The sequence below is a fragment of the Muntiacus reevesi genome, chromosome X (assembly GCF_963930625.1).
Source record: "Muntiacus reevesi chromosome X, mMunRee1.1, whole genome shotgun sequence".
NCBI classification, from domain to species: domain Eukaryota; kingdom Metazoa; phylum Chordata; class Mammalia; order Artiodactyla; family Cervidae; genus Muntiacus; species Muntiacus reevesi.
In genome coordinates this window covers 131,304,550-131,448,728 of record NC_089271.1, presented here as the reverse complement: position 1 = coordinate 131,448,728, position 144,179 = coordinate 131,304,550, and the positions used below count along the sequence as shown (strand labels likewise).

Here is a 144,179-nt window from a genome sequence, read left to right as displayed (position 1 = left end):
ACATGTCCACATATTCAGTGATGCTATCCAATCATTTCATCCTCTGCCATCCCCTTCTCCTCTTGCCTTCAATCTTTCCCAGCATCAGGGCTTTTTCCAATGAGTCTGTTGTTTGCATAAGATGACCAAAGTTTTGGAGTTTCAGCTTCACAATCAGTCCTTCCAATGAATATTCAGTACTGATTTCCTTTAGGATGGACTGGTTGGAGCTTCTTGCAGTCCAAGGGACTCTCAAGAGTCTTCTCCAACACCACAGTTCGAAAGCGTCCATTCTTGGGCACTTAGCTTTCTTTATGGTCCAACTCTCATATCTGTACATGACTACTGGAAAAACCATAGCTTTGACTATATGGACCTTTGTCAGGAAAGTAATGTCTCTGCTTTTTGTTCAGAGTCAGCTGAGTAAGTTTTAAAGATTAGGCTTTATTCAGTGACTCACGAGTCCAGCAGGATCCCATGTAGCAGATTGAAAGGAGCTCTGAAGAGCCGTAGAAAATGGAAGCTTTTTACAGGTAGAAGGAGTCAGGTCAAGGACGTTGTTCTAAAAGAGACCTGATTGTTTCAGGCAAGGTCACCTTCCTCTGGAGCACAGCAAGGTTCTGTCAGTTGGATTACCTCATTAATGCTGACCAGGAAATTCCAAACTTGAAAGTAATACATGTATTTTTTTGACTAGTTAAGATTACCTACCTGGAAAAGGCTGAAACTACAGTTAGGCTATATATTATATCTCAGGTTATGTGGGTTTAACACAAGTGACTCCATTTTGGACCTCTTGTCTCTGTCTCTCTGTCTTTTTAAAAATTTATTTGACTGCTCCATGTCTTAGCTGGGGCATGTGGGATCCAGCTCCCCAAGCAGGGGCTGATCCCACTACCCCCCTGCACTGGGAGTGTACAGTCTCATCCTTTGGACCACCAGGGAAGATCCTTGTCTCTTTTTTAACACCCCGAAACTTGGGTTTTATGAATCTGCTGTCATATTTCCCACCTGTCTTTCTCATTTAATTTCTGTAAACCATGACTATTATATTTAGTTCCAGAGACCAAATTTTAGACCCTTGATATTATATATTATACATTATATGTTATATATTCTATCTTATATATTATATATAATATATTTATAGCTAGTCAAGAAAAATCTTGCTTTCTATTGGTTTATATTTATGAAAGCTGTACAGTCATGATGTATCATATTTAGGTGTACCTTAGTTTAGGCAAATGTTGAGTTTTTAGTGAAGTTTTATAAATCAATATTTCCAATCACAGTCTCATATAAAATAACTATTTTTAGTCACAAAATTTGAGATTTATTATTTCCCAAAGGTAAATATAATAATATAAAATAAGATAAAATATAGCTGTGCATTGAAATGTCAATTATCTGTTTAGCTCCATAAATGATGACTTGACAAAAAGATATGGCCTGGATATTCCTTGGCCCTTTTCAGTGTTATCTGTTACACTATATCAAAATATGAAGCCCTTTGTAAAACTTCTTCAAGCTTTTATAAGAGGAAAATTTTTTATTATAGACTTTATCATAAAGATGTGATTTGTAGCAACACAAATGATATGACACATTACTGCCACCAGAAGTCATTTGCAGGCTTCCTACTGAAGTTTCAAAGCTAATTTGAGAACCTAATATTGAAAGCTTGAAAGCTAAGTTGGGACTGTTCAGTAAAGAGGTTGGTATGCTCTTCTTTCATCAAATCGTGCATGAGATACTTGTTGCTTTTGATCACACAAAATGGATAATTTTTAAAATGTCTATACTATTATGAATATATATGTTTCTATGCTTATAGGGTATAAAATTATTAATATATTTATGAAGTTCTTCATTTAAAAATTTTTTTGCATAATTATGGTGTATATTTGGAAATATTGACTTATTTTCTCTTCACTTAAAATTATTTCCCTAGTCTCCAGGAAAGGGGCATGGGTATCTGCATATTGAACAGCTCCCAAGTGAACTTGAGAAGCACTCTTAGAAGATGATCTATAAACGCATATCAAAAAGTTCACTGTTGAGGCTCTTTTCTGACCATCTATTAAAAAAGTTTTTAAACATTTTATTACCTCTCACTTTCTGTTGAATTTTGCGTTTTACAATCTTTCATTTTTCTTAATGAGTAACCAGATCTTTTTTGCTTTTTTGATATGCTGCCTTTGTAATACAGCTTTGAAGACTTGAGTCGGTATTGTTTTTCTTTGCTCTTTCTGCTTTACATCATTTTAAATAGCTAAATGTCAGTGATAAATTGGAATATGCTTGTGATTTCGTATACACATGCTTTTTTTGGCCGTGGCTATTTTGCTTTGTGATAAACATGCCATTTCTTTCGTTTTAGATAATACAAGAAGACCCAATGCATTCTCCCTGGATGAGCAACACATTACATGTATTTTGTGCAATTAGTGGTACGTCGAGTGACCGAAGTTATGGTTCCCCAGGATACACTGCTGAAATATGAGGACATGCAGATGTCAAGTAACATCAAGACTGAACTTTCTCAGGAATATTTGGAGCTGTGCAAATGTTAAAAATTTAAAGATTTGTTATACACAGAGTGTTTCTTCCTGACACCAAAATTTTCATGCTTTCATACAGGGTGCTTACATATTTGTAAATATTTAAGCAACTTGAAAGTGCCTGGAAAATTGCGCCACTGTGCTTAGTTTGTACTTTTTAAGGTAAATCTATATACTGAGAAGTAGAGCTCAAAAACTTTAATTTGATTTGCTTAATTGTTACTTATGGCACTGTGTAAAATTGTATAATGGAACTCAATAAAAGGTAAAACTTCTTTGTAATTAGAATTGAAGGAAATAATACTTTGAACTTAGCGTTTTTCTTAACAGGAAGCTAAATTCATTATTATACTAGTCCTTGGAGGAAAAAAAATGATAAAATTTTCACAAAACATGGATACTTCCAACTGAAGAGATAATTTGAAACCTTGCCTACCAATGGTCCAGACTGAGCTAAAGGAAACAAAAGCATTATGTAAAAAAGGAAAATTTCACAAAGAAAGGATATATATAGAAATACCAGGCTTACCAATCCTTCAAGTTTTGATCCAATGATGCTAGGTATTCCAGTCAGTGGTCTCTCTAACATACAAGACAAGGGATTCCTTTGTGGCCTGTGTTTGCCTAGCAAGCAGTCTTTGTTGCCAAAGCTTCATTAGCTGAGGCTGTCCATAAAGTTAAACAAACATCTCTGAGATATGCAGTCAGTATATACTATGCAACTTCAAAGAGTTAGCAGCAGAATCTGAGGGTAGGGATTTTTGTAATGATGATTGTCTTCAGTTTACAAGGTTAATAAGTATTTTGATAGAACTTGATGATCACAGCATTTCTTGGGTCAATATACATAACCACGATGTATTTAGCAGCTGCTGGCTAAGGATTACATCTCTAACTATGCAGAAACCTCAGATTAACTAAATAATTCAGGAGAAACCAAGATGTGAAGGACATTTTTAACTTAAACTATCCATAAAATTTTGACTGCCTTTCATGTAAACATTAAGTCTTAGATTTATTTTTCATATGTAGTTTAGCCTATTTTATAGACAAAAAAGTAAAAAACAGACACTGAAATATAAGTGGATTGCATGGAGCTTTGGCTTTTTAAATACTCTGTGATTAAGTAAATCTTAGAGCTTATTATGCACCTGGCTTGGCCATTTTTCTTTGCACATCATTTTTAAGCTTTCAGGAGAGCATTAAATTACTTATGAAAGCTAATTTTGTATTTTAATAAGGGGTTCAGAAATTCCAGAAGCAGTCTGTAATTTCTTAATATCTTGGAGTAACATGAAGAGTTAGTTTCACCTTTAAAACTATTATATTTGGCACATATCTGTAAAAAATCATCACCCAGAGAGAGTGCTGCCTTCTGAGAATGAGGTGTATTGGGGAAACGAGTGTTCTTTTGTCAATAACCAGTCCCTATCTTATCCCCCAGCATGGCATTGTGCCCTGTGGGTCATTTTAAAAAGTATAACAAATGACCCCTGCCCTCAAGGAAGTTGCAATCTAGTTGAGGAGGCAAGATAGACACAAAAATAAATAATACAAGAATTAACAATATAAGACAAGATAAATTGTCTCTGAGGACTGCCAAATGAATGACACTGTCCATAACTCATATCATATTAAAGGGATGAGGAGTTGCTGTGAGTTTTAATGTTCAGGGATGACTTTATGGAGAAAAGTAAGCCTTGAACAGGCTTTCAAAGATGAGAAGCTATTCTAGGCAGGGGGACCATCACAAGCAAAGGTGCAGAAATAATTTGTAAAAGTTCAAGGGATGGTGAAGAGGCCAGTTTTGTTCAAGGGAGTAATGGATTCTGCATCTAGAAAGAAAATTCACACCTAGATTTTGGAAGACCTTTAATACCAGGATAATAGTATTTAGACTTTACTCAATAAACAGAAGGAAACCAGTCAAGGTTTTTGAATGGAGATATTACTTGACTAAACATTATTTTTATGAATGTAATCCTTTATATTGCTGCCAGATGCCTTTGAGTCCAAGAGAGATGGACATATGGAAACCAGTTAGATAGTTATTACAGTAATCTAATTATGAGTCTATAAGCCCATAGATGTGAACAAGAATGGAGAAGAAAGGACAAGTGCAAGAGATACTGTGTTGAAAGACTGGACATGATTCATTGATGGCCAAGGAGAAGAAAGGAAAAGTTAAAGATAATTTTGTGTCCTGTGGCCACAGGTCGTGGCACAATTTCCCTAGGTTTTTTTCACCAGCTTCCAAACTGAGGGCAGAAAGGTATATAGAGAGAACAAGGTGGGTTAGACTAGAGAAAGCCAGCTAAATATGCTTTGAAACACTGTGTATGTTAGGTATTACTGTTTATATAGTTTAAAGATTCCATGGCTGGTGCACTGGGATGACCCAGATGGATGGAATGGGGAGGGAGGTGGGAGGAAGGCTCAGGGTGGGGAACACATGTAAACCCATGGCTGATTCATATTAATGTATGGCAAAAATCACTACAATATTGTAAAGTAATTAGCCTCCAACTAAAATAAATAACTTAAAAAAAATAAAGATTTCATGAAGTGATCTGCTCTCTACAGATGAATTCATATCAAAGAATACATTTCTGCTATAATGATTATTTTTGCAATTAAGCTTGACTCCAGATTTCCCTGGAAACTACTGTTTGGATAGTCTTTGAACAGCCTGTAAAATGGGAATAAAGTCACCATTAGTAGTATTAGTTTATCACGACAATGGTAACCCATAGAGAAAGTAAACAATTCCATGCAGATTTTCTGAGTGACCAATGCACCAATGGCATCATGTCCATAGATGTTGTTGTTGTTGTTACCACATTTATATGAATTGACTGCATATATAAATACTGTAAATATCTTTTTAGGGAAATTTCTAAGGAAATAAACTAGACCATTCAGGTATGACTTAAATCAAATCCCTTATGATTATACAGTGGAAGTGACAGATAGATTCAAGGGATTAGACCTGATAGAGTGCCTGAAGAACTACGGACAGAGGTTTGTGACATTGTACAGGAGGCAGTGGGCAAGATCATGCCCAAGAAAAAGAAATGCAAAAAGGCAAAATGGTCCTCTGAGGAGGCCTCACAAATAGCTGAGAAAAGAAGAGAATCTAAAGACAAAGGAGAAGCAGAAGATACTAAGGCGAGGTGGCAAGAATACACAGAAGAACTATACAAAAAAGATCTTTATGACCCAGTTAACCACGATGGTGTGATCACTCATCTACAGCCAGACATCTTAGAGTGCAAAGTCAAGTGGGCCTTAGGAAGCATCACTACGAACAGAGCTAGTGGAGGTGATGGAATTCCAGTTGAGCTATTTCAAATCCTAAAAGATGATGCTGTGAAAGTGCTACACTCAATATGCCAGCAAATTTGGAAAACTCAGCAGTGGCCACAGGACTGGAAAAGATCAGTTTTCATTCCAATCCCAAAGAAAGGCAATGCCAAAGAAAGTTCAAAGTACTGCACAATTGCACTCATCTCACATGCTAGCAAAGTAATGATCAAAATTCTCCAAGCCAGGCTTCAACAGCATGTGAACTGTGAACTTCCAGATGTTCATGCTGGATTTAGAAAAGGCAGAGGAACCAGAGATCAAACTGCCTACATCCATTGGACCATAGAAAAAGCAAGAGAATTCCAGGAAAACATATACTTCTGTTTTATTCATTATGCCAAAGCCTTTGACTGTGTGGATCACAACAAACTTGGAAAATTCTTCAAGAGATGGGAATACCAGACCACCTGAATTGCCTTCTGAGAAATATATATGTGGGTCAAGAAGCAACAGTTAGAACTGGACATGGAACAACAGACTGGTTCCAAATCGGGAAAGGAGTACGTCAAGGCTGTATATTGTCACCCTGCTTATTTAACTTATATGCAGAGTACTTCTTGTGAAATGCCAGACTGGATAGAGCACAATCTGGAATCAAGATTGCTGGAGAATTATCAATAACCTCAGATATGCAGATGATACCACCCTTTATGGCAGAAATCAAAGAACTAAAGAGCCTCTTGATGAAAGGGAAAGAGGAGACTGAAAAGGTTGGCTTAAAACTCAACATTCAGAAAGCTAAGATCATGGCATATGGTCCCATCACTTCATGGCAAATAGATGGGGAAACAATGGAAACTGACAGACTTTCTTTTCTTGGGCTCCAAAATGACTGCAGATGGTGACTGCAGCCATGAAATTAAAAGATGCTTGCTCCTTGGAAGAAAAGCTATGACCAACCTACACAGTATATTAAAAAACAGAGACATTACTTTGCCATCAAAGGTCTATTTAGTCAAAGCTTTCCGGTAGTCATATATGGATGTGAGAGTTGAACTGTAAAGAAAACTGAACCCTGAAGAATTGATGCTTTTGAACTGTGGTCTTGGAGAAGACTCTTGAGAGTCCCTTGGACTGCAAGGAGTTCCAACCAGTCCATCCTACAGGAAATCAGTCCTGTATATTCATTGGAAGGACTGATGCTGAAGCTGAAACTCCAATACTTTGGCCATCTGATGTGAAGAACTGACTAATTGGAAAAGACCCTGATGCTGGGAAAGATTGAAGACAGGAGGAGAAGGGGATGACAGAGGATGAAATGGTTGAATGGCATCACTGATCTGCTATGGACATGAGTTTGAGCAAACTCTGAGAGTTGGTGATGGATAGGGAAGTCTGACGTGCTGCAGTCCATGGGGTCGCAAAGAGTTGGACACAACTGAGCGACTGAATTGAACTGAATCATCTTTTTAAAAATGAAACAAAAAGCAGCAGTGGTAGCAACAGCCTTGGAACCATGACCAACATATCGTAGAACTAGAGATGACTCACTGGTTAATTAAGAAACTAAATAGGTCAGCATAATAAAAACCCAAGCCTTTGAATATAAATACTAGTTTATCTGAAATGCAGAACCTGAGCAATGTATGGGGATTATAGGAATTTCCAAACTCTTGAAAATCTTAATACTGAGATATATGCTTCAGGCTTCTCATACACAAAATGGTGGGCTACCTTCAGTCTTACACTAACAGTACGCTACTTCAGCTATCAAAACACAGGGAGAGGAGTAGAGTAAAAGATAACCAGGGGTGGGGAATGGGTTTGTATCACAGGACTGTTCCCCTGTCCTGGGAGTTGACCAGTAAGAGTGCTTTGTTCATCTTGTTCCAGTGACAATGCTTTCTTTCTAGTCCCTAGCCACACAATGGTTACTGTAAGAAAAGTGTATATATGTGTTTATCCAACTCTGGATTGACGTTGCGACTAAATTCTTCAAAGATTGTGCCTCTATGTATGACATCTTAAGACTTTTTCCAACATATTTTCTTGTCTTCTTTTTTCCTCTTTGTTAAGCTGTAATTTGTACACCATACAATTCACCCATTTAAAATGCACAATTCAGTGGGTTTTAGTACATTCGCAGTTGTGTGACCATTACCACAATTAATTTTAGAATATTTTCATCATTTCCAAGGGAAATCCCATACTCATAAGTGGTCACTCCCCTTTGCCCACCAACCAGCCCCCAGCACGTGACAATCAGTAATCAACTTTCTGTATATATAGATTAGTATTTTAGACATTTCATATAAATGGAATCACATACTGTATGACATTTTGTGACTAGCTTCTTTCATTTAGCATGATGTTTTCAAGGTCCATCCATGTTGTAACTTGTATCAGAACTTCACTCCTTTTTATGGCTGGATAATAACTCCTTTTGTATGAATATGCCATATTTTGTTTGTTTATCAGTTAATGAACATTTGGTTTATTTTTGTTTTTTGGCTATTGTTGATAATGTTGCTATGAACATTTGCCTACAAGTTTTTCTATGGATATGTTTTCATTTGTCTTGGGCATATACCTAGGAGTTGAATTACTGGGTCATATGGTAACTGTGTTTAAACTTTTGAAGAACCGCCAGACTGTTTTCCACAGTAACTGCACTACGAAGAGGAGAGTGTAAAAGTTGGCTTAAAGCTCAACATTCAGAAAACTAAGATCATGGCATCTGGACCCATCACTTCATGGCAAATAGATGGGGAAACAGTGGAAGCAGTGGCTGACTTTATTTTTCTGGACTCCAAAATCATTGCAGATGGTGATTGCAGCCATGAAATTAAAAGACGCTTGCTCCTTGGAAGGAAAGTTATGACCAACCTAGACAGTATACTAAAAAACAGAGACATCACTTTGCCAACAAACATCTGTTTAGTCAAGGCTATGGTTTTTCCAGTAGTCATGTATGGATGTGAGAGTTGGACGATAAAGAAAGCTGAACACAGAAGAATTGATGCTTTTGAACTGTGGTGTTGGAGAAGACTCTTGAGGGTCCCTGGGACTGCAAGGATATCCAATCAGGCCATCCTGAAGGAAATCAGTCCGGGGTGTTCATTGGAGGGACTGATGTTGAAGCAGAAACTCCAATACTTTGGCCACCTCATGCGGAGAGCTGACTTATTTGAAAAGATCCTGATGCTGGGAAAGATTGAGGACAGGAGGAGAAGGGGACAACAGAGGATGAGATGGTTATGGCATCACTGACACAATGGACATGGATTTGGGTGGAGTCTGGGAGTTAGTGATGGACAGGGAGGCCTGGCTTGCTGTGGTTCATGGGGTTGCAAAGAGTCGGACATGACTGAGTGACTGAACTGAACTGAACAGTCCCAGCAGCACTAAATAAGGATTCTAATTTCCTCATATTCTCAACAACACTTGTTATTATCTGCCTCTTTGATTATACCTTCCTAGTAGGTGTGAAGTGATATCTCATTGTGATTTTTGTTTGCATTTCCCAGATGGTTAATGAAGTTGAGCATTGTTTCATGTGTTTGTTGACCACTCTTATACGTTCTTTGGAAATACATCTATTCAGATTCTTAACCCATTTTTAAACACTGGTTTGTCTTCTGATCGTTGAGTTGCAAAAGTTTTGTATATGTTCTAGATGCAAGTTTCTTATCAACAATGTGATTTCCATATATTTCTGTGGTTGACTTTTTACTTTTGTAATGGTGTTCTTTGAGACAGAAGTTTTTAATTTTGGTGTAGTCTAATTTCTCTATGTTTTCTTGTCATGTGTGCTTTGATGTTGTACCTAAGAAGACATTGCCTAATCCTAGGTCGTAGAGATTTATACTTATATTCTCTTTGAGTTAAAAAATTTTTTTTTTAATTTTACTACTTACCCATACTTTATTTACAAATTGCAAATTTTCTTATGGTACATAAAATGTTTTCTGTAGTTCATCTCAGTTTTGTTCACACTGAAGTGAGTTGTTTTCTATGCTCACTTGCTGCTGCCGCCAGTGATTTGTTTTCTTTCAGGATCAAGATGGGCACTTTCATATATAATCTTATTTTTAATTCCTTCTCTGGCAAGTCTTTCCTGGATTCTTAGCTTTGCATAATTATACCTACAATGGAACCAGCATCCTAAAGTCACCAAGATAAATCCTCCTACTCCAATGTCACATAATCTTCTATTTCTACCTTCCCATTCCCAGGGTCCTTAGGCTCCAGAGCAGCTGCCATGGGGACTATCAGCACCTCTGAGTTTTATAGTTTTAACTTTTACTTTTAGGTCTTTGATTCATTACAAGCTGAATTTTGTATATGGTGTGAGAAAGGGGTTCAAATTCATTGTTTTGCATGTGGATATCCTGTTGTCTTTGTACCATTTGTTGAAAAGACATTTTCCCCCTTGAATTGTCTTGGTACTCTTTTCAAAAATCAGTTGACCATAAACGTATGGTTTTATTCTGGGCTCTCAGTTCTATTCCATTGATCTATATGTCTGTCTTTATGCCAGGACTACATTGTCTTGATTAATGTAGCTCTATAGTAAGTTTTAAAATTGGGAAGTGCAAGTCCTCCAGCTTCGTTCTTTTTCAAGACTGTTTTGGATATTCTGGTCCCTTGCATTTCCATATGAATTTTAGATTCAGATTGTCAGTTTTTGCAAAAAAAAAAAAAGCTGAGATTTTGATAGGATTTGCTGTGAATCCATAATTTAATTTGGGGAGTATTACCACCTTAACAATATTAAGTTTCAATTCAAGAACATAAGATGTTTTTCTGTTTAGTTTGGTTTTCTTTAATTTCTTCCAACAGTATTTTGTGGTTTTCAGTGTAGAAGTATTTCGCTTCCTTTGTTAAATTTATTCCTTGGTATTTTATTCTTTTTAATGCTATTATAGAAGGAGTTTTAAAATTTCATTTTCCAGTTATTCTTTGCTAGTTTATAGAAATACAACTGACTTTTGTATATTGGCCTTGTATCCTGAAAGCTTGCTGAATGCATTTATTAGCTTTAATAATTTTTTTGACTGATTCTTTAGTGTTTTCTATATAATATTGTGCCATCTGGAAATAAAGAGAATTTTGCTTCATCCTTTCTGATCTTGATTCTTTTCATGTTCTCATTTGGCACTTGGCTAGGACTTCCAGTAGAAAGTTAAATAGCAGTGGTAAGAGCAAGACATTCTTGTCTTATTACTCATCTTTGGGAGAAAGCTTTCAAACTTTCACCTTTAGGTGTAGTTTTAGCTATGGGTTTTTCATAGATGCTTTTTTATCAGGTTGAGGAAGTTCCCTGCAACAAGATTTGCATCTGTTTTCCGATTCAATCAGTTCCCCCAGTAATCATATGATCCCTGTATGACGTATAGGGAAATAGATGACAAAAGTACCCTATTAAGAAAGAGTATATTTCTTAATGTTAATATGACATGTACTGTATGACATATAGGGAAATGGATGACAAATGGTTAAGAAATGTACTCAAGATATACATCAAATTAGAAATGAAATCAAAGCATCCTAATTCAGAGTCCAAAGTGTTTTCAGCTATTATATACTATTTCCTACAGTCTTCTGCTGCAGCTTTGTATAGAGACCCAAAAAGTTTCCTCTCTTCCACTTTTTTACTAAGAAGGTAAGCCCCTCAAGGGTAAAGTCTCTTCTGATTTTTTGTCTCTGTTTCCCTGAAACATAAAAGCACCTGCCAAAGAATAAGTACTTGAGCAGTCTCAGGAAAGCCAGTTTAGATAAGCAGATCCTTCTAGAGCTTTTAGTATGGGCAAGGCAGTGTGAACAATACCCCAGCCCTCAAAGAGATTGTGGTTGAGGAAGATAAAACATAGTCACATAAGGAGATATAAGAAGGTCTGATAATAGCAAATCAGTGGTCATGACAAGTGCTTGAATAGGCAGAGCTTTTTTAGATGTAGAACAAAAAAGGTTTCATGAAGGATGACAGCCTTGAAGGATGGGTAGGAACCAGCATGTGTGTGTTAAGGAAGGACCTTAGGCAGTTTAGTTTAAAACTTCATTTTAACTATTATATGAACACTGACCATTAGAACCGATCACTATAATAAGAGCCATGCAAAGGAAAAATAATAATAGAGTGCATATAAAAGCAGGTAACATTATCTTGTTCTTCTGACCCCCCTTATCCTTTTGCCTTAGACTCAAACTCAGTAAAGCAGGTTTTTATTTTTTTGTCAGAGCATTTGCACTCTACAGATTCTGTAGATCGCCTAGGGCTGAGAGTCTTACAGGCTCTGGACTTCTCATCTGGCACGCTGAGTGTGTGCCTCTGATAGGAAACCAAGGGAAGCTATCATATAAACTGTGGAGGGCTGTAATCTGGGAATTGTCGACCATCTGTCACAATTTTTTGATCTACCATTGTAAGCCAGCTATATGGACGATCAAGGTTGTATTCAGTGGGTAGATATACAGGTGCATGCTAAGTCACTTCAGTGGTGTCCAACTCTGCGACCCCATGAACTGTAGCCTGCTAGGCTCCTGTGTCCATGGGATTCTCCAGGCAAGAATACTGGAGTGGTTTGCCGTCCCTTCCTCCAGGGGATCTTCCCAACCCAGGGATCCAACCCAAGTCTCTTGCGTCTCTTGCATTGCAGGCAGATTCTTTACCTACTGAGCCACCTGGGATATACAGGTAAAAGATTATAATTATAATCTAGTAGTTATTCCAAGGGTGGCCTTTTTCTGTCATTAACTGAACTGGGTCTTCTGGATTCTGTTTGAGAGATGTAAGTAAGAGTGCCTAGCACTGTTATACTTGGGTGTTTGATACCGAGAAGCAAACGGAGAGCTAATATAGACGTGGAGTTCTGCTCAGTGCAAAGCTGACCAGGTCCTATAGTGCTCATGCACTGAATTATTTCATAATTCTTCCTTGCCAAAGTCAAGATTTGAAATGCTTCCAGAAGCACTGTAATATGAAGATAGTACTAGATCTTCCCTCCATAGCCCAAACTAAATCTAGATACACAAACACACAAAATGAAAGAGGCTGAGTGAAGGGAAAGGGCTGAGCGACCAGAATTGGCCCTCCCAGAACAAGTACAGTGAAAGTGAAAGACTTCTGGGAGGAAACTAGGCTTCACTTTGTTCCACTGGAACACCAAGTAGGTACAGGGTCAGCTGAATACAATTCAGGTCACATGCAAGAGAAATTATGTTCAAGGAGGTAATCGGGGGTATTTACACAGAATGTTTTGTTTTTGAAAATAAGGTAATCCCAATACCACCACCACCACCACATCCTCCTTTGTTATGGAAAGTGAAAGTCACTCAGTCATGTCTGACTCTTTGCGACCCAATAGACTATAGCCCACCAGGCTCCTCTGTCCATAGGATTTTCAAGGCAAGAATACTGGAGTGGGTTGCCATGCCCTCCTCTAGGGGACATTCCCTACCCAGGGATCGAACCGGGCTCTCCTGCATTGCAGGCAGACTCTTTACCTTTCTGAGCCACCATGGAAGCCCACTGACAAAACATACAAAGATGCTGGCTGATAGCAATCAACACTGCCATACTGGCACAGGCTGACTGCATATGAACCCTGCCCTGTGTCTGTCTTCTTGAACAGTAGCCAGTTATTGATCATTGTAGCTTCCACACACATCTGAGCATCGACCATCTGTCCTTTATGCCCCCAAACTCTCGGGCCTCTCTGCTTACCTCCTCTGGCTTCCTTCCACTATCAGAATGACACAGAGGTGGTTTTTGGTTTGCGATTGAGCTGATATGAGTTACTCCCTCAGTATTTCCTCTCTAGAGAGTCTCTTAAGCCATAGCCTCCTTCTGTTGAATTTAATGTGTTTCTCATTTGGATTTCTCTTGTCAACGTTCACAGATAACCGGCTCTCTTAAAAAAGATGAAAAAGTTTTCAGTTTCCCTCCCCCATTTCCTACCCATTTCTCTGCAGCTACAGAAATCCTTTAGGGGAAAATTCGCCCAACCAATCTTGTTTAAAGACATTTCATCCTCACTTCGGGTGATGGGACCTGGAGTGGAGGTCTACAGTCTCTGGGTCTAGCAGTCAAATGCTGGCCCCTCCCTCCCTAGGAAGCCAGCTACCTCATCATCCCACCCCCTCTTCCAGGAGGTAGCAGAGCGGGGTGGGTATCTTGCACTTCCTCTTTCCAGGAGGCCAACAGGCCACCACATCTTTGTAATTTTGACAAGGTACACACATGCACCTCCATTGATTCAGGACTTTATTTTTATGTGTTTTCAGTAGATAGTCTTCTCCACCTAATGCTTTTTTCCTTCAGGGCTAATATCTTAGAAGTCTTGGGTCTTATTAGAGGAATTAAACTGCTTTATATTTGGCAGCAGTAATAGAACTGAAATTGTCTGTCCAAGTTAACAAGTTGGAGGGTCACTAGTAGTGAGAAAGACTTCACCAGGAAGTGGAAAGGACAGCTACAGGGATGGTTAGGCAGATCTTGAGCATCCTCAGATTCCTAAACATAGCCTGCCTGTAGACCAACTGCCAAGTTAGAAATGAGGGTCAGACTGCCTGCTCCTGCTTGTGGTGTGCAGGTATGTGTGTATATACCCTGACCTTCCCCACCATCACCCTGCTGGCCGACCTCACACACGCTCACTTCTTTGGTTATTCCTTTGTTCCCTGGTCCCTTAGATCTTAGAACAGTGGTTCTTAATTGGGATTTATCATTGGGCAGGATCAATGCCAAGACATTTGGCAACGGCTGGAGACATTTTAGGAAGTGGGGTAGAGACCTGGGGTGCTGCTCAACACCCTACTGTGCACAGGCAGCCCCCCACAACAAAAATGTACCTGACCTCTAGGGTCAGGAGTGTGGAGTACCACTACCACCTGCCTCACTGAACTCCTTGAAAGCTGCTCCACCGGTTGGTTCGTCCTCAAGGACCCTTTTGCTGGTCATCCATCAGTAAATCCACTGGGAGATCTCTTTCCTACTAGGGACTTTTTTACCCTCAACTGCAACTGTTACCCACTTGTGTTCCTGCATACTGGACTTTCCAGGAGGTGGTAGTGGTAAAGAACCCGCCTGCCAATGCAGGAGACGTTAAGAGTTGCAGCTTCCATCCCTGGGTCGGGAAGATCCCCTGGAGGAGGGCATGGCAACCCACTCCAGTTTTCTTGCCTGTAGAATCCCATGGACAGAGAAGCCTGGCGGGCTACAGTCCATAGGGTCACAAAGAGTTAGACACAACTGAATGGACTTAGCATGTGCACACACACGTACCTGCATATCACAAACAGGAGCGGGCCTCCTGACCATCATTTCTAATCTGCCACTTGGTCTACAGGTGGGCTTTGCATACACGAGCTCATTTTATACTAACTGCAACTTTGTGAGGCAATTACTAATATCACCCACCACCTTATGACTGGGGAAGCTGAGGCACAGTGAAGCTAGATGAGTTGTTTGAGATCACACAATCAGTAAGTAGTGAGCTAGAATCTGAACCCAGGGAGTCTAGTGTAGAAATTCACACTCTGAACCACCACATGGAGATGAATCAAGGGAAAAAGAGGACAGATGCAGGAGAATAAAATGATGAAGAAGGAAGGAAGGAGGAAGAAAGCTTCAGTTCCTTGACATCGGAAGGCAGTTGCTAGACGGTACCCAGCCTCTTTTTCCAGGCCCTTGGATCACCCACTTCTGTCTCTTTACCAAAGCTTCCTAAGTACATCGTACTTAGGCAAGAGTTCAAATCAATGAAATAAATGGTGTCTAGAGGAATCAATGTTTTCTTTCATTAAAAATTTTTTATTGGCGTACAGTTGCTTTATAATGTTTTGTCAGTTTCTGGTGTACAGCAAAGTGGATCAGCTACATGTGTACACAGATCCCTTCTTTTTTGGATTTCCTTCCCATTTAGGTCATCACAGACCTAAATCATCTGAGTAGACCTCTACCATCTGAGTAGAGTTCCCTGTGCTGTATAGTAGGTTCTCATTAGTTATACATATACATATACATATATATATATACATAGTAGTGTATATGTGTCAATCCTAATGTTCCAAATTTATCCCTTCCCAACACCAGCTTCCCCCCTAGTAACCAGAAATTTGTTTTCTACATCTGTGACTCTATTTCTGTTTTGCAAATGAATTCATTTGTACCAATTTTTTTAAGATTTCACATATAAGCAGTATCACATGATGTTTGTCTTACTTACTTCACTCAATATGACAATCTCTAGGTCCATTCATGTTGCTGCAAATGGCATTATTTTCTTCTTTTTTATGGCTGAGTAACATTCTAATGTTATTTTTATATAGTAAAAAAAAAAAAAAAAGTAATGGTTTTCCAAAGGAATCTGAATTCAGGAATAGAGAAATGCTACATTTTGGTTTTGCTTTTCACCACTCTGCCAAAGCACAACTTAGGACAACAAAATCAAAAGATCCATTTATGTCCTCCCTCACCATATAGCTGTAATTTCAACAAGTGTGTGCATGTGTGCATGCCAAGTATCATCAGTCGTGTCAGATACTTTGCAACCCCATAGATTGTAGCCCACCAGGCTCCTCTGTCCATGGGATTCTCCAGGCAATAATACTGGAGTAGGTTGCTGTGCCCTCCTCCAGGAACTGAACCTGAGTCTCTTGCATCTCCTGCATTGCAGGTGAATTCTTTACCCACTGAGCCACCTGGGAAGCCCAATTTAAACAAGAACAGGCCTTAAAATCATAGGAAGACTGGAGACTAAACTGAAGATCATTCCAATTCTCAAATATATTCTCAAAAGCCCTCTCGTCTTCACCTGCACCTTGCCACATCTTTAGGGTTCTAAAAGAAATGACAGCTTTATGGCTAAAGCAAACACTGGCCCTGAGAACAAACCTGGAACTCTCAGCTCCTTACCCAAAGAGTGGGAAGAAGACTATGGGGTTTGCCGTGTTTACTTTGGTAGGTATAACTGGAAGGGTATCAATATTCCCCGGCTTGGCATCCAGCTCCAGCCTCTCTCCTAAGTTCTACAGCCTATACCCAGTTGCTTGCTGGGCTTCTCCTCTTGGAGACCCATGGGTACTTCAGGATCACCATGCCCCCACCTGGCCTCCTGGTCTTTCCTGGACACCTGCTCCTCTTCTTGTGTTCCCCATCTCAGTGATGACAACATTTCCCATCCAGTTACCTAGGCCAGGAACCCATGAGCCACCTAGGTCAGCATACGCTTTCTGTAAAAAGCCAAATGGAAAATATTTGAGGCTTGGCCAGACATATGGCCTCTGACACAACTAGTCAGCTCTGCCGTTGCAGAATGTAAGCAGTCATTAGACAGCATGTAGCAATTGCGTGGGCTGTGTTCCAATCAATCTTCAGTTAGGTGCACTAAAAAGTTTTCACATAATTTTCATAGGTTCCAAAATGATAGGTTCCTTTTGACTTTTTCCCAGCTATTTAAAAATGTAAAATCCATTCTTAGATCGTACAGAAATAAATGGGCTGGATTTGGTTGGTCTAGAATCCTCACGCTCCTTCCTTCCCACATCTAATCAGGCAAGTCCTACAGAACTCACTTCCTGAACACATCTCGAATCTGCCCCACTTCTTCATCCATACGTACACCATGTGAGATCTTTGTCCATATCTACACCACTTGTCCACATGGCTTCCTGACATGGACAGTTAAACAAAATTGAAGACTGCAAAGAAATATCCTCTCTGACTATGGTAAGCAGAAGTACATGACCCTCCCAGGTTAAGTTCCTCATAGTGTGAAGGATAAGCTAAAGAAGAGTTTGCTTCTTCCTACATCTGGCATTGCAGAAAAAATCTGTTAATGACTGCCAGTGTTTCATGAGATAGCGTGGGAGGAGAGGGGAAATGATGCTCTGTAATCTAGTCCATGTGAAAGGGACTATGAAGCAGAGAATGGGAGAGAGCTCCTGAGTACACGCTGGCTCTGTCTAACCTCAGGGACTGCCTGGCCAAGGTCGGGCCCTTATCTCCAGTGATCTCCAGACTGAGACACTCAGATCCACTTTGGTTAGGGACCATGACATCTTCAGGTGGCTAGAACTCAGCTAATCTGCCCAAGACAGCCGAAGCATTGCTCCTCAGTTCCTAGTCCTCTGTCCTGTCTACACTTTCAGTGAAGCATTGTAGAGCAGCAGCATTCTTCCCTGGAAAGGGGACCAGTAACCAAACATCCCTGGAGTTCACCCTGTCTGTAGGATGACAGTCACCTAGTCCTGGTGCGAGCAAGAGATGTTAGGCAAATCACTCTTTGATGTCATGCCTCCCGTGTGAAGAAAGGGGAAAGCCAATTTCATTTCGATTTTATTCATTTGCTGGAATTTAAGAAATATTTTAGATTTTTAAAAATATTATTGAAGTGTGATTGATTTCCAATTTTGTGTTAATTTCTGCTGTATAGTAAAGTGATTCAGTATACACACACATATATTTTCTCATATTCTTTTCCACACAGTTTATCATGGGATACTGAAAATAGCTTTTTGAGCTATGCAGTAGAACTTTGTTGTATATTCATGGTATATATAATAGTTTGCATTTGCTAATCCCAAACTCCCAATATTTCCCTCCCCCACCCGGCTCCCTCGTGGCAACTGGAAATCTGTAAGAAACATTTTCAATTTCTGATTGTTTCTTTTTTCTATGTTGCCAAGGATAGGATGATTAGAAGTAACTGCTTGTCTTTTTCCTTTCTATAAAAGTGAACTACCACAGCAAACTGCTCCTTGAACAACACAAAACTCTGTTCCAAAACAAACACCTAAAAATGTTGTGTAAAATACAACATCACACATAGATATTTCACACTGTCTCCCCTCTCCTCAAAACTCCAGTTTCTTCTCTACCGTGTCACTCTCAGCAAATGATCTTTCTTCTGATTTCACTGAAATAATAGGAATCAGAAGAGGATGTCCCCATCTTCCCTACTGCCAACTCTCCCAAACTCTGTGTTGTCTTTCCTCCTGATCTCCCCCCATCTCATGGCCACGTATATGCTGATGACTCCCACAGGCATGTCTCCAACCCAAATATCTCTAAACTTGCAAATGCTATGCCCAACTGTATCATGTCTCCTCTTGCATATCTCAAATTTAACCAGGTCTCTTGATTTCCATCCCCCAAGCCTGCTTGTTTCCCAGAATTCCTCGTCTTTGTAAATGACATCACCACTCAATGTTTGCTCAGGCCAGAAACCTAAGACTTGGTTCTACCACCTCTCTCTGTCTCACACACACCTTGTCTTGATCCTTCAGCAAATACTTTTGGCTGAACCTTCACAATATACCTGCAATTTTACCCTTTCTTGTCACCCCCATTCTGCTGTCCTGTGCTAAGTCACTTCAGTCATGTCTGACTCTTTGCAACCCAATAGACTGTACCCAGCCAGGCTCCTCTGTCTGGGATTCTTCAAGCAGGAATACTGGAGTGGGTTGCCATGTCCTCCTCCAGGGGATCTTACTGACCCAGGGATTGAACCTGGGTCTCCTGAGTCTCCTACATTGCAGGCAGATTCTTTACCACTGAGCCACTGGGGAAGCCACGTCCATTACTACCATCCTAATCTGAGTGACTTTCATCTCCTGTCTGGCTAACCACAGTAGTCTTCCACTTATATCCCCCCATCCACTGTTTACTACCTTAGAGTCTATTCATAACTCTACAACTGAAGTGGTCTTCATAAAACTTAAGACAAGGACTTCCCTGGTGGTCCAGTGGTTAATACTCCATTCTTCTCTTGGCAGGGGGCACAGATTTGATCCCTGGTTGGGAAAATAAGATCCCACATGCAGCGTGGTGAGGTCAAATAAATAAATAAAACGTCAGTCAGATCGTGGCATGCCCCTCTGTTCAAACCCTCCAGTGGATCTCTTCTCACTCCAATAAAAGCAAAAACTTGTTATGCTCTGGCTGATCTGGTGCTTTGGCATCTTTGGTGTACCACTAATCTCTTTCTCTCTCTCCACTTTCTCACCATGCTCCAGTGACACACACCCTATTGTTGTTCCTTGAACATACAGTGTCCACTTCCACCTCAGGGCACTTGGTCTTACTTCTGCCTGAAATACTCTCACCCAAATGCTGGTCTTCCCTGAAATAATAACCACTCACTCCACTCCCAGCAGTCCTCATCCCCTTAGTAAACATGCTTTACTTTTCTCCATCCCAACTCATACCCTCTGACATTATGGTATTGCATTTTCTGGTTTGCTTGTGGTCTGCCTCCCTCAATTAGAATGTAAGCTTCATGTGGGCACGGCTTTTATCTTCTTCACTGGTATAAATCCTGCTCTGAAAACAGTTTCTGGCTTCATAGTAGATGCTCAATAAATAATTACTGAATGACTGTCTGAAAGGCACAGTTGAGAGTACAAGAAAATAAGGTACCAGAAAGGATGAGAGAACTAAAAACTAGAGTGGTATATGGGCAACTTGTCATCTAATGGCTTGAGATTTGATCTCTGTGGCCAAGACTTAGGTCCCCAATATCCATTCTTCTCTATATAAATCTGAACTCCTTACTTTTTAGTTGGACACAGTCACCCAGAATAAAGACTACCATGACCAATGGGATATGAAAAAAAGTGTCATTTGGAAGCTACTGAGAATCTTCCTTAAAAGATAGCTGCCATGTCCCTTTTTCTTGACCTCTTGTTCTTTTCTGCTGGTTGGAATGTAAAAGTGAAAGCTAGGGCCTTCTTGGACTATGAAATGACCTGAGATACAGAGGCCACATAGACTAGAACAACAAGATTGAAAGAGCTTGGGTACCTGAGGACATGGTGAAGATAAACACTCTATGCCAGCGTGGACTGCCTTTCTCTGGACTGGTATATGAGTCAATTTTCCTCTTATCAAAGTCTCTATTATTTTTGGAGTATCAGGTTCAGCTCTCACCTGAACCTAATACTAACCAGTTCAATGTACATACAGAAAGAGGAGCCAAGGCTTTGGGACCAAGACCCTCATATTAAACATGGACCATTAATTAGTTATTCCCTCAGTGAAATGGAAAATTAGGGAAAAACATGTGTCCACTGGCAGAGGAGACAAAATGAAAGATTGCCTACCTAGACTTGGGTTCTGTCCAGAAAAATAGAGTTCCCTTGGGAATTCATAACCCCTAATAGGGAAGAATACTGGAGTGAATTGCCATTTCCTTCTTCAAGGGATCTTCCTGATCCAGGGGTCAGATCCTCATCTCAAGTCTCCTACATTGGCAGGTGGATTCTTTACCACTGTCGCCACCTGGGAAGCCCCACTAATAGGGAAGGATTTTTAAAAATACGATATTAAAAGCACAACCCAAAGGGTGAAATTATAAATATGAGTATATTAAATTAGAAAACATAATTCTGAATGACAAAAGACACCATAAATGAAGTTAAAGACATGCTGAAGAATACATAAGAAACAAAGGATTAGTGCAAGAAAATATAAAGAATCCTGTAAATCACTAAGAAAAAGGCAATGTAGTAGAACAATGGGAATAGGACATGAAGAGGTACCTTACAGGAGACTTTTAATGACCAACAAACAAATGAAAAGGTGCCCAACCCATATTGATTATCATACTGATTATGGATATTGTCATTAAAATAGTAACTCACCCTTACTCAGACCCTACTATGTGCCAAGCAAAATTCTATGTGCTTTCCATAAGATATCATTTCACATCCATCAAACTGGCAAAACTTTTAAAAGCACAACACATATCAACTTTTGGCAAGGATGTGAAGCAATGGAAAGTTCCTGCCACTGCTGGTGAGAATAGAAGTACTTTACAGAGAAATTTGGCAATATCTGGTCAAGTTGAAGATGCAGATATCTCTTCTAGATGGACAGTTAGAGAAATCTATACGCAAACTAGCAGCAGCAGCAGCAGCATACACATACCCAAGAATTTTCAGAGGAACCCCATTTGTAATAGGGAAAAAAATGGAAAAGATATAAATGTCCTCCATCAAAAGAAAGGATAAATAAACATAGACCTTCTGGAATTCTCTACAAAATGGAAAATGAGCTAAAGCTACATGTATCAACATGAAGGAGTCTCAGAAAGTGCTAAATGAAAAAGGTGTTTCAGAATGATACATGTACAGATTACCATTTGTATATAGTTTTTTTATTTATTTCATATTGGGGTATAGTCAGTGAAAAATGTTGTAACAATTTCAGATGAACAGCAAAGGGACTCAGCCATATGTATACAAACTCCCCCCACCTGCCTCCAGCATCTAAGTTGCCACATAACACTGATCAGAGTTCTATGTGCTATATAGTAGGTTCTTGCTGGTTATTCTTTTTAAATATAGCAGTGTGTACATACCCATTCCAAACTCCCTGACTATCCCTTCCAACCACAAGTTCGTTCTCTGTGTATATAGTTTCAAAATATGCAAAAACCCTATATTATTTATGAATACCCTCACTGTAGTAGTAGTATAAAAATACTCAAGATAAGGGCACTTCTAGGAAGAGACAGTGTCTGAGAGGCTGAGAAAGGTGTATACAGGGTGTCAACTCTGTAACGTTTTAATTCTTAAGAAAGGAAACTCAGGTACACTAAGGTTACAGTTTATTTTTACTTAGTTTTTAAAGTGAACTTTTATTTACTAGTTGCTTTTATTTATTTAAAAGCTCCAGCCATACTTCTTATTATATTTCAAAATGTTTTAAAATTTATTAATTGGGCTGAGCCTGGTCTTCATTGTGGCACAAGGAATCTTTTCTTCTTTCCTTTTAAGCTGTGCAATGTAGGATCCTCAGCTGTGGCATGTAGGATTTTTCAGTTGTAGCATTCGAACTTTTAGTTGGAGTATGTGGGATCTAATTCCCCGACCAGGGATGGAACCCTGAATCCCTGCACTGGAAGCAGAGTCACTGGACCACCAGGGAAGTTCCTAGGGTTACAGTTTAACAAAGCTAAGTAACGGGTATATGTGTACTCAGCATGTTCAGTTCACTTCATTTCAGTTGCTCAGTCATGTCCAACTCTTTGCGACCCCATGGACTGTAGCACGCCAGGCCTCCTTGTCCATCACCAACTCCTGGAGTTTACTCAAACTCATGTCCATTGAGTCGGTTAGGCCATCCAACCATCTCATCCTCTGTCATCCCTTTCTCCTCTCGCCTTCAATCTTTCCCAGCATCAGGGTCTTTTCCAGTGAGTCAGTTCTTTGCATCAGGTGGCCAAAGCATTGGAGTTTCAGTCCTTCCAATGAACATTCAGGACGGATCTCCTTTAGGATGGACTGGTTGGATCTCCTTGCAGTCCAAGGGACTCTCAAGAGTCTTCTCCAGCACCACAGTTCAAAGGTATCAATTATTCAGAGCTCAGCTTTCTTTACAGTCCAACCCTCACATCTATACATGATTACTGGAAAAACTATAGCTTTGACTAGACGGACCTTTGTTGGCAAAGTAATGTCTCTGCTTTTTAATATGCTGTCTAGGTTGGTCATAACTTTTCTTCCAAGGGGTAAGCGTCTTTTTATTTCATGGCTGCAATCACCATCTGCAGTGATTTTGGAGTCCAAAAATAAAGTCTGCCACTGTTTCCACCATTTCTTCATCTATTTTCCATGAAATGATGGGACCAAATGCCATGATCTTAGTTTTCTGAATGTTGAGCTTTAAGCCAACTTTTTCACTCTTCTCTCACTTTTGTCAAGAGGCTCTTTAGTTCTTCTTCACTTTCTGCCATAAGGACTCAGCATGTTAGTCTCTATATATTTCTGTGGACTTGAAATATTAACAATAAAATATATAAAAAATAAAAGTAATCCAGTCATTTAGAGAAAAAAATTAGAAAATGGCTAAAAAATGACATAATTGCATCATACAAAATGTTAACATTTTAATCTAAGTTTTTTCTTTGAATTCTAATATTTATTGAGCCTGTATTTCATGCTCAGTCAGGATACGGGACATTGTAGATGTCTTGAACCAGTAAAACTATGACATCCTGAATGACACCTGCCATACGTGTTGCCAAAATCTCCAGCATAGGTTTGCAGCTCTGTTAAGAAGTATCTTTGAAATGTAGGTTTAAAGCTTCCCACTGCACAAATATTCACTATTCGTCAAAGAGGTTACCCACAGTTTTCTGGAAATAGCAGTAACTAATACTTTCATTGAGCATTTACTATGAGGATCTGTTCTAAGCACTTCATCTGTATTAACACATCTAATCCTCACAACAACTTTCTGAAGTAGGTGACATTATTATCATAATCATCCCTATTTTCAACAGGAGGACGCTGAGGCACAGAGAAGTTAAGTAACTTCCACAAGGTCACACAGTTGGTAAATGACAGAGCCAATGAATCTGAATCAGACTAGACAGTCTGGCTCCAGAGCCCTTGCTCTTAACCACTGTGAAATCTTATTTTCAGTATTGCTAATTTTACAATAATAATGCTTTCAGTTTGTTGTGTGTGGCAAATGGACATGAGTCAATAATTGAACTCCAATGTGGCACTGCCTTAATTAATTTCATTTCATGTGTGTATGGCTTGTCTCCTTAATCAGAGAGAAAGCTTCTGAAAGGCAGACACCATGTTTTAAGACAATATTTTTTTGTAGATCACTAGGTCATTCAATAGTGTTATTTGCCCACAGAAAATTTGCAATAAATATTTACTGAATGATTGAAGTGAAATACAAGAAAATCCATGAACCTTTCCACATGGAGGCATAAAAGGTTAATTTCCTAGGTCAATCAGGAAAGATATTCCTCAAGAGACTTTTCTATGATTTTGGTTTTCATTAATCTTTTTGTTAACAAAAGCTTTATTGAGATATAAAGTGAATTTAATGATTTTAATGTCATTGAGTTGTATGATCATCACCACAATCAACTTAAAACCTTATCATCACTCTGCCTCAAAAAACCCTGTGTCCATTAACACCACTTTGCAGCCTTTCCTCTTTTCTCCCACATCTCCTCCCAGCCCTAGGCAAGCACTAAACTAGTTTCTGTCTCTAAGGACTTATATCTTCCAGACATCTTTCAATACGTGGTTTTTGGTGACTAACTTCTCTTACTTAGCTTAATATTTTTAAGGTGGCTGTAATTCGACTCTTTGTGACTCCATGGATTGCAGCATGCCAGGCTTCCCCATACTTCACACTCTCCAGGAGTTTGCTCAAACTCATGTCCATTGAGTCAGTGATGCCATCCAACCATCTCATCCTCTCTCGTCCCCTTCTCCTTCTGCCCTCAATCTTTCCCAGGAACAGGATCTTTTCCAATTAGTTGGCTCTTCACATGAGGTGGTCAAAGTACTGGAGTTTCAGTTTCAGCATCAGTCCTTCCAATGAATACCCTTATAACGTACTATTATTTGACAATAAAAAGGAAAGACTCATTAACTATTTTATGAAACCAACTTACTAACGTATTGCAAGATTCCAGACATATTTATACTTAGTTTTAAAAATAGTACTTGGTAGTAAAATATTCGTAACACAAATTTTTTCCATTTTAAGTGTACAATTCAGTGACATTAAGAATATTCACATTGCTGTATAACCATCACCAATGTCCATCTTCAGAACTTTTTCATCATCCCAATCTGAAATGCTGTGTGCGTTAAGTAATAGCTCCCCACTCTTCCCTCCCCTCCAGCCTCTGGCAACCACCACTGTTCTTCCTGTTTCTATGAATCTGACTCTTCTAGATAAATCAGATAAGAGAAATAATACAGTACTCGTCCATTCGTTACTGGCTTATTTCATTTAGCATAAAGTCTTCAGTGTTCATCATTGTTTTAGCATTGTCAGAATTTCCTTCCTTTTTAAGCCTGAATAATATTCCACTACATTTTGATAATCCAGCCATCCGTCAAGGGATGTTTAGGCTGCTTCCATGTTTCAGCTGTTGTGAAAAATGCTGGTATGAACATGGATATACAAATGCCTGTTAAAGTCACTGCTTTCAATTCTTTTAGATATATATCTAGAAGTAGAATGTGTGGATCATGTGACAACCCTGTTTAACTTTTTGAGGAACTGCCAGACTTTTCACAGTAGCCAGTTTTCCACAGTAGCTGCATCATTTTATATTCCTACCAACAGTGACCCAGCATTCCGATTTCTCTAGATCCTTGTCAAAACCTGTTCTTTTCCTTTCTTTTTAAAATAATAGTCATCCTGATGAGTGGGAAGTGGTACCTCATTGTGGTTAGGATTTGCATTTCCCTAATGATTATGCCATATTTTTCCTAAGCTATATTATCCAAGAACTACCTTACGAGATTGAAAAAAAAACTGTATACAAAACAAATAATCCCCACACACATTACTAAATTTACTTATTTGAAGTCAAGTATATCCCTTACTGAAGAAAGTAAATTACATGAATATGGTAGTTCCTGGGATGGACACTTGTCATAGGTTAATCTTCCCAGGAAGTGAACTCTGAGGTAGTTCAGAGTGCAGGCTGTTAAGGAAGGAGTGCCCTTGGGATGAACACCTGTGGGAGATGGGGAAACAAAGTTGAACTGTGGTTCCCAAATTTTTTAAGAGTTTAAAGCAGTCCTGAGATCAAAAAATTTGACAGCCACAGGCCTAGAACATATTAGGGGAGGTAAACCGCCCTCAGAGTCACTTCAAATCAAATTCTTACCTGACTACTAAAACTGGAAGACCCAGGACTTCCCTGGTGGTTTAGTGGTTAAGATTCCATGCTCCCAATACAGGGGCTCTGGGTTCGATCCTGGGTCAGGGAACTAGATCCTTCATGCTGCAACTAAAATAAAAAGAAAAACTGCATGCCACAATGAAGGTCAAAGATCCCAAGTGCTGCAACTAAAACTTGATGCAGCCAAAACTATAATTCTAATTCCCTCTCTTCTATTTTCTCCCTCTCTCTCCTCTATTCCTTTTCCTACCTTTTCCTAAAACTGTCTCACGTTTCTAGGTGTGTTTCACTCGGCACCAGGTCTCCGGCATATATTTTGGGGTTTTATTGTTTTTGGCTGCACTGGGTCTTCATTGCAACATGCAGATTTAGTTGCCTAAGGGCACATAGGATCTTGGTTCCCCAACCAGGGATGGAAACCATGTTCCCTGCATTGGAAGGAAGATTCTTAACCACTGGACCACCAGGGGAGTCCCCTCCAGCATATGTTTGTCTCCCCACCTTCCCCACATCTTTCCTGTGGATTTCAAGAAATTAAACTGCTCCTATTTTCCACACTGGCAGAAGCATTTACTTTGGTGAAGACAGTTATAATACATTATATATAGTTTGTATTTTTAGAACTTCTAGAATGACAGAGAAGCCTTTTGTTATTTATTGTACATGCCAACAAGGATGTATAGAATCTCATTCACATTGTAAGCTGATATTGCAATTTTAGAACAAACTTCAAAAAATACTGACAGCATCTATTTAACGTTTACTATAAAGAATAAAAGTATATACAAAATTGCTATCAAGAGATTATGAGATAATTTGAGAGAATAGTATTGAAACATGTACATTACCATATGTAAAATAGATGACCAGTGCAAATTCGATGCATGAAGCAGGACACCCAAAGCCGGTGCTCTGGGACAACCCAGAGGGATAGGGTAGGGAGGGAGGTGGGAAGGAGGTTCAGGATTAGGGGGAAGACATGTAATACCTATGGCCGATTCATGTTGATGTGTGGCAAAACCCATTACAGTACAGTATTGTAATTATCCTTCAATTAAGATAAATAAATTAATTTTAAAAAGAGATTAGACTCTCATATTTGTGTGAAGCCCATTCAAAATACAGATGTTCAACACCTCAGTTTATTTCAATCCAAGCACAGAAACCACCAGAGAACAGAAAAACACCTAAAACTCCACCAAGTTCCAATGTTCCCCTAGTGATATAACCTCTTTTGAGAGAATGTCATGCTACACAGGACATAGAAAAACCGAAGACATGAAGGAAGTGGGGTGAGGAATCGTCATGGCAATCAAATACCAGGTAAGAAGAAGCCTTTCTTTTTGGTCTGGGGAGATTTTGTTTTTTGGAAACATAATGTGTTATTTTCTCCAGGCATCACACATGTGCACATGCACATACACAAAGTACGTAGCTTGCTAAATTTAGCTGCAGTTCTGTCACAACAATGATGACAAAATTTTCTTCTGACCACAATGTGTTTGAGTACAAATGGTTCCTCTTTCCAGGCTCTGCTTAGTACATATACAAATTCCTAGTATGGTGACACCCACACTCTGACAGCGGGACAACTTCTTGAGAGCAGACAGCCAGGATCCAGCCATCCTCTCTAGGAAGAGACACAAGGAATTAAACTGTTTCCTAGCTGGTGGGTTCTGCGGCCTTATAACCTTTTCACAGAAACTGATAATCGCAGCTGATTCAGTTTCACTGTGGCCAGCCTAGAATGACACGCAAATGAAGCCCCGTGTTGGGGGGGGACCTCCATCACCTTGTGGAATGGGAATCAGTCAAGGTGCCACTGTCTTCTCCCGCACCTACTGTGCCACAGAGCCGCAGTACACAGACTCTTCCCCAAAGGGCTTCACCACCGAGCTGCCTTGGGGATGGAGGGCTGAGCAGAAACAGGAAATCAAATGGCCGTAAAGGAGAAATGAAAGAAAAGGGACTGAAAACAAATGGGATATTGTCAGCAGAAAGGAGAACAACAGAAGCAGAACCGCAAGATACAAGGGAACACTAAAGATGAAAGAGTACTAAAACTTCTAATAATAGTTCCCATTTAGGAGTGCTCACTCTGTGTTAGGCACTGGATAAGCATTTCATGTGAGTTTGTTCATCTCATTCAATATTGACAAGAAACACTGTGGTATGCATATTCTACAAAAATAAAACATGCTCTTGCAATGAAGAGCCCCCCAGCCATACACATTTAAAAGAAATCGAAAGAGGAGGTAATAAAAAGAAACAGAAAAAATGGTACAAATGGAAAGCACAAAACCAGATGGTAGAAATAAGTTTAAACATATTAGAACTAAACTCTACAGTTAAAAGACAATGATTGCCGATAGGATAGAAAAGAAAGAAATTTGCACTCTATGCTGTTTCCAAGAGCACATCTAAAATATAGTAGCAGAGACAGGTGAGTAAGGATGTGTGGAAAGGTACAAGGTACACACTACTAACCAAAAGAAAGCTTATGAAGTTAAGTTAACCAATATTAGTCAAAACAGAACCTGGGGCCAATAACATTCACAGATTAATGAAACCTACTTCATTGTGATTAATAACTTGGTTCTCTATGTGCTTAATCCATCAGTCATATCCAGTTGTTTGTGACCCGTTGGACTGTAGCCCCCCAGGCTCCTCTGTCCATGGGATTCTCCAGGCAAGAATACTGGAGTGAGTTGCCATGCCCTCCTCCAGGGGATCTTCCCAGCCCAGGGACTGAACCCATGAATCTGCGTTGGCAGACAGATTCTTTATCACTAAACTATTGGGGAAGCCCTCGATGGTTCACTATGAAGCTATAACAGTTCTAGATTTGCATGCCGCTGATGAAATAGCTTCAAAAATACATCTTCGTAAAGCAAAAATGAACAGAATTATAAGGAGAGCTTGATAGATCCACCATCAGAGTATCATACTGGGAGATTTTAACATGTCTCAATGACTGACGGGTTCAATAAGAAAAGAAAAAACTCAGCAAGGGCATGGATTTGACAAACACCACCCATAAACTTGATATAATGTAAACACACAGAACACTGGGCTCCATAATTGGAGAACTGTTCCTCAAACACTCATGGAACATTTACAAATATCAACTATGCATTGTATCATAAAGCAAACCTAATCAAATCTGCAAGGCTTGGTACCATCCTGGGAAGTGAGGATGCAGAGGAGTTAAGTGTTGGCCTTGGCTTCTGTGACTTAGAAGTGGGGAGGCTGGCCCAGAGAGCCCAAGGCCACGGCCCGGCACCAGGAATGCGACCCAATGTAGTCTAGCTGCAGTCATGCTGCTTTAAGTAGCAGAGAGTCAGAAAGAGCAATCCAGGTAGGGAGCTGTGGGTGATATGGTGTCATTTCATTGGGGAACTAAATCAAGATAGGTGTTACTGCTCCCCTGCCCTCCCCCAAGCCTGGTGTTTTCCAAGTGAATAGTGAGACTTCCATTCCTTGCTTGCTGAAGCAAATGTCCCGACAGCCTGATAAGCAAAGTGATCTCTAAGTTCAGTTCAGTTTAGTTGCTCATTCGTGTCTGACTCTTTGTGACCCCATGGACTGCAGGATGCCAGGCTTTGCTGTCCATCACCAACTCCTGGAGCCTACTCAAACTCATTTCCATTGAGTCGGTGATGCCATCCAACCATCTCATCCTCTCTTGTCCCCTTCTCCTCCCACCTTCAATCATTCCCAGCATTACAGTCTTTTCAAAAGAGTCAGTTCTTCGCATCAGGTGGCCAAAGCATTGGAGTATCAGGTGCAACATCAGTCCTTCCAATGAATATTCAGGACTGATTTCCTTTAGGATGGACTGGTTGGATCTCCTTGCAGTCCAAGGGACTCTCAAGAGTCTTCTCCAACACCACAATTCAAAGGCATCAATTCTTTGGCACTCAGCTTTCTTTAGAGTCCAACTCTCACACCCATACATGGCTACTGGAAAAACCAAAGCTTTGACTAGAAGGACATTTGTTGGCAAAGCAATGTCTCTGCTTTTTAATATGCTGTCTAGGTTGGTCATAACTTTTCTTTCAAGGAGCTTTTCTTCTTTTAATTTCATGGCTGCAGTCACCATCTGCAGTCATTTTGGAGTCCAAGAAAAGAAAGTCTGTCACTGTTTCCATTGTTTCCTCATCTATTTGCCATGAAGTGATGGGACCGGATGCCATGATCTTCGTTTTCTGAATGTTGAGTTTTAAGCCAACTTTTTCACTCTCTTCTTTCACTTTCATCAAGAGGCTCTTTAGTTCTTTGTTTTCTGACATAAGGGTGGTGTCATCTGCATATCTGAGGTTATTGATATTTCTCCCAGCAATCTTGATTCCAGCTTGCACTTCATCCAGTCCAGCGTTTCTCATGATGTACTCTGCATATAAGTTAAATAAGCAGGGTGACAATATACAGCCTTGAGGTGCTCCTTTCCTGATTTGGAATCAGTATGTTGTTCCGTGTCCAGTTCTAACTGTTGCTTCCTGACCTGCATACAGATTTCTCAGGAGGCAGGTCAGGTGGTCTGGTATTCCCATCTCTTGAAGAATTTTTCACAGTTTGTTGTGATTCACACAGCCAAGATTTTGGCATAGCCAATAAAGCAGAAGTAGATGTTTTTCTGCCACTCTCTCGCATTTTTTGATGATCCAAGGGATGTTTGCAATTTGATCTCTGGTTCCTCTGCCTTGTCTAAATCCGGCTTGAACATCTGGAAGTTCACGATTCATGTACTGTGAAAGCCTGGCTTGGAGAATTTTGACCATTACGTTCCTAGCGTGTGAGATGAGTGTGATTGTGCAGTACTTTGAATATTCTTTGGCATTGCCTTTCTTTGGGATTGAAGTGAAAACGGACCTTTTCCAGTCCTGTGGCCACCTCTGAGTTTTCCAAATTTGCTGGCATATTGAGTGCAGCACTTTCACAGCCTCATTTTTTAGGATTTGAAATAGCTTAACTGGAATTCCATCACCTCCACTAGCTTTGTTCATTGTGATGCTTCCCAAGGCCCACTTGACCTCGAATTCCAAGATGTGGTTCTAGGTGAGTGATCACACCATCGCGGTTATCTGGGTCATGAAGATATTTTTTGTATAGTTTTTCTATGTATTCTTGCCACCTCTTAATATCTTTTGCTTCTGTTAGGTCCATATCATTTCTGTCCTTTATTGTGCCCATCTTTGCATGAAATGTTCCCTTGTTATCTCTAATTTTCTTGAAGAGATCTCTAGTCTTTCCCATTCTATTGTTTTCCTCTATTTCTTTGCATTGATCACTGAGGAAGGCTTTCTTATCTCTCCTTGCTATTATTTGGAACTCTGCATTCAAATGGGTATAGCCTTCCTTTTCTCCTTTGCCTTTTCCTTCTGTTCTTTGGAAGTGCAAATTAGCACACAGACGCCCAGAGCAGTGTCACAGCTTTGCAAAGAGCCCCCTCCTCAGAGAAACACCTTGGATAGAGGGAATGGAGAAGAGGCAGGAGGGACTGGAGAATTCGGTGTTCAGATGTAAATAGCAACTGCCCTACACATTCTAGACAAACAATGGAGACTTTTCAGGGCCCGAAGCTGCAGGAAACTAACATGCAAATGATGTATTTGCATCTTTAAAGTGAAGAGTCCTGAGTCCTGATGTACCAGCACAGATGGGGTTGTTGAAGACTTGATGGTGTGTACAGACTGGTCCTGCCTGGGTCAGGGAAGGGGGCAGGACCTGAATAGGGTTTACCTGCAGGGTGGAGAGTGCGGTGAGAAGGTGGCAGGGGTCCTGCCTAAGACCTGGGCTAGTGGCCCCAATGATAGTACCCCAACCTGAGTCCAAAGGAGAAACCCTGGACTAACAATGAGGCACAGAATCCCTGAGAAAAGAAGAGAAAAGCTGAGAGAAAAATAGTTGAGAAAAGAAGAGAAGCTAAAGGCAAAGGAGAAGAGGAAAGATATATCTATTTGAATGCAGAGTTCCAAAGAATAGCAAGAAGAGATAAGAAAGCCTTCTTTAGCGATCAATGCAAAGAAATAGAGGAAAACAACAGAATGGGAAAGACTAGAGGTCTCTTCAAGAAAATTAGAGATACTAAGGGAACATTTTATTCAAATATGGGCAAAATAAAGGACAGAAATGGCATGGACCTAACAGAAGCAGAAAATATGGAGAAGAGGTGGCAACAGTACACAGAAGAACTATAAAAAAAGATCTTCATGACCCAGATAACCACAATGGTGTCATCACTCACCTGGAGCCAGACATCCTGGAGTGCGAAGTCAAGTGGGCCTTAGGAAGCATCACAATGAACAAAGCTAGTGGAGGTGATGAAATTCCCGTTGAGCTATTTCAAATCCTAAAAGATGATGCTGTGAAAGTGCTGCACTCAATATGCCAGCAAATTTGGAAAACTCAGAGGTGGCCACAGGACTGGAAAAAGTCCGTTTTCACTTCAATCCCAAAGAAAGGCAATGCCAAAAAATATTCAAAGTACCGCATAATTGCACTCATCTCACACGCTAGGAACGTAATGGTCAAAATTCTCCAAACCAGGCTTTCACAGTACGTGAACCGTGAACTTCAAGATGTTCAAGCTGGATTTAGAAAAGGCAGAGGAACCAGAGATCAAGTTATCAACATCCATTGGATCTTTGAAAATTCAAGAGAATTCCAGAAGAACGTCTACTTCTGCTTTATTGATTATGCCAAAGTCTTTGACTGTATAGATCACAACAAACTGGAAAATTCTCCAAGAGATGGGAATACCAGACCATCTGACATGCTTCCTGAGAAATCTGTATTCAGGTCAAGAAGCAACAGTTAGAACCAGACATGGAACAACAGATTGGTTCCAAATTGGGAAAATAGTACATCAGGGCTGTATATTGTCACCCTGCTTATTTAACTTGTATGCAGAGTACATCATGAGAAATGCTGGACTGGATAAAGCACAAGTTGGAATCAAGATTGCTGGGAGAAATATCAATAACCTCAGATATGCAGATGACACCACCCTTATGGCAGAAAATGAAGAAGAACTAAACACCCTCTTGAGGAAAGTGAAAGAGGAGTGTGAAAAAGCTGGATTAAAACTCAACATTCAAAAAATGAATATCATGGCATCCAGTCCCATCACTTCATTGCATATAGATGAGAAAACAATGGAAACAGTGAGAAACTTTATTTTTTGTGGTCCAAAATGACTGCAGATGTTGACTACCACCATGAAATTAAAAGAAGCTTGCTCTTTGGATGAAAAGCTTTTGAAACCTTTTACCTCAGACTGGGACTTGTACCCACATGGCTGGGACTTGAATCCAGCCAAAACTGTGCTTGGGACTTCAACCCATGTGGCTGGGGCTCAAACCCAGTCAAAACCCACAGTACCTGGTTTCAGGACCTAATGAAACTCAGCTACTTGATGTCTGATCACAGAAAGAATTCAGTGAGAGACAAAGTGACAGGTCAGAAGAGGATTTATTCAGATTCAGAGAGAAGCACACTCCACAGACAGAGTGTGGGCCATTGCAGAGGGTGAATGTGGCCACCAGGAAATGTGGCATGGTCACTAGGGAGAACAGTGTGGAGAGTCCTTAAAAAACTGGAAATAAAACTGCCATACAACCCAGCAATCCCACTGCTGGGCATACACACCGAGGAAACCAGAATTGAACAAGACATGTGTACCCCAATGTTCATTGCAGCACTGTTTACAATAGACAGGACATGGGAGCAACCTAAATGTCCATAGGTAGATGAATGAGTAAGAAAGCTGCGGTACATATACACAATGCAATATTACTCAGCTATTAAAAAGAATGCATTTGAATCTGTTCTAATGAGGTGGATGAAACTGGAGCCTATTATACAGAGTGAAGTAAGTCAGAAAGAAAAACACCAATACAGTATATTAACGCATATATATGGAATTTAGAAAGATGGTAATGATGACCCTATATGCGAGACAGCAAAAGAGAAACAAATGTAAAGAACAGACTTTTGGACTCTGTGGAAGAAGGCAAGGGTGGGATGATTTGAGAGAATAGCATTGAATCATGTATATTATCATATGTGAAATAGATCACCAGTCCAGGTTAGATGCATGAGACGCATGAGATGAGATGCATGAGATGCAGGTGCTCAGGGCTAGTGCACTGGGATGATCCTGACAGATGGGATGGGGAGGGAGGTAGAAGGGGGTTCAGGATAGGGAAAACATGTACACTATGGCTGATTCATCCCAATGTATAGCAAAAAACCACTACAATATTATAAAGTAATTAGCCTCCAATTAAAATAAATTAATTAATTTAAAAAAAAGAAATGTGGCATGGTTAGTTTTTATAGGCTGGGTAATTTCATATGCTAAAGAGTGAGAGGACTATTCAAACTATTTTGGGGAAGGGGCGGAGATTTCCTAGATTTGGGCCACCGCCCACTCCTTGGTCTTTTAACAGTGCTGTGAAACTGTCATGGCAACTCTGGGTGCATCATTTCACTTGTTGATTGAGGATTAAGGTCTAGTCTTGTCTGCCTTTTGATCCCATTTGATTCTAATCAGTTTATGTTGTGTCCTTGGGCTATGTCATTCTCTCAAAAGTTGTGCCTTGCCCCTTTCCCTCCTGTTACACTGTGACCAACATAGACAGCATATTAAAAAGCAGAGCCATTACTTTGCCAACAAAGGTTCATCTAGTCAAAGCTATGCTTTTTCCAGTAGTCATGTATGGATGTGAATGTTGGACTATAAAGAAAGCTGAGCACCAAAGAATTGATGCTTTTGAACTGTGGTGTTGGAGAAGATTTTTGAGAGTCCCTTGGACTGCAAGGAGATCAAACCAGTCAATCCTAAAGGAAATTGGTCCTGAATATTCACTGGCAGAACTGATGCTGAAGCTGAAACTCCAATATTTTGTCCACTGGATGCAAAGAACTGACTCATCGGAAAAGACCCTGATGCTGGGAAAGATTGAAAGCAGAAGGGGACAAGAGAGGATGAGATGGTTGGATGGTATCACTGACTTGATAGACATGAGTTTGAGCAAGCTCCAAGAGTTGGTGATAGACAGGGAAGCCTGGCATGCTGCAGTCCATGTAGTTGCAGAGTTGGACATGACTGAGCAAGTGAACTGATTGACAGAGGCCTTTCCTCCAAAGAGTCAGAAAGCAGAAGAGGATCAGTTCCATAGAGGAAGGGTTTGTGGCCTGAAGGGAGTGAGGCTGTGGAGCCCCTGCAGGTGATATTGAATGCTCTCAAGGGGAAAGAGAGAGAGGGTAGGGATGCCAGGCCCCAACCCCCCACCCCTGTGTACTCTTTGTAGCAGAGTGCCCCAAGTTGTTTGGCTCATGGAAGAATCGGCCTCCAGGCCCCTGTGATCTAATGGTGGAGCCCGTATTTTGCCTAGAGGCTGACCCTGTTCCTGACTGCCCAAACCTTAAACTGTCCTTCCACTACCTTCTTCCCTCTAGGCAAGAATGAAGAAGTCTTGAGGACTCATCTTAGATCACCAGATCTCCTAAACACCACTTGTATTATGTATGCTACTACATATGCTCCTGAAAGTCTCCTCATTGATTCTGAGATCCAGGCATAAGCTGACTGCTGTTCACTCATGTGCTCTCTCCCTCCCTCCAGTTCTCCAGCCCCTCCCCCCTTCTTTCTCGAAGTTCTAGTCATCGTTTAAGGTCTAGTTTCACTCCCATCTATTCCAAGAAGTTCTCATAAGCAATTCCATCCATATTGGTTTGTCTTACCTTTCTCTGAAACCTGTAACACAAAAGAGTATTTTTGCCATTTATATTCATTTGCTTCATTTTTTCTAGTTGTTTTCTATGTCTTTCCATAACTTAGGTTGGTAGTTTCCCAAGGGCAACAGCCAGAACTATTGCCTTTTGTTGGTTGGTTGGTATCCCAGACAGCACCTAGCAAAGTATAATTTATTTGTTCATTCAAATATATTTATTGAGTATGTACTATGTGTCAGATATAGTTCTGAGTGCTGTGGATACAGCTGGGAACAAATCAGAGCAAATTCCCTGCCCTCCTGAAGCTTACTTTTGACTGTAGAGAGACAGAGTGACCCATAATGGGAGATAGGGAGTATTGATGCGGTTTTCAATTTTCAAGGAGGTGGTCAGGACAGGCCTCAATGAACAATGATCTGAATGAGGGGAAGGAGGGGCAAGATGCAGAGGACATAGGCAGGGCAAGGGCCCTGAGGCAGAAGTGCAATAAGCCTGTGTGAGGAAGGGATTGGAGGTCCCTGGGGCTAGAGGAGGGCACATTGGGGGACAGCAGTGGGAAAGGAGGTTAGCAAGGTAGGATGGGGTAGGGCCTTGGAGGCCATTGGAGAGTTCTGAGGAGAGGAGTGCCTCATTGATTTCAAGAGTGGAGGTCCCCTAAAAAACTAAAAATAGAACTATCATAGGATCCAGCAATCCCACTCCTGGGCAAATATCTGGAGAAAACCATAATTCAAAAAGATACATGCATCCCAGAGTTCACTGCAGCACTACTCACAATAACCAAGATATGAAAGCAACCTAAATGCCCATCAACAGAGGAATGGATAAAGAAGATGTGGCACATATATATAATGGAATATTACTCAACCATAAAAAGGAATGAAATTGTGCCATTTGCAGAGACATGGATGGACCTGAAGACTGTAATACAGAGTGAAGGAAGTCATAAAGAGAAAAGAAAATATCGTATAATACTGCTTTTATGTGGAATCTAAAAAATAAAAGGCTACAAATGAACTTATCTACAAAAAAAGAGTTACAGAGATGGTTACTGGGAGGTAAGGGAGAGAGGGATAAAATTGAAAATTGGGATTAACAAATATACACTACTACATATAAAATAGACAACTAATAAGGACCTACTGTACAGTACACAGAACTCTACTCAATACTCTGTAATGGCCTATATGGGAAAAGAACCTAAAAAGAGTAGATATATGTACATGTATAACTGATTCACTTCGCTATGCACCTGAAACTAATACAACATTGTAAATTATAACCCAATAAAAACTTTTTTAAAGAGTCAATTTAATCACTACTGTCAAGTGTAAAGACATAGAGATCAATGGATTTCAGGACATTGACGAAGACTCTGCTCAGCACCTTTCTACTCTGCCTAAGGTTAAATTCAGAGGATCCCATCACAGGTCTCTTGTGTCAACAGCATTGCCTTGAGTGTACCCCCGCAACATTTCTAGATGAAAAGTACTTGCTGAAGAGCAAAGAACCGATGAGTTAATTAAACCCAGACTGATCAGGTTACATCCATCTTTATAGTCTCCATGGTGCCACACTGTGTCTTCCCTCTAGCCACCACAAATAAACTTAGAACTTAAGTAAGATTATTGTGCTTGCATGCTATACACATGGCTTCCAGAGAAGCCCCTGGTTGTTGTCCCTTCCAATCAGATTGCTGGCCCTAAGCTCCTACTAGGTGGAAATCCTGGAATCACCCTGAACAGTCTCTGGCTTCCAGAAACCTGAATTCAGTGGGAAAAATGGACATGCCTACAATCCTCTGTATTGTTTGCTACAGTAGAGGAATTTGTCAAGTGCCCCAGGTACTCAGGGTCTTTCCAAGTGGTGCTAGTGGTAAAGAACCCGCCTGCCAAAGCAAGAGATGCAGGAGAAGAGGGTTTGATCCCTCGGTTGGGAAGACCCCCTGGAGGAGTGCGTGGCAACCCACTCCAGTATTCCTGCCTGGAGAATCCACATGGACAGAAGAGCCTGGTGGGCTGCAATCCAGTGGGTTGCAAAGAGTCAGATACAACTGAAGTGAGTTAGCACACAGCACACACACACACACATGACCTATAAGGGTGAGGCAATAAGGACCTGAACAGAACAGCACAGGTGAGGATGGGAGGAAAGTAGATCTGGGAGGTGGTTTCCCATCTAAGTGTTCTTGTTGAGTTGCTCAGTCATGTCCGACTTTGCAACTCCATGGACTGCAGCACACCAGGCTTCCCTGTCTTTCACCAACTCCTGGAGCTTGCTCAAACTCATGTCCATCGAGTCAGTGATGACATCCAACCATCTCATCCTCTGTCGTCCCCTTCTCCTCCTGCCTTCAATCTTTCCCAGCATCAGGGTCTTTTCCATTGAGCCAGCTCTTCACGCCAGGTGGCCAAAGTATTGGAGCTTCAGCTTCAGCATCAGTCCTTCCAGTGAATATTCAGGACTGATTTCCTTTCGGATTGATTGCATTTAAGTGACTGCATGGCTAATCGGTCACTTAGCCATGGGCAAACTATATACACTGGATCCAGGGAAGAGAGGTGTCAAGGATAAGTTTTAGCATTCACGTCTCACTGATTTGTAGTGGCAGGGGGACGGTAGCTGGCTAAGGATAAAGTTCAAAAGGTAACAGAGTATCCTAGCTCAGAATTTCTCAACTATTGTCTTTTTGTGCTGGGAAAGTCTACTGTGGGTGATGGTCCTATGCCCACTAGATGATGGTAGTACACATCCCCACACTTGAAGTCATATCCTCCCCAAATATCTTCAGACCATGCTGCCAAACGTCTCCTGCAGAGGCAAAATTGCCCCTGTTTGGGAACCACTGCTCTAGTGACAGGAGGGAAGTTCCCTGTTTGCTATTTCCCTTTTTGCTTCACATCACAGTGGTGATGAGGGTCTGTGTTGGTTTTGCTTAATAAAATGTAGAAGACCTTTTGTGAGATCTTTGCCCAAGGAGCCAGAATTCTTGGTTAAGCCCTTGGTCTGTGCTGGGGTCTTGTCCTTTATGAACTTTGGAGGTGGTGTCTAACTGGCTGGAAGGAGATTTGATGGTGGAAAGAAGGATATCATTCTCTCCTCCCAGATATTTTCTTGTGCCCTTTTCTAGGGCTTCCCTGGTCGTAACAGTAAAGAATCCATCTGCCAATGCAGGAGATGCAGGTTTGATCCCTGGGCTAGGAAGATCCCATGAAGAAGGAGATGGCAGCCCACTCCAGTATTCTTGCCTGGGAAATCCCATAGACAGAGGCGCCTGGAGGGTTACAGAACAAGGGGTCACAAAGAGTTGGGTATGAGTTAGTGACTGAAAAACAAGTCCTTTTCTAACTCCACTTACAGAAAAGAAGAAAGCCCTAGGGAGAAGGGTAAAGATCAAGAAAGCCAACTGGATGCACCAGTCAGCCCAGAACTCCAGCCCCACCCAGTCAAAGCAAAAAGAGCTGTGATTGGGAGTCTCACACCCAAGTCATTAGGGCTCAATAGATTAAAGGTTAAAGCTCAACTTGATGTTGACTCATCAGGAGTTTGATTACACAAAACCAAAATGAGAACTCTGTTTATTGCAGTCCCTGGAAAGTCTTCCTTTTGTCTTCATCTTCTTGCAGACTTGGGCAGTGGCCTAACTCAATTCAATATGGTCTTTGAATAAATGTACACAGAGATGACAAATAAGAGTTTGATGCTAAAGAAACAGCCTTCCTAACCCTTGCCTAGCCCTACCAAAAAATTCTTTTTTCAAATGTTGCTTGATGTTTAGGATCTAGAGGAAATGAAACTGACTTATATATAAGACTCTTACTCAGGACAGCAAGCCAGGACTACCTTGGCTGTGCCACTGCCTGGGTTTTGTTTTGTTTTTTTTTTCCTCACAGTGCTCACATTTTCAGGGCCTTTTCTGGAGGCTAATGACAAGTCATGATCTTATTTTCCAATCATTTGCTGCCATTACTGTTCATTTCATTAAGTACTCGCTCAGTCTATGCGAGACAGTGCCCATGGTGGCACTCAGCCAGTCCCCAGGGACTCCTATTCCAACTGGAGACTTCTTTAAAGGCAGATAATATTATCATTTTGGAAACATTATTATAAACTTATTTATGTTATGTCATAAATGTATAATGTTTATAGCAAAAGTCAACAAGTGTATCTGTGTGGTGATGGGGGAGGGGGTTCTTACGTTAGAGGGTGACTGGCATACTTGTGGGGGGATTTAAAAATAATAGTAATGTCTCAGTTCTGCTGGTTTTGATAGTTTACATAGTGTTTTCATAAACATTATTTTGTACAGTAATGTACACATGCAAGGGCTTCCCAGGTAGCTCAGTGGTAAAAAAAAAAAACAAAAAAAAAAAACCACCTGTCAATGCAGGAGACATGGGTTCAATCCCTGGGTTGGGAAGATCCCCTGGAGAAGGGCATGGCAACCCACTCCAGTATTCTTGCCTGGGAAATGCTATGGACAGAGGAGCCTGGCAGGTTACAGTCTGTGGGGTCACAAGAGTCAGACACAACTTAGCTACTAAACAACAACAACAAAAATATACTGTCAAGAATTTATTCTGAAAACTGAACCACAAGACTCAATATCTCAAGATTCAGAGCAGGCAGGCCTGCCTTCTGGAAGCCTCTCCTGCCTCTGTTCTCCCATAAGTTGTCCCTTCTTTGTGTCCCTCAGTTCCCTGTTCTTGCCTTTATGATCTCCCCTCACAATGGCTGCAACTTTTTGTTGGCAGGGCCTGCTTTTAATGACTGTCTACCTCAGTTTACTGAACTTGAGGGTCTTAATATCAAGAGTGAGGCCATTGTTTTGGATAGGTTAAACATTCCCATGCCCTTTGAGTAGACTCTTCATGTGCGCTAAGTCACTTCAGTCCTGTCTTACTCTTTGCGACCCCATAGACTGAAGCCCGCCAGGCTCCTCTGTCCATGGGATTCTCCAGGCAAGAATACTGGAGTGGGTTGCCATGCCCTCCTCCAGGGGATTTTCCCGACCCAGGGATCAAACCTGTGTCTCATGTCTCCTGCATTGGCAGGCAGCTTCTTTACCACTAGTGCCACTTGGGAAGCCCCTGTGTAGACTCTAGGTATACTATCAGTATTTTTATTGCTATACTTTTTGCAATAGACTTTAGGTGTGTAAATTGGCTTAATTCAACCAAAATACATCCCATTTAGTGGGTCTCATCATCCATCCAGACAAGACTCTTTTTTTTTTTTTTTTTGGCAGGGTGGGGGGAGCTTCCCAGGTGGCTCAGTGATAAACAATCTGTCTGCCAATGCAGGAGATGTGGGTTCGATCCCTGGGTCAGGAAGATCCCCTGGAGAAGAAAATGGCAACCCACTCCAGTATTCTTGCCTGTAAAATTCCATAGACAGAGGAGCCTGGCTGGCTACAGTCCATGAGGTCAGAGAGTTGAACACAACTAAGCACATAGCACATAATGACAAAATAATCCCCTCTCAATGGTGTCCATGACCTTATCCCAGACAACTGTGCATATGTTTGTTACCTTATATGGCAAAAGTGACTTTGCAAGTGTGATTAAATCAATGATTTTCAAAAATTAATTTTTATTGACATATAGTTGATTTACAATGCTGTTTTAGTTTCTACACTACAGCAAAGTGAGTCAGTTATACATATACATATATCCACTCTTTTTAAGATTCTATTCCCATATAGGTCACTACAGAGTATTGAGTAGAGTTTCCTGTGCCATATAGTAGCTTTTTTTATTAATATAAATCAATGATTTTGAGATAGGAAGATGATCATGGATTATCTAGTAGGTCCTATCTATTTTTCCCTTTTACACTAAAGATATTTTGTACACAAATTTTAAAAGATTACATTCCATTTACAGTTATATTGGCTATATTCCTCATGTTGTATATTCCTTGCTACCTATCTAACACCCAGTAGTTTGTACCTCCCATTCCCCTATCCCAACCACTAGCTTCTCTATATCTGGTGGGTTCAATCAAATCACAAGGATTTTTATAAATGAAAAAGGAAGACAGGAGGGTCAGAGTCAGAGAAAGAGATGTGACAAGGGAAGCAGAGGTATGAGTGGTACAGGAACCAATCAAGGAATGTAGGCAGTCTCTAGAAGCTGTAAAAGGCAGGGAAATAGATTCACCCTCAAAACCTCCAGAAGTGAACACAGGTCCGCCTACAGCTTGATTTTAGTACAATGAGACTTCTGACCTACAGAATTCTAATATGAATATAATAAAACTGGGTCATTTAAAGCCACTAAATTTGTGATAATTTGTTACAGCAGCCACAGGAGAACTAAAGGGTTCTTCCTCCATCCTCATCATCCTTAATCCTCACAATCACCCACTTTCAATCTATTCAGTGCATATTTTTCCAGCTCACCTTCCATCTCCCAATATATATCTATGAAAAAGAAGTGTGTAGAAAGTTGGCTGTGAGTTTTGAAAAATCCAAGTACATAGTATGGTACTCTGTTGTGCTCAAATGCTCAGTCCTGTCTGACTCTTCTCGACCCCGTGAATTGTAGCCCGCCAGGCTTCTCTGTCCACGGAACTCTCCAGGCAGGAATACTGGAGTGGGTTGCCATGCCCTCCTCCAGAGGATCTTCCCACCCAGGGATCAAACCTGGGTCTCCGGCATTACAGAGAGATTCTTAGCAACTGAGCCACCTGGGAAGCCCAGTATGGCACTGTCTCTCATATTTAAAATTTAGCTTTTTTCTTTCTATGTTCAACTTAGCATTATGTATCACCAGCATTCAAATATACCTTCCATCAAATATACCTGCACATAACGCGCTCCCACCAAGGGCCCTCTTTGGTCTTCCAAGCGCACCGTGTGAAGTCAGGCCTGGGATTTCTAACCCTGGACTCAGAGTTTAGGAAACAAGGGCTCAGAGGCCAACGATTGCACTCTGAGACTCCAGAAGTCCAGGTCAAGTCTCCTTCCCGGAGCCCGCCCTGCCCTGCCCGGGTGATCGGCTGGGCATGTCCGAGGTTCCTCCGGGCTGCCCACCGTTCGCACCGAGCCCGGCGGCGCCGGGGCCGGGCCGCGACGAGGTCGGGGCCGCTCTGCCTGGCCGGCGATCGAACTCCCGGGGCGCGACGGAGGCTCGGCTGCCGCGGGGCCAGGTGTCGCGCCTCGGAAGCCGCTGCTGGGGCCGCGGGCGCCCCGCCCCTCCGCGGCGCTGGCCCCGGGGTTACCTGCGGCCGGTGGGCGGGGCGGCCCTTCCCGTCTGCGCCGGCCCCCCCAGCCTCCAGGGCGGCGGAGCCGGGAAGTGGGAGAGGGAGCGAAAGAGGCGGAGACTGCGGAGGCTGCAGCCCGGCCGGGCTCCGAGCGAGGGGCTGCATGGAGCGGCCGGCGCGGCTCTGCGGGCTGTGGGCGCTGCTGCTCTACGCCGGCCGTGGCGGCGTGGCTGCGCCCGCGGGTGAGTACGGTCCCCCGGCCGGGGCAGCGGGAATCGCGGCCGAGAGGCCCGCCGGGGCGCCTGGGGCCGAGGGCCGCGGCGGGAGTCGGGGTCGAGGGCCCTCTTCGGGACAACCCGCGGCCGCGGCAGTAGGCGCCTCCCGCGCCCCGCTCGAGCTTGGGGACCCGGGGCGACCAGTCTTTCCCGGATCCCGGGCGGCGGGGGCGGGAGGACGACGGCTTGTCGCCACACTTCCCTTGGCCGTCGGGCAGCGCCGAGGAGCCTGGCGCCAAGGCCTGGGGCCCGAAAGGAGTTCGCGGGGTCGGCGGCGGGAGTGTCGCCCGTGGCCCGGAGAGGGGATGAGGGGCCGGGAGCCCGCGGGGACGGCGACCAAGGTCCGGGAAAGCGGGTGACGCGCCGAGGCTCTTTGCGCGGCGGGTCCAGCGAGGTGGCAGTCGAAGGGAACCTCTGAAGCGCCTAGTCCCTGTAGGCAAAGGACGTGAAGAAATCCTCTGTCGTACAAGAATCCAGAGCACCATCCGCGTGGATGCCTTTTTCTTTAGTAACCTTTATATTTTGGAATAATTTTCGATTTAGAGAAAAGTTGCACAGATGCGAGTTCTCATATACTCCTCACCTGGTGCGGCCATTTAAATTAATCAACCAGAGTTACTGTGAAAACTTGGGGGGGGGGCACTAATGAATTCCTGAGGGACAGATTTTGGCCTGAGCGACCTTCTGGACGTTTTTTTGGTGACAATCGTAGCTCCAGAGTTGATAGGTTTTATTGTCACGTTGACACAAACACCCACAGTTTGTTTATTGCTTTTTCAACCGGTGCTTTGGGCTTTGAAATCCAAGTTGAAATGTTGATTAGGAAACTTGGATGCCCTCTATTGATTCGGTCAACAAAACGTTTGCAGACTCTGTGTGCCCTGTGCCAGGCAGTGTTCTAGGGGCAGAGAATACAGTGGTGAGCAAAACAGATGGAGTCCTTGCCCTTTGGAGCTGGTATGCTATTGGTAGAGTCGGAATAAGGGGGGAAAAGTAAAATATAAAGTGTGTTAGAGGGCAATAAGTACTATGGAGAAAAACAAAGCAGTCCAGGGGTTTGCCATCGTAAATAGGGTGGACTACGTAGACTGCCACTGAAAAGGTGGCATTTGAGTAGAGACTTGAGGGAAGTTTGTAGTTTGTCAGTCATTCATTCAAGTGCCTGCCTTCTTTAGTACTGAGCCAGGTTTTGTGCATTGGATTAGAGCCTTAGAGTATATTGTGTAATCGTTGTGCCCCCCCATGCTCCTACTTCAATTGTGGGGGGATCTGATTTCCATAATCATGGGGCAGCTACAGTCCAGAGAAGGGAGGAGGGTCACCCATCCCCTTGGTTGTTGTCATTTAGTTACTTGGTCACGTCCAACTCTTTTGCGACCCCATGGACTGTAGCTCTCTAGGCCCCTTTGTCCATGGGATTTCCTAGGCAAGAATATTGGGGTGGGTTGCCATAGCCTTCTTCAGGGGATCTTCCCGACCCAGGGATCAAACCCGCATCTCCTGCATTGCATTGTATTGCAGGCGGGTTCTTCACCGCTGAGCCAGCAGGGAAGCCACCCATCTCCTTAGTCTCCTGATTTTCACAGTGCTACTCCAGTCCCCTCCCTCCTTCAGACTCCCTCTCCCACACACCTCACACCTGGAACAACAAACAGCTGACTCTAGCTAATACTGGCAATCCCCAACTTAATCAGCTTTGTCACAGAGGTTCATTGGCTACTTAGTTACTTAGAAATACAGAAACTTTTTCCCATTGGAAATATTGATACAATTGCATTAAGATATGGTGGGGGAAAAAAAAGCAAAACAAAACAGGGGACTGGACTATTATAATGGTCTGACCTTTCTCAGCTGTGGGACTTCAGGACTGGTCATTTCCCTCCCTTGTGCAACAGTGTCCTCTGTGAAAGGAGATTGAACTCTGTAAATTTTAAGGGCTCCTTCAGCTCTAATCTTTTGAGTGTTTATAAAAATGATTAGGTTACCAGCTTAGTTTTAGTCTGTTTAGATTGGTAAGTCCACATTTTGGCATTCTTAATAACAACTAGCATTTATATAGTATTTACTCTATGCCGGGCAGTGTTCAAGTTTTCCACTTGACCTATTTTATCTTTCCACAGAACCTCTCCTGTTGGTGCTGTTACCATTCTTGTTTTGTATAGGAGGAAACTGAGGCACAGCAAGGCCCAGAGGCTTGCTCAGAGTCTCGTAGGTGGTAGACTATAGAAGGGAGTTAGGCTTCTGACCCTAACAGTCACTTCCAGAGACCATGCCCCTAACCACTGCATTCAGTGCCTCTCTCTGCAGAAATGAGGGGAGTCCTTGGCTGGGAGGGGAGCTGGGCCTCTCTCAGAGCAGCAGGGCAGGACTCGTGGGCATTCATGCAAGTATGTACAGGCCGTTGGTAAAAAGCGAATGATCATGTATTGGAGACTTGCTTAATGACTGCCAGATTGTGTAGTCCAAACAATAAGTACCATAGGCATTCAGAAGAGGGGAAGCTGAGGGCTGGGAATTCTGAGGAAGAAATAAAATTTGAGTTAGACTTTTAGGGTGGTTGACATTTGAGTTGGTGGAGGAGAAGTTATTCCCAGTTCAGGAGGAGAGCAGGAGCAGAGGCCCAGAAGTAATGGCGGTGGTGCCCCTGTGGGCTCAATGAGGAGTCCAGCTTGGCAGGAGGGTGCATTGGCCAAACCAGTCAAGGCAGAAAGGCTTCATTTGCCCTTGAAGCTGAGTTGGGGTGCAGAGGGAGGGGAATGACACTGAAAGAGAGGTCAACAGGGAGACTTGACTGAGTGTGGGGCTGGGGGTTCACCAGAGTGCAAAGCTCTGCAGGAATCTAGGATTGGAGGTGGCCCCTAGAAAAAGATGGGTCATGCACATCTTCTGTCCAGGCCCGGGCCTTACTGCTGTGTGTTTGCCTGCCTCTCGAGACCCAGCAGAGCACCTGAATATGATCAGGATAATTAAGAGAGGTGTTGCAAGGGAAGCACTGAAAGAGGTTGATGATTAAGATGTAAAGGAAGGAGATGGATGACTCACGTATGACTCGTGATTTCCTTGACTTTTCCCGACATATGCATGCTTCTGCCAGCTCCTGTGACTGAACGAGAGGGAGCACAAGCTTTGAGTTAAGCCTTATTATTAGAGACAGCATTGATCGTATTCATTCGGAATTAGAATGGGATCTTGCACTAAATGACCATACAGACTCACTTGAGGTTTGAAGTTTAATCAAGGGTAGTTAACTTGAGTCCCCCTGGCCTTCCCACTCCCTTTTCCAGTCAGTGATCAACCCTTAAGAAATGGTTGGAATTAGGTGCCTAAGAAAAGTTTATCAGGCAGATAAGCTTGTTCTGTCTCTAAGGCCATGGGCAGATATCAATTCCATAGAAAACCAAAGCAACCGTTCAGAACTGTTGGTCTCTTCAAAAAGAAAGCACATAACACGTATTTACATAGCCCTTGTTCTGTGCCAGGCACTGTTTGGGGCTTTTCATCTGTAGTAACTCATTTAATCCTCATAATAACCATTTTCTTTGATTATAATTATCATCTTCATGTTATGGATGCAGAGAGAGGCAGAGAGGTTAAGTAACTTGCTGGCTAGTAAGTAACAGAGCTGGCATCTGAGTTCAGGCAGCCTGGCTCCATAGTCTGTGCTCTTAATCACTATACTATGCTGAAATGAAATGTCTTACAGATGAAGAGCTGTTAGAGAGCTTTACAAGAAGCACAGTCTCCACTTGTTTATGAGTTTGTCTGGATGTATTATACCCACATACATGTATTCAGATACGTTTAAACATTTGCAGATTGTATTTAAACTTTCTGTGAGTGTGTGTTTTAAAGTATAGGAAGTAGAAGAATCTCTAGAGAAATGGAAGGAATTATTAGGGAAAAAAAGGATGGCAGAGAGCCACAAATACCCTAAAATGCAAATGAGTTAGAAGATCTGACTAAAGGATGTGTGTGTGTGTTTGTGTGTTAATCGCTCAGCCATGTCCTACTCTTTGCGACCCCATGGATTGTAGCCTGCCAAGCTCCTCTGTCCATGGAATTCTTCAGACAAGAATACTGGAGTCAGTTGTCATCCCCTTCCCTAGGGGATCTTCCTGAGCCAGGGATCTACTTCAGAACAAATGGGCAAAAAAGAAATCCATTTGAGAGATGGGAAATAGGGGAGGCTAATGTTCTATTAAAACACCAAGGTTAAAAGATAGATTTTAAAAAGTCTTAAACTACCTTGAAAATTGGGGTATGATTTAAAGCGAACCATAAATAGGTAATATTTTTATTGTGAGGGCTTTAATTTCTGTGTGGGAGTGGGAGGTGGGTGAGAAGGCAATAAATATGTCAGGAAGGGCTAAACCAGCTCTCCTGGTCTTTTGGTGCAGTGCGTTTCTGGAAACTGCACAGTAAGGGAGATAATCCTAAAGTAGAGTGTGGTCTCCAGTAGGAACAAAGTTTTCATTGAAGGCTGTATACCTGATAAACGATTTGTCTTCAGAAATATCATTGATGTGATGTCAGAAAGGCCAAAATGGAATAACTGTATATTAAGTCCTAACTTAAATCCTAACTTTTAATCACTTAAAATCTTACCTTAAAATCATTGTTGCCTGAGCCATTGGTGCCCCCTGGCACCAGCTGGGTTTAAATGCAGTGCAATAGGAACTCCCTGCTTCTACAAGGACTTGGCCTGCTATGGGCTGCTCCTCCCCACAGCTGGGCCTTTGGTCTACCTTTCAGAAATGCTAATGGTAGTTGAGTCAGGAATGGTGGGCCGAATATTGAGAATTCAGGGCCGGTGCAGGCTGCCGTGTAGAAAACTGATTTTGGGGGGAATCACAACTACATAGTGCCTGTCGGGTTGATGTTTTGGGACAGACGGCATTTTTTTGTTCAGTTAAAAAGGAAGGTAATGCTGTAAATATTGCATATCATGTAAGAGGCCCAGAGTACTCCAAAGTGTTGGCATAGAGTATAAAATATAACTAACTACCCATTGATAAGTTAATATAGCTGTAGTTCTTAAGTAATTAATAATGATTAAGTTTCCATTAGTTTAAATAATTGAGTTTTGGAATAATTTTCGACTTATAGAAAAGTTGCAAAGATAGTACAGAGAAGCCCTTATCCAGTCTCTGGGGGGTGATTTTGGTAGTCCTGGAAGTTCTCAGGAAAGTTTGAAATGATATTTCCTTTCCCTCTCTGTTTCCTTCCCTGCATTTGGCAGAAGCATGAAAACTCCTTTCCCTGGTCTTAGAGCTGAGTCCAAAATAATAGAGTCAGTAAATACTTGGTGGAAACAGTGGTGGGTTTTCTCCAAATGAAACGCATTTTTCAAGACATTGGTTCACCGTTTCTTCTCTCCTCTTCCCTCTTCAGATTTGCCAAAGCTACAGTTCCAGCTGTTTAGTGTCAGACCTCAGGGGAGCAACCAGGGCTGTTAAATCTCTCTCTCAGTACTTCTTTGGAATAGTCATTAAAAAACAATTACCAGGTCACGTTAGCAAGCACAGTTAAAGATGAGCCGCTTCAACACATTCACAGAACTGCTGAGAGGGAAGTGTCTATATCGAGTGCCCTTTGGTGAGGAAGTGTAGGGGACCCCAAATACCCACAGGAGGAAAAGTTGGACGTTTAAGAATATACTGTCCTCTGGGTTTACCCTATGGCAGGTGATGCGGCATGGGAGCCACACTTCCTGGGTTTGCATCTCAGCTCTGTCATTTATCAGCCATGGGATACGGGGCAAGTGACTCAAAGCCCTTGTCTCGGTCGCCTCGTCTTTACAAGCTGATAGTCCCTGTCTCCTAAGGTTGTGAGGACTGAGTAGATTCATTTGTGGAGAGTACTTAGGATACTACCTGGGTCAGTAAATATTAGCTCTCATTAAATCAGTTTTATGTTTCCTGGCCTCTGGGACTTGGAGGAAAAATGAAATGAACCATTGAAAACACTGGCTGCTGTTGATAAATGTGTTTCCTGTGCTTGATTTGAACAGAATCTCAGCCACCTGTGACAAATTTGAGTGTTTCTGTTGAAAACCTCTGCACCATCATATGGACATGGAATCCTCCTGAGGGAGCCAGTCCGAATTGTAGTCTAAAGTATTTCAGTCATTTTGGCAACAACCAGGATAAGGTAAGTTTTCTGGAACAGGTCACACTGATAAGGTAAAGTGAACAACTGTGAGTTGGAGCTAAGAATGAGCCACATTCTAACTTCAAAGTGGGGTTTTTACTTTAAGTTGTGTCCAAATTTTTTAATTGGGAAAATTATGGAAACAACTATGTCCAAAACTGTGAACATCAGAAAATATTTGCTAATCAAATACAATTGAGGTTATTACTGTCTTAGGAAATATTAGGTATCATTGTCTAGTAGGCACTCCATAAATAATTAATTATGTTAAAATTGGTTCCTATAGGCACTCCATGAATAATTAATTATGTTAAAATTGGTTTCTGTGTTGCTGCCTGAAACATTGTATTTATATAAGACTCTCAGTTTCTCAGGGAATTTTCTTATTTACCATCTCATTAATCACATGCACAGGTAGATATGCAAGATCTATGTGATGCCAAAGAAAATGGCCATATGGAAAGTGAAAAAAATAAGATGTCTGTGAAAGGTGGGATTGACTAGAAGATTCCCTGATGTTTGAGGAAAAATGAGAGAAACTTTCAGCTTTTCTCAGTCAGATGTGCAACCGATTTCAGTGAATTTTTGTTAACAAGATTTCGGATTCTTTTTGATAATCATATTTAATGGAGATTTCTCTTAAGAGCCTTATTGGTTTGTAGCCCCTTATAGTTGACAGGTTCCTCAAAGCATCATATTTTCTGTTCAGAACTGTTTTATGCCTGTTTACACTTCTTGGTTTCTGCATCTGCAGACTCAACCAACTGCAGGTGGAAAATATTCAGGAAAAAAAAATCCCAGAAAGTTCCAGAAAGCAAAACTTGAATTTTTCAAACTGGCAACTATTTCCATATCATTTACATTGTACTAGGTATTATAAGTCATCCAGAGATTATTTAAGTATAGGAGAGGATGGGCAGAGGTCATATGCAAACACTAGGCCGTTTTAAATAAAGGACTTGAACATCCACACATTTTGGTGTCCACAGGAGGCCCTGGAACCAATGCCCCTCCCATGTAAGAGGGGTGACTCTATCTTCTTTCAGTGTGTGGGTGGGGAAGATGGAGGATGTTTGGGGTTGAATTTGCCCAGGATTTTAAGGAGGCCAATGAGAAGTTATTAATGACAGTACTTTGGCTCAGTGAACTGTGGAATCATCATGTCCAGGCAGTTTGGTGGCAGGAAGAGTCTGGAGAACTAGTTAGTGCACCATGCAGCTAGCTCAGTGGCCTGGGGTAAAGTCCTTAACCTCTCTGAGCCTTCATTTCCTTGTGTGTGAACTGTGGCTTTACACTTCTCTGACTTGCTAGGACACCAAAACTAATGAATGGGAAAGCTTAATGAAGTGAGGATGAAATGGGCTCTTCCTCCAGAGGGGAACTTGCTAATCTGCCTTCCCACAGAGGTGTTAATTGTAGTTTAGATGTCGATTGATAAGAGACTGGTCAGTTCCAAGTATTTGCCTTTTAAGAGAGGTCCTCCAAATGCGGAAGCCGGTGAAACTCTGGTAGACCAGTTCCCCTTTTCACACTGTTGGCTTCCTCTTGTTCCCAAGGATGGACCTTAGACAGTTGGAGTCTTAGTGACAGCTTCTGGTAGTTCAGCCTTGAGAAATTACAGGAAAGACCCTTTTTAGTGTGTCACCTAAATAAGCTAACTGAAACCCCCAGGAGAGATCACCATCTATCTAACAGGGCCTTGTTCATTAGCCTGTCAGCCATGCTCAAGGATCAGTCAGCTAAATATGCTGATATGCCAGCCTAGAAATGGGGCTGACTCCTCAGTATAGTTATAGAAACTTAGATATAAAAGTAACTTTAGGAGGCAGTGGAATCAGAATTGGGTTGGAAAGTTTGTCTCTTCCCCTTTCAAGTCTTGTGGCCTTAGACAGGCAAGTCATTTAACTTCTCTGAGCCTGAGCCTCCATTTTCTTGTTTGTAAAATGTTGGGGGGTGGGGGAAGTCTAGTAAAAATACTTACTTCATATGAATGGTGTACATTTATGAAAGGAGATAAGGTTTGTGATATACCTGGTACAGAGTTAGTGTCAGTAATTGTTAGCTTTTATTATGATTACTGTTAGATCGAATCATGTAAAATTGTTTCTTTTATAGGTCATATGTATGGTTCAACCAGTATTATTGTTTAATCTTGGTCCCTCCCTTTTGCTCCCAAAGAAACCTATAAAGGGTGGCCTCTGCCCAAGGCCTACTCATTTATTGCAGGCATTTGCAGCATTGAAGGCTACCAATGTCAGGATTGTGATAAACACAGATTATCACTTCCAATCAGTGATGGGGGATTTCCTGTCTGGTCCTTTTGAAGTTTACAATCCTGAGTCTGAGAATCAATGGCAGGAGAGATTTTCTTCCCCTCTCTCTGTACTTTGAATATAGCATTAAGGTTGTGAGACTACACTGAGATGTATATATTGTTATTGTTTAGTCACTAAGTCATGTCTGACTCTTGCAACCCCATGGACTGTAGCCTGCCAGGCTCCTCTCTCCATGGGATTTCTCAGGCAAGGATACTGGTGTGGATTGACATTTTCTTCTCCAGGGGATCTTCCTGACTCAGGGACTGAACCCACATCTCCTGCTTGGCAGGTGGATTCTTTTCCACTTAGACACCAGGGAAGGCCCATGGGGTGTATATATGCTTTGAAGCATATTGATGCAGTGGCATTATAATAGCATGTATGTGTTATGGTGTTTTTGTGACCATCTAATGGTCCCAGATTGCTAAATGAGGTAAATCATTGAGGTCATTTTCAGTCTTCAGATTGGAGAAACATTAAGATGAGACATAGAGAATCATAGATAATTTTTTTTAAAAAAATAGAAGACTAGTTCAAGTGGCTGCCCTCCACCAGTGTTTTAGCGATATCCAATCTGGCAATTAGAAGGATCTGGCCTCAGATTTTAGATTTCTTTCATCACCAAGAGACAGGTGAGTCTCACTCGGTGAATAAATTAAAAGGCTGTTGTTCTGTCTAGGAATCCAAAGAGGCTAAAGGTCAAGCTGACCCCCCTTTCCTTCTGAGAAAGGATTAGGAATTGGGAAAGCTGCAACCTAGCCAAATGAACATTGGTTTTGAGGGGGAGGGATCAGCTCAGGACTCTGGCCTTGATTTCTGATAAATTTTCAAAGAAGCCCAGACTCTCTGAGGGGTGGAGCATAATATCATACAACAGCTACCAGTAGAATGAGTCACCACAGCCGAAAGTCACGTGGGAGCCATCAGACATACTTCATCAAGATCTGCTGGGAGGGATTTGGTTCCTGGTCTGATAGAGGGAGCCACACTTGACTTGGCAGTCATTGACCACTGGGATTCCTACTTTATTCATGCCAGTTTAGTATTATTTGCCTTGAGCTTCAGAAGAGAATATTTTTTTAAGTATTTTATCTTTTCCCCTACCATGTCTTTTCTAAGTTATTTTATTATTCATATGCCCAAAACAAAAGATTCAGATTTAGGTACTAAAGTATGTTTTTAATTTAAGAAATTCTATTTATTAAAAATATTTGTGTAATAAAACTCCCCAGCCCACTCACTGGAACAATATCTAGTATAATAAGAGAACTGAGATTTTCCATTGATGATTCTCACTGATGGCATTTGACCATACATTTTCCCCTGGGTGTCCTCAAAGGGCAAACTCAAAGAATTATCAAGGATTCTTGGTCAGGGCGGCTCCTTCAGGGGTATATTTTTTGCTCAGTAAAATAGTGTGGTTGGTGAAATGTGCATTCAGAGCTTCCCTGCCATCATCACCAAAAATCCTGAGACTGGTCATCAGCTTCACAGGTTGAGAAACCTCACTTCCTCAGCACACATTCATCAATCCAGGGTCAGTTCCTTACTTCAGCATGGGAACAATAATGCCAAAACATTCTCAAGAGTCTTTTGAGAAACCTCATTTCCTCAGCATGCATTTATCAATCCAGGACCAGTTCCTTACTTCACCATGAGAACAATAATGGTGAAACAGTCTCGAGAGGCTTTTGTTGGCACAGCTGGTATGTTCCATCCCTGTAGGCAGCAACTATATGGAAAGCCAAATGATAAGTAGGTTCCTTGGCAAGGAGTCAGGAATTTGTTGTGAAAATGTCCTTGGCTCAGAATAGCTGGAGGCACCACTGAGGGTAGGCATGGCTTTGCTGCTGGGACAAACCTACTCAATGTTCATTTCTCCCCATCACAATTTTGTTTGCAGACATTTTTTTTCTTTTCTTCCAGGGCTGACCAACGAACTCCTCTTGTAGAGTGCTGTCTTGGCTAGTCCTTAGAGCTATTCAGTGTCTCGTAAAGTCTTGTTTTTTTCCCTGTGCCTTTGCTATGGTTTGTTGATTGATGATTGGCTGGCTACCTCTCAGAGGACATCCTTGGGTCCTCATTTTGAGAGTCTTTCACAGTTGCCTTCATGCTCAGCTGCTGGCAGGCGTGTGAAATGGCAGAGTAGCCCCTTTAGAGTGATAGATAGAGGTAACTCTGACAAAATTTCCCCTTCATGGCTCTCAGCACGTATATAAAAGGAAATGCTGTCTCCAACTTGAGTCAGAAACTATTACAAAACAGGAAGCGCCTTGGAACTCTGATTAAAAGCAGCTCCGTTCTTAATAATTCCAACTCTGTCACCTTGGAAAATGTGAATTTCCTGAAGTCCTTTAATCTCATTATTCTAAATCATAACAAGATTTGTGATTTTTATCTGTAGGCTGTCTATAAGTTGGCTTTCTGTGGTTTCACAAAGCTTACCTTTCAGAATAAGAGTGTGCTGCACTCAGTGCATATAACGTCAGCCCTTATCATTCCTATGTTTATGTGAGATCGTCAAAATGATCAGTGCAGAAAGATGTTTGGTGAAAAGTCGTTCCTCAGCCCTTAGGTTCCCCTTATTTACTTCCTCTCCTCAGAGGTGTCCAGAGTTGCCAGATTCTTAGACCAGTTCATTTGACCTTAGTCTTGATGTTACACTGCGTCTACTTGGAATTGAATTTTGATAATCTCACTGTGTTTCCTTTGAGATTGCTCTTAGACAGTTGACATGTTAGCATGGTAGGTTTATAGAAAATGTCATGATGTTTATACATGAAAATGTGAGGAACTGTCTTTTATTTCTACCAGGGTTTCTCAATGGTGGCACTACTGCCATTTGATGCAGGATAATTCTTTGTTGTGAGGGGAGGGAAGGCTGTCCTATGCCTTTTAGAGGGTTTAGCAGCATCCTTGCCTTCTGCCCACTAGATGCCAGTAGCAGTTCACTCTGCCCCCTGCCGGTTATGGCAACTAAACATGTTTCTAGACATCAATAAATGTCATCAAGGGGTGGGAGAACAGAATCACCCCCAGTTGAGAATCACTGAACTGCATACCATTTGCTAACTTTTCATTTTCTTTACACATTTCAGCATGCAAATGTTTTATTACATAAATGTATTTCTGTGCATTGGCTACAGCAATACCAAATTTCTTTACCTTAGAAAATTGCTCCAGAAACTCATCGTTCAAAAGAAGTGCCCCTGAATGAGAGGATCTGTCTGCAGGTGGGGTCCCAGTGCAGCACCAATGAAAGTGAAAAGCCCAGCATTTTGGTGGAAAAGTGCATCTCTCCCCCTGAAGGTAACAACTGAAAACACTATCTCTTGGCATTTAGAGAATACATCCAAATTATCTACCTGCTTATGTTCAGTGTTCATTAATTCTTTCCATTTTCAAACACTTAAGTCTAATAAGTGTCAGGCACTTGTACTAGATGCTGACAACACACTGAGATGCTCACAGACAACTTGAATGGCCATGCCTGGTAGTTATAGAGTACTGAATAATTTGGAAAGTAATATACAATGGCACACCCTCAACGCACACACGCACACACCTTTCCCCTGAATCGAGCTTCTTAAGCTTATTCTGTGAAATGACAAAGGTGTGTATTATTATTCTGATTCATTTTATGAGGAAGAAGGAAACTGAGTGAGTTGCTGTAGATCTTCAGATCCTAGGTCCAGTGCCTTAAAAAAATAACAGCCATATTATTCAGTATGGGTAAGAGGCTGGGATCATGGTTTATAACAACTTAACCTCCCCTATTCTCATTTCCTGAGGAGTTTAATAATCTGAATAAAGCCTAAACTGTATTATGACCAAAAAGTGATTGGTGATGCCAAAAATTGTATTATGACAAAAAATAGCCTTTTAAGGATCACGAGAGATAGCAGGTGTGAATTTTAAACAAAGGTGTTTAATTTAGAGATGTTATATCTTAACTTAAAAGGCTTTCTAAGCATAGAGATTTCAGATCAATAAGATTTTCTGGCTCCTAAGACCATAACACACAATAGGCAGTGACTAAGAGTTATATTTTGCTTACCTTTCCCTAAATTGCTTCAAGAGGAATGTTTTTTTAATTTTTAAAACAAGATGTGTCAGTATTGCTCAAATGACAGGAAGGTAAATTATAACTCAGTAAACGTATTTTTTTTGTAACGACAAGTAGATCCAATGGTTGTTTATGTTTTCACATTCATTTGGGAAACTTCATAGTCATTTCCTATGATTGAAATATTGTTTGACCTTTAAACTCTGTCTCTAGTTAGGAGTACAAGAGTTAGGGTCCCTTGATAGTAAAGATGTCTTCTTAATCTGAGATGAGAGAGAAAGTTGTGAGCAAATTAGATTTGGGTTTTCTCCCTCCTGGGTGCCTTCTGGGTCAAATGGGAGTGAGAGGTTAGGGGTCAGTTTTCTGGAAAAGCAGCCTGAAGCACCCTCATCACCCCCAGGCCTCAGAGTGATTGGCTAGCTGGCACTACAAGGAGAGGACAGTCATAAACTCTTGGTTGGATGTTCTAGGTGATCCTGAGTCTGCTGTTACTGAGCTCCAATGCATTTGGCACAACCTAAGGTACATGAAGTGCACTTGGCTCCCTGGAAGGAATACAAGTCCTGACACTAACTACACTCTATCCTACTGGTGAGTATGGACAGTACACTTACTGCAGAGTGACTGTGATTGCATTAGGAACCTTTGGAACTAACCTAGTTAAAACATAAACAGAATACCCTATTCCTTTCTACAGTTTGCTCCAATGAAAAAGGCATCTGCTTTTGGTGTCTCATTTAAAAAGAAAACCTTAAAAATAATTATAGATCCTATCTACCCTTTACCCAGTTGCTTCCAATGGTAACATCTCATATATAGGGTGCAGTATTAAAACCAGAAAATTGACATTGATACAGTCAGTCCACTGACCTTATTCCAATTTCACCAGTGTTCCGTCCAGGCATTTGGATGTGTGTGTAGTTCTATGCAGTTTTATCATATCCAAAGATGCAGAACAGTTCCATTACCACAAGGATCCCTCTAGTTGCCCTTTTATTTATTTTTTAAAATAAGTTAATCAATTTGGCTGCACCTGGTCTTAGTGGCTACATGAGAGATCTTTAATTGTGGTATGTGGGATCTAGTTCCCTGACCAGGGATTGAACCCAGGCCCCCTGCATTGAGAGTGAGGAATCTTAGCCACTGGACCACCAGGGAAGTCCCAAGTTGCCCTTTTATAGCTACCCCCACCTCCTTCCTGCACCCCCTCTCCCCACACTCCTCTCCCGCAAGTCTCTAACCTCTGGCAACCACTCATCTGTTCTCCATCTATAATTTTGTCATTTTAAGAATGTAACAGGAACAGAATCATACAAAATATATTAATAACTGTCAGAGGCTGACTATATTTTTCAGTCTCTGCATAATACTCTGGAGATCCATCCAAGCTGTTGTGTATATCAATAGTCCATTCCTTTTTCTTGCTGAATGATGTTCTATGATATGGATATATCAGTTTGCTTAACCTTTTATTCACTAAAGGATATCTCGGTTATTTTCAGTTTTTTTGCAAGTATGAAGAAAGCTGCTATAAATATTCATATTCAGGTTTTTATGTGAATATCACTTTTCAGTTCTCTGGAACAAATGCCTTAGGGTGTAATTGCTGGATCATATGGTAATTGCATATTTAGTTTTATTAAAAAGCCGCCAAATTATTTCCTAGAGTAACTGTATTGTTTTACATTCTCACCAGCAATGTATGAGTGATTGGTATTTATCTTTCAAAAGGAAAATTATCATTCCCAGAGTTTAAAAAGTAGTTTAGTGCCCCAGACAATAACTTATATTTCCTGTGTGTGACTGTATCTACAAAATTTGTTAACTTTCTAAATTAATCTTTCATTATTTCCTTTCCTTTGGAGCCTAGAATTGATTATTAACAACAGAACAGGGAAGAAAGAACCAGGTTAATCAACTGAATTTAAGAAAACCTCAGCATACATAGTGGGTAAAGCTCTGAAAGGTGAGCAGAGATAAGAAACCTGTCTTTTTACTCCTGGAGCTTCAATGTAGAGGTGACAGCGCTGGACACAGTTGTTCATATAGAAAGAAGAGTGCATGATGGAGGCTTGCAGAAGTGTAGATAGGCTCTGTGAGAAGTGAGGGTGGAGCTTGGCATGGTGATGGAGCGAGGTCAGAGGCATTGCTGAAGGGGTGGACTGCCCAGATGGGGAAATGTCTCTGAGGCTGGAGGCTGGCGCTGAGGCAGAATGGTCTCAGGACTGGGGGTATTTAGTTTATGTGATTCCAGGTAGGGAAGCAGGAGGTCTGATGTTGGCAGAGTGCCCTGCACGTGGCCTTATCCCCCCGTCTATCATTCATTCAGACTGTTTCTGAGAGAGTGGGGTATGGAGGGCCACATCCAGAACTTCTGAAGTTATAGGGTGAACAGGTCCTTTATCCTGGAATGTCCATTTTGCCCAATGACTGGATGAAAAATATGAATATTTTTGGTATGTGACAACCCTCATGGTTCTATCATGGAATAGGACACCAAAAAAATCACATGAATTCTTGAACAGAAACCTCCCAGGTGGCCTGGGGGTTGGCATTCCCTCTCTTCCCCTGTCCCCAGAGGTGCTCCAAGGCAAGCTGAGGGGCATGGTGGGTGAAGGCAGACAGCATTGAATTCATGTGGTTCAGTCTGGAGTCCCCCTGACTCCCCAGTACAGATCATTCTCATGTGAGGTTTGCAGTTTCGCTTGCTTGCTGGTGGTACCTGTTGCTTCTCCTTTAAGCCCTTCAGTGGTTCCTGGCGCCTGCGGTCTAAAGTCCAAACTCATCAGCAGGAGCAACAAAGCCTTTTATGCTCGCTCTCCTAACTGGCTCTGTCGCCTCAGTGTCATCTTGCATTCACCACCCAGCCCACACTGAACTTCTTTCAGTTCCTCAAACTCACTCTTCAGACACTCAAACAGAAGAGTGGCATACAGACCCGGCATTCAGGCAGAATAGCAGAAGCACTCTGCATGCCCTTGTGGCCCAGGCCTCGCCTGTTCACCTGGACACTTCTAACTTGTCCTTCTTATCTCAGCTCAGGCATCTCTTCCCTTCCAGAAAGCCTTCCTTGACCTCTCTAGCCTAGGTACGTGCCCAGTTGTCGTGTACCATGGTACCCTGTACTTTCCTGTGTCATAATACTCAGCACATTGTGTTGTCATTTCCTGTTTACTTAGTGGTCACCGTATCCAGGCTGCCGTCTCCCTTGAGAGCAGGGACTGTGTCTTATTCTGCCTCCCCACCCCATGCCTGATACACGGGAGGTGCTCTATGAATAGGTTTTTGAACGTTTGGTAGTATCCAAAGTTAGACAACATTCAGGATTGGGGTGAGGACTTAGGGGGCAAGGTTAAGCAACTCAGGAGCATTATAATTCAGGAATAAAAAGAAAGAAGGATGGAATAGATCTGCCTCCCCAAGAACTAAGCCTTTAAAGAAGCAGCCTGGCCCTGGTGATATTTTGGTGAAGTCTGGAGAGAGCTGTTACTATAGACTTTGAAGTCTTATAACTTGTAGGATCCCTGAGTTTATTAAGCTATTAATTCCCCTTGGTTTTCCTAGAGTTGTTATTGGTAAAATCACAAGGAAAACCTTCAAAGAATCTATCTTTAGCAGGGGCAGGGAAAGGAAGGGAAGAAATCTTAAAACTTTATCTCAGTCCATGGCAGACTGTGCAGGAAAGTAACCCAAATATAGAAATTAGGGTAGCTCTGAGAGAGATGATAACCTAGCTCTTGGAGTTCTTATTAGACAAATTTGGGGAAGTGCCTTGGAGCATGTGTTGTTATTTAGTCGCTCAGTTGTGTCTGACTCTTTTGCAACCCCATGGACTGTAGCCCATCAGGCTTCTCTGCCCATGAGGTTCTCCCAGGCAAGAATACTGGAGTGGGTTGCCATTTCCTCCTCCAGGAGAACTTCCAGATCCAGAAATCAAACCCACATCTCCTTCGAGTCCTCATTAATTATCTGTTTTATATATAGTAGCGTGTTGTGCTCAGTCACTCAGTTGTGTTTGACTCCCTATGGCCCCACTGACTGTAGCCTGCCAAGCTCCTCTGTACATGGAATTTTTAAGGCAAGAATACTGGAGTAGGTTGACATTTCCTCTTCCAGAGGATCTTCCTGATCCAGGGATCAAACCTGCATTTCCTCCATTGGCAGGTGGATTCTTTACCATTGAGCTACCTGGAAAGCCCCAACTTGGGGCATATACCAGCACAAAATGAATCTTAGTGCAGATTATAAAACTAGCATCCCCTCTGGATGAACAAATTATCAAAAACTGGCCCAACCAAATAAGAAGGCATTCTTCTTCCTCTGGGCTGAAGTGTTCATCTTCAGCACAGTACTTACCAAAGCTGACCGCAATGGTGCTTGGGCTGGTTGGCTGGCTTTCAGCCCTTAGTTCCTGCTGTGGTGCAGGGATAAGCTATAACCATGGGATAGCATCCATCCCAAGAGAGTGGGGGTTTGCTGGCACGCAATGGTGGGGGGAATGCAGCAGGGACACCACTTCTTGTCATACACATTCCTAGAGCATTAGCATGGATTCTTCCTATAACATGAACCTGTACTGTCCAATACAAGAGCCACTAGTCACACATGACTGTGTTTACATTTTAATTTAAAATAATTAAAATTAAATTAAAACTTAAGTTGCTCAGTCTTACTAGCCAGTTTCACATATGACTGGTGGTTCCTGTACCAAACAGCACAAATTTCCATGATCTCAGAAAATTATATTGGACAGGTTGGTATAAATTCTGTACCTTTTGCCCTTACCACCTTATTCTCTTTTCTGGAGCCATACTGCTTGGGTTCAAATCCTGACTCTCTTTCATACTAGCAGCATGATTTGGGGCAAGTCACTTCTCTCAGCCTCAGTTTTGTAATCTGTAAAATGGGAGTAGTAACAATAGTGCTGCCTCTTAAGGATGTTTTGAGGGCTGTTATATGAAGCGTGTTTGGAGTTGGCCTAATTGCTAACATCTGTAGAGTAATCATGCAATACATGCTAGCTATATGGTTTTTTATTATTCATCCCCACTCCCTTGAGGATGCAGCCAGTACACAGAGCTGACCTCTTCCACCACCTCACAGAATTGGCACCTAGCCCACACCTCTTCCTCCCTGCTCTCCCTTAGAGAGATCCTTTCCAATCAAAACCACAGAAGAAAGACACATGGCTCATTCATTGTCAAACAGTCAGAATTTGTTTAAGTACCAGTTTAAAATCACGTCAAACAAACTGCCAGAGACTTTTTCCCTAATCTCCAGTCAGAAAAACGTGGAGTCATTTTTGAGGCCCCAGGGCGATGACTTCCAGTTCTTCAGCGATAGTCTGGCATTGAAGGGAGCCTGACCTTAATAGCTACAGACTAGCCAAGCCAGTGAATTTTAGGGAATTTCTTAACAAACTTATCATCTTTAGAGTGCAGGAAATAGTCTTTAATTTGTCCATTTCCTCCTTCTGTCCTCAGGGTGATTGTGTGGATTTCAGTGTGTGGTTTTTAACAGGAAGCACTCAAATGCCTCCTATCTTAGGTTATCATCTAATCTTTCACAAGATTTCAAAAATTTTCTCTTCAAAATCAGTATTTTCCCTTTTGTTATGGTTTCTAAAGTACAACAAAAGATTTTTTAAAAATTTCTTATCTGGAGTCCACGAGAATATGTGAAATACTCAGGGTACAATGAAAAAGGAATCTCAAAGGTTACTCATTAGAGGAGTTCCTTTCATTATTGAAAAAAATGAACTTTCTACATAGTTCTCTTTAGTTATGTAAGAATAATGTCGTAAGTTTCTTCAGTTTCTATTTCTGTGTGGGTGCAAAACATTTCAGGCCTGTCTAATCTAAGAACCAGTCATGGCTGTAACTTAGTTTTTTAAAAACTGTTTTCATTCATGAACCACAGGGGCCAACAACTAGGAGAAAAAAATTATATACTATCTCTTAAAGGACAAGGTCACTTTCTATATTGAAACATTTCTTTGAACAGCCTTTGAAGAAGTAAATACTTTAGATATGAATTTAAAAGTTTTTTTTTTGTTTTCATTTTTTAAAAACGACATTTTTTAAAGCAGTTCTCGGTTTACAACAAAATTGAAAGGAAGGTACAGAGATTTTCCATATACCCACTGTTCCTACAATTAATAGCTTCCCCCATTATTGATATCCCTCACCAATAGTATATTTGTTACAATTGATGAAGCTACACTGATATACATCATCACCACCAAAATTCTATATAGTCTATATTAGGGACACACTCTTGGTCTTCTACATTTTATGGGTTTGGACAAATTTATGACATATATCCATTGTTATAATTACCATACAGAGTACTTTCATTGCCCTAAAAATCCTCTGTGTTCCACTAATTCATGTCTCCTCTACCCCAAGCCCTGGCAACCATTGATTTGTTTATTCTCCTAGTTTTGTCTTTTCCAGGATTTAGTCTGGTTGTAATCAGACAGTATGTAGCATTTTCAGATGTGCTTTTTTCACTTAGTAATACACATGTAACATTCCTCCATATCTTTTCATGGCTTGATAGTTCATTTCTTTTTGGTGCTTAATAATATTCCACTGTCTGGGTGTATCACAGTTTATGTATCCATTTAGCGACTAAAGGACATTTTGGTTGCTTCCAGGCTTTGGCAATGATGAATAAAGCTGCTTTAAACTTTTGTATGCTGGTTTTTGTGTAGATGTAAGGTCTCAATTTCTTTTGGTAAATACCAGCACAATTGCTAATCATATGGTAGGAACATATTTGGTTTTTAAGAAACTGTCTTCCAAAGTGGCTGTACCATTCTGTATTCCCACCAGCAATAAGCGAGAGTTCCTGTTGCTCCACACCCTCATCAGCATTTGATATTGCCAATGTCTGGATTATGGGCATTCTGACCAGGGTGTAGTGGTATCTTGTTGCTTTCATTTGCATTTCTCCAATGACATGTGCTTATTTGCCGTCTGTATGTCTTTGGTAGAGTGTCTCTGAAGATCTTTGGCTCATTTTTTAGTTGAGTATTTTGCTTTATTGTTCAGTTTTAAGAGTTCTTTGTATATTTTGGCTGATAGCCCTTTATCAGATGTGTCTTTTGCAAATATTTTCTCTCCTGCCCCTCCTGTGTTTGGCTTCTTTTCCTATTCTCTTGATATTATCTTTTGCAGAAGTTTTTAATTTTAATGAAATTCAGCTTATCAGTTATTTCTTTTAAAGATCATGCCTTGGATGTTGTATCTAAAAAGTCGTCACCATACCCAAGATTGTCTAGGTTTTCTCCTAGGAGGTTTATAGTTTTGTACTTTACATTTAGATCTGTGATCCATTGTGAGTTTAGTTTTGTGAAGAATATAAGGTCTGTGACTAGATTCTTTTTTTTTTTTTTTTGGCATGTGAATATCCAGTTGTTCCAGCACCATTTGTTGAAGAGACTATCTGTGCTCCATTGTATTGCCTTTGCTCCTTTGTCAAAGATCAACTGACTGTATTTATGGGAAAGATATGCTTTTTATAAGACTGGATTTGCAGCACAGTCCCCTGGAGAATTGCTGTCAAAATGCTTATCTTAGTCCTTGGGCAAAACCTTCTAAGTAGGATTCTCTGGGAGAGGGGTGGAGGGACCTGCATTTTTCAAATGACCACAGATGATTCTAAAGTAAACAAATCAAGGGTTTGGGACTCTTTCCTCTTGGTTCATTTTCTAAATTGTCTTCCTTTTCTGCAGAACGTTTGTACATCTCCCTTGTGACTGATGATGTAAGGCTTAACTCTGTGTCTTCTGCTAGTTACTATAAAACAGAATCCTTTGATAACCTAAACAAAAAGTGTAATGAGCACATTCTGTCTGCCTCTACTGTGCTGGATGATCATTGGGGAAAGGTCAATGTAGAAGTTTTTGGAAATGAGAAAGAAGATATCAGAATTTAGAGCCACACAGTAGAGTAAGACACTCAGGATGACCTCATGCTATGGAACATTGATCTGGCAGTGGTTCAGTTCAGGTCAGTTCAGCCGCTCAGTCATGTCCGGCTCTATGTAACCCCATGGAATCTAGCACGTCAGGCTTCCCTGTCCTTCACCATCTCCCAGAGTTTGCTCAAACTCATGTCCATCAAGTCGGTGATGCCATCCAACCATTTCATCTCTATCATCCTCTTCTCCTCCTGCCTTCAATCTTTCCCAGCATCAGGGTCTTTTCCAATGAATCAGCTCTTCACTTCAGGTGGCCAAAGTATTGGAGCTTCAACTTCAACATCAGCATCAGTCCTTCCAATGAATATTCATGATTGGTTTCCTTTAGGATGGACTGGTTTGATCTCCCTGCAGTCCAAGGGACTCTCAAGAGTCTTTTCCAACACCATAGTTCAGAAGCTTCAATTCTTCCATGCTCAGCTTTCGTTAGGGTCCAACTCTCACATCCATACATGACTACTGGAAAAACCGTAGCTTTAACTAGATGGACCTTTGTTGGCAAAGTAATATCTCTGCTTTTTAATATGCTATATAAGTTGGTCATAGCTTTTCTTCCAAGGAGCAAGCGTCTTTTAATTGCATGGCTGAATTAATAATGCACTGCATGCGCCATCTGCAGTGATTTTGGAGCCCAAGAAAAGAAGTCTCTCACTGTCTCCACTGTTTCCCCATCTATTTGCCATCAAGTGATGGGACCATATGCCATGGTCTTTGTTTTTTGAATGTTGAGTTTTAAGCTAGCTTTTTCAGTCTCCTCTTTCTCTTTCATCAAGAGGCTCTTTAGTTCCTCTTTACTTTCTGCCATAAGGATGGTGTCATCTGCATATCTGAAGTTATTGCTATTTCTCCCGGCAATCCTGACCCCAGCTTATGCTTCGTCTAGCCCACCATTTCACATGATGTACTCTGCATATAAGTTAAATAAGTAGGGTGACAATATACAGCCTTGAGGTGTTCCTTTCCCAATTTGGAACCAGTCCATTGTTCCATGTCTGGTTCTAACTGTTGCTTCTTGACCTGCATACAGATTTCTCAGGAGGCAGGTCAGGTGGTCTGGTATTCCCATCTCTTTAAGAATTTTCCACAGTTTGTTGTGATCCACACAAATCAAAGGCTTTGGCATAGTCAGTAAAGCAGAAGTAGATTTTTCTGGAACTCTCTTGCTTTTTCGATGATCCAAGGGATGTTTGCAATTTGATCTCTGGTTCCTCTGCCTTTTCTAAATCCAGCTTGAACATCTGGAAGTTCTTGGTTCACGTTCTGCTGAAGCCTGGCTTGAATAATTTTGAGCATTACTTTGCTAGTGTGTGAAATGAGTGCAATTGTGCAGTAGTTTGAGCATCCTTTGGCATTGCCTTTCTTTGGAATTGGAATGAACACTGACCTTTTCCAGTCCTGTGACCACTGCTGAGTTTTCCAAATTTGCTGGCATATTGAGTGTAGCACTTTCATAGCATCATCCTTTAGGATTTGAAATAACTCAACTGGAATTCTACCACCTCCACTAGCTTTGTTCATAGTGGTGCTTACTAAGGCCCACTTGACTTCACATTTTAGGATTTCTGGCTCTGGGTGAGTGATCACACCATTGTGGTTATATGGGTCATTTTTGTATAGTTCTTCTGTGTATTCTTGCCACCTCTTCTTAATATCTTCTGCTTCTGTTAGGTCCACATAATTTTTGGCCTTTATTTTGACCATCTTTACATGAAATGTTCCCTTGGTATCTCTTATTTTCTTGAAGAGATCTCTAGTCTTCCCCATTCTATTGTTTTCCTCTATTTCTTTGTATTGATCACTGAAGAAGGCTTTCTTATCTCTTCTTGCTATTATTTGGAACTCTGCATTCAGTTGGGTATATCTTTCCTCTTTTCCTTTGCCTTTAGCTTCTCTTCTCTTCTCAGCTTGTAAGACCTCCTCAGACAACCATTTTGCCTTTCCTTTTCTTCAAGATTATCTTGATCACTTCCTCCTGTACAATGTCACGAACCTCTGTCCATAGTTTTTCCAGCACTCTATCAGATCTAATCCCTTGAATCTATTTGTCACTTCTGCTGTGTAATCGTAAGCAATTTGATTTAGCTCATTCCTGAATGGTCTAGTGGTTTTGCCTACTTTCTTTAATTTAAGTCTGAATTTTGCAATAAGGAGTTCATGATCTGAGCCACAGTCAGCTCCCGGTCTTGTTTTTACTGACTGTATAGAGCTTCTCCATCTTTGGCTGCAAAGAATATAATCAGTCTGATTCTGGTAGTGACCATAAGGTGATGTCCATGTGCAGAGTCATCTCTTGTGTTGTTGGAAGGCAGTGTTTGCTATGACCAGTGGGTTCTCTTGGAAAAGCTCTGTTAACCTTTGCCTTGCTTCATTTTGTAGTTGAAGACCAAACTTACCTGTTACTTCCAGTATCTCTTGTCTTCCTACTTTTGCATTCCAGTCTGCTATGATGAAAAGGACATCTCTTTTGGGTGTTAGTTCTAGGTCTTGTAGGTCATCATAGAACTGTTCAGCATCAGCTTCTTTGTCATTAGTGGTTGGGGTATAGACTTGGATTACTGTGATATTGAGTGGTTTGCCTTGGAAATGAACAGAAATCATTTTGCTTTTCTGGGATTGCATCCAAGTATTGCATTTCACAATCTTTTGTTGACTATGAGGGCTACTCCATTTTTTCTAAGGGATTCTTGCCCACAATAGTAGATATAATGGTCATCTGAATTAAATTTGCCTGTTTGGGTCCATTTTAGTTCACTCATTCCTAGTATGCTGATGTTCACTCTTGTTGTCTGACTACTTCCAATTTACCTTGATTCATGGATCTAACATTCCAGGTTCCTATGCAATGTTGTTCTTTACAGCATCAGACTTTACTTCCTTCACCTGTCGCACCCACAACTGGGGTTTGTTTTCATTTTGGCTCCGTCTCTTCATTCTTTCTGAAGCTATTTCTCTACTCTTCTCCATATTGGGCATCTACCGACCTGGGAAATTCATCTTTCAGTGTCATATCTTTTTGCCTTTCCTACTGTTCATGTGGTTCTCAAGGCAAGAATACTGAAGTGGTTTGCCATTCACTTCTTCAGTGGAGGACGTTTTGTAAGAACTGTCCACCATGACCTGTCTGTCTTGGGTGGCAGCAGGCCACTGTCAACCCACGCCTCTGCTAGAGAGTCCTGGACACTCACAGGCAAGTCTGGCTCAGTCTCTTATGGGGACACTGCTCCTTTCTTCTGGGTCATGGTGTGCACAAGGTTTTGTTTGTGCCCTCCAAGAGTCTGTTTCCCCAGACCTGTCAAAGTCCTGTAAGCAAATCCCATTGGCCTCCAAAGTCAAATTCCCTTCTCCAGTGGACCACGTTTTGTCAGAACTCTCCACATGATCCATCCGTCTTGGGTGGTCCTATACAGCATGGCTCATAGTTTCATTGAGTTAGACAAAACTGTGATCCATGTGATCAGTTTGGTTAGTTTTCTGTGATTGTGGTTTTCATTCTGTCTGACCCCTGATAGGTAAGGATTGTGGTTAAAGGATACTAATAATGTCAGAGAGATCAATCTGGAGAAGACATGAAGCCTCAAGTGATTAGGGCATGAAATAGGGTGAGGGGAATATCATAGAGAATCCCAGAGGGTTTGCAAAGAAAGAAGTAACCAAATTTGGTGATAAGATATAAAAAAGGGAGAAGGGGTGATTTCAGAGGCTCTAACCTAATCAAGGAGCCCAGAGAAAATGAGCTCTGGCTGATGGCAATTGGGATGGTTAGAAGAAAAGGCAGTTTGTCCAGGAAGAGGGGACATCTGTCTTGGCTGTTGAATTTGAGGCAAGAACGGAACTCTAAAGTGGAGCAGTTAGAAATCTGGGACTGGCTCCAAGGCAGTAGGTCAGGATTAGGAATCCTCAGTGAAGAAATTCTAGTTGAGGAGTGGAAGTGATAAGTGGGCGAGTGGATGAGGGAATAAGAAATAGAGAGGAATACACAGAGGGCTGAAGACTGGATGTGAATTCTCTGAGAATAGAAGAAAGGAAAGGAACAAGCCAAGAGAACAAGGAAGGAGCAGACAGAGGGAGTAGGGAAACTTGGAATTGAGCAGATAAGGCATTTTCAGGAAGCATAAAATTTCTCATCCTGGCCTCGTACCATTTCCCATACAGAAGAGGAAAAAGAGTCAGGACGCCTATGGTTTCCGTAGCTATTGAAAATACCATATTCATGAAAAAGGAACATTCATTTCTTCCTCAAGTGTGAAATGGAGCCATATTATAAAACAGGGCTTTAAAAAAAAGCTACCCTGCCAGATTGCAAATATGGCTTTTCATGGACATCTTTAATCATTTGAAAACAAACAGACATCTGTATTTGTTTCTTGCATATGTAGTTAAAAAATAATGCAGAAGGTTATCTTGTTTTATCTTGTAGGCACAGAAGCCTAGGAAAAACTCTTCAGTGTGAAAACATCTACAGAGAAGGCCAGCACATTGCTTGTTCCTTTGATCTGACTAAGGTGAAGGATTCCAGTTTTGAACAGCACAGCGTCCAAGTAATGGTTAAAGACAATGCAGGAAAAATCAGACCATCCTACAATATAGTGCCTTTAACTTCTCATGGTAAGTTTTAGAAGTACTTCATGACAGTGTGGATCAAAGTATTAGGTCATCAATACGAATGATAAAAAAATGATGATTTTGGTTTGAAGATCTTCCCAGAAAAAAGGGACTATATTCATGTATCTTTTTCTTTGTTCCTTATTAAAAGTAGCAAGCTTGTAAATTCTCATATTTATTGTGCACATATGCCACATGCTTTATCCATGTTTACTTATGCATATGCTGAGCCTTAGAGCAAGCAGTTAGTTGTAGAACTGAGATTGTGACTCAGGCTCTCTGACATTTTTTTAACAATTTAAAATGTTTAGTTATTTATTTGACTTCACTGGGTCTTTGTCGAGGCATGTGGAATCTTTGATGTTCATTGTGGCAGACAGGATCTTTAGTTACAGCATATGGGATCTAGTTCCCCGACCAGGGATCAAACCCAGGCATCCTGCATTGGGAGCACAGAGTCTTAGCCGCTGGACCACCAGGGGACATCCCTCTCTAACTCTTAAGATCTATTCTCTTTTACTTACACTCCAGAGGATGCTGCTGCAGAATAAATGTGATTTAATATAGTTCCTGAATAACCTGTCTCTTTGTTTAACAACAACAAAAAGCTTAGACTAGAGATGGAGTGATCAGGAGTGATATTCAAACTGTCTAACATTCTGAATAACCCAGACACAGATCCATGAGAACAACCAGTGCAGCCGAGTTTCAGTCCATTACAAAGAGCCCTCCCTCAACTTGAAAACAAAATACCTGCTTAAGGTCTTAGCTTCGTCACTTGGGATATGGCATATACACTCTAATTTCCTCTTCATCTATAAAAGGGGATACACAGTCCCTCTTGAACTCAGAGGATTGTTGTAAGGTCCGAGTGATGTGACATGTGTAAAAGCATTTTGTAAATCTCTAAAGCAGAGTTGTATGTTCTTAGTCACTCAGTGGTGTCCGACTCTTTTCGACCCCATGGACCGTAACCTGCCAGGCTCCTCTGTCCATGAGGATTCTCCAGGCAAGAACACTGGAGTAGGTTGCCGTGCCCTCCTCCAGGGGATCTTCCCAACCCAGGGATCGAACCCAGGTCTCCCACATTGCAGGCAGATTCTTTACCGCCTGAGTCACCAGGGAAGCCACATTATATTTATTTATTTGCTGTAGTATCCCAACAGGGAGCTCTGATTCTAGCTAAAGTGGTACACAGAAAATTTACAAGAAAATAATCATGAATTGACAAAGGTTCCCAAATCTGTGAGCAGAACACTATTTACTGCCCTTTCAGACAGCTATGGAAGTGAATTCTAATAGTGCACCCAAGGCAGCTTAGTTTGTAAGCCAGGGGAGTGAGGTTGAGGCAACTTGCCAAATGGGATCATTTGAACCAAAGCCCTTCTCTCTCTTCCCCTTTGCTTGGAAGCTTGTCCTTGATGGACCTTTTAAAGCTCATTTTGCTGCTCTTCTACCTAGAGATGAGTGGTGATATAAGAGATGAGTGGGAGATTCTTGTTAGCCAGAAGGGGATGTTGTGAAGTTGTTTTCTGTTAATTATCCACTCTCTTTTGTTGCTTGGTCTTAAGCATAGTTGACTCCTGAAAAACTGAATTGATTAGGCTAATTTCTTTTTTTAATTTCTTTTAAATCATGATTATAATTATATAACATTAAATATACCATCTTAACCATTTTCAAGTGTACAGTTCAGTAGTGTTAAATATATTCACAGTGTTGTGCAGTAGATCTCTAGAACTCTCTCATTTTGTAAAACTGAAACTTCATGCCCATGAAATACTAATTCTCCTTCCCTCACCCCTCCCCCTTCCCCCAGCCCCTGGTAACCACCTTCCTACTTTCTGTTTCTATGACTTTGACTCCTTTAGATACCTCTTATAAGTGGAATCATACAGTATTGGTCCTTTTGTAATGGACTTATTTCATTAGCATCATGTCCTCAAAGTTCATCCCTGTTGTTTAGTTACTCAGTCGTGTCTGACTCTTTGCGACCCTATGGGCTATAGCCCACCAAGCTCCTCTGTCCATGGGATTTTCTAGGCAAGAATACTTGAGTGGGTTGCCATGCCCTCCTCCAGGGGATCTTCCCAGTCCAGGGATCAAACCCACATCTCCTATGTCTCCTGCATTGGCAGGTGGGTTCTTTACTACTGCACCACATGAGAAGCCCTTCATCCCTATTGTAATCTATGACAAAACTATGCTGATGTTTTCATTGTGGTCTTTGATTGGCATAAATGAGTGCTGGCTGGGGGAACCCCTTGTACTTGATGCCCCTCAGTACCATCAGGAAGAGTCCATCTGGACCCAAGCACTTCTTTACCCCACCCTCTTGTTGTAGCTAAATGTCTGGATTATACCCCAGCCATGCCCTAACCAGATGCAGGTCAGAATCTGTGTCATCTGCCAGCCCCAAAGATATTCCTTAGATCTGTTTTACTAGGCAGTTTAAGCTTCCTACAGGGGACTTCCCTTCTGGTCCAGTGATCGGGACTCTGAGCTTCCATTGCAGGGGACCCAGGTTCAATCCTTGATCGGGGAAATAAGATCCTGCATACTGTGGGGTGTGGCCAAAAACAAGAAAAAGAAACAAAGAAAAAAAATAAGCTTCCTACATTAATTGTGATTAATCAGAAATTCTAGAAGTGTATGCCTGATCATGTAAGGCCGTTAAAAGCATCAGACCTGTTTTGATTTACCTTTGTGACCTTCATTGTCTCTACACATAAGTGCTGTGTTGTGTTTAATCGCTCAGTCCTGTCCAATTCTGTGCGACCCCATGGATTGTAGTCTGCCAGGCTCCTCTGTCCATAGGGATTCCCCAGGCAAGAATACTGTAGTGGGTTGCTATGCCTTCCTCTAGGAGGTGTTCTCAACCCAGAGATCGAACCCAGGTCTCCCACATTGTAGGTGGATTCTTTACCATCTGTGCCACGGGGAAGCCCAAGAATACTGGAGTGGGTAGCCTATCGTTTCTCCAGGGGAACTTCCTGACCCAGAAATCAAACCGGGCTGTCTGGCATTGCAGGCGGATTCTTGACCAGCTGAGCTATTTGGGAAGCCCATATGTGTATCTCATCAAAATTAATTCTAGAAATTAATTTGTATTCTTCTGTTTCTGTTTTTCAGTGAAACCTGATCCTCCACATATTAAAAATCTCTCCTTCCAAAATGGTGACTTATACGTGCAGTGGACAAATCCACAGAATTTTCAAAGCAAATGCTTGTCTTATCAAGTAGAAGTCAATAACAGCCATGCTGAGACACATGATATTTTCTATGTAAGTTTTTTTTTAGATGGTTGTTATTTAGAAATTTTTCTTGCATTTCTTGCAGTGTAATAAATTGAAATATCAATGAAAAGTAACTCATAGATTTGTCACCTGATGATGATGGTTTCTCTGAAATAGCGTGTGGTGGAAGGTTTGACGGTTTATGGTAGTATTGCCTACAAGAATTCAGTCATTCATTAATTCATTTGCTGAAAAGTTTTTTATTACATGTCTATCATGTACTACCAGGCTCTATTTTATGTGCATGTGACACCTGATAAAAAAAAATTTTTGCCCATGAAGCTTACCTACTAGAAACTAAGTGCATAAATGAGCAAACTAATTTTAGAGAATGAATGCTATACAGAAATTTAAGTGGGGTGATGGCAAGGCCTGAGGGAATATTAGGTAGGGTAGGTATCCACAGTGATGAGATTTGAGATGAGACTGGAACAATGAGCAGGAGCTAGTCATTTGATGATCTGGAGGTGGAGGGGACAGCATGGTCAAAGACTCAGGCAGGAATGAGCTTGGCATGTGTGAGAAACAGGAGACTGGCATAACTAAAACATAGTAGGAAGAGGTGTCTGAGCCTAGAGCCGGGATCAGATTATGTAGCTACTTAGAGGCTCCTGTATGGTCGTTCAGTTTTTTTTTTGGAGCTTGTAGCAACTAGAGTAGTCAATACTGAGTAGTTAGTATTTTTTGGATCATGTGCATTTATGCTCTTTGGAATCTAATATAAAACATGCTGATAAGAGGTCCCTGTGGAGTAGGAAATGGCAATCCACTCCAGTAATCTTGGCAACCCACTCCAGGAAATTCCATGGATAGAGGAGCCTGGCAGTCCATGGGGTCGCAAGGAGTTGGACTCCACTGAGCAACTGAGCATACACGCATGCATTGGAGCACTGGTCCTAACAGGGTGTGGCATAACCTCAGGGCCCAGATGCATTGTTATGCTTTAGAACAGAGATCTCAAACTCAGGCCTCAGACATTTTTGTTTTGACCACAAAACAAAGTGGGGTTTTGTTTGCTTGTATATTACATTTGAATTTTCTGCCCAGATTGAAACCTGTGGTACCTGAGGGTGTAATTGCTATAAGGTGGTGCCTTAGGACCACAGGGACTGTGCCACTCACTTGTGTTACCTGCCTGGGCCCTGTATCCATTTGAGTTTGAGAGATTAGAAACCATGGGCTTTTACAGGAGTCCTGCAGTTCACATGTGGGAAGATCCCTTGGTTCACTTGTTTTAGCTCCTCATGGGAATTTCGAAAACTAAAGTATTTTATTTACTAAAATAAGCCGCTGTTGACAGGCTGTAACTCTGGAGGGAGCGACCAGGTCCCCAGCTGAGCAGAGCTCTTCTGCGCATTTGCAAATAAAAGCGTTTGCTGAAGCAGAATAATCATTCTTCATCCCAGAAATCAGGGTCCCCAAATAATGCCACAAAAGGAAAAAGCAAAGGGCTTCCAAGCGGGGAGGGGGTGAGGCTTGAATTTACAACTAAGTGAGTTATCAGAAAACCGAATATGCTTGACTATTCCAGCCTTAACTGCTCTCTTCTGTCTGAAATCCAGAGACACATGCCACTTGTATTACTCACTTGGCACTAAATGATGTCCTACTAGTTACCCATGATCTTGACTAAAAATATAAGCTCCTGTAAGGGGGAGGAATTAGGTGGTATTTACTTTGTACTGTTCTGGCTACTAATACCAACTAATATGTATTAAGCAATTGCTGTATTAGCTATTTTAATTGGAGAAGGAAATGGCAATCCACTCCAGTATTCTTGCCTGGAGAATCCCAGGGATGGAGGAGCCTGGTGGGCTGCCGTCTTTGGGGTCGCGCAGCAGCAGCAACAATAGCAGCTATTTTAATAAGTACTTTATCTGAGTTGTCTCATTTAGTCCTCACAATGACCCCAAGGATCTAGGCCTGTTACAGATGAGAAAACTTCAGTCTCAAAGGTTATTCCTAAGGTCACATTTCTAGTAAGGGTTAGAGTCCAAGATTTCAGCAAAAGTCTAACTCCAAAGCTTTTATTCTTAAACCCCTGGGGACTATCTCAATACTTCCTCTTGCTAGTAATAGCCATCACTTATTTCTCATGATGTATTACAAATACAGTCTTCTATGTACTTCTTATATAGTTGCTCATAGCAATCCATGAAATCGGTTCCTTTTTAACCTATGTTTTAGTGAGAAACTAAGGCTCAGAGAGGTTAAGTAACTTGCTACAGGCCACACAGCTAATAAGTATGACTTCAGAGGTTGGTCTCCATGTATTGCATTTTAACCAAGAACTCTGGGTATAAGACCATGTGTACAGTTGTCACTTAATAAATTCTTATTGAATTGTTACCTTTAAAAAAAAACTTCTGAACTGAAGAGAGCACATATACTGTGGAATTTATCCATCAAAACCAGAACTGTAGTCAATTTGGAATTAACTCTGTTTATACACTTGAGTTTAATGTTCTCTCTCTTAGCAGATGTTCACCAGCTGCTCCATCCCCTAGATTGTCATCAGCTTTTTGTGTGCTCACTGATTGTGAGCTCAGTTGGTTAGACCCTTTCTTGGTTCTTCTTGCAAGACTTTTTGAGGAGCTATTTGGCCTGGTGTTCTAGTTAAGAGGGGGAAGTAGGCTGGAGCATGAACTGGTGCCATCCATGGCTCTGGGTCAGGGTTGCTTATGACAGAATCATAAAGCATGAAGTGACTTGTCTTTGGGCATGCCCATCCCCGCCAGCTAGCCACTTGGTGATCTGTGTCCTTGTTTCCCTTTTCTCACAGAAGTATCTGAGCAGCTGATAAACTACACAAGGAGATTTACATTTGAACAAGAGCCCAGAACCATCAATTTACACAATAATTTGCTGACTTTGGAATATATACATCAGGGAGATAGTCCAGGGGAGGGGGGTACATCAGCCTGCAGCCTGGTCCCTCAAGGGGTAGTTGCCACTTGTGATTCCCCAGCAGGCCTCTGACTCCATATGGCCAGCACTGGGGTACAGTAACCCCTGAGGAGCTTTTTCTCTGACCTTATATGAAGTATTGATAGGATGGCTCATCATCATTCAGTTGGCCTTTCACTCTTCACAAATGCTGGTAGGAATCATTCGGTGAATGACATAGCATATGTTCTGGTCTTTGTCCCATGTTTACACATCTCTGATAGAAGTTGACTATTTTTTCCATCTGTACTGAGGTATGATTGGCAAGTGGAAATTATATGTATTTAGGTTGTGCAATATTATTTTAAGGTATACAAGGTTATAATAATCATATACATTATGAGATGATTATCACAATCAAATTAACACATTCATCACCTCACAGACTTTTTTTGTGGTGCAAAAACAAGATCTCTCAGCGAATTTCAGGTATATAGTACAGTATTATTAACTGTAATCATCATGTGAAAGTCGCTCACTCATGTCCAACTCTTTGCGACCCCATGGACTATATAGTCCATGGAATTTTCCAGGTCAGAATACTAGAGTGGGTAGCCTTTCCCCTTTCCCAGGGGATCTTCCCAACCCAGGGATTGAACCCAGGTCTCCGGCACTGTAGGTGGATTCTTCACCAGCTGAGCCACAACGGAAGCCCAAGTATACTGGAGTGGGTAGCCTATTCCTTCTCCAGTGGATCTTCCCAACCCAGGAATCGAACCAGGATCTCCTGCATTGCAGGCAGATTCCTTACCGACTGAACTATCAGAGAAGCCCCATTAAATCCCCAGAATTCATAACTGAAAATTTGTACCCCTGACCAACATCTTTCCATTTTCCCCACTCGCCAGCCTCTGGCAATTACCATGCTGCACTGCGCCTCAGTAAATTTGACTTATTTGAATTCCACATACAAGTGAGATCATATAGTATTTGTCTTTCTCTGTCTAACTTATTTCACTTAGCATAGTGCCCTGAAGTTTCTTCCATGTTGTCACAAATGGCAGGATTTCCTTGGGGTTGCTAGATCATATGATAGTTCTATTTTTAATTTTTTGAGATACCTCCATACTGCTCCAAAGTGACTGCACTGGTTTATATCCCCACCAACAGTGCATGAGGGTTTCCTTTTCTCTACACCCTCTCCAGCACTTGTTATCTCTTATCTTTTTGACGACAGCCATTCTGTCATCAGCAGTGTAAGATGATTGTGATTTTGATGTATATTTTGCTAATGATTAGTGTATATTTTATACACTAGTGTATATTAGTGTGTAATAGTGTATATTAGTGATGTTGAATGTCTTTTCATGGACCTGTTGCCAAAAGTAGACTATTGAAATGAAGCAAGAGACTTTCTTGTGTTGATTTTGAAATATCTGCATTTTAGGAATTGGTTATTCTCTTTACATCATACAACAAGTGACTTAAATTGTATAGAGGAGAAATTTTCATTTTCTTTTCTTTTCTCTAACTCAGTCATTTAAAAACAATAATTTTGTTTAACTTTTTTATTTTTGACTGTGCTGGATCTTTGTTGCTGCATGGGCTTTCCTCTAGTTGCAGCAAACAGGGGCTACTCTTTCTTGTGGTGTGCAGGCTTCTCATTACTGTGGCTTCTCTTGTTGCGGAGCATGGGCTTTAGGGCACACGGGCTTCAATAGTTGTGGCACATAGGCTCAGTAGTTGCAGTTCCTGGGCTCTAGAGCACAGACCTGGTAATTGTGGCTCATGGGCTTAGTTGCACCCCAGCATGTGGGATCTTCTTGCACCAGGGATCGAACCTGTGTCTCCTGCTTGACAGGTGGATTCTTTACCACTGAACCACCAGGCAAGTCCTAACTCAGTCATTTTTTGATATATTATTGGGCTTCCCGGGTAGCGCTAGTGGTAAAGAATCTGCCTCCCAATGCAGGAGATGCAGTTTCGACCCCTGGGTCAGGAAGATCCCCTGGAGAAAGAAATGACAACACACTCCAGTATTTTTTTCTGGAGAATCCCATGGACAGAGGAGCCTGGCTGGCTACAGCCCATGGGGTTGCAAAGAGTCAGACATGACTGAGCATCTGAGCACATATTCTCAACAAGGGAGCATAATATTTTTAAACTATTTATTTCTATGTATTATACTATAGAAAAATTGCAGAAGTCATTATTCACAAATGATTTGTCAGTTACAAAACCAGCTCCCCATAAGCTCAATCGTGACCTCTTTTGGTCACTACTTTCCCAACGAGCAATTATTATCTGGACTTCTAATCCCACTAGCGCCACCTGAGAAGCCCTATATTGGGGTATAGCCAATTACCAATGTTGTGATAGTTTTAGGTGCACAGTAGAGTGACTCAGCCATACATATGCATGTATCCATTCTGCCCCAAACTCCCCTCCCATGCAGGCTGCCACATAACATTGAGCAGAGTTCCCTGTGCTGTGCAGTAGGTCCTTGTTGGTTATCCTTTTTAAATGTAACACTGTATACTGGTACATCCCAAACTTCCTAACTGTCCCTTCCCCCAACCCTTCCCCCTGCTAACCATAAATTCATCCTCTAAGTCTGTGAGTCTGTTTCATAAATAAATTCATTTGTATCATTTCTTTTTTAAATTTTTATTTTTAATTGAAGGATTATTACTTTACAATGTTGTGTTGGTTTCTGCCATACAAAAACGTGAATCAGGTATAAGTATACATATATCCCCTCATTTCTTTTTAGATTCCACACATCCTATGATATTTCCTTTCTCTGTCTGACTTATTTCACTCAGTATGACAATCCTAGCACCATTTATTTTTAAAAAATCCTCCCTTTTTCCCACTATAACTGGTCTTCTGTTAATGGTATAAAAGAAAACTTGTTAAAATGGTTAAATGATATAAAATGTGGTCTTTAATTTCTTTTGAATTTATGTATTTTTTTATATTTTCGAGGTTGAAGAGGCCAAATGTCAGAATACAGAATTTAAAGGAAACCTAGAGGTCAGTAAATTCAACTTGAACTATTTGGACTTAAACTCATATGGTAATTGGTGATGAGGCAGGGTAAGCATATCCTAAATTTGAACTGCTTTGAGGAAAACAAACTACTTTGTTCTGTGGATTATTGCTAATTTTCTTTTACGAGAGTTAAAGTCAGATAATTTGCATTGCAGTACAAAATCTTCATCATATACAGAACTTGGCAGATAATTATATTTAGGATTCAGAAGCAGAGAAAGAGAATAAATTGGTAATATTCTTTGTGTTTTTATCTTGTATCTAAGGGTACAATTTGTTTCATGATTCCCGGTATTCGTTCTGATGCTTTGAACACAGTCAGAATAAGAGTCAAAACAAATAAGTTATGCTATGAGGATGACAAACTCTGGAGTAATTGGAGTCAAGCGATGAGTATAGGTAAGAGAATGGAATTTTTCATTAAAATTTAAACCATTGATGCATGGAAACTAAATTGAGGCAGAAAACATTATGGGAAAGGACTGTTCTTCATTCTTGACATCAGCCAGAGAACACTTACAATTGAAATGTACTTTCTGTTTAATTATTATCAAATCACTCAGAGTTAATTTACATTATGCAGCTCACTGAAAATTTGCCATCCAAATGATGTTCTTCTCTCTTCTGTCCTGTTTCCATCTTTGTGAACAACCTAAACAAAACTACAGAAGGCAGGCATGATTAAATCTTCAGATTGTGCAGTGCTAGAGGACTATCCTATGTGCTGGTAACAGAATCAAGTGTACGACAATGACCTTGATGACATTTTATAGAAATAAACCTGTATCTGGGCTTCCCTGATAGCTCAGTTGGTAAAGAATCCACCTACAATGCAGGAGACCCTGGTTCGATTCCTGGGTTGGGAAGATCCACTGGAGAAGGGATAGGCTACCTACTCCAGTATTCTTGGGCCTCCCTTGTGACTCAGCTGGTAAAGAATCTGCCTGCAATGTGGGAGACCTGGGTTCGATCCCTGGGTTGGGAAGATCCCCTGGAAAAGGGAAAGGCTATCCACTCTAGTATTCTGGCCTACAGAATTCCATGGACTGTATAGTCCTTGGGGTCGCAAAGAATTGGATGTGACTGAGTGACTTTCACACTTTCAGGTTTGAAAAAAAATCAGCCTCACTTATTAATTGAGAGGCTATACAAGCTATGTGCTAGAATCAAGTATAGGATTGGAAAGACATGTGCCTTATGGATACGTGTATTGTGGGGTGGGAGCTAGGGTTTTATTAGATGGCAAGCTCAAAGTGACTCAACATCAGACCCTTAAATGTCCCCCAAAGGCATATATAGTCATGGGCAGCAGTGATAGTACAGCATCCAGAAAAAGGAGATACTGCGGCATGTGGCACAATGTCCTGGCTACATCAGAAGTGTGCAGCATTCCATCCTGGGCACCACATTGTAAGAGGTGCATTAGGAGACTGGAATTTTTCCTTGAAAGCATAATCAGGATGTTGAAGAATGTTAAAATTTGGGGAGGCACAGTTAATGAAGTAAGCCTAGGGAGTCATGATTGCTGAATTCCAATATTTGAGGTAGTGTCAGGTAGAAGAGAGAATAGGCTGTCTTTTTTTTTGTGGCTCTATGGGGCAAAACAGGACCAACTTAAGAACTTCCTAACAGCTACCTAACAATAAGAGAAACAGGCTATTGAAGTAATCAAGCCCTTTTAATTGAGAGATTGAACACGCTATATGCCAGGCTACATTATATTATTGCATAAGAAATTAGTGTCTTAAAAACAGATATTCACTATCTCACAATTTCCATGGCTCAGGAATCTGGGCACAACTTTGCTAGGTACCTCTGGCTCAAGTTCTCTTGTAAGGTTCCAGTCAAGCTGTTGACTGGGACTGTGGTTCCATCTGAAGGCTTGACTGGGGCTGGAGAATCTACTTTCAAGATCACTTATATGGTCATTGGAAATCCTCATTTTCACACTGGCTGCTGGATGGAGGCTTTAGAAGGTTTCATTTCGAACCTCCAAAAGATATGTTCAAGTTGTAATTCCTTGTACCTATGAATATGACCTTATTTGGAAATAGAATTTTTGCAGATGTAATCAAGTTAAGAAGAGGCCATAAGGGCTGAGTGAAGAGTGAAAAGTGAAAGTGTTAGTCGCTCAGTTGTGTCTGACTCTTTGTGACCCCATGGACTGTAGCCCGCCAGTCTTCTCAGTTCATGGAATTCTCCAGGCAAGAATACTGGAGTGAATTGTCATTCCTGTCTTCAGAGGATCTTCCCCACCCAGGGATCAAACCCAGGTCTCCTGCCTTGCAGGCAGATTCTTCACTACCTGAGCCACCAGGGAAGCCCTTAAGGGCTGAGTGAAAAGTGAAAGTGAAAATGAGATCGATCAGTCGTGTCCGACTCTTTGCGACCCTGTGGACTGTAGCCCACCAGGCTCCTCCGTTTATGGGATTCTCCAGGCAAGAATACTGGAGTGGGTAGCCATATCCTTCTCCAGGGGATCTTCCCGACCCAGGGATCGAACCCAGGTCTCCCGCACTGCAGGCAGTCGCTTTAACCTCTGAGCCACCACGGAAGCCCTCCAATTACTAGTATCCTTATCAAAAGAAGAATATACAGAAACAGAGAAGGCCATGTGAAGATGAAGGCAGAGATTGGAGTGGTGCAGCTACAAGCCAAGGGATGCTAAGGATTCTTGAAAGCCACCAGAAGCTAGGATTTTGGCCTTCTCGCCACCAGAGCTATGAGAGAATATATTTCTATTGTTTTGAGTCAACCAGTGTATGGTGATTTTTTTACAGCAGCTCTAGGAAACTAATATGGGGGTCTCTCTCAGTCCGTTGCCACTTGAACCTCCCCACAGGGCTACCTCATAACATGGCAGCTGGCTTCCCCAAGTGAGTGGTCCAAGCAAGAAAGAGCATATGAGAGAACACCCAATATGAGAACCACAGCCCTTTATAACCTTGTCTCAGAGGGACATTCCATCACTGTTGTGGTTCACACATTTAGTCTAGCCCACCCTAAAGGGGAGAGAATTACACAAGGGTATGAATATCAGGAGGCAAGGGTCATTTAGAGTCATCTTAGAGGTTGCCTAACAGAATGCTAGGCCCTGATGATGCTTTCCGGATGTTCATGCCCTCATGGAAAAGATGAACATGTAAATAGACATATGCCATTCTAAGTGTTAGGTGTAGCAAGGCAGTTAATAAAAAGCTTTGGAATTGGACAGTGCTGGGTTTTAGGCTTGACTCCATTACTTATTAAACCCTCTGGACAAGCCATTAAACCTTTCTCAGCCTTATACTTCTCATCTGTATAAATGGGAAATAATATTATCTATCTCTAGAACTTCCTTGGTGGCTCAGCAGTAAAGAATCCACCTGCCAGGGCAGGAGATATGAGTTTGATCCCTGAATTGGGAAGATCCCCTGGAGGAAGAAATGGCAATCCAGTCCAGTGTTCTTGCCTGGAGAATTCCTTGGGACAGAGGAGCCTGGTGGGCTGCAGTCTATGGGGTTCCAGAAGAGTTGGACACGACTTAGCGACTAAAACAATGACAACAATAATGCTAAGCAACCAATAAAACAAGATAGTGTTAATGAGATGACATATTTTAAAAATATAACTTCCTTGTTAATAGTGTCTAAAACCAATTACGATATCCTGGTTTCAGATAATCCTTAAGGTGCTTATTTATCCATGGAATTTTAGGCACCAGAGCAGGACTTCCTCCCAACCCCACTATTAACATAACAAAAGACAAGATAATTGAAGAATTTAGGGGAATATGTTGGTGTAGAGGGCAGAAATAGCTGTAATCTCGTTAGTCTAATATAACAAGATTGCTTAGTTTATTTCTCAAAAGGTTTTATTTCTCATGTCTTTCTGTTTGCTTTCCATTTCCCAGGTCAGAAGGCCAATCTGACATTTTACATAACCACATTACTCATCATTCCAGTCATCGTTGCAGCCGCAGTCATTGTCCTTCTGCTGTATCTGAAAAGGTAAGGTAGCTGCTCAGGCAGGCCTGACACTTTCTGCTAGCCTGGCTGCTATGGTTATTATTCTTTGTGGGTGTGTTTGATGTCTGCCCAGTGTGTTGGCAGTATTTTGGCTATACCTGGCTTTTGGTAGGATGGTGTGGCAAGTATTATTGTGCCCGTTTTCTGGTGAGGAAAGTCTTGGTCTTCCAAGGTGCTACTCAGGCAGTGCTCTGTTTGTACATTTTTAGAATGTTGATAAGACTTACATTCACTCAACTCTCTAAAACACCTAATTTGTCAACCATTAGTTGCTAGTTCATAAGTTTTAGAAATGGAGATCATTAGCAATTAAATGACTTGTTTAATGTGAAGGCAAAATGGGTTGCTACTTAATGCTATAGGATAAAGTACTTCAAGTTCTAAGACATGATACTTATTCTTGGAGAATTTTTTACTTTCTTGATTTCATCATAGGGACTAGTCTGGTGCTATTGTTTGCTCTTTCAGGAAAATACCTAAAGTTGGAATAAGTTTACTAAGCTGGTTCTAGAATCAATATTTTATCATTATTTCAGTATTCTTTAAGCATGCATGTGTTGAGTGCCCATTTATGTGCCATCTCAGTTCAGTTCAGTTGCTTAGTCATTCCGACTCTTTGCGACCCCATGGACTGCAGCATGCCAGGCTTCCCTGTCCATCACCAACTCCCAGAGCTTGCTCAGACTCATGTCCATTGAGTTGGTGATACCATCCAACCATCTCATCCTCTGTTATCCCCTTCTCCTCCTACCTTCAATCTTTCCCAACATCAGGGTCTTTTCCAATGGGTTAGTTCTTCACATCAGGTGGCCAAATTATTAGAGTTTCAGCTTCAGCATCTGTACTTCCAGTGAATATTCAGGACTGATTTTCTTTAGGATAGACTGGTTTGACCTCCTTGCAGTCCAAGGGACTCTCAAGAGTCTTCTCCAGCAGCACGGTTCAAAAGCATGAATTCTTCGGTGCTCAGCTTTCTTTATAGTCCAACTCTCACATCCATCATGACGACTGGAAGAACCATAGCTTTGACTAGATGGACCTTTGTCGGCATTATGTGCCAGGCACTGTTCTAATTGCTAGAGTTGTGGTGCTGAACAGGACAAAGTCCCTACCTATGGGTTCACATAGTGAGTAGTAAAGTTATGGAGTTGGGCTGGGGAGAAAGGCTAGGAAGTGATATGAAGCTAATCTTACATGGAATGCCAGGGAAGGCCTCTCTGAGAAAGTGACATTTGAAGACAGACTTAAAGGAGTGAGCCAGTCAGATATTCAAAGAAAGAACATTCTAGGCCAAAAGAACAGCAAGTGCAAAGGTTCTGAGGCTAGAATCAGCTTAGTGTGTCTTGTTAGAGGAAAGTATACAAGGGGGGAGAACAAGAGGATATGAGGCAGGAGAGGCAGGAGAGAATATGAGGCAAGACCAGATCATGTGGGCTGTGGCATGGAATTGAGTTGTTATCCTAAGCATGATGGGAAAATATTCGAGAGTTTTAAGCAGGAGAGGGATGTGATTGGATTGACTATCATAAAGGATCATTGTATTGCTGAGTGAAGACTTGACTTGGGCAAGAGTAAAATCAGGTAGACCAGTTAAGAAACATTGTAGTGTTTGGGTGGAAAGATGAGAGTAGTGTAGACCAGGAGGTTTGAAATGAAGGTAGTAAGAAATATTCTGATGTGGGATGTATTTTGAAGATGAAATTAATAATAGCACTTGCTGATGGCTGCTTGTTTTTGGAGGTGTAAGAGTAATTGAGGACTCCAGGGATAACTCTTAGATTCTTGGCTTCAGCAACTGAGTGAATATTGCAGCCTTTTACTGAGATGGGGAAGATTGGGAGGAGATCTGGCTTTAGAGAAAAGGTGAGGACATCAGTTTTGAACATGGTAAGTTTGAGATGCCTATTAAATATCCAGGTAGAGATGCTGAATCATTACCTGTATACATGAATCTGGAGTTTAAAGAAGAGGTTTGGACCAGGGTTAGAAATTTGGGAGTCCTCAGCATATAAATAGATTTAAAGCCCTTAAGACCAGAAGAGAGTGCTTATAAAGTGAGGGAGATAAAGAGGACAAAACACTGAACCCTAGGACACATCAATATTTAGAGACCTAGGAGATGAGGTAGGTCCACCAGAGGGTACTGTTGGATTGGCCAAAAAGGTCATTCGGGTTTTTCCACACCATCTTACAGAAAAACCTGAATGAACTTTTGGGCCAGTGTAATACTATCAGATGCAAAAACAGAATTCAGACAAAATGGTAATTCAAAAAGATACATGCACTGCCATGTTCATAACAGCACTATTTACAATAGCCAAGACATGGAGACAACCTAAATGTCCATTGACAGAGGAATGGATAAAGAAGATGTAGTATATTTATACAGTGGAATATTACTCAGCTATTAAACAATGAAATAATGCCATTTGCAGCAGCATTGATGCGATGGGAGATTATCATACTAAGTAAGTCAGAAAGAGAAAGACAATGTCATATGATATCACTTATATGTGGAATCTAAACTGTGACACATATGAACTTATTTGTGAAACAGAAACAGAATCACAGACATAGAGAATAGACTGATGGTTGCAAGGGGGAGGGGTGTGGGGAAGGGATGGATTGGGAATTTGGGATTAGCAGATGCAAACAATTATGTATAGAATGGACAAAAAATAAGGTCCTACTATATAGCACAGGGAACTATATTCAGTATCCTGTGGTAAACCATAGTGGAAAAGAATATACGTTTATGTGTATAAGTTACTTTGCTGTATAGAACTAATTAACACAACATTGTAACTCAATTATACTTCAATTAGAAAAATTGAAAAAAATTTAAAATAGAAGACAAATTAGAAAAAGAAAAGAAAAATTAAAGAGGAATGTCTCCTGTTCTCAGAAGAATTTTTTTTAAAAATTATAAATAGCAGGCTCCAATCTGATCTGTGATAAAGTAAAACACCATTGTTACTTAAATGATAGGGTATAACACACACACAGACTCACACACACAATTATAAGTATGTGAGGTGATGGATATGTTAATTACTTTGATTGTGATGATCTTTTCACAATGTACACCTACATAAAACTCACTTTGCACACCTCAAATTTATACAATTTTTGTTTGTCAAGTATACCTCAATAAAGCTAGAAAAAAAATTTAAGTGATAGATTATAAGTAGTCTGCTACTGATGGGTCCTTTGCTTTACCCACACTTGATATTCTTGAGACATTGATTTCTCAGCCTGCTTTAGAAATTTCTTCACAACTGAATTATCACTAAAGATGACTTGTGTACCATGTCTTTTGTCTAAGCCCTCTTTAACTATGGCTGTATTTAAGAGGAACATTTCTATGGACTGGAAGATTTGATCAGAAATGTCCCTGTTTTCTTAAAGGCTCAAGATCATTATATTCCCTCCAATTCCTGATCCTGGCAAGATTTTTAAAGAAATGTTTGGAGACCAGAATGATGATACCCTGGTAAGTTCTGACTCAATGGGGTGTAAAATTGATTTTTTGAGGGGAGGCTATGGGATTAAAAAATTTTTTTTGGTAAAACATACTTAACATAAATTTTACCATTTTAACCAGTTTTAAGTATGCAGGTCAATGACATTAAGTACATTTACAATGTTGTTGGACCATCTTCAACCATCCTCACTATTTCCAGAATGTTATAATCATCCTAAGCAAAAACTGTACCCATTAAACAATAATTCTCCATTCCCCTCGACCCCTGATAACCTCTGTTCTGCTTTCTATCTTTATGAAGTTGCCTAGTCTAGGTACCTCATATAAATGGAATCCTACAATATTTGGCCTTTTGTGTCTGACTTCTTTCACTTAGCATAACGTTTTCAAGGTTCATCCATGTTGTAGCATGGGTCAGAATTTCATTTCAAAATTGGTTATTTTAAAGTACATTTTGTCTAAAAGATTAAAGAGCTGATTTAAAATGTTGTATCTCAGGCCAAACATACCATTTAAGAAATCCCCTGCACTGGGAAGACCCAGAGGGAGTGGGTAGAGAGGGAGGTGGGAGGGGGGATCGGGATGGGGAATACATGTAAAACCATGGCTGATTCACGTCAATGTATGACAAAACCCACTATAATATTGTAAAATAATTAGCCTCCAACTAATAAAAATAAATGAAAAAAAAAAAAAAAGAAATCCCCTGAATACTTCATCCAGCTTGTATCGCTGGGCTTCATTCTCTCTCTGGGGAAGAGAATGTATTTTGATCCAAACATGCAGGGGGAGGAGCCTCCTTTAAGAAACTAAACCGATAGGTATGTCTTCTGACTCTTGGATAATCTTTCAAATTTCATTTGGGGAAATATAAACATAAGATAAACAGTCAAAGGGCTTCCCTCATGGCTCCGTGCTAAAGAATCTGCCTGCAATGCAGGAGACACAGGAGATGCGAGTTTGATCTCTAGGTCAGGACAATCCCCTGGAGGAGGAAATGGCAACCCACTCCATTATTCTTGCCTGGAGAATCCCATGGACAGAGGAGCCTGGTGAGCTACAGTCCTTGTGGTTGCAAAGAGTCACACATGACAGAACTACTGAGTACACATGCATGCAAACAGTTGAAATAGATTTTATTCATGCTATTGCCTGGAAAGCTGGCCTCAGAAGACATGGAACTAGAGCAACCTCTCACCCCCCGAACTATTAAGAGTTATGTGACTACAGACATTCCTGCTGGAATTTGTGGCTGGGAAAGCTAAGACCTTGTGGGAACAACAGAGTTTGTGGTTTCTCTGATAAATATATTCACCCAAATAAGATAATAAAGACACTAAATAAAATAAATATCAATATTATTGTATATATCTTAAAGTAATCACTTCAGGCATAAGGCACTTAATTCGGGGAAATAGTAGAGCATAGTAGATAATAGCCTGTGCTCTGGAGTCAGATTGTCTGGATTTGGATCTATGCTGTGTCATGTACCATCTGTTTGACCTTTGGTAACTTCCTTAACCTCCCTGTGTCTCAGTTTTCTCACTTGTAAAGTGAAGGTAATAATACGTGGCACTAGTGGTAAAGAACCTGCCTGCCAGTGCAGGAGACATAAGAGATGTGGGTTCGATCCCTGGGTTGGAAAGATCCCCTGGAGGAGGACATGGTTATCCACTCCAGTATTATTGCATGGAGAATTCCATGGACAGAGGAGCCTGTCAGGTTACAGTCCATGGAGCTGCAAAGAGTCGGACATGACTGAAGCAACTTAGCATGCATAATGTTGTTATGTGGATTAAATTAATACATAGAAATTCCTTAGTGTGCCTGGCAGTTACTTTATAGGTGCTTAGTAAATATTAGTGCTTGGGGCTTCCTAGGTGGCTCAGTGGTAAAAGAATCTGCCTGCAATGCAGGAGACCTGGTTTCAATCCCTGGGTTGGGAAGATCCCCTGGAGGAGGGCATGGCAAGCCTCTCCAATATTCTTGCCAGGAAAATCCCATGGACAGAGGAGCCTGGCAGGCTACAGTTCATAGGATCGCAAGAGTCAGACATGATTCTTTTATTAACTCTTTAGTTAACAACTAAACAACCACAACAAATGTTATTGCTTAGTATTACTATTGATAATACTTTCCATTTCTCTTTAATGCCCAAACGGTTCTTGTAATAACGGGTGGTTCACAGTGGCAGTGATGCTACGTGGCTAGGGAAGGAAGGCACAGAGGCTCGCATGCTGTCAGAGGAGAAGTCATCTGGATCTTTTTCACCAATCAGGGTCATAGACAGTGGGTAACTCTGCTATATAGGGCACCACTAGGCAGGGAGATCCAGAAGTCAGGTGCCTGATGAAGGGCTCATATATTGTGACCGAGGTGGTTGTGGCAACCAGTGGTTCTTCACCTTTGAGTCACAGTTGACTGGAATGCTTGTAAGAATATAGAATCCTGGGCCCTGCCTCGAGAAGTTTGAACTCACTGGGTCTGGGATGGTTCCCAGGAAACTGCATACTTAACAGGAGCCCGACAATGATACCTCTCCTGGCAAGATCATTCACAGACCACACTTTGAAAATCACTGTTACAGACATTTTCCTTAGGATTACCCCTCTGTTTTCATTTTGCCAGCTACTGTGATAGATGCTGGAGGTTAAGAATTGTGCAAGTATTCTAACAATACCTGTAACTAGCGACTGGCAGTCACCCATGTGTACACAGTGTATTCAGTGCTCCATCTTCACACCCACCCTGTGGTGTTGGTGCTCTTAGTAGCAATTTTGCAGATGAGGAATTAGAGCCTCAGTGAGGTTAGATAACTTTACTGCAGTCACACAGGAAGGAAATAATAAGGTGGGATTTGACCAAGAACTGTTTGATTCTAGAGTTCTCTCTTTCCACCATGCTGCAGGGCCTTTTGTAAGACAGGATGTTTGTCCTCAAGAGCCTCACAGTCTCCTTAGAGTTCTGTGTGATAGAAATACTGGGTTGGGATAGAGGAGTTCCCAGAAATAGATTTGGAGTCACATTTTGGTTGGTCTCTATGAGAAGGTAGTAGGAATATCATTCTTTGTTTTTTTAACTTTTCATTGGCATGGCCAATGATGCTGATGCTGGGAAAGATTGAAGGCAGGAGAAGGGGATGACAGAGTATGAGATGGTTGGATGGGATCACTGACTCGATGGACATGAGTTTGAGCAAGCTCTGGGAGTTCGTGATGGAGACGCAAACCTGGCATGCTGCAGTCCATGGGGTTGCAAAGAGTGAGACACAACTGAGCGACCGAACTGACTGACTGACCTGGCCAAAAAGTTTGTTCAGGTTTTTCTGTAAGATGGGATGGAAAACCCTAATGAACTTTTGGGCCAACCTAATAGTTAAAATTGGAGTAGAGTTGATTACAATGTTGTGTTAGTTTCAGGTGTACGGCACAGTGATTCAGTTATACATATACATGTATCTATTCTTTTTCAAATTCTTTTCCCATTTAGGTTGTAGATAATATTGAGCAGAGTTCCCTGTGCTATATGGTAGGTCCTTGTGGGTTATCCATTTTAAATATATCAATAGCAGTGTGTACACGTCAATCTCAAACTCCCCAATCTATTCCTCTCCCCCACCCTCCCTGCCCCTGGTAGCCATAAATCTATTCTGTAAGTTTGTGGTCTATTTCTGTTCTATAAATAAGTTCATTAGTATCGTTTCTTTTTTAGATTCTGCATATAAGCAATATATACAATATTTGTCTTTGTCTGACTTACTCCCAGACAGTCTCTAGGTCCGTCTATGTTGCAAATGGGATTCTTTTTAATGGCCAAGTAGTACTCCATTGTATAAATATACCACATCTTCTTTATCCATTCCCCTGTCGATGGACATTTAGGTTGCACCCATGTCTTGGCTACTGTAAACAGTGCTGCAGTGAACACTGGGGTGCATATATCCTTTTGGACCATGGTTTTCTCCAGATATATGCCCAGCAGTGGGATTGCTGGATCATATAGTAGCTCTATTTTTAACTTCTTAAGGAATCTCCATACTGTTCTCCATAGTGGCAGTACCAATTGACATTCAGTGTAATACAATACACCACATTACAGTGGTGTAGGAGGGTTCCCTTGTCTCCACACCTATCATTCTGACAACAACCTGAAGGGAATGAATCAGAGAGAGGAAGTGCTAGACAGTAGCAAACTGATAATCTAGTCCTGAATTTGTCCCACAGATGTTTTGTTTGGCCAGTGTGGTCTATTTAAAATTTTTCAATTTGGGATCTTAAGCAGGGCATGGACTACCAATTCATCTCAGGCCCTACCATTCCCAATTCCCACTGTGGTTTCACACATTGACCTAACATGCGAGACCCCTGAAAGGCATTTGAGTTTGCTACCACTCTTAGCAATAAAGACAGTCAAAGTGCCATGACACAAATGCCCAATGTCTGTGAAAATGTGTTTGGACTCACTGATATATATGAGACATATAACCAAAGATATATGAATTTCCAGCTTATCAAATTTCTAAAAAGTGATAATATCCAGTGTTAACAAATGGGTTGGGAACTGGCACTCTTCACACACCACTGGTGGGCCTGTAAAATGCCCTTCTTTCCAGAGGGCAACTCAGTAAAATGTAACCAGAATCATCTTCGATCTTATAATTATTTCTTTTAGGAATTTATTTTAGGGAAATAATCCAACAATGACATAAGGATGGCCAATGCAGAATTTGTTTCTAACACAAAAAATTAGAAGCCAAGGAAACATCAACAATCAAGAATAAGTTTTTTAACAAATTAGGTTTTCAAAGCATTTAGTGTCCTAACAAAATACTTATGACATAAGTATAAAAATCGTAACATAAATGTGTAGTGTATTACAATCCTAATTTTTATAAAAATTCATCAATATATACATAGAACAATGAGTGGAAGGAAATAGGTCAAAATAATCATCTCTGGGCAGAAAGATTGTGGATAATTGATATTATTTTGTCTCTCCCTCTATGTTTCTGAAATTTCCAAATTGCCTATAATGAGCATGTATTACTTTTATAATAAAGAAACACCATACAAGTCATTAAGGGAAAAGAGAATATCATGGTTATCCAAGCCTGTGAGACAATAGGGATTTGATCTGAGGTGATAGCAGAGGAGATTGATGCAAGAGACATTATTAAAGGTAACTCATTACAACTCAGTGACTCTGTGTGGGTGATGAAAGGTAGTGAGAGTAAAAAATAATTTCAGGTCTGGGTGATAGAGTGAGTGATGATAATATTGACAGCAAAATCAAATCAATTATCTTTCTCAGAGACGGGAGAATTGCTTTTCTTCAATTTGCTGTCTAGAGGATAATATGTTGTCCTGATGAGTCAGATAATTCTATAATTTAGTGAGGCAGATACACTGACAAGATGGACCACTAAAAGCATAAGATGTTTTTGTTTGTGGTGGCTGCAGACCATTAAATAAAGTTAGTGTTTAAAACTAAAAGTATAATAAAAATGCCAGGCAGGGGAAAGGGTTATAGAACAAATCTCCATGTTTGCTTTTTAACCGGATGACTAATCTGCTTTCTCTACATGGCAACAATCCTCACAAATTGAACTGCATATGCTAGCAGAAAGACTGTCCTTTTACTTCTAGAACCATGGAATTATGGAATGAATAATTACAGAATGAACATTGCCCTAGAAGTCATCTAATGAGGTATATGTTTACATGTTTAGTTGCCTTTAATTATAAATTTTCAAAACTCTAGATTCTAGTCCAGCCCCTCACTTTTAAGATGGAGACACTGGGGGCCACAGAGAAATTTCTCAAGGACTATCACATAGACAGATAATTCCAGAACCTGCACTAAAAGTCATTGTAGCCCAAAGTAACCAGCTTCTAATCCCAAGAAATAATCCATGCCCTTTCTAAACACTTTCTTCTTCCCTGCTGTACCATCAGTAGTGGTACTTAAAATGTATTTAGGTGTGGTTACCAATAAATTAAATCTTCTGTATAGTTCTCCTTAAGGTTTCTAGTGTTTTGACAATGTTTTGTTTATCACTGTAGTAACATTTTGGCCAACAGCATTTTTTCCTGTTGCTTTGCTGTTTGCCCTTTCTTTGTGACTAATTGGGCCGCGAGCCATATTTGGGGGGTGGGGGCTTTGCAGAGGGAATTGCTTTTCTTCTGCATCTGCATTTCTTTTTCATCCCTAAAATATTATCTATTCTTCCCCTGCTTCTTGGAAACCAATTTTATTTTCAGTCCTGTGCCAGTTTTGAATTCCTGATTAGAAAACAGCCTTTTAAACTTGAAGTTGACTTCCAAATACTGCTGATTTTTTTTAAACTTCAGTATGTATCTTTAAAAGCTAAGATGACCTCACTTTAAAAATGATTATTTTCTTAATATCATCTAATACGGGCTTAACAGGTAGCACTAGTGGTAAAGAATCTGCCTGCCAATGCAGGAGACATAAGAGATGCTGGTTCGATCCCTGGATTGAGAAGATCCCTTGGAGAAGGAAATAACTATGTAGTCCAGTATTCTTGCCTAGAGAATCCCATGGACAGAAGAGCCTGGTGGGCTACAGTCCATAGTGTCGCAAAGAGTCAGACACAACTGAAGCAACTTAGCATGCATGCATATCATCTAATGCTCAGTCCATATTTCAATCTTTCCAGCTGTCCCAGGTGTCAGGAGACAGATAATATCCAGTTGTCCACCCATAGTGAGGCTGATTGACCATTGTCTTTAAGGTGATAATAACATGTCCCCTCTTGCCATCTACATGTTGCCTCCCCTTGTCACTGGAAGATAATCTGTGTGGTGTTATGTTAGCACCCTGTCAACTCTTCAGCTGATGCTTTTCATTGGCCAGTTAGTATCCTTGCTTGATTCAATAATCTCATTAGTGGTTGTGAAATGATGATGATTTTTCTCATCTATCATTTAATCTACATTTCTAAGCTGACACTTTTCTATAAGCACTGCTCTCAATTATCAGCTAGGCTCCTTTTAATTGTTCTCAATTTCAGTTTCTGCTAGAAAGGCAGGAAACGTATTTAATTCTTTCCCTTTAATTATCAATTTTTAAAGTGAGGGTTTGAATTGATAACCACCTCAACTGATATCAAATTAGTTCCCTTCACACCACCGTCAGCTAGTTCTTTCTAAGCTACGATGATTTGAAGGCATGGGGATTTATGATTCATATTGTACACTTTTCTATTGTGAATGTTGCTCTGAAGAAGACAGAGGCACGTAATCCACTGACTTGCACATAAAAGTCCAGTGTTTTGTGTGATGCTAAGGTGCATGAAGCCCACTTCACCCCTGTGGGTAATTCACTGCAGGAAATAACCAAATCTTGAATGTATTCCTCAATTGAGATTTGATGTTCCATTATTCTATGACTTTTGTTTCTTTCTTTGAAAAAATATTATTACATGCATGTATTTTTCTAGGATGACTAACAACTAAAAACTAGTTGTGTTCACCACCCAAACACCTATTATTTTTTCACCTAGGATGTTTTCCATCTTTGGCCATTATTCTGTTGTTGATTATCTTATTTTAAAAAATCAATTGGAAAAAAAATCAATCGGGTAAGAATTGAGTCGTGGACTGTAATTTTATGGATTTAGGTTTTTTCTACAAGTAATTTCAAAATTAGACTGACATATAATTGGATAATAGGTCAGAGCTTTTGCTTTTGTCCTTTTAACCTTACATGAACATATTCACAGACATACTGCTCAAAGGCCCTGATGCTGATGGTGGGCAAAAATGAGAGTAATCAAAGTTTCAGGAATGAAAAAAGGCAATTAAAAATTAATGTATTTTTAGATTTGTGGATATTAATATCCACAAATCAATCAATGTAATACACCACATTAACAAATTGAAAGATAAAAACCATATGATTATCTCAATAGATGCAGAGAAAGCCTTTGACAAAATTCAATACTCATTTATGATTAAAACTCTCCAGAAAGCAGGAATAGAAGGAGCATACCTCAACATAATAAAAGCTATATATGACAAACCCACAGCAAGCATCACCCTCAATGGTGAAAAATTGAAAGCATTTCCCCTAAAATTAGGAACAAGACAAGGGTGCCTACTCTCACCACTACTATTCAACATAGTGTTGGAAGTTTTGACCACAGCAATCAGAGCAGAAAAAGAAGTAAAAGGAATCCAAATAGGAAAAGAAGAAGTGAAACTCTCGCTGTTCGCAGATGACATGATCCTCTACATAGAAAACCCTAAAGACTCTTCCAGAAAATTACTAGAGCTAATCAATGAATATAGCAAAGTTGCAGGATATAAAATTAACACACAGAAATCCCTTGCATTCCTATATACTAACAATGAAAAAACAGAAAGAGAAATTAAGGAAACAATACCATTCACCACTGCAACAACAAAAAACAAAATACTTAGGAGTATATCTACCTAAAGAAACAAAAGACCTATACATAGAAAACTATAAAACACTGATGAAAGAAATCAAAGAGGACACAAACAGATGGAGAAACATACCATGTTCATGGATTGGAAGAATCAATATTGTCAAAATGGCTATTCTACCCAAAGCAATCTATAGATTCAATGCAATCCCTATCAAGCTACCAATGGTATTTTTCACAGAACTAGAACAAATAATTTCACAATTTGTATGGAAATACAAAAAACCTCGAATAGCCAAAGTAATCTTAAGAAAGAAGAATGGAACTGGAGGAATCAACCTGCCTGACTTCAGACTCTACTACAAAGCCACAGTCATCAAGACAGTATGGTACTGGCACAAAGACAGAAATATAGATCAATGGAACAGAATAGAAAGCCCAGAGATAAATCCACGAACCTATGGACACCTTATCTTTGACAAAGGAGGCAAGGATATACAATGGAAAAAAGACAACCTCTTTAACAAGTGGTGCTGGGAAAACTGGTCAACCACTTGTAAAAGAATGAAACTAGAACACTTTCTAACACCATACACAAAAATAAACTCAAAATGGATTAAAGATCTAAATGTAAGACCAGATACTATAAAACTCCTAGAGGAGAACATAGGCAAAACACTCTCCGACATAAATTTCAGCAAGATCCTCTGTGACCCACCTCCCAGAATACTGGAAATAAAAGCAAAACTAAACAAATGGGACCTAATGAAACTTAAAAGCTTCTGCACTACAAAGGAAACTATAAGTAAGGTGAAAAGACAGCCCTCAGATTGGGAGAAAATAATAGCAAATGAAGAAACAGACAAAGGATTAATCTCAAAAATATACAAGCAACTCCTGAAGTTCAATTCCAGAAAAATAAATGACCCAATCAAAAAATGGGCCAAAGAACTAAACAGACATTTCTCCAAAGAAGACATACAGATGGCTAACAAACACATGAAAAGATGCTCAACATCACTCATTATCAGAGAAATGCAAATCAAAACCACAATGAGGTACCATTACACGCCAGTCAGGATGGCTGCTATCCAAAAGTCTACAAGCAATAAATGCTGCAGAGGGTGTGGAGAAAAGGGAACCCTCTTACACCGTTGGTGGGAATGCAAACTAATACAGCCACTATGGAGAACAGTATGGAGATTTCTTAAAAAACTGGAAATAGAATTGCCATATGACCCAGCAATCCCACTTCTGGGCATACACACTGAGGAAACCAGGTCTGAAAAAGACATGTGCACCCCAATGTTCATCGCAGCACTGTTTATAATAGCCAGGACATGGAAGCAACCTAGATGTCCATCAGCAGATGAATGGATAAGGAAGCTGTGGTACATATACACCATGGAATATTACTCAGCCGTTAAAAAGAATTCATTTGAATTAGTTCTAATGAGATGGATGAAACTGGAGCCCATTATACAGAGTGAAGTAAGCCAGAAAGATAAAGAACATTACAGCATACTAACACATATATATGGAATTTAGAAAGATGGTAACGATAACCCTATATGCAAAACAGAAAAAGAGACACAGAAGTACAGAACAGACTTTTGAACTCTGTGGGAGAAGGTGAGGGTGGGATGTTTCGAAAGAACAGCATGTATATTATCTATGGTGAAACAGATCACCAGCCCAGGTGGGATGCATGAGACCAGTGCTCGGGCCTGGTGCACTGGGAGGACCCAGAGGAGTCGGGTGGAGAGGGAGGTAGGAGGGGGGATCGGGATGGGGAATACGTGTAACTCTATGGCTGATTCATGTCAATGTATCACAAAACCCACTGAAATATTGTGAAGTAATTAGCCTCCAACTAATAAAAAAAAATAAAAAAAATTAATGTATTTTTAGAAGCTATTTCTGCTGCAGTGTGCTGGTTGCTTTTTTCCTGTCCAACACAGTTTAAGCATTGGTTCTAATGAGCAGAAACCAATGAGAAGGTAATATTCAGGTTACTTTTTTTAATTAAAATCATTTTTACAGTCATCCCTTGGTATCTGTGGGGACTGACTTCAGGACCCCCTCAAATACCACAATTCATGGATATTCAAATCCCTCATGTAAAATGGTGTAGTATTTGCACATAACCTATGAATATCTTCTGGAGGACTAACTGCACTTTTACTGGTAAATGGAAAAATAGTAACAATAATAGTAATAACAGTTCATACTTATTGAACTTTTGCGATGTGTCAGACACTTGTCCAACCTTTCCTTCATTAATTTGTCCCTCTTCTGCAGTAGGTTTTATCTCCACTCTACAGATGAAGAAAATGAAGCACCAGAGGGATTATATGTAACTCATTTGAGGTTACACAGCTGCTACCTAGCAGAGCTAGGATCTCAACTAACAAGTGTTAGAGCTGGGATCTGAACTCAGGCATTCTTATCCTCTAGTCCACAGTTTTCAAAAAAAAATATATTTCTTTTTTTTTTAACTGTGCTGGGTCTTATTTGCAGCATGTGGGATCTTTGATATTAGTTGTAGCATGTGAACTCTTAGTTGTGGCATGTGGGATCTAGTTCCCTGACCAGGGATCAAACCCAGGCCCCCAGCATTGAGACTGGGGAGTCTTAGCCAATGGACCACCAAGGAAGTCCCCTCCAGTCTACACTTTTAACCAATCATATTATATAACACGTTTTAATAAAATGCTCATATCTTTATTTGAACTTAACAGATGAGAAATAAGCAGGTGGAACTGAAGGAATTTCTGAACTTTTGACAAAGCTATAAAATAATATTTAATGATTATCAAAAATAGCAAATTTTCCATATGTTCTTCCCATTCTCTCCCCATTCTTGAAGTTGTCTAGTATCTATATGTCCAGTGCATAAGGTCATTATGTACTATATTTTCTCCCTTATAGCCCTTTTTAGTGGAGAAGGCAATGGCAACCCACTCCAGTACTCTTGCCTGGAAAATCCCATGGACAGAGAAGCCTGGTAGGCTGCAGTCCATGGGGTCGCACAGAGTCAGACATGACTGAGTGACTTCACTTTCACTTTTCACTTTCATGCATTGGAGAAGGAAATGGCAACCCACTCCAGTGTTCCTGCCTAGAGAATCCCAGGGACGGCGGAGCCTGGTGGGCTACCATCTATGGGGTCGCACAGAGTTGGACACAACTGAAACGACTTAGCTGCAGCAGTCCTTTTTAGTCTTAATTCTGTATGATGTGTATTTCATGCTAACTCCCAGTTTTTCTGTTGATGTCGTTCCAGTAATTTTGGTTTTATGAAGCACCAAAAGTTTTCTCAGGATTCATGAGACCAACATTTCCTGAATTATTTACATATTGATGGAGTTTCCTTCATTAATAATTGAAAGTCATTTTAGCTAGATATAAAATCCTCAACTTACATGTTCTTGCCTTGGGTATCTTAAATATGTCATCCATTTTCTTCTGGCATAAATGTTGTCAAAGTCTACTGACAATTTTCTCTGGATTGAAACACTTGGTCTTTTTTGCCTGGTTGTCAAAAGACTTTTTTCCTTCAAGTCTAATAATTTTATTAGGATATGTCTTGATGTTAGTCATTCTGGGTTGATTTTTCAAGGCATATAGTGTGCGTTTTCAGTATGTAGTTTCAAATCATTTTTTAAAATTTCAGTAAAAATTTCTTTGCTTATAGACTTTGTTATTCTGTCCCCTTATTTTCTTTGCCTGTCTTCTATGTTTGTCACATCCTTTTGATAACTTTCTTTTTGATTATTTTAATCTCATTTCTTTTTGATTTAAAAATCATCATCCTTTTCATGTTCTGTTTCTCTTAAGGTTTTATCTGTTGTGTTTATTTGCCCATGTTTCCTCTAGCTAGTCTTCATTTCTGAAATGATTATTTTCTTTTACTTCTAATTATTTCTTGGGTTTTACCATATAATTTCTGAGTTGCTCTTATTTTTAATTTTTATATTCTTTGATATCATGTACATTTTTCCATATCATATAACTTTTTCTTAATATCTTTTCACTAGTTTTAAAACATTAGATTATAATTTTCATCTATTTTTTTGGTGGACATCTTTCTGGCCTACTTTAATTCTGTAACAGTATTATTCTGTTGGTTATTTTTACATGAAAGTAGTTTCCCTGAAGTTTTAGAAGGGGGCTTGATTTAGGATAGTTTTTTTTTTCTAATTTCAAAGATATAGAGTTCCATCTTCTATTATTTTTGCCAATTTAATTATAGTAAATTCCTTTCTGAAATCTGATTCCGTCTGTTCACCTCCTCTACTTTTATCTGAACTCTAGTTTGTGTCTCCTGGCTCTATCCTAGCCGGTGTGGAGTTTGTTTCCATCAGTTTCTCTTCATAGTGGACTTGGCCCAGGAAGGGAGCCTTGGGTGATTTTGAGAGCTCAAAGGGCCCAGGTGGCTCTCAGGCTGTCCCATGGTCTCCTTGCATTTGGTCACGCTTAGACAATGCAGACTCCTACCAGACTCACTCACTTTCTACATCAGCTTGCTGACGTTTCAGTGAGTTGTCTTAGAGTCCTCACATCTACCAGAGGCCCTGCTGATTCTGTCTCCAGACTCTCCTGTAACTAATACCATCCTGCTCTTGTAGCATCTCTAATTTGGCCATCCAGTCATATTTCAGAGTTCATTGGAGCATCACTTTGATCTGGTCTTGTTGCAAACTGTGTCTGTGGATTTTGGCTTTGCCTTCCTATTTAGACTGCAGACTCACCTTTCCTGCTTGTGCTTTTTATTGTGGCATTTGGGGAAATAGAAGAACTATGCTGCCTTGAAATATATACATTACCATGTGTAAAACAGATAGCTAGTGGTAAGTTGCTAGATAACACAGGAAGCTCAGCCTGGCACTCTGTGAGGACCTAGAGGGTAGAAGGGTGGGCAGGATGGAAGTGTGGGATGGGAGGAGAGAGACTCAAGAGAGAGGGGATATGTGTATACTTATAACTGATTCATGCTGTCATTAACAGCAAAAACCAACACAACATTGTAAAGCAATTATCCTTCAATTTTAAAAAAATACGCTGCCATCCACGACCCTCTTCATAGGATTTCTCTGTAAACTACAGACCATGGGCCAACTCCTGTCTGCCAGTTGTTTGCATACAGGCTGCAAGCTGCAAATGGTGTGTATACTTTTAAGTAGTTGAAGAAAATCTAAAGAAGAAAATTATATGAAATTCAAATTTCAGTGTCCATAAAGTTGAGCTGGAACACAGCCATGCCTATTCATCTGTATATTGTCTATGGCTGCTTTCATGCTACAGCAGCAGAGTGTCAATATCATGATGCACTTGATCAGTTCCCTATTATTGGCCATTTAGATTAATCTAAATTTTATTATTATAGGTATCATTTCACAGCTAATACTAGCATATACATTTCATTACTTTCTTGGGATAAATTGTTACAGTTAAGATTCCAAGATTAAAGGAGATTATATTCATTTTAAATTCTTGAATTGCCATTGACAAATTGTCATCCAGAAAGGATATACAAGTTAAATATCTATTAATATTAAGGATACTGGTTAAATAAATTATAGTGCAGTCATACAATGAAATATTATACAGAGGTTCAAGAAAATGAGGAAGGTCTATTTTACTGATGTATAAAAATATATAATATATGCTGTCTCATTAAACACTCTGGTTCAATATCTAGGGTATTATTCCTTCATATTAAGGAAATAGTGGCATTAGAATACACATACTTAAATTTTTCACAAGAAGCACTAATTACAACTGACTTATTGCTATGTACTGACTTACATAGCAACCAGTAGTATGACTCACTGGTTGTTTGGTCATGCTTTTGCCCACAGGAATGTATCTAATTTAAAAAAAATATTCTTCCCAATATGATAGATGAGGATAGAGCATCTTGTTTTAAATTTACATATCAAAAAATTTTTTTCATTTATTTTTATTAGTTGGAGGCTAATTACTTTACAGTATTGTAGTGGTTTTTGCCATACATTGACATGAATCAGCCATGGATTTACACGTGTTCCCCATCCTGAAACCCCCTCCCACCTCCCTCCCCATCCCATCCCTCTGGGTCTTCCCAGTGCACCAGCCCTGAGCACTTGTCTCATGCATCCAACCTGGGCTGGTGATCTGTTTCACCCTTGATAATATATATGTTTCAATGCTATTCTCTCAGATCATCCCACCCTCGCCTTCTCCCATAGAGTCCAAAAGTCTGTTCTATACATCTATGTCTCTTTTTCTGTCTTGCATATAGGGTTATCGTTACCATCTTTCTAAATTCCATATATATGCGTTAGTATACTGTATTGGTGTTTATCTTTCTGGCTTACTTCACTATGTATAATGGGCTCCAGTTTCATCCATCTCATTAGAACTGATTCAAATGTATTCTTTTTAATGGCTGAGTATATTCCATTGTGTATAGTACCACAGCTTTCTTATTCATTCGTCTGCTGATGGGCATCTGGGTTGCTTCCATGTCCTGGCTATTATAAACAGTGCTGCAAAGAACATTGGGGGTACATATCAAATTTTATATTTTTCACGTGTTCATTGACTTGAATTAATTCTTCTGTGAAATTCTTGTTCATTGCTTGTTTTTGCCCTGCAATATTCTTTACCCTGGTGGTTTGTAAAACTGTTAATATATCAATTAGTAATCCTTTGGTTTGTCATCATGTTTGCCTTTGTATTGTATTTAGGGTGATTAACGATGTACAAAAGGTTTTTCTTTTTTGAAATCAAATCTTCCTTTATTATTTTTTAAATTTATTTATTTAATTGAAGAATAATTGCTTTATAGAATTTTGTTGTTTTCTGTCAAACCTCAACATGAATCAGCCATAGGTATACATATATCCCCTCCCTTTTGAAACTCCCTCCCATCTCCCACCCCATCCCACCCCTCTAGATTGATACACAGCCCCTGTTTGAGTTCCCTGAGCCATACAGCAAATTCCCATTGGCTATCTATTTTACTTTTGTAAGTTTCCATGTTGCTCTCTCCGTACATTTCACCCCCTCCTCCCCTCTCCCCATGTCCATAAGTCTATTCTCTGTCTGTTTCTCCACTGCTGCCTTGCAAATAAATTCTTCAGTACCATTTTTCTAGATCCTGTATATATGCCAGAGAATATGATATTTATTTTTCTCTTTCTGACTTATTTCACTCTATATAATAGGTACTGGGTTCATCCACCACATCAGAACTGACTCAGATGTGTTCCTTTTTGTGGCTGAGTAATATTTCATCATGTATATGTACCACAACTTCTTTTTCCATTCATCTGTCGATGGACGTTTGGTTGCTTCCATGTTCTAGCTATTGTAAATAGTGCCGCAATGAGCAATGGGATACATGTGTCTTTTTCAATTTTGGCTTCCTCAGGGTATATGTCTAGGAGTGGGATTGCTGGGTCATATGGTAGTTTTATTCCTACTTTTTAAAGGAATCTCCATGCCGTCTTCCATAGTGGCTGTATCAATTTACATTCCTACCGACAGTGCAAGAGCATTCCCTTTTCTCCACATGCTCTCCAGCATTCACTGTTTGGAGACTTTTTGATGGTGGCCATTCTGTTGTGAGGTGATATCTCATTGTAGTTTTGATTTGCATTTCTCTAATAATGAGCAGTGTTGAGCATCTATTCATGTGTTTGTTAGCCATCTGTATGTCTTCTTTGGAGAAATGTCTGTTTAGGTCTTTTCCCCACTGTTTGATTGGGTTGTTTGTTTTTCTGGCATTGAGTTGTATGAGCTACTTGTATATTTTGGAAGTTAGTCCTTTGTCAGTTGTTCCATTTGCTATTATTTCCTCCCATTCTGAGGGTTGTCTTTTCACCTTGCTTATAGTTTCCTTTGCTGTGTAAAAGCTATTAAGTTTAATCAGGTCCCATTTGTTTACTTTTGTTTTTATTTCTGTTGCTCTAGGAGGTGAGTCATAGAAGATTTTGCTTTGATTTATGTCATCGAGTGTTCTGCCTATATTTTCCTCTAAGAATTTTATAGTTTCTGATCTTACATTTACGTCTTTAATCCATTTTGAGTTTATCTTTGTGTGTGCTGTTAGGAAGTGTTCTCATTTCATTCTTTTACATGTAGCTGTCTGCATTTCCCAGGACCATTTATTGAAGAGGCTCTCTTTGTCCTGTTATATAATCTTGCTTCCTTTGTCAAAAATAAGGTACCCATAGGTGCATGAGTTTATTTCTGGGCTTTCTATCTTGTTCCATTGTTCTATATTTCTGTACCATACTGTCTTGATGATTATAGCTTTGTAGTATAATCTGAAGTCAGGAAGGTTGATTCTTCCAGTTCCATTCCTCTTTCTCAAGACTGCTTTGGCTATTTGGGGTCTTTTGTGCTTCCATATGAATTGTGAAATTTTTTGTTCTAGTTCTGTGAAAAATGTCATTGATAACTTGATAGGGATCGCATTGAATCTGTAGATTGCATTTGGTAGTATAGTCATTTTCACAATATTGATTCTTCCTACCCAGGAACATGGATTATGTTTTTGTTGTCTCCATCTGTTTTTGTCATCTTTGATTTCTTTCATTAGTGTCTTATAATTTTTTGTATACAATTCTTTTGTCTCCTTAGGTGAGTTTATTCCTAGATATTTTATTCTTTTTGTTGCAATGGTGAATGGGATTGATTCCTTAACTTCTCTTTTGGATTATGGGTATATAGAAATGCAAGTGGTTTCTATGTATTGATTTTGTATCCTGAAACTTTGCTAAATTCACTGATTAACTATTGTAATTTCCTGATACTATCTTTAGGATTTTCTATGTACAGTATCATGTTATCTGCAAACAATGAGAACTTTTCTTCTTTCCCGATCTGGATTTCTTTTATTTCTTTTTCTTCTCTGATTGCTATAGCTAGGACTTCCAGAACTATGTTGAATAATAATGGTGAAAGTGGACACTCTTGTCTTGTTCCTGATCATAGGGGGAATGCTTTCAGTTTTTCACCATTGAGAATAATGTTTGCTGTAGGCTTATCATATATGGCCTTTATTATGTTGAGGTAGGTTCCTTCTATGCCCATTTTTTAAAAGAGTTTTAATCACAAATGGGTGCTGAATTTTGTCAAAGGCTTTTTCTGCATCTATTGAGATGATCATATGGTTTTTATCTTTCAATTTGTTAATATGGTGTATCACATTGATTTGCAAATATTGAAGAATCCTTGAATTCCTGGAATAAACCCAACTTGATCATGGTGTATGAGCTTTTTGATGTGTTGCTGAATTCTATTTGCTAAAATTTTGTTGAGGATTTTTGCATCTATGTTCATGAGTGTTATTGGCCTGTAGTTTTGTTTGTTGGTGTTGTCTTTGTCTGGTTTTGGTATCAGGGTGATGGTAGCCTCATAGAATGAGTTTGGAAGTGTTCCTTCCTCTGCAGTTTTTTTAAAGAGTTTAAGAAGGATAGGCACTAGCTCTTCTCTAAATGTTTGATAGAGTTCTCCTGTGAAGCCTTCAGGTCCTGGGCTTTTGTTTTTTAGGAGATTTTTTTATCACACTTTCAATTTCAGTGCTCGTAATTGGGTTGTTCATAATTTCTGTTTCTTCCTGGTTTAGTCTTGGAAGATTGAACTTTTCTAAGAATCTGTCCATTTCTTCCAGACTGTCCATTTATTGCCATATAGTTGTTCATAATAGTCTCTTACAATTCTTTGTATTTCGGCATTGTCTGTTGTAACCTCTCCTTTTTCGTTTCTAATTTTGTCGATTTGATGCTTTTCTCTTTTTTCTTGATGAGTCTGGCTAAAGCCTTGTTAATTTTGTTTATCTTCTTAAAGAACCAGCTTTTCATTTTATTAATCTTTACTATTTTTTCTTTCATTTCTTTTTCATTTCTTTCTGCTCATATCTTTATGATTTCTTTCCTTCTACTAATTTTGGTTGTTTTTGTTCTTCTTTTTCCAGTTGTTTTAGGTGTAAAGTTAGGTTGTCAATTCGATGTTTTTCTTGTTTATTGAGGTAGGATTGTATTGCTATAAACTTCCCTCTTAGAACTGCTTTTGCTGCATCCCATAGGTTTTGAGTTGTGTTTTCATTGTCATTTGTTTCTAGAAACTTTTTGATTTCCCTTTTGATTTCTTCAGTAACCTGTTGGTTATTTAGAAACGTGTTGTTTAATCTCCATGTGTTTGTGTTTCTTACAGTTTTTTTCTTATAAAAAAAACCTCATCTCATCTCATAGCATTGTGGTCAGAAAAGATGCTTGATACAATTTCAATTTTCTTAAATTTACTGAGGTTTCATTTGTGACCCAAGATGTGGCCTATCCTGGAGAATGTTTCATGTGCATTTGAGAAGAAGGTGTACTCTTCTGTATTTGGCTGGAATGTCCTGAAGATATCAATGAGATCCGTCTCATCAAATGAATCATTTAAGACTTGTGTTTTGTTACTAATTTTCTGTTTTGATGATCTGTTCATTGGTGTGAGTGGGGTGTTAAAGTCTCCTACAATTATTGTGTTACTGTTAATTTCTCCTTTTATGTATGTTAGTGCTTGTCTTATGTATTGAGGTGCTGTTATGTTGGGTGCATAGATACTTACAATTGTTATGTCTTCCTGTTGGATTGATCCCTTGATCATTGTGTAGTGTCCTTCTTTATCTCTTGTAATATTCTTTATTTGAAAGTCTACTTTTTCTGATATGAGGATTGCTACTCCAGCTTTCTTTTGCTTTCCATTTGCATGGAATATATTTTTCCATCTCACTTTCAGTCTATATGTGTCTTAGGTCTGAAGTGGGTTTCTTGTAGACAGCATATACATGGGTCTTGTTTTGTATCCATTCAGCCAGTCTGTGTCTTTTGGTTGGAACATTTAATCTGTTTCCACTTAAAGTAATTATTGATATGTATGTTCCTAATGCCATTGTCTTAATTGTTTGGGGTTTGCTTTTGTAGATCTTTTTCTTCTCTTTTATTTCCTGACTATATAAGTCCCTTTAACATTTGTTGTAGCTGGTTTGGTGGTACTGAATTCTCTTAACTTTTGCTTGTTTGAAAAGTTTTTGATTTCTCCATCAGTTTTGAAAGAGATCCTTGCCAGGTAGAGTAATCTTGGTTGTAGAGTTTTCCATTTCAGTACTTTAAATATATCCTGCCATTCCCTTCTGGTCTGCAGTTTCTGCTGAAAGATCAGCTGTTAAATGTATGGGGTTTCCCTTGTGTGTTACTTGTTACTTCTCCCTTGCTGCTTTTAATATTGTTTCTTTGTGTTCAATCTTTGTTAGTTTGATTAGTATATGTCTTGGCCTGTTTCTCCTTGGGTTTATCCTATATGGAACTCTTTGTGCCTCTTGGACTTGATTGACTATTTCCTTTCCCATGTTGAGGAAATTTTCAACTATAATCTCTTCAAAACTTTTCTCATACCCTTTCTTTTTCTCTTCGTCTTCTGGGACCCCTATAATTTGAATGTTGGTGTGTTTGATATTGTCCCAGAGGACTCTGAGACTATCCTCAATTCTTTTTACTTTATTCTGCTCTTCGGCAATTATTTCCACCATTTTATCTTCCAGATCACTGATTCATTCTTCTGCTTCAGATATTCTGCTATTGATTCCTTCTGGAGTATTTTTAATTTCAGTAATTGTGTTGTTTGTCTCTGTACATTTATTCTTTAATTCTCCTAGGTCTTTGTTAATTGATTCTTGCATTTTCTCCATTTTGTTTTCAAGGTTTTTGATCATCTTTGCTATCATTATTCTGAATTCTTTTTCAGATGGTTTGCCTATTTCCTCTTCATTTATTTGGACTTATGTATTTCTAGTTTGTTCCTTCATTTATGTATTATTTCTCTGCCTTTTCATTATTTTTTTGTAAGTTATTGTGTTTAAAGTTTCCTTTTCCCAGGCTTCAAGGTTGAATTTTTTTCTTCCTTTTGGTTTCTGCCCTCCTAAGTTTGGTCCAGTGGTTTGTGTGAGCTTTGTATAGGGTGAGTTTTATGCTGAGTTTTTGTGTGTTTCTTTGTTTTTCTTCTGATGGGCAAGTCTGAGTGAGGTGGTAATCCTGTCTGCTAATGATTGGGTTTGTATTTTTGTTTTGTTTGTTATTTAGATGAGGCGTCCTTCACAGGGTGCTACTGGTGGTTGGGTGATGCCGGGTCTTGAATTCAAGTGGTTTCCTTTGTGTGAGTTCTCAGTATTTGATACTCTCTAGGGTTAGTTCTCTGGTAGTCTAGGGTCTTAGAGTCAGTGCTCCCAAAGGCTCGGGGCTTGATCTCTGGTCAGGAGTGAAGATTCCACAAGTGGTTTGTTATGGCATTAAGTGAGATTAAAACAAATATCCAAAAACAAGAAACCAAAGATGAACCCCAGAAAAATGGCAGTTACAAAATCAGGCAAATAATAATTAAAATAATGGAATATACACATATACATATATACCCATGAGCAAAGTCAAAAAAGTCCAACAAAAATAAAGTACAGTAGATTGACCCAGGGAACAATGGAAATCAAAAGTTATATTTACCAGTTACAAAAAAAACTAACTAAAGCACAAACTGGAAAACAAAACTAATTCAAGGTGCCAAGTGGGGAATAAAGCCGTGAAAACAAAACTAACCTATATGTTGAGGGGAAAGGAAAGAAAGAAAGAATAAATATGCAAAGTTAAATAGAGATAGATGAAGAAGATTTATATACACTAAAGATTAACTACAAGGGGAAAAGAACAGTAGGAAAGGCAAACAAAGGAATAAATGTAGAAAAATAATGATAGGTTTAAAAAATTAAAATTAAAAGAAGAGAAAAGGGAAAACTCCACAGAGTTGCAAAAGTGCAACATACAGGCAGAGGTTTATAATAACAATAAAAAATGTTACTGAGGAAAAAAAAGAAAAAACTCAGAAGCTTAACTAGATTTTATAGTGCCAATAAATTGTGCAACTACAACAGAGGGTGGAAGAAAGGGGGAAAAAAGAAAGAAAAAGTCCACAAGAATCTACAGAACAAGTCAAAACCTAAGAATAATAAATATTTTTCCTGGGTCACTGCTGTCAGAGTCCTTTCCCTCTCTGGGAGTCAAAGTCCACCTCACCTCCCTAGGGTGCCCTCCAACACTGTGCTGATCTCTGGACCTGCTGTGGGGGCAGCTCATATTCTAATCTGGTCCAATTCCTATGTGTTCTTGCCTCCAATGTCCTCAGCTATCAGAACTAGTGCATTTTCTTTTGTGAGAGCTCTCATGACCTTTTATATATTTCCATAGACACAGAGTCTGCCTAGTTGATTGTGTGGATTTAATCTGCAGCTTGTACAGCTGGTGGGAAGGTTTTGGGTGTTCTTCCTTAGCCACGCTGTCCCTGGGTTTCAATTGTGGTTTTATCTCCACCTCTGCATTTGGGTATTTCCATTGGGATTCCTTTGAGATTTGCTCCTGAGGCTGCCCTGGAGGATTTGGGTTTGCCTCTGTGAGGGCCAGGTGTGGAGGTGGTGCAGCTGCTTGGGTTGCAGGGGTTCTGGCAGTACCAGGTACTCAGGGGAGTTGGCAGCTTGGGCACAGGAAATATAGTGCTCTAGAAGGGTATGGCAACCAGTATTGGCCAACACGCTCCAGCATTCTTGCCTGGAGAACCCCACTCCCTGACAGAGAAGTCTGACAGGCCACAGTCTATAGGGTTGCAAAGAGCCAGACACTATCGAAGTGACCCTGCATGTGTAGATGCAAGAATTTTTTGCCTGTGGCAGCTCTGCCCCAGTGAGAGTTCAGCATGAAGGTGGTACAAGCTGCTTGGCCTGCAGAGACCCACCAGGCACCAAATGTGCAGGGACACGGACTGCCTCTGCCGCAGGAGTTGCGGCCCTATCGGAGTCTTTTTTCAAGCCCCTTGTAGCTGGTGATCAGAAGGCCTCTTTGGCCAGTTTTTCTCCATAACTCTGCCTGTTCAGGCACTTAGAGGGCTCCCTTGCCTGGGGTCCTTCTCTGTTGTTCGGTGTATCAGGTACATAGAGGGGCCCCCCTGGCTGGGGTCTTATTCTGTAGATCTGTGCATCAGACACTTAAAGGAGCACCCTGGGTGGGGTCCTGTTCTGTAGTTCAGTGCAGTCAGGAGTTTGATAGGCCAGACTCTATTGTTCAGCTGCCAGTGCTGGCATGTGGGGAGAAAGAGGCTATGGTGATGGCTCCACCCCCTGCGTGTGACTCAGCGCTATAGCCTTGCTTCCATGGCTACCTGACTTTCCTCCACAGGCATTTCCCACCACAGTCTCCTCCCTCAGGTCCCCTCAGTTGGTCTCGCCCCAGTCAATAGAAGCCCTTGCCCTGGGATTGCTCCACAATTCGTAAACTTAAGCGCCCAGCCTCTGTACCTTCCAGGAGACCTGCGTCCCTGTCTGGTGTATGTATGGCTGCAGCAAGGACTGTCTGATTCCATTTCTCATTCCATTTAGGCTGCCACAGATCAGCTGTTTCACTCTCAGCCTTAAATGTTTCTCCTCTGACTCAGATGATTGCCCCAATGTGGGGATCGGACCCCTGCTTCAGTTCCCCCACCCGCCAAGGGCAGGTCCAGTCCTACTAACACTCCTGTTTTTCCCCCTAGTTCCTTCATCCTACCGAGTTTTACATGGTTCTATATATTCTTTTCCTCTGGTCAGGTACTTCTGTCTGCTTTCCACTGGTGTTCTGCATGCACTTCTGTGTCTGCAGATGTATTCCTGATGTATCTGTGGAGAGAGTTGTACTCCATGTCCACCTACTCCTCCACCATCTTATTCTCCCTCTTCCTTTATTTGTTATGTGTAGAAAGCTCTTTCCTACTACAGATTTATATAATTGCTCCTTAATACATTTTTCCAGGACTTACTTGATTTTGTTTTTCACATACAGGTCTTTAATCCATAGAGCGTTTATCCATATAGGCTGTGAGGTAGGGTTTAACTTTGTTTTTCAAATGTTTAGCCAGTTGTCTTAGTGCCATTTATTGGATAAACCATTACTTTAAGGTTATATGTTTTTAGATTTTTATTAGGTATCTGTGCGTTTTTTTTTAATTTAGTGTGTTAAGATTTTACTTTTAAGTGTACAGTTATAAGAGTTTTAGCGAATGTATGCAATTTTGTAGCTACCACTCCAATCAAGATATAGAAAACTTCATCATCCCTCCAAGTTCCCTCATACTCTTTTACAGTACACCCCCTTCCCTGATCCTGTACCCTTGCAACCACTAATCTGTTTTCTATCCGTAAGATTTTGCCTTTTCCTGAATATTATATAAATGGAATGGTGAAAGTGTTAGTCACTCAGTTGTGTCTGACTCTTTGTGGCCACATGGACTGTAGCCTGCCAGGCTCCTCTGTCCATGGGGTTTTCCAGGCAAGAAAACTGGAGTGGGTTGCCATTTCCTTCTCCAGGGGATCTTCCCAACCCAGGGATCAAACCTAGGTCTCCTGCATTGGCAGGCAGATTCTTTACCATTTGAAACACCAGGGAAGCCCAAAATAATCATGCAACCCACAGATTTTTGAGTCTGGCTTCTTTCACTTAGCATGATGTTGCTGTGTTGTTGTGTGCCATTGCTTTTATTTTTATTTAACCATTTACTTGTTCAAGGACATCATGACTATTTCTGATTTTTGGCTTTTATGAATAAAACTGCTATAAACATTCATATAGAGGTCTTTGTGTGGACATATTTTCATTTCTCTTTTGTCAGTACCTGGGAGTGAGATTTCTGGGTCATTCAGTAAGTGTATATTTTGTTTTATAAGAAACTGTCAGACTGTTTTCCATAGTGATTGTGCTATTTTACATTGCCACCAGCAATATTTAAAAAGTCCAGATACTCTGCATCCTTATCAGCACTTGGAATTGTCAGTATTTTTTATTGTAGCCTTTCTACTAGGAGTATCACAGTTAAATATTTAGAATAATTTGGATATTTTAAGCAGTGTTTCCCAACTCATCCCTCTATATGTGCTCTAAGACTGGATGCTCCTGACTTGCTGTGTCCATCTCCAGTTGCACAACATGAGGCAGCTGAATCATCATTGTCATTTGTTTTTAGCTTTTCTTCTTTCCATTTACTTCTCTAGTCTTACAGAACTAGAAAACAGCAGAGCAGAAAGGAGCTTAGAAATAATCTAGTGCAGGGATTGACAAACTTTTTCTGTAAAGAACAAGATAGTAAATAGTTTTGGTTTCACAAGTCATTGGGTCTATTACAGCAACTCAGCTCTGCTGTTGTAGCATGAAAACAGCCATAGATGATACAGAAACAAATAGACATGGCTGTGTTCTAATAAAACTTCATTTACAAAAACAAGCAGCCTACTAGATTTGGCCCTTAGAACATAGTTTGCTGTCTCCTGGTTTAGTCTAACAACTGTGTTTTACAGATGAGGGGGCTGAGCTCACATTTCACTCTTTCCTCTGACTTGGAAGGAAGGAAGGCAAGGACTAGGATATTGGCTTTCACCATAAGAGACACACTTAACTTGAGTTCAAGATGTGCTTACTTTGTATGCACAATTCCCTGTTCTTGCAAATGATGTTCCATGAAGTTGTTAATGCAAGGTCTTTGAAACCTTTTAACTGCACTGTCTTCTAGGATATTTTGTATATTGCCCTAAACCTTGATGCCTATCTGAGCCTCCGACAACTCTGGAGCAATGGTCAAATTTGAGCAGTAAAAAAATAAAGATAGAAACAGTTGAAGTAAGAAAAATATGTCACTCTTGCATTCTTCTACAAAATACTTTGTTTCCAGTTTTGGAGATATCCACATAAGTTTACCTTTTGAGATAGCTATTAAACATCCTGTAACAATCCCATGCTTTTTTCTTGATCAATTCGTTCAGTTGGCCAAACAGATGAAGAAGATTCTTGGGTCAAAACAACAACAACAACAAAAAAACCTGAAACAAACAGGAAAACATACACTTAGGGTTCCATGCACACAAATCTAAAAATAGACACTTACTGTGGGTACTCAGGAAAAGAACACTGTTTAGAAAATTCATCATGTGTTTTTTCTTCCCTTCCAGCACTGGAAGAAGTATGACATCTATGAGAAACAAACCAAAGAAGAAACTGACTCTGTAGTGCTGATAGAAAGCCTGAAGAGAGCCTCTCAGTGATGGAGATAATTTATTTTAACCTTCAATGTGACCTTGTGAAGATTCATTCCGTTCTCCATTTATTATCTGGGAACTTGTTAAAGGGAAACTGAAACTACTGGACCATTTTAAAACAGGCAGCTCATAAGAGCCACAGGTCTTTCTGTTGAGTCATGCACCAAAAAACTAAAAATAATAGGCCCTTTGGAGAAAAGAACGGAGTCATTTTTGTTGAATTATAAAAGCAGACATCTTTTGCGAAGGCTTCACACTAGGGGGCAAAAGCTAGAAAGTGATGATGGCAGTTGAGTTAATCTTATCAAGAGTTGTGACAACTTCCTTAGGGATCTATGCCTGCTTTGAATTCTTTTTCTCAGATAATACCAACACATACTATTTGTAGGAGAACTCATTTTGGGTGTAAATGCTGAATTCAAACTTGAGTCATAGAGAACATCTAACAAAACAGAATTGATATAATCTGTTATCTATTGTTTGGGATCCCATTGAGTTGGGGCTACGGCTATTAAAACTCTTTAATAGTCTGGAATCTTCATCCCCTCCAGCGTCATTTTCCTCTGCTTTGAAAGGCCCAGGCATCCATGTCGGCCAGCTGTGACTATAGAAAAAGCAGAGGCAGCTTCTTTACTGAGAACTTTTGAAGCCACTGCAGGCTTTTAATGGCAGCGGAGGCAGAACAACTTATTGGATATTAGAGTTTGAAGGACACAATCTCTAATGATGAATTTCTTCTTCACCACTGCTATTCAGATCAAGTATTTAGCACATGTCCAGATTGTATTGGGCCTCCAGCTGTGAAGCGCTGACTCCCTCAAAGAATTCACAGTCTAGTTGGGGCTGAATCAGTTTTTTCTCCCCACCCGTCATTTTTCAGATGTTTCAGCTCCCCACTCCCCACCCTGATTTCCCCTTTTGCATTCTCCCTCATCTCCCTCTGTGTATTCTTTCACCTCTCATTAGCAATTAGAATACAAATCTGTTCACAGCACCTAGAGGAGCAGGGAATAATTTGCATCTCAGGAAAAGTGTGAGTAGATTGACAAACAATGACTAATTCTCGAATATTTTGTAACTTCTATGTGAGTCTGCATTTATTGAAGGTTTTCAGCATTTACTGTTTATGCATTTTCTACACAGAAAAGTATTCTCTTCACTTAGAACTTTGATATTTGCTTGAGAAAAAAAGAATAGTTGTATCTTTCTCTTTTCCCTTACTCTCCCAAATGGTTATTAGCAGGCTTCGTTTCTAATACTGATAGCCAGCCATCCCAGGCTCCAACATTAGTCCTTTGTGGGTTTTTTTTTTTGCCTATGTTAGGGCTCCATCCTCACCCATCCCCACAACATATTCATATGTGTATATATATATATATATTCCCTCTATTTCTACTTCCTCTATATTTAGAGTATGGAAATGAGAAGTCCCCTTCCTCACATAGACTCAGATTACTGGTAGGAACTTGAGAACTCTATGTCACAAGTTCTCCAAACATTCATTCATTCATATTAATAAGATAGTGCTAGTTCCAATTCCTGCTCTTAGAGGGAAGGGAGATAAGACATCCCTACTCTTTACAGGTTTGGGCGAAAGTGGCAATGTCCTTGCACCACAGTGGAGGAGGAAATTGGGGCTCATGGCAATGACTGATGTCAAGATGTTTCCTCCCTGCACTTCTATATTTGAGGTCAGGTTGAGGCTGGAAGACAGGCATGGATGTTCCATTCTGCCCTACTGTTCTCCAGAAAGAATATTTGGTTTTCCTGTGTAGGGAGGGGATTATTATTTCCTAGCCAGATCTTATACTTCCAGAAAATACAACACCTAAATGCCTCACCCAAAGCCATTTTTCCTGTCATCCTACTTAGATGGCAGTGGTGGGGGTTGCTCCAATATTCTGATGATCTAAGGAACTACTGATGCCAGACAGTCCTGCAGCCTGAGAGTGGGAAAATTGTGTTTTGTTTCCATCTTGCTCTTTTGGTAGCAAAATAGTTGGGGGGGGGCGGGGAATGGGGCAGTGAATTATGGGAGTGCCTATGGCTGTTTTATAATTCCTGGTAAGTGATCCCCAGGTCTTGAGAGCAATTGGATACTTTAATACATCAGCTTAATTCCCACTACCTATAGGAAATTAGTAGGTTTATGTACTATTTGATGTCTAACCTATATGTTTTTTTTCTCCACATAGCTAAGTAAACCCACTGTAAGAATGGTCATTCTTATTCTTTCATTCAGATAAGTCTTTTCCTCATCTGGCACAGAAGGGATACATGAAACTATGTTAACATTTTTGGTAATGCCTTCAACTGGGGATCATTTTGTTTAACTTCTTGCAGAAAAGCTTGAGTAAAATAAATATTGTTTTTTTGTATGTCACCCAAATGTTTTCCTTTTGTCTTATTTCAAAGAAAGTGTTATGAGGAGTAGGTGGCAGAAAAAATTGGAGTTAAAAGAATGTAAGTTGGGAAAAAATTCCCAGACTGCTAATTTATCTTACAACCATTTATTATGAGCTTCTCTGCTGTTCTTGGCATGCCTGGGTTTTCTGATAAAGGTGTGCATGTGGTTTAATATTAGCACAGCCTTTGCAAACAGTACCTAAAGGGACATAAGTATTTGATAAATCATGGTTCTAACAAGGGAAATGGGAAACTGGTCCTTTCTGATTTTAAGCTTCCAATAGAGTGCAGTGTGGGCTTCCCTGGTAGTTCAGCTGGTAAAGAATCCACCTGCAATGCAGGAGACCCTGGTTCGACTCCTGTGTCAGGAAGTTCCCCTGGAGAATAGATAGGCTACCCACTCCAGTATTCTCAGACCTCCCTGATGGCTTAGACATTAAAGAATCTGCCTGCAATGTGGGAGACCTGGGTTTGATTCCTGGGTTGGGAAGATCCCCTGGAGGAGGGCATGGCAACCCACTTCAGTCTTCTTGCCTGGAGAATCCCCATGGACAGAGGAGCCTGGCAGGTTACAGTCCTTGAGTTGCAAAGAGTTGGACACGACTGAGAGACTAAGCACAGCACAGAGTGCAGTGTACTTCAGGAGACTGTCATGGTATATACATGATGAGGGACCTCTAGTTATGAATGAATCACATAAGCAAGTTAGATGTGAGACTAAGAAAATCCATTTTCAAAAGTTTCCCTTTTAAGAGGTAGTAGTATATTTCCATGTTTTCTGTAACTACAGCAAAATGGTTTGAATGTCATGAAGAGTTTCTCATTTGTATTATGTTCTAGGAGTGGGTCTTTAACCTGACATTTGTCACTTACCCTGCAACTTTCCAGGATCCAAGCCCTAGGGTATGGATAGGAAGTGCTGGTCTTGGTCAGGTTACTTCTGTAATTATTTAAAATGATACAGGAAGATTCTGGAAATCCATCTCCAGGTAAGTATAGTTTTGATTAAGAAACTGCCTTTTGATTCTCAACACATCAACACTATTAGGACAGAAAACATTTAACTGGGGATACTTGAGGTTATATATCTGTATGAGATCTATAGAAAACTAATTCCTGTAGCTACAAATGTGTTCACCTCATCTCAGGGCAGAGGAGCCAGAATGATCTAAGCCCATTTGCTTTCCAGGATAATTTACCATTTTGTCATTTCCATGCAGTCCTGCTCTTTTACAAGCACAACTTTGTGCTCACATGAGTAGTGTTTCATGCTACTAGAATATTAATAGTTTTAGAAGAAAGTAATACTTTGGCCACCTGATGCAAAGAGCCAACTCATTGGAAAAGACCCTGATGCTGGAAAAGATTGAAGGCAAAAGGAGAATGGGGTTGCAGAGGGTGAGGTGGTTAGATAGCAACACCAACTCAGTGAACACAAATTTGAGCAAACTCCAGGAGACAGTGAAGGACAGGGGAGCCTGGTGTGCTGCAGTCCATGGGGTCACAAAGAGTTGATATGACTTAGCGACTGAACAACAACAATAGAACACTTATTTCAGAGACTATTTTCTTGTAAACCCTAATGATTATATCAAGCAATAACATTTTTTGTAAATACTGTAGCAAAGTCTTGGCATGCTTCTACTTCAAGTGAGGGAGGAGTTTTGCTGACATTTGGATGTACTTTTATATCAATCCCCAACATGATTTCTTTCTCAAAGTTCTTTGGCTTTTAGCTGTCTTTTCTAATGGTCACACTTAGTTTGCCATTAGCAACAGGAAAATATTTCACTGTTAGTTTTCAACATTTATTATGTAGACCATTATATAAAAAGAGAAAATTAATAGTTACCCAGTAGCTACTGTCTACTAAGTTACATGTGTTATTTCACTAAATCCCCATATGAGTCCTATGAGATAAATTGTGTTATTATCTTCATGTTACAGATGAAGAAAGCAAGGCATAATGTGATTTAGTTGGGAGTGCAAGATCACATAGCTCGTGACTGGGACAGAATTGGAAAACAAGTCAGCCTGACTTTAGAGCCTGTATGATATAGCCAGTGATGTACTTATTTGTCCTAGGAGGCTAAGGAAGAAACATCTTATTTCAAATTATTACCAGATTTCTTATCAACTGGAAGACAGAATATAAATCATTTCATTGCAAAGCGAACTTTTATACACTGTCTTAAGATTCATTTGTGATTCTTCTATGAGCCAGGCAGTGTGCTAGGCACTAGAAATTTAGAAGTGGGCAAGGCGTGTCCTGGAGAAGGCAATGACAACCCACTCCAGTACTCTTGCCTGGAAAATCCCATGGACAGAGGAGCCTGGTGGGCTGCAGTCTATGGGGTCGCTGAGAATCGGACATGACTGAGCGACTTCACTTTCACTTTTCACTTTCATGCATTGGAGAAGGAAATGGCAACCCACTCCAGTGTTCTTGCCTGGAGAATCCCAGGGACAGGGGAGCCTGGTGGGCTGCCGTCTATGGGGTCGCACAGAGTTGGACACGACTGAAGCGACTTAGCAGCAGCAGCAAGGGGTGTCCTGGTATTGAGTGGTTAGTGGGCTTTTCTGGTGGCTCAGATGGTAAAGAATCTGCCCACAATTTGGGAGACCCAGGTTCAGTCCCTGGTTGGGAAGATCTCCTGGAGAAGGGAATGGCTACCTACTCCAGTATTCTTGCCTGGATAATTCCACGGACAGAGGATGGAATACAGTCCACAGGGTGGCAAAGAGTCAGACCTGCCTGAGCAACTAACACTTTCACTTTCAGGTGGTTAGTCAGGGAGAGGCTACTTTCTACAGGGAAAGAGACCTGGATTAGAATTTAGGAGTTTCAAATGACTTTGACAGGTATCTCTTCCTGTCTGTGTCTACTTCCCCATCTAGAAAGTGAAGATGTTAGACAGTGATTTATCATCCTATCTAGGCTCATAACAATGGCCATAAGCTGTAGAGCTCATTTAGAAGTGAAGATCTTTGCTGTGTGCACTAGCAATGCTATAGGCAGCTTCCTTTCTCTCTCTCAGCCTTAGTGTTCTCATCTGTAAAATGAGGAGGTTGGACTAGATTGGCTCTGTTCTGATATCCTGCAAAAATTAAGATGATGACTTTTGTTTTACATATCAAGAGAATATGTTTATGGTCACCTCCTATTCTCACTACAGGAGATAGTTAGCTATCAGCAGTATCTGCCAAAAATAACCAAAGTCGGCCCTTTATGCAACAGTAAGAACAAAGGAATTGATACATTGGAAGAATACTGTGATTCATCCAAACCAGAATTTTCCCAAGGGCCCAGCCATGGTTGTACCTAACAAATATTTCTTAACATACTTTGCAGGTCTTGGGTCATTTTGCTAGAAACGCCAAAATGGACTTTGTATAATACAGATTGCTTGTACATCTGCTACTACATCTGATGCATTCTCTAAAATAGTCCCTTTGAATTCAATACTTGGAAATTGGGTCATTGCAATTAACTTTTGGGATTTCATTTGATCAATGTAAAACATGTACCATTTTAAAAGTCTTTGTGGACAAAGGTCCATATAGCCAAAACTATGGTTTTTCCCGTAGTCATGTATGGATGTGAGAGTTGGACCATAAAGAAGGCTGAGCACCAAAGAACTGATGCTTTCAAACTGTGGTGCTGGAGAAGACTCTTGAGAGTCCCTTGAACAGCAAGGAGATCAAACCAGTCAATCCTAAAGGAAATCAGTCCTGAATATTGGAAGGACTGATGCTGAAGCTGAAGCTGCAATATGTTGGCCACCTGATGCAAAGAACTGACTCATTGGAAAAGACCCTGATGCTGGGAAAGATTGAAGGTGGGAGGGGAAGGGGACAACAGAGGATGAGATGGCTGAATGGCATCACTGACATGAGTTTGAGCAAGCTCCAGGAGATAATGAAAAACAGGGAAGCCTGGTGTGCTGCAGCCCATGGGGTCACAAAGAGTCAGAAATGACTGAGCGACTGAACAACAACAATTTTAAAACTCAGAGTACCACGGGGCTTGTAAAAAAGACAGTTCCAGCATCGAAACATGTATATTATTTAGGGTGAAACAGATCACCAGCCCAGGTTGGATGCATGAGACAAGTGCTGGGGCCTGGTGCACTGGGAAGACCCAGAGGGATCAGGTAGAGAGGGAAGTGGGAGGGGGGATCGGGATGGGGAATACATGTAAGTCAATGGCTGATGCATGTCAATGTATGACAAAAACCACCACAATATTGTAAAGTAATTAGCCTCCAACTAATATAGATAAATTAAAAAAAAGAAAGACAGTTCCCCTTCCCTGCCACTCTTATGCTGATTCCACCTCCCAGGAGAGAGGCTCACACCCTAATCCTTGGAACCCATGACAATGTTACTTTACATGGCAAAGTTCAGTTGCTCAGTCGTGTCCAACTCTGTGACCCCATGGATTGCAGCACGCCAGGCTTCCCTGTCCATCACCAACTCGTAGAGCTTGCTCAAACTCATGTCCTTCAAGTCAGTGATACCACCCAACCATCTTATCCTCTGTCGTCCCCTTCTCCTCCTGCCTTCAGTCTTTCCCAGCATCAGGGTCTTTTCCAATGAGTCAGTTCTAAGGACTAGGCAAATGTGGTTAACATAACAGAATTTTAAGTGGGGAGATTATCTTGTATTATGAGGGTGGGTTGGGTGTGGTCATTTGAGCCCCTAGAAGCAGAGAAATTTCTCTGGTTGAAAACATGAGGAGGAGAGATTCAAAACACAGAAAGGACCCAAAATGTTGTTGCTGGCTTAAGGATGGAAGAAGCCATGGACAAAGTGTTAGAGGGAACTGCATCCTGCCAGCAATCTGAATGAGCCTGAAAACAGACTCTCCCCCAGCGCCTCTAGAGAGGAGACCACGTTGGTCAGCCTGGTGTAATTTCAGCCTTGTGAGACCCTGAGCAGAGAATTCAGTCATGCTGGACTGCCCTTCTGACCTGCTGTAAGCTAATAAATCTGTGTTGTTTAAAACTGCTTTTAACATTTGTAGCTGTTTCTTTTGGCATATAACTCTTTACTTTGGAATAATACCCTAATACTTATGCTATTTCTTATTTTTACTTAGGCTTAGAGATGATCTGTTTCTAAATTTCTACTATAGAACCTGAGGAACTAGCTTTACATACACACCATGTGCACCATAATTCCCTTCCACAAATGTAACAAATTTGGGCTTAAATATTCAATATTTGCATTATACCGTATAATTATTGGTCTACAATTGATCCATGTAAAATGCTGTTAACTGCAGTGCCTTTATTTTGTGATTCCCAAATTGTCTCTTTTGCTTTGATTTGTTTTTTTCTTCCAGTTTTATTGAGATATAATTGTTATACAGTACTTAATAAGTGGACAGCAAGGAGATCGAATCAGTCAATCCTAAAGGAAATCAGTCCTGAATATTTATTGGAAGGACTGATGCTGAAGCTGAAGCTCCAATACTTTGGCCACCTGATGCAAAGAACTGACTCATTGGAAAAGACTGATGCTGGGAAAGATTGAAGGCGGGAGGAGAAGGGGACAACAGAGGATGAGATGGCTGAATGGCATCACTGACTGAATGGCATCACTGACATGAGTTTGAGCAAGCTCCAGGAGATAATGAAACACAGGGAAGCCTGGTGTGCTGCAGTCCATGGGGTCGCAAAGAGCTGTACATGACTGAGCAACTGAACTGACTGACTGACTTCATAAATTTAAGGTGTACAACATAATGATTTGATTTACATACATCATGAAATAATTTCCACAGTAAGTTGAGCAAACATCCATCATCTCACATAGATACAAAATTAAAGAGATAGGAAAAAAACAATTTTTTTCTTGGGGTAAGAACTCTTAGGATCTATTCTCTTAACAACTTTCACATATAACATACAGCCATGTTTATCATGTTGTACATTATATTTCATCATTATATGATGTATATATACATCAATATTTATCGTGTTGTACATTATATACCCAGTACTTGTTTTATCTTGTAACTGCAAGTTTGTACCTTTTGACTGTGTTCATCCAATTCCCCTGCCCCCTGCCTCTGGTAACCACAAATCTGATCTCTTTTTCTATGACTTTATTTGTTTGGTTTCGAAGTGTAATTGACCTATGTTGGTTCCTGTTATACACATAGTGATTCCATATTTCTATACATTGCAAACTGATCACTACAGTAAGTCTAGTTCCAACATGTCACCAAACAAAGATATTACAGTTAGTGACTATATTCCCCACACTGTACATTTGATTTGATTTGTTTTTCTATAAACCTACTATGAGTCCAGGCTCAAACTTTATTGAAACCATTAAACTCCACTTAGTATGGTCAAGTATATTAGGTAATATATGAGATTCATGTATTTTTCTTAGAGACAACCCTGGTGGAGTTTGCTGCCCTCCTGCTCCATTCTGGAAGGGTTGCCCCCTTTGTCTGCTACCCAGCTGTCATCCCAGAAATTCCCTTTGCTTCTCTTCTGTGTTAGATTCTGTTTCCTAGATCTCAGGTTGTCCTCTCGATTGCTTTATGATCTAGTTTTGCTGGACCATACTCTGCACTAACTTCTTTAGAAAGATTGCATGGGAGGTAATTTGAATAAAACCCTTCTGTGTCTGAATATGTCTTCATACATCATTCAAAGTTTCACCAGTTGAAGAATTCTTAATTAGAAACAATTTCCTGTAAGAATTTTGAAAACCTTATCCCAATGTTCTTGGTTCTAGTGTTGCTTTTGAAGAGTCTGATCATCTATTGATTTCTTATGTTTTTTGAAAGATTTCTTATTTTTTTGGATACACTTTTTTCCTACAAACTTTAAATGTTCTCTTTTGATCTTTAGTGTTTTAACATTAAACAGTAATATACCTTCTTATCCATTATCTTCCATTTACTGGACTGGGCTTTCGTGAGCCCTTTCAATCAAAAAACTTATCTTTCTTTTTTGAGACATTGTGTTATTTCTCACATAATATCTTTTTTGTTTTCTCTACTTCTAGAACTCCTACAAATTGGATATTGTATGTCTTAGACTGATTCTCTCATTTTCACATCTTTCATGCTCTAGCTAATCATCTTTTGGTTCCACTTTTGGGGGGTTTCCCCAACTTCATCTGTCTGAGCTTCAGTTCTCATCTGTAAAATGGTGATAAAAGGACCTACCTCATCAGGTTATTTTGAGATGTTGAGGAAATAAACCATGTAAAGTGAACTTCAATAAATGATGGCTATAATTGCACGTACTGTTTTTCTAGCATCAATTCCTTTTTCCTTCTTATGTGAAAATGACGATCCTAGTGGCAGCAATACATCTTGCTTTTACAATATCTTATTATACTATTAACCTTCATTGCACTGAATGTGTAATGGCATGACATTTTCTAATTGTACTGTTTTAGAAAAATATGGTATAAATCTAGTTAGCAATATTAGAATCTTAGAATGCTAGAATTCAAAGCTTAACTCTTTTGTTTACATTTCTAGAAATGCTTAAGATTAAAAGTAGGTTTGTTATTTTTTCCCTTTCTTTCTTTCTTTTTTTTTCTACTTTTCAAGCTGTTGGGGGAAAAAACCACTCCACAGCTTCACTTTCTCCCCTCACCCCTGGGGGAGATCAAAAATTGGAAAAATAATGATAATACTCCTTGACAGTAAAATAGGTACTTTGGAGCCCAACTCACCATTTTCTCACTATGGGAGTGCAGTGCAAACCTTGAACGTATGGAGTGATCTACATTCTGCCATGCAGCCCAAAATAAGGCTAGCCAGTGCCTGTGGCACTAAGGAGGCTAACAGACAATCAACAAACAGACCCAAGAGAGACCTGGATTAGCTATGACCGTCACAGCCAAGAGCCTGCACATAGGGATCTGCCTGCACATAGGGATCCCATGGAGACCAGAACTAGAATTATAGAGAAAGAAGGCCTGTAAGTCAGGGGTGATCTAACTTTGCTTTCTCTATTTATTTATTCATTTTTTCCAACCAGGAATGGTATTAAAACTATGTGAGCTGGGCACCAACCAATCATATCTGATGCCAGCTGTAATTTCTTGGTAGAGTTATACAGTGTGTATTAGTTGCTCAGTTGTATCTGACTCTTTGTGACCCACGGACTGTAGCCCTCCAGGCTCCTCTGTCCATGGAATTTTCCAAGCAAGGATTCTGGAGTGGATTGCCATTGCCTTCTCCAGAGGATCTTCTGGACCCAGGGATCAAACCTGAGTCTCCTGCACTTCAGGCAGATTCTTTTTTTTAATTAAAAAATATTTTTTTAATTAAAAGATAATTGCTTTATAGAATTTTGTTGTTTTCTGTCAAACCTCAACATGAATAGCATGCAGATTCTTTACCGTTTGAGCTATAGGGAAGAGTTATACTAGAATGTCCCAATCCTGGATTCAACAGACATTTATTGAGTGCCTACCATGTCCCCACACTGTACAATGCTAGGCAACTCACTTCCTTCCTCTTAGTTTCTATTTTCTCTCCTGGGAAAACGAGTAAGCCCCTTCAGGTCTGCCATCCACCATCATTAAAATGGTAACTTTTGAGTGTTTTTAGACCAAAAATGGAAGCAAATATAGAAAAATAGTAGCTGACCCAAGACTTGTAGATTTGAAAATGTAGACAAAAACAGAAGATGATTCTATAAGTTACTGTTTGACATGAGAATTGAACCAGGAGTGAATTCTAAATGCCTTATCTCCATGATGTTTCCAAAGGCACTAGAGGGGAGACAAAGCTAGCTTGACCCAAAAGGTACGTTTGTTTTACAGTTTTGACATTCCAGCTGCATCTCACTAGCCCTCACCAACATCCATACACAGGATCCTTTCCTTCTTTTGAGTTTACTACTTTCTTACAGCACTCTCTCTCCAGTTACTCCCACTCCCAAATGCTCTCTCTCTGTGGCTGGCAGTGGCTTGTCCACTCTGGCAAGAGTCTATGTTCCAGGCCTTTCCCAACTTCCTCTCTCTCTTTTTTTTTAAATTTTTTTTTATTAGTTTGAGGCTAATTACTTCACAACATTTCAGTGGGTTTTGTCACACATTGACATGAATCAGCCATAGAGTTACACGTGCCAGTCAGGATGGCTGCTATCCAAAAGTCTACAAACAATAAATGCTGGAGAGGGTGTGGAGAAAAGGGAACCCTCTTACACTGCTGGTGGGAATGCAAACCAACTTCCTCTCTTTTCAGATTTATCTGCCTCATTTTATCTTCCTTTTGGCCTCCACCTCCTTTAAGAAATTTGATCAGTTCATCTTTGCTAAAGTCAAGGATAGCCAAGATATTTGTGGATAATTGTTCCTGGGTAAGATTCATATATATATAAGATTCATATATTTTTGAAAATCATTTATTATGGAAAAGTTCCAGCATAAAAGTAGAGATTTTTACAATGAATGACCAATCATATACTCATCATCTGGCTTCAACAATTATCAACATGGAAACTCTTGTTTCAGCTAAACCTCCACCCATTCTCTACCCCCCACACAATAAATTATTTTAAAGTAAGTCCCAGGGACTTCCCTGTGGATCCAGTGGTTAAAACTTCACCTTCCAATGCAGGGAGTGCAGGTTCGGATCCCTGGTCAGGGAGCTAAGATCCCACAAGCCTTGTGGCCAATAATAATAATAATAATAATAATAAAGCAGAAGCAATATTGTAACAAAGGCTTTAAAAATGGTCCATGTAAAAAAAAAAAGCTAAAAACAGTAAATCCCAAACACTATCATTTCATCAGCAAACATATCAGGGCATACATCTCTAAAAGCTGAGGACCCTTTTATTTTAAAAGTAGCAGCAATACCATTATTGCACTTAAAAATGAATAATAATTGCTTAATACTACCAAATGTCCAGTCAATGTTCATATTTCCTCAATTGTCTCATAAATCTTTTTAATTTGTTTAAGTGGAGATCCAAAAAGTCTCATGGTGGAATTTTGAATACTGTTGCTCTGTGATACTCAGGGGCAAGGATTTGGAAACAATTGTTGGCCCTCAAACCATACGATGTTGACAACCAGTAAAGAATATGACCGTTACCACAAAGTAGCTTTTTTTTTTTTCCTTTCCAGATTGCTGTGACTAAACATTAGTTAAATGTCCATTTGGACTCCAGAAATTCTTTATAAGAACAGTAAGACACCTGTGAAATAAGTGAAAACTCAAGTTTGGCCTTGAAATTGCAAAGTTCTTACACAACATTGTTTTCCTTGGGAAAAAAAAACAAGAAACAAAAACCCTGCAAGCTTGCATGCAAACACACACATACACACACTCACCCAAATGCCAACTTTTTTTTTTTGCCAACTTTTAATATATGTAGGGGATGGTCTTGCAAATGGCAGTACAAAGCATACATGTGTTGCATCATTTTTTCCCCTCAGGATAATGACCGATATGAGCATGTTGGAAATGTGACACTGAAAGAGCACTTTGGCATGGATTAAGACCAAAATAGTGCAACCCCTTTATGGTATTTTTAAATGCACTGAAAATCTGAAAGCAGGGTAGAAAAACAGGTTTATGAGTCTGAATATTAAGCTCAGAAAAGTTAACGCATGGTTAAGTACATGCTCCCTAAATCTGCTGAGTGTACACTTAGTCATGCAGCTTTCAGTAAGTTTCTGCCTTGAATACTATTGGGAAATATTGATATACACTATATCTGTTACCAGCAGGATAGAGTAGATATACTGGAGTGGAAAAAAAAAAAAAACGGATTAAATTGAACCATGGAGTCTGGGAACAGCATTCCTGCTGCCAGGGTCTGCTCCATTCCACTTTTTTAATTCATTCATTCAAGAAGTCTTTAAATGAGTATAGATTATATTCAAGATGCTATTATTAAAAGAAGAATAGCATATGCTTTCTGTCTTAATGTTTTTCATAACCCGGGGCAGGGATGGAAAATTTGTTTCATCTTGTGGATCAGTTCTGCCTAGAGTACTGTTTTGAGGAAGATTTTGAGATAGAATTTGGACCCAGTAGGATTACAGCTAGGATCTAATAACAATGTCTCTTATTGGGTGCTGCTGGGGGGTGAGTTGAAGAATTTGTGCCACGCAGTTGCCCTCCTGAGCTAAGGGATGGAAGGAAATATTCATCTATATAAATAATAAATATTATGCAAGGCAGAATGCTAAAAATTAGAGCTAGAAAAAGAGGTCTAAATAAAGTGCTGTAGACAGGCAGGGTAACGAGTGATATGGGTTATGTGGCTGGGAGGAGAGCCAGAAAAATTTCTTAAAGAAAGTACTGGTTGATCTGCAATTTGAAGTGTGAGTAGAATTTGAAGAGATTATCAAAAGGGACGCTCTTATCCTTGGAGAAATTGGAGTGAAGGCAGGGATCATGGTACCAGAATGGATTGTGGAGGCGATATGATGGAGACAAACAGATGAGATAGGAGGTCAGGCAAGAGGTGCCAGCGAAATTGGAGAAGAGGGTGCAGATCTGAAATATTTCAGAGGTGGACTCACCAAGAATGGATGGAAGGTGTTCAAGATGACAGAGAGACGGGACATCCCGGGTGGTCCAGCAGTTAAAATGCTACACTTCAAACCAGGAATGTGGGTGGCATCCCAGGTTGGGGGAACTGAGATCCCTGCATGCATTGCAGCACGGCCAAAACAAACAAACAAAAGATGATAGATGTGCAGGCTTGAGTGGGGGTGGGGGATGGGGCAGACGAGAAATAGGAATTCTGTTTTGGACATGTTGACACGGATTGTTGGAGGGAACCACTGCGTCATGATTTCCATCAGGGTGGAGGGCACTCAGGGGTGACAGTGAGAGGAGAGTGACTTCAAGAGTCGGGGTCTCACAACTGTGTAGATCTGTCTCTCTCCTCTTGAGTTCCCCTTTTTCTCCTCCTGCTCATCTCCATCTCCCTCCTTCCTCTCCTCTTCTTCATGTAACTCTGTGAACCTCTCTGGGAATCCCTAACGGGGGAGAATCTTTTCGCCATTAACCTAGAAGTTTTATTATCAGTGCTGTATCTTTGGAGAAGTCCTGAGACTACAGGAAGAATAAAACTGAAATCCAGAGGCAGGAGACTTAAGCCCAAAACCTGAGAACGCCAGAAAACTCCTGACTACATGGAACTTTAAGTAATAAGAGACCATCCAAAAGCCTCCATACCTACACTGAAACCAACCACCACCCAAGAGCCAATAAGTTTTAGAGCAAGACATACCACGCAAATTCTCCAGCAACGCAGGAACATAGCCCTGAACATCAACATACAGACTGCCCAAGGTCACACCTAACACATAGACCCATCTCAAAACTCATTACTGGGCACTCCATTGCTCTCCAAAGAGAAGAAATCAAGTTCCACGCACCAGAACACCGACGCAAGCTTCGCTAATCAGGAAACCTTGACAAGCCAATCGTCTAATCCCACCCACTGGGTAAAACCTCCACAATAAAAAGGAACCACAGATCTCCAGAATACAGAAAGCCCACTCCAGACACAGCAATCTAAACAAGATGAAAAGGCAGAGAAATACCCTACAGGTAAAGGAACATGAAAAAAGCCCACCAAGTCAAACAAAAGAGGAGGAGATAGGGAATCTACCTGAAAAAGAATTTAGAATAATGATAATAAAAATGATCCAAAATCTTGAAAACAAAATGGAGTTACAGATAAATAGCCTGGAGACAAAGATTGAAAAGATGCAAGAAATGTTTAATAAAGACCTAGAAGAAATAAAAAAGAGTCAATTAAAAATGAATAATGCAATGAATGAGATAAAAAACATTTTGGAGGGAACCAAGAGTAGAATAACGGAGACAGAAGATAGGATAAGTGAGGTAGAAGATAAAATGGTGGAAATAAATGAAGCAGAGAGGAAAAAAGAAAAAAGGATCAAAAGAAATGAGGACAACCTCAGGGACCTCTGGGACAATGTTAAATGCCCCAACATTTGAATCATAGGAGTCCCAGAAGAAGCAAAAAGAAAGGCCATGAGAAAATACTCGAGGAGATAATAGCTGAAAACTTCCCTAAAATGGGGAAGGAAATAGCCACCCAAGTCCAAGAAACCCAGAGAGTCCCAAACAGGATAAACCCAAGGTGAAACACACCAAGACACATATTAATCAAATTAACAAAGATCAAACACAAAGAACAAATATTAAAAGCAGCAAGGGAGAAACAACAAATAACATACAATGGGATTCCCATAAGGATAACAGCTGATCTATCAATAGAAACCCTCCAGGCCAGAAGGGAATGGCAGGACATACTGAAAGTAATGAAAGGGAATAACCTACAACCTAGATTACTGTACCCAGCAAGGATCTCATTCAGATATGAAGGAGAATTCAAAAGCTTTACAGACAAGCAAAAGCTGAGAGAATTCAGCACCACCAAACCAGCTCTTCAACAAACGCTAAAGGATCTTCTCTAGACAGGAAATGCAGAAAGGTTGTATAAACGTGAACCCAAAACAACAAAGTAAATGGCAACGGGACCACACCTATCAATAATTACCTTAAATGTAAATGCGTTGAATGCCCCAACCAAAAGACAAAGATTGGCTGAATGGATACAAAAACAAGACCTCTATATATGCTGTCTACAAGAGACCCACCTCAAAACAAGAGATACATACAGACTAAAAGTAAAGGGCTGGAAAAAAATATTTCACGCAAACGGAGACCAAAAGAAAACAGGAGTCGCAATACTCATATCAGATAAAATAGACTTTCAAATAAAGGATGTGAAAAGAGACAAAGAAGGACACTACATAATGATCAAAGGATCAATCCAAGAAGAAGATATAACAATTATAAATATATATGCACCCAACATAGGAGCACCGCAATATGTACGGCAAACGCTAACGAGTATGAAAGAGGAAATTAATAGTAACACAATAATAGTGGGAGACTTTAATACCCCACTCACAACTATGGATAGATCAACTAAACAGAAAATTAACAAGGAAACACAAACCTTAAATGACACAATGGACCAGCTAGACCTAATTGATATCTATAGGACATTTCACCCCAAAACAATCAACTTCACCTTTTTCTCAAGTGTACACGGAACCTTCTCCAGAATAGATCACATCCTGGGCCATAAATCTGGTCTTGGAAAATTCAAAAAAATTGAAATCATTCCAGTCATCTTTTCTGACCACAGTGCAGTAAGATTAGATCTCAATTACAGGAAAAAAATTGTTAAAAATTCAAACATATGGAGGCTAAATAACACGCTTCTGAATAACCAACAAATCATAGAAGAAATAAAAAAAGAAATCAAAATATGTATAGAAATGAATAAAAATGAAAACACAACAACCCAAAACCTATGGGACACTGTAAAAGCAGTGCTAAGGGGAAGGTTCATAGCATTACAGGCTTACCTCAAGAAACAAGAAAAAAGTCAAATAAATAACCTAACTACACCTAAAGCAATTAGAGAAGGAAGAAATGAAGAACTCCAGGGTTAGCAGAAGGAAAGAAATCTTAAAGATTAGGGCAGAAATAAATGCAAAAGAAACTAAAAAACCATAGCAAAAATCAACAAAGCTGAAAGCTGGTTTTTTGAAAAAATAAACAAAACTGACAAACCATTAGCAACATTCATTAAGAAACAAAGAGAGAAGAACCAAATTAACAAAATTAGAAATGAAAAGGGTGAGATCACAACAGACAACACTGAAATACAAAGGATCATAAGAGACTACTACCAGCAGCTCTATGCCAATAAAATGGACAACTTGGATGAAATGAACAAATTCTTAGAAAAGTATAACTTTCCAAAACTGAACCAGGAAGAAATAGAAGATCTTAACAGAACCATCATAAGTAAGGAAATCGAAAGTGTAATAAAAAATCTTCCAGCAAACAAAAGCCCAGGACCAGATGGCTTCACAGCTGAATTCTACCAAAAATTTAGAGAAGAGCTAACACCTATCTTACTCAAACTCTTCCAGAAAATTGCAGATGAAGGTAAACTTCCAAACTCATTCTATGAGGCCACCATCACCCTAATTCCAAAGCCAGACAAAGATGCTACAAAAAAAGAAAACTACAGGCCAATATCACTGATGAACATAGATGCAAAAATCCCTAACAAAATTCTAGCAAACAGAATCCAACAACATATTAAAAAAATCATACACCATGACCAAGTGGGCTTTATCCCAGGAATGCAAGAATTCTTTAATATATGCAAATCAATCAATGTAATACACCACATTAACAAATTGAAAGATAAAAACCATATGATTATCTCAATAGATGCAGAGAAAGCCTTTGACAAAATTCAACACTCATTTATGATTAAAACTCTCCAGAAAGCAGGAATAGAAGGAACATACCTCAACATAATAAAAGCTATATATGACAAACCCACAGCAAGCATCACCCTCAATGGTGAAAAATTGAAAGCATTTCCCCTAAAATCAGGAACAAGACAAGGGTGCCCACTCTCACCACTACTATTCAACATAGTGTTGGAAGTTTTGGCCACAGCAATCAGAGCAGAAAAAGAAGTAAAAGGAATCCAAATAGGAAAAGAAGAAGTGAAACTCTCACTGTTTGCAGATGACATGATCCTCTACATAGAAAACCCTAAAGACTCTTCCAGAAAATTACTAGAGCTAATCAGTGAATATAGTAAAGTTGCAGGATATAAAATTAACACACAGAAATCCCTTGCATTCCTATATACTAACAATGAAAAAACAGAAAGAGAAATTAAGGAAACAATACCATTCACCATTGCAACAAAAAGAATAAAATACTTAGGAGTATATCTACCTAAAGAAAAAAAAGACCTATACATAGAAAACTATAAAACACTGATGAAAGAAATCAAAGAGGACACAAACAGATGGAGAAACATACCGTGTTCATGGATTGGAAGAATCAACATTGTCAAAATGGCTATTCTACCCAAAGCAATCTATAGATTCAATGCAATCCCTATCAAGCTACCAACGGTATTTTTCACAGAACTAGAACAAATAATTTCACAATTTGTATGGAAATACAGAAAACCTCGAATAGCCAAAGTAATCTTAAGAAAGAAGAATGGAACTGGAGGAACCAACCTGCCTGACTTCAGACTCTACTGCAAAGCCACAGTCATCAAGACAGTATGGTACTGGCACAAAGACAGAAATATAGATCAATGGAACAGAATAGAAACCCCAGAGATAAATCCACGAACCTATGGACACCTTATCTTTGACAAAGGAGGCAAGGATATACAATGGAAAAAAGACAACCTCTTTAACAAGTGGTGCTGGGAAAACTGGTCAACCACTTGTAAAAGAATGAAACTAGAACACTTTCTAACACCATACACAAAAGTAAACTCAAATGGATTAAAGATCTAAATGTAAGACCAGATACTATAAAACTCCTAGAGGAGAACATAGGCAAAACACTCTCCGACATAAATCTCAGCAAGATCCTCTATGACCCACCTCCCAGAATACTGGAAATAAAAGCAAAACTAAACAAATGGGACCTAATGAAACTTAAAAGCTTCTGCACTACAAAGGAAACTATAAGTAAGGTGAAAAGACAGCCCTCAGATTGGGAGAAAATAATAGCAAATGAAGAAACAGACAAAGGATTAATCTCAAAAATATACAAGCAACTCCTGAAGCTCAATTCCAGAAAAATAAATGACCCAATCAAAAAATGGGCCAAAGAACTAAACAGACATTTCTCCAAAGAAGACATACAGATAGCTAACAAACACATGAAAAGATGCTCAATATCACTCATTATCAGAGAAATGCAAATCAAAACCACAATGAGGTACCATTACACGCCAGTCAGGATGGCTGCTATCCAAAAGTCTACAAGCAATAAATGCTGGAGAGGGTGTGGAGAAAAGGGAACCCTCTTACACTGTTGGTGGGAATGCAAACTAGTACAGCCACTATGGAAAACAGTGTGGAGATTTCTTAAAAAACTGGAAATAGAACTGCCATATGACCCAGCAATACCACTTCTGGGCATACACACTGAGGAAACCAGGTCTGAAAGAGACACGTGCACCCCAATGTTCATCGCAGCACTGTTTATAATAGCCAGGACATGGAAGCAACCTAGATGCCCATCAGCAGACGAATGGATAAGGAAGCTGTGGTACATATACACCATGGAATATTACTCAGCCATTAAAAAGAATGCATTTGAATCAGTTCTAATGAGATGGATGAAACTGGAACCCATTATACAGAGTGAAGTAAGCCAGAAAGATAAAGAACATGACAGCATACTAACACATATATATGGAATTTAGAAAGATGGTAATGATGGCCCTATATGCAAAACAGAAAAAGAGACACAGAAGTACAGAACAGACTTTTGAACTCTGTGGGAGAAGGTGAGGGTGGGATGTTTCGAAAGAACAGCATGTATATTATCTATGGTGAAACAGATCACCAGCCCAGGTGGGATGCATGAGACAAGTGCTCGGGCCTGGTGCACTGGGAGGACCCTGAGGAATCGGGTGGAGAGGGAGGTGGGAGGGGGGATCGGGATGGGGAATACGTGTAACTCTACGGCTGATTCATTTCAATGTATGACAAAACCCACTGAAATATTGTGAAGTAATTAGCCTCCAACTAATAAAAAAATTAAAAAAAAATAAAAACAAAAGAGTCAGGGTCTCGGAAGCCTAACACCAGGAAGACCGATGTGGGGCACTCCCAGGAGAAGACACATTGCAAGCCTTCTGGGCACAAGGTGAAGAAACTCCAAACCTAAGCTTACGGTGAGGCAGTCATGGGACAGCCGGAGAGATGGAGCGCTAGGCAGGACCTTCTAGCTGAAGACTAACGCACTGCTGCCCTCTGGGGGCTGTATGGAGAAACTGCAAGGGCAACTTTGCGGAAACCACTTAGTGAGAGGGGACGTATTTTGGAGCCAGCAAGAAAGACCTCGCCTCTCGAAAGTCTTTTACAGTTCTTCCTCGATTTATTATTTTTTTGGCTGTGCCACGTGGCTTGAGGCATTTTAGTTCCCGCAGCGGGGATTGAACCCAGGCCCTCAGCCGCGAAAACCCCAAGTCCTAACCACTGGACAGCCGGGGAATTCCCCCTCAAATTCTTTTCCGCCAGATCTATTTCTCTGTGACCAGGGAAGAAACCTGGGGGCAGATGTTCTATAGTATCATTTCTTTCCTGAAGGGCTTGACCTTGACCACAGACTGCTTCCAGTCTGGCATCCCAGCACTAAATTGAGATCTTTCATGCTGCCCTTGCTGTCTTGTAGCTACTGACCAAAATGCTAGCCTGGACTGCAACTCCTTGTGGGACCCATCGAATTCTTGGTTTTGACTGAATCACTGGCTGCCCTGATTTTTTATACTGTTGTAGAATATCCCACATTTAGCATTCACGGGGTCCACTTAATTGTTGAATGTTTTCTTTTGCCAGCCTCCTTTTTAGTAATGGAACTGGACCTTCATCTTTTCATTCATTCATTCAACAAATGGGCTATAGTATGCTATACATCAAATTGCCAGGGATTAAATTGCCAACATCCATTGGATCATCGAAAAAGCAAGAGTTCCAGAAAAAAACTCTACTTCTGCTTTATTGACTACGCCAAAGCCTTTGACTGTGTGGATCACAACAAACTGTGGAAAATTCTTCAAGAGATGGGAATGCCAGACAACCTGACCTGCCTCCTGAGAAAACTGTATGCAGGCCAAGAAGCAAAATTTAGAACCGGACATGGAACAACAGACTGGTTCCAAATTGGGAAAGGAGTATATCAAAGCTGCATATTGTCACCCTGCTTATTTAACTTATATGCAGAGTACATTATGCAATATGCCAGGCTAGATGAAGCACAAGCTGGAATCAAGAGAGAAATAGCAATAACCTCAGATACGTAGATGATGTTACCATTATGACAGAAAGCAAAGAAGAACTAAAGAGCTTCTTGATGAAAGAGAAGAGTGAAAAAGTTGGCTTAAAGTTCAACATTCAGAAACCAAGATCATGGCTTCTGGTCCCATCACTTCATGACAAATAGATGGGGAAACAGTAGAAACAGTAAGAGACTCTATTTGGGGGGGGGGGGGGCTCCAAAATCACTGCAGATGGTGACTGCAGCCATGAAATTAAAACACACTTACTCCTTGGAAGAATAGCTATGACCAACTTAGAATATTAAAAAGCAGGGACATTACTTTGCCAATAAAGTTCATCTAGTCAAAGCTATGGTTTTTCTAGTAGTCATGTATGAATGTGAGAGTTGGATGATAAAGAAAGCTGAACACTGAAGAATTGATGCTTTTGAATTGTGGTGTTGGAGAAGACTCTTGAGAGTCCCTTGGACTGTAAGGAGATCCAACCAGTCTATCCTAAAGGAAATCAGTCCTGAATATTCATTGGAAGGACTGATGCTGAAACTAAAACTCCAATAATTTGGCCACCTGATGTGAAGAATGACTCACTAGGAAAGATCCTGATGCTGGGAAAGATTGAGGGCAGGAGGAGAAGGGGACAACAGAAGATGAGATGGTTGGATGGCATCACTGACTCGATGGACATGAGTTTGAGTAAGCTCTGGGAGTTCATGATGGATAGGGAGGCCTGGCATGCTGCAGTCCATGGGGTTGCAAAGAGTCAAACATGACTGAGTGACTAAACTGATAGTGTGCTAGGTGCTGAAGACACACTGAGAAGCAAAAACAGATGGGACCCTGGAACTTCCCTGGTGGTCCAGTGGTTAAGACTCCATGGTTCCAAGGCAGTGGGTTTGATCCCTGGTAGGGGAAGTAATCCCACATGCTGTGCAGTACAACCCCAAATAAGTAAATAAGTAAAATAAAAAATGAAAGGTTTGAATTTGACAGAGAGCTTGTTATTCATAATAATACCAGTAAATACTTAAACAAGTGGGACCCCTCAAAAAGTTGTATTACCGTCTAACTATAGAGACAGAAAAATAATCATATAAAATGTGATCATTGCTATAAAGGAAAGTTTCATGATGCAGTGAGAGCAGGTAACAAGGGAATCTGACCTAGTCTTGAAGGGTAACAAAACTTTTCTAAGGAGGTGACATTTAAGCTGAAATTTGAAGGGTTAGTGGAATTAGCCAGGAGTTAACTGTACTGAAGAATATGGATCCCATAAGGCTGGGCAAAGAAGGAACCATTTTCCTGGTTCCCCTGTCTTCTAGAATGATAGTACAGTAGGGAAATTCCAGGCTTTACGCAGACAATCCTTAGGAGACCCTTTAATCCTGAGCTTGCATGTCAATTAAAGTGAAAAGTATGTGTCTAAAATAAAAATAATAATTACAGCAACAATCAGAAAATCAGGAAACACAGTAGAAATTAAATAGTAACTACAGATTAGGCTGCCCCTTTCAGAAAAGAATAGATATAAGTAGATAAAGAAATGTTAATTTTCTTGAAGTCTTGAAATACTAGATTTTGACTTCTTTCTTTCATTTTTATTTTTCTAAGAATTAAGCCAATTTAAAAAATCTCCATATACACTCATTTGAACTAGAACATAATGTCTTAAGTGTTCTAGCACATTGAACTTGAATCAAATTAAGATATCAAAATCTATCTGAACTTCAGATTCCTTGTTGTTAAAATGGGGCTAATGATAAGAGCTGCATCATGTGGCTGGGGGGGAGGAGGGGGCGGGGGGGGGGGCGGGTGTGGAGACATAATGAATTAACATATCCAGAGCAGTTACACCAATGCCTGGCCTTAAGCACATAGAACGTGTTAAGTAAGAGTGTTAATAGCTGCAGTAGGGAGGCCAGAAGTCCCCAAGCAGCAGGAGGAAATAAAACTGCAAGTGGCAGGCATTTTTTTTTTCTATTCTCTTCTAATCCTGTATTGTCATCAGTTCACTTCAATTCATTGCTCAGCTGTTTCTGACTCTTTGCGAACCCTGGACTGCAGCACTCCAGGCTTCCTTGTCTATCACTAACTCCTAAAGTTTGCTCAAACTCATGTCCATTGAGTCAGTGATGCCATCCAACCATCTCATCCTCTGTCGTTCCCTTCTCTTCCTGCCTTCAATCTTTCCCAGCATCAGGGTCTTTTCCAATAAGTCAGTTCTTCGCATCAGATGGCCAAAGTATTGGAACTTCAGCTTCAGCATCAGTCCCTCCAATGAATATTCAGGATTGATTTCCTTTCAAATTGACTGGTTTGATCTCCTTGCAGTTCAAGGGACTCTCAAGAGTCTTCTCCAATACCATAGTTCAAAAGCATCAATTCTTTGGCACTCAGCTTTCTTTATAATCCAACTCTCACATCCATACATGACTACTGGAAAAATCACAGCTTTGACTAGACGGACCTTTGCCGGCAAAGTAATGTCCCTGCTTTTTAATATGCTGCCTAGGTTGGTCATAGCTGTTCTTCCAAGGAGCAAGCATCTTTTAATTTCATGGCTGCAGTCACCATCTGCAGTGATTTTGGAGCCCAAGAAAATAAAGTCTGTCATTGTTTCCACTGTTTCCCCATCTATTTGCCATGAAATGATAGGACCAGATGCCATGATCTTAGTTTTCTCAATGTTGAGTTTTAAGCCAGCTTTTTCACTCTCCTCTTTCACATTCATCAAGAGGTTCTTTAGTTCCTTTTCACTTTCTGCCATAAGGGTAATGTCATCGGCATATATGCTGCTGTTGCTGCTAAATCGCTTCAGTTGTGTCCAATTCTGTGCGACCCCATAGATGGCAGCCCACCAGCCTCCGCCATCCCTGGGATTCTCCAGGCAAGAACACTGGAGTGGGTTGCCATTTCCTTCTCCAATGTGTGAAAGTGAAGTCACTCAGTCATGTCCGACTCTTAGTGACCCCATGGACTGCAGCCCACCAGGCTCCTCTGTCCAAGGGATTTTCCAGGCAAGAGTACTGGAGTGGGTTGCTATTGCCTTCTCCATATCTAGGTTATTGATGTTTCTCCCAACAATCTTGATTCCAGCTTGTGATTCATCCAGCCTGGCATTTCACATGATATATTCTGCATATAAGTTAAATAAGCAGGGTGACAATATATAGCCTTGAGGTGCTCCTTCCCTAATTTGGAACCAGTCCATTTTTTCATGTCCAGTTCTAACTTTTGCTTCTTGACGTGCATACAGATTTCTCAGGAGGCAGGTCAGGAGACAGATGGTATTCCCATCTCTTTAAGAATTTTCCACAGTTTGTTGTGATCCACACAGTCAAAGGTTTTGGTGTAGTCGATGAAGCAGACATAGATGTTTTCTGGAACTCTCTTGCTTTTTCAATGATCCAGTGGATGTTGGCAATTTGAACTCTGGTTCCTCTGCCTTTTCTAAATCCAGCTTGAACATTTGGAAATTCTTGGTTCACGTACTGTTGAAGCCTAGCTTGGAGAATTTTGGGCATTAATTTGCTAGTGTGTGAGATGAGTGCAATTGTGCAGAAGTTTGAACATTCTTTGGCATTGCCTTTCTTTGGGATTGGAATGAAAAATGACCTCCTCTGGTCCTATGGCCACTGCTGAGTTTTCCAAATTTGCTGGCATATTGAGTGCAGCACTTTCACAGCATAAAATAACTCAACTGGAATTCCATCACCTCCACTAGCTTTATTCATAGTGATGCTTCCTAAGGCCCATTTGACTTCACACACTAGGATGTCTGCCTCTATGTGAGTGATCACACCATTGTGGTTATCTGGTTCCACCTGAGCTTAACTTTATCTCAAACCTTGAGCTAATCAATGTGTTTCTCTCTTGGAAATGTCTTCCTTAAGCTATGTTTTAATGAACTATGTATTTGCTTGAAAATCTGCCTTTCTTCAAAATTCATGCCAATTTTTTTATGGCCTGGGGTGACTCACCTTGTGCCAATACTATCTCAAAATGCATATTGTGGGTGAAGGACCTGGTGCAACTCTCTCAATTTTGAGGCATTTTCTTTCTCTAATTTGCAACTTGTTAATAGGTATATAACTTCTTGCTAAAAACTAGCAAGGGGGCACTCTCTCTCTCCCCTTCTGATGTCTATGTCGGAAGCCTTCACTATCTCTTTTATACTTTAATAAAACTTTGCTACACAAAAAGCTCTGAGTGATCAAGACTTGTCACTGGCCCCAGATCAAATTCCTCTCCTCTGGAGGCCAAGAATCCTGGCGTCATCCACAACTTGTAGCAGCAACCTTTCATTAGTATTATTATTTCAGAGTTTACCTGTTTATAGAACATGTCAGAGGAAATAGTTTCAGGTTAATGGAACACTGAGGTTGCTTCAACACCATGTCATAGAAGAGGTTGGCTACTCCAGCTACACATAGGGCCAACTCTGACACTAGATGAGGAACTTTCCTGGTAGTCTAGTGGTTAAGACTTCCCTTCCAATGCAGGGGGAATGGGTTCAATCCGTGGTTGGGGGACTAAGATTTTACCTGCTTCTTGGCCAAACAAAACAAAACAAAACAAAACAAAACATAAAACAGAAACAATATTGTAACAAATTCAATAAAGACTTTAAATATGGTCCACATCAAAAAACTTAAAAAAAAAAGAAATGGTAAGTGGAAAAAAAGAATCAAGCCCAGTATATTGCATGTAAGTCATCTAGTTTAGAGAAGTACATAGAAGCTTGTTCTGTAGCTCATGTTCAAAAGTCATCTCCTCTTCCTTCATTCCTAACAGGTCATCTAGTTTCTACCTAAATACCTCCAACAACAGAGCGTTCCCTATCTTTGGAGAAAGGCCATTTTATTCATTGGTAGATCATTCTACAATCTTTATATTATATAGCCAAAAATTACATTCCTCATATGTCTACCTCTTAATCTTCCTTCTGCCTTGGGGAACCAAACAGAAAAAAAATCTCCCCTTACAATTGGAAAAACTGGAATAAGAACTGCAATAGTGTATCACATTAAACTTACTGAATTTGATAACTGGACTGTGGTTATCTATGGAAATGCCCTTGTCCTTTGAAATTATGCACTAAAATATTAAGAAATAAAGTAACATGGTATGTTTAACAGACCTAGTTCAGAAAAAAGTAGCGAGAGTGATAAAATGCCAAAATAGTTTAAATTGGTGGGATCTGTATAATATGGCATATGAAAATTCTTTGTAATATTCTTGTAACTATTCTGTAACTTTGGAATTATTTCAAAATAAACAGTTAATTTTGAAAATCCTCTGTCTTCTGTATGACAGCTCTGCAAAATTTTTAGAACAATTACATTTGTTCATTTCTACTTTGCTCTCTCTTGTTCATTCATTCATTCATTCATTGACAAATACTGATTGAGTATTTGCTTTGTGGCAGGTGCAAAGCTGGGCACTGTGGCTATAGCAGAGAAGATACTCAATTCCATCTTCTGTCATAGAAACTGAATAAATCAAAATCATTCCACAAACTAGTTCTATTCTTTCTAACTGTGATAGAATTACAAGGGGCCAATGAGGGCAGAGGGTGGTATAAAAGAGCCTACCCAAAGGTTCTGAATCCAGAAATGGCCTCAGCATCTAAGGGTGTAGAGATGCAAAGGGTGGTGATCCAGAGAGATTGGTGTTCCTTTATGAAAAATCTGTTGACTGAGGGGAAGGATTTGGGGGCTCAGGTGAGCAGCTTCAGACAAGCATCTGACAAGTTGTTCCATCTGCTTCTTTAAATGTCACAGAGCATTGAAAAAAAAAAATTGCCTGGATTTGAAGGATAGCCACTCTGTCCCAGCAATGTAATTGTGAGAGAAATAGAACAGCCTCAGGGCCTCAGTACGGGCTGGAACCCACCAAAAGTAAGAGTCCTTAGCTAATTCCTCAGAACATTGGAGACATCCTCAGGAACAAAGAGCTCCAGTTTCTGCCGTGCCCTTGCTCTTGCCCCCAGTGATCACAACCATGCCTGATGCACAGCAATGGCAGATGGGCCCCTTCCCACACAATTTCGAGACTGAGTTTGAGTTGGCCTTAGAAGAGTTCTGAGAAAGGAAACTCCAACGGTAACTATGCCCATTCCTGTAGCTGGATTTACCTTATGGCTTGGATAAGAAAACTTTGGTGCCATTAACATATATTTTTCCCCAAGAAAAAATAGTCACTAAACGCAGGGGTGAAGTCAAAGATCAAGCTGAGAATGTGCCTGTAGAAGATAGTGCCAAGGACATCAAAACCCTCAATGAATGGCAGCTCTCATTCTTTTCATGATTGGTACCAAGAGGGCTGTGTGAGGGAAAGCATAGTAGCATGAGGACACTGGATATTTAATACGTGTGGGGCACCACCTTGTCAATAGAAAAGGGACAGGGCTCCAAGTGGAGAAGTGCAAGAACTTATTTTTGTGTATCTCATAGACATACACCAGGGACTCAGAATGAATTTCTTCACCTTATTAAGAACTTGTGTGTGCTCAGTCGCTCAGTTGTGTCTGACTCTTTGCTATCCCATGGACTGTAGCCCGCCAGGCTCCTCTGTCCTTGGGATTCTCCAGGCGAGAATACTGGAGCAGGTTGCCCTTTCTGCCTCCAGGGGATCTTCCCGACCCTGGGAAGTCTCCTGACCCAATGTGTCTCCTGTATTGACTGGGAGATTCTTGACCACTGCGCCACCTGGGAAGCCCTATTAAGAGCTTTAGGAAGAAATAGTAACAGATGATAGTTACCGAGCACACAAGACCTTACAAGGGTAGTCTTCTTTAATCCTCACAATAACATTTAAAGCAAGATGGGATTATAAACTCCCTTGACAGATATGGAAACTGAGACAGAGGAGGAGTCAGAAACTAAGTGGCAGTTGCAGAATTTGAACCTAGTTGCTTTGGCTGCGGAGTCTGGATGCTTCACCACAATTACCCCGTCTTCAGTGCATTGCTCAGGACCCCAAGGAGTAGTAGTACTTCTTAAGAAAGTCAAATCCTCTTCTTTCTTCCTCAGCCCTACTTCCTGTCCACCTCTATGATGTCTTTGACTCTCACTGACAGTTAATACAGAACTTCTTTTCTTTAAATATCTGGAATGAATAACTTGGCTCAGTCCAACATTTTAACAGTTCGATGTAGTCCATGTAAACTCACGTGAATGAATTTAATTTTATTGTTTTATCAAAAATAGGACATTTACATAGAAATGTGCACAGAACACATATGTACATTTTAACAAACAGAAAAAAAAAGCCTATGTAACCACCAATCAAGGTCAGGAATAAAATACTGGGGAAGCCCGCTAGAGGTTTCTTTTCAATCAAAACTCCACCCTCACCTGCAGGGTAAACACTATCCTGACTTTATTTAATATGTATATATTTAATATTTCTTTGCTTTCTTTTAGTTTTATGGTCTCTGAATACATGTCTGAACAATATAGTCTCACCTGTGTTTGAGCTTTATTTAAATGGATGCATACCACAAGTATTCTTTTTTTTAAACAGCTTTATTGTGCTACAGTGTGCATCCATAAAATTCATTATTTTAAGTTGTACAACTCAATGTTTTTAAAAATAATTCAGAGTTGTGCAATCATCATCACAATCATTTTAGAATATTTTTATATCAGCAAATATTTTTATATTCGCAAAAAGAAACCATGGGGAATTCCCTGGCAGTCCAGTGGTTAAGACTCTATATTCCACAGCAAAGGGCATGGGTTCTATCCCTGGTCTGGGAACTAAGATCCTGCATGCTGCCAAGTATGGCCAAAAAAAAGAAAGAAAGAAACTCATTGACAGTCTCTCCCTTTTTCCTCCTCCATCAACTCCTAGCAACCATTGATCTACTTTTGACCTCTTTACATTTGCCTGTTCTGAACATTTCCTATAATGGAATCATACAATATGTGACCTTTTTGTGACTGGCTTCTTTCATGGATTAGGATAATGTCCCCAAGGTTTATCCATATTGTAACATGTATCAGAACTTCCTTCCTCTTAACTATTCATCAGTTGATGGACATTTGGGCTGTTTCCATTTGTTACTAATAGTGCTGTTATGAACATTCATGTACAAATTTTTATATTGATATACATTTCCATTTCTCTCAAGTATTCACCTAGGAGTGGAATTTTTGCATGATCTGGTAATTCCACATTTAATGATGTTTTGAGGAAATTCCAGACTGTTTTCCAAAGTGGCTGTATTATTTTATATTCCCACCAGCAATATTTGAGGATTCAAATTTCTCCATATCCTTGCCAACACTTGTCTCTTTTTTATTACAGACATCTTAGTAGGTATAAAGTGGTATCTCATTGTGGTTTTGATTTGCATTTCCCTCATGGTTAATGATGTTGAGCATCTTTTCATGTATTTATTGACCATTTCTATACCATCCCTGGAGAAATGTTTACAATATGATTTAAGCAACTTCTAAGAACACTTGTCTACTGAATGCAAGGGACTAAAGTTTTCTCTGAAAGAGTATATGCTCAGTCACTCAGTCGTGTCCAACTGTTTGCATCCCCATGGACTGTAGCCCACCAGGATCCTCTGTCCATGGGATTTTCCAGACAAGAATACTGGAGTGGGTTGCCATTTATTTGTACTATATGAACTTGCCCAGTATACCAAGCATCCAGGCTTGATCTTATATCTTACAATCACGCTGAACTAGTTTATTCATTCTAGAAGTTTTTTTTAATGGTTTCTGTGGTCTTTTCTATATGCAAAATCATGTCCTCTATAATTACTTCTTTTTTTTCCAGTCCAGTGCTGTTTACTTCTTTTTCTTGTCTGATTTCCCTGGCTAGAACTCCAGTTCAAGATAGGACATTCTTGACTTGTTGTCTTTATTGCTTTCTATTTCATTAATTTATATTCTTAATTTTATCATTTCATGTTGTCCTAATTTTGTTGGGCTTATACTTTTTGCTTTCTTAAGTCTTGAAATAGATACCACATGGACTTTTAGCCTTTCATCATTGTCAAAATATACTTTTCCTTCTAAGCACTGTTTTAGCTACATGCCACAAGTTTTGATATGAGTATTTTCATTATTATTCAACTACAAATTTTTGTAATTTCACTATGATTCTTCTTTGACCAATCTGTTATTTCAGTCAGTATCTTAATTTCTAAACATAGAAGTTTTCCAGTTATCTTTTCTATTTATTGATTTGTAGTTTATTTGCATTATGATCAGATTTCAATTTTTGAAGTGTATTGAGACTTGCTTTCTGTCCTAGTACATGCTCAAATTTTACAAATGTTCTGTATGTGTATTCTATAGTTGTTGGTGGGCGGTGTTCTATACATTGGCTATTAGCTCAAAATTATTAATTATATTGTTTGAATATAATATATATATTCTATATCCTCAGAGACAATTTTTTTCCTCTCCTTGATCAACATGAGTGTTGTCTATTTCTCCTTTACATAAGTTAACTTTTCCTTTATGTATTTTGGGATTTTGTTATAAGTGCAAAATCATTCCTGGTGAATTGAACCTTTATCATTAAAAATAACCTTCTATCTCTGATAATGCTTTTTGCTTTTAAGTGTATTTTGTCTGATATGAACACAGCTGTACAAGTTTTCTATCACTGAAATGTTATTTGTGTGATTTGTCTCTCTCCATCTTTTCTTGGCAACCTATCTGTATCCTTATATTTTGGATTAATCTCTCCTGAAAAGCATATGGGTGTATTTAGTAATTCCTTCTGACAATATTTTTTAATTTGAGCATGTAGTACAGAAACATTTATAAAATTATTAATATATTTGGGTTTCTGTACTTGTATTATTTTCATCTATCTTTTTTCCCTTCTATTCTTCTAACCTCTTCTTTCTTGACTTAAAAAATTGACTCAGAATTTTTTTTATTCAATTATTCTGTCACTATTATTATTATTAATTTTGGTCACGCCATGTGGCTTGTGATATTTTGGTTCCCTGACCAGGAATCACACTTGAACCATGCCTAATGAGAGCTCAGAGTTGTAATCACTGGACCCCCAGGGAAGTCCCTGTTGCTATTATTTTAATAGTTACACCCTATTAATTCTTACATAGATAGCTACGTTATCAAAGTATAAATTTAATAAATACCTAAATCACTTCTGATATGATACAAGTCTCTTAGAAAAGTTGAACTCCATTTATGTCCTTTCTGAAGTCTTTTCTTACTGTATGGTACTTAAAGTTTATTTTTAAAAAAATAGCATAGACTTTTTTATGATCCCTTCTGTTGTCAATGTTCCCTTACATTGTCCACATACTATGACTTTTCTTGCTCGTCATTCTTTCCTGCATTTAGTTCTTCCCAAATCATTTTCTTCCTGAAGTACATCCTTTAAAATTTCCATTAGTGCAGTCTGCTGGTAGCAAACCCTCTTAGCTTTTGTTTGTTTAAAAATATCTTATTTCACCCTCTTGTTGAAGATTTTCATGAAATATGCTGCCCCCAGGGTCCCATATGGGCAGGATCTCCTGTAAGCACCCTCACCCCAGCTTTGACTTCCAGGGCTGAGTCAAAGCCCTGGTGTGAAGTGCCTGTATGCTCTCAATCCTTTGATGAGGGAACAGTGTCTATCTCAACAAAGTTTCAGGAGAAGCTTAAAGAGGTAACAGATGAAGGTAAACAGGTAACAGAGAGGAGTAAGGCTGTCAAAAGTAGCTTATACTATTTCAACTGAAAGCTTTAACTCCTAACCTTCAGGTTTTAAAAGTTTTATGTTTTTGAAATTGGAAAATAAAATGTGGCTTCCTCCGAGCCACCAGAGCCTGAATCTTTGCAATTGGAAGTGTCCCCTGACACCTGGCAACATGAGACCAGAGATAAGACTGGAGACCATGATGCTCAATAACCAATATGCTTCTTCTAGCACTACATGGAGTGACCCTGTCTTTGTTCTAATGACCCCACCCAGGCACCATGATACACAATCTATTTTCTTCCAACATTTTGCCAGATCTCTGAGGTCTTGTCTGTCTTTTATGATGCCACCATGTCCAACTGCAGGTCACCTGATTTGGTGATGAAGCTGAGATGGGAATCCGAGTTCTTATCTGCAGAGCGAAGAATGGAATCCATGAACACTCAGACACTTGTGGTAGTAAGTGAATAGGATTTATTAAAGAGGAGTAAAGTACAAAGCTCTCAGCATAGACACTCAGAGGGGTTAAGAGTCTCCACAAGGTGGGACTTACAACAGTTTTTATATCCTTCCTTAAATCACATTATTTCTAACCAATCAATTTAAAGGTCAAAATACTTAACTTCTTTATGGCCTCTCTTGATCCTTGGATTAAGTCTCCACCCTTTTTCATACCCTCTGGCCATTTTACCATGGACCAGATGTAAGGGCTTAAGAATAATGATCACCAGTTGTTTTACCCTCAAGCATATGGAACAGAATTTAATTACTGCCCTTCCCTGGATCTGAGTGCTGATAATTTATCAGACTAAAGACACATTTCAGAAATTCAGGACAATGGAGTGGGATGTTTACTGATCACAAGATAGAGGTCTCAGAGTTCTACACTGACTGCCTAGTAATTTCTACCTTAAAGCTATTTAAATTCAGAACAAGGGGACTTCCCTGGTGGTACACTGGATAAGAATCTGTCTGCCAATGCAGGGGACATGGGTTCGATCCCTGGTCCAGGAAGATTCCATATGCCATAGAGTAACTAAGCC

At 40.2% G+C, this 144,179-nt stretch overlaps 1 protein-coding gene and 1 non-coding gene across 3 annotated transcripts; both read left to right on the top strand.

The window, feature by feature from the left end:
- Nucleotides 1-43,557: 43,557 nt before the first annotated feature.
- On the top strand, nt 43,558-113,525 carry IL13RA1 (interleukin 13 receptor subunit alpha 1). 2 transcript variants are annotated; one of them, XM_065915896.1, is made up of 12 exons: nt 43,558-43,716; nt 49,760-49,899; nt 55,388-55,526; nt 56,754-56,874; nt 68,687-68,874; nt 72,004-72,155; nt 78,042-78,089; nt 78,374-78,506; nt 82,000-82,096; nt 85,523-85,607; nt 109,726-109,755; nt 111,056-113,525. In XM_065915896.1, exons 1-12 carry the CDS (start codon nt 43,638-43,640, stop codon nt 111,146-111,148), a joined length of 1,305 nt encoding a protein of 434 aa, XP_065771968.1. In that variant the 5' UTR covers nt 43,558-43,637; the 3' UTR covers nt 111,149-113,525. The 2 variants fall into 2 exon arrangements, with proteins under 2 accessions (XP_065771968.1, XP_065771969.1); XM_065915897.1 differs by lacking the exon at nt 109,726-109,755.
- Nucleotides 48,360-48,487, top strand: LOC136154975 (small nucleolar RNA SNORA35). Its single transcript, XR_010660669.1, has one exon. It is a non-coding gene; the product is annotated as a small nucleolar RNA SNORA35 (small nucleolar RNA).
- Nucleotides 113,526-144,179: the final 30,654 nt, after the last annotated feature.

Coding starts and splice junctions, on each gene's coding strand:
- IL13RA1 (XM_065915896.1), top strand. CDS start 43,638: ATGGAGCGGCCGGCGCGGCTCTGCGGGCTGTGGGCGCTGCTGCTCTAC. Junction 55,527..56,753: donor GTGCATCTCTCCCCCTGAAG/GTAACAACTGAA, acceptor TGGATGTTCTAG/GTGATCCTGAGTCTGCTGTT. Junction 78,507..81,999: donor GAGTCAAGCGATGAGTATAG/GTAAGAGAATGG, acceptor TCCATTTCCCAG/GTCAGAAGGCCAATCTGACA.